The 144,179-nt window shown below is 39.7% G+C and overlaps 9 protein-coding genes across 10 annotated transcripts in view; 5 read left to right on the top strand and 4 right to left on the bottom strand.

Moving 5' to 3' along the window:
* Positions 1-44,362, top strand: part of NXN (nucleoredoxin) — a 52,629-nt gene extending 8,267 nt beyond the window's left edge. Inside the window, exons 2-8 of the mRNA XM_053454854.1 lie at positions 27,580-27,697; positions 29,406-29,539; positions 30,088-30,188; positions 32,576-32,682; positions 38,003-38,182; positions 39,784-39,908; positions 43,425-44,362. Coding sequence (XP_053310829.1) covers positions 27,580-27,697; positions 29,406-29,539; positions 30,088-30,188; positions 32,576-32,682; positions 38,003-38,182; positions 39,784-39,908; positions 43,425-43,607 — 948 coding nt within the window. The 3' untranslated portion in view covers positions 43,608-44,362. The remainder of the gene's footprint in view (positions 1-27,579; positions 27,698-29,405; positions 29,540-30,087; positions 30,189-32,575; positions 32,683-38,002; positions 38,183-39,783; positions 39,909-43,424) is intronic.
* Positions 44,363-48,486: 4,124 nt separating this feature from the next.
* On the bottom strand, positions 48,487-51,929 carry MRM3 (mitochondrial rRNA methyltransferase 3). The gene is made up of 4 exons (XM_053457331.1): positions 51,601-51,929; positions 50,098-50,342; positions 49,676-49,843; positions 48,487-49,252 (listed from the first exon to the last, which is right to left on the bottom strand). The coding sequence occupies exons 1-4, from the start codon at positions 51,927-51,929 to the stop codon at positions 48,720-48,722; spliced, it is 1,275 nt and encodes a 424-aa protein (XP_053313306.1). The 3' UTR covers positions 48,487-48,719.
* Positions 51,930-52,229: 300 nt separating this feature from the next.
* GLOD4 (glyoxalase domain containing 4) lies at positions 52,230-58,399 on the top strand. Its single transcript, XM_053457330.1, has 9 exons — positions 52,230-52,355; positions 53,514-53,563; positions 54,243-54,363; positions 54,608-54,752; positions 55,456-55,592; positions 55,946-56,032; positions 56,818-56,931; positions 57,513-57,599; positions 58,224-58,399. Exons 1-9 carry the CDS (start codon positions 52,266-52,268, stop codon positions 58,287-58,289), a joined length of 897 nt encoding a protein of 298 aa, XP_053313305.1. The 5' UTR covers positions 52,230-52,265; the 3' UTR covers positions 58,290-58,399.
* Positions 58,400-61,545: 3,146 nt separating this feature from the next.
* On the top strand, positions 61,546-66,822 carry GEMIN4 (gem nuclear organelle associated protein 4). Its single transcript, XM_053457329.1, has 2 exons — positions 61,546-61,658; positions 63,439-66,822. The coding sequence occupies exons 1-2, from the start codon at positions 61,649-61,651 to the stop codon at positions 66,612-66,614; spliced, it is 3,186 nt and encodes a 1,061-aa protein (XP_053313304.1). The 5' UTR covers positions 61,546-61,648; the 3' UTR covers positions 66,615-66,822.
* A 6,629-nt stretch (positions 66,823-73,451) lies between these two features.
* On the bottom strand, positions 73,452-84,872 carry TLCD3A (TLC domain containing 3A). The gene is made up of 5 exons (XM_053454853.1): positions 84,707-84,872; positions 79,349-79,432; positions 77,982-78,198; positions 77,612-77,707; positions 73,452-74,063 (listed from the first exon to the last, which is right to left on the bottom strand). Exons 1-5 carry the CDS (start codon positions 84,826-84,828, stop codon positions 73,794-73,796), a joined length of 789 nt encoding a protein of 262 aa, XP_053310828.1. The 5' UTR covers positions 84,829-84,872; the 3' UTR covers positions 73,452-73,793.
* Positions 84,873-88,477: 3,605 nt separating this feature from the next.
* Positions 88,478-102,647, bottom strand: TMEM120A (transmembrane protein 120A). Its single transcript, XM_053454852.1, has 12 exons — positions 102,464-102,647; positions 97,401-97,519; positions 96,779-96,892; positions 95,965-96,024; positions 95,287-95,382; positions 94,109-94,198; positions 93,464-93,529; positions 93,123-93,184; positions 92,685-92,777; positions 91,295-91,359; positions 90,013-90,081; positions 88,478-89,167 (listed from the first exon to the last, which is right to left on the bottom strand). Exons 1-12 carry the CDS (start codon positions 102,533-102,535, stop codon positions 89,054-89,056), a joined length of 1,020 nt encoding a protein of 339 aa, XP_053310827.1. The 5' UTR covers positions 102,536-102,647; the 3' UTR covers positions 88,478-89,053.
* A 2,250-nt stretch (positions 102,648-104,897) lies between these two features.
* STYXL1 (serine/threonine/tyrosine interacting like 1) lies at positions 104,898-127,004 on the bottom strand. Its single transcript, XM_053454851.1, has 9 exons — positions 126,647-127,004; positions 117,772-117,878; positions 115,783-115,844; positions 114,874-114,976; positions 109,017-109,150; positions 107,594-107,739; positions 105,997-106,091; positions 105,668-105,780; positions 104,898-105,234 (listed from the first exon to the last, which is right to left on the bottom strand). Exons 2-9 carry the CDS (start codon positions 117,872-117,874, stop codon positions 105,103-105,105), a joined length of 888 nt encoding a protein of 295 aa, XP_053310826.1. The 5' UTR covers positions 117,875-117,878; positions 126,647-127,004; the 3' UTR covers positions 104,898-105,102.
* Positions 125,843-131,494, top strand: MDH2 (malate dehydrogenase 2). Its single transcript, XM_053454850.1, has 9 exons — positions 125,843-126,019; positions 128,252-128,420; positions 128,692-128,775; positions 128,906-129,015; positions 129,509-129,634; positions 129,849-129,926; positions 130,251-130,350; positions 130,494-130,645; positions 131,108-131,494. Exons 1-9 carry the CDS (start codon positions 125,954-125,956, stop codon positions 131,237-131,239), a joined length of 1,017 nt encoding a protein of 338 aa, XP_053310825.1. The 5' UTR covers positions 125,843-125,953; the 3' UTR covers positions 131,240-131,494.
* A 2,045-nt stretch (positions 131,495-133,539) lies between these two features.
* LOC128472876 (N-acyl-aromatic-L-amino acid amidohydrolase (carboxylate-forming)-like) overlaps positions 133,540-144,179 on the top strand; it is an 18,188-nt gene continuing 7,548 nt past the window's right edge. Inside the window, exons 1-4 of one of the 2 annotated variants that reach the window (XM_053454848.1) lie at positions 133,540-133,692; positions 138,684-138,924; positions 139,755-139,941; positions 143,147-143,246. In XM_053454848.1, coding sequence (XP_053310823.1) covers positions 138,692-138,924; positions 139,755-139,941; positions 143,147-143,246 — 520 coding nt within the window. In that variant the 5' untranslated portion in view covers positions 133,540-133,692; positions 138,684-138,691. Of the gene's footprint in view, positions 133,693-135,627; positions 135,898-138,683; positions 138,925-139,754; positions 139,942-143,146; positions 143,247-144,179 lie in introns of those variants that run through there. The other variant, XM_053454849.1, reaches the window with a different exon arrangement.

The following is a 144,179-nucleotide window of genomic DNA, read 5'->3' as shown; positions in this document are numbered from 1 at the left end:
TTTTTTATTACTGCTTCATTATGATAGAACATAAATAGGGCCGTTCTTATTTAAGATCTTGTAGTTGTGCGTGAGAAAATGGCAGGTATTTTATTGTATATGTGACTGAAGGTTCAGGTTTGAGCGAGGTAAAGTACTGAGCACTACTGCTAGAGAGAATGCATTGAGAGCCTATGGACACATGCCGTAATGTCGCCCATGCACACCCAGTGGCCACCAGCAAACAAGCTGCATTTCTAAATCAATGCTGTCTTCTTCACTAAAGAAGGGTATCAGTGAAGTGCATACTGTTACTCCAATTTTATAGCAAGGTGAAGTTATGTTGTCCAATGCCATCTCCAAGGAGGCTCAGCTAGCATCCTACTTGAGAAGGGGAGTGCTAGTAACTATGCATATAAACGTTTGGTAAGTACAGGGAAATTCAGTATTGTTTATAGGGAGAAAGTTCCCCTTTGGGCTAACAAAAGGAGGGTAAATTTCGTGAAACAGCACACTTGGCAAAAAGTCAACTCGAGCACGTTATATACCTTAAACCAAACTAGTGGAAACATCGGCTTTTATGGGAATTACACAAACCTCTGCGCCTTTACCCGTTCACATGTTTCATTTGCAGGAGGTGCTTTTAAAGCCTAAAGTGGTGAAATATAAAAATGGGTTGCAGCTATATTTATACAGTTAGACTTTGGCCCCCCAGGGACCAACCATGACGGCAATTTCATCCACTGGATAGATGACAAAAAGCTCCTGTGGCTTATCCGCCGGCAAATTGTTGGTGTGAAGAACACTCAAAACTATTTTGAGGAGTGTATAGCTAGCTGCTGATTTCCCATTGCTCAGATAATTTTGTGAATACATAAAAAGCATCTATTAGTACTGAACCTGTTTTAGCGCAAATCCTCTAAGACTAAGGGATTGAATGGAAGATGTTTAGCTCTGCCTCCGGCAGCCAAGGAGTTAAGCCACAGGAAATCTTTTCTGCTTTATATTGTATTTTCTTAAATGAAATATCTTGTTCTGACATAGAAGACAGCATTATGGTTTTAATTATCACGACCCAGCTGTTTGCTTTTAGTTCTTTAGTAGGCAAAAAGAGGCTGGAGAGATCCTGTGTTCTACATAATGTGCATATAAAGGGACATGTAATGATGTTTGTGTTGAATTACACATGGCTGCAAAAGACTATAACAAAAAAACAACCCAGGGCTAATAACCCAGACATCTATTTTTATTATGTTATTAAATAACATAATAAAAATAAAGTGACCCCCCCTTTCTTGTTTAGTTCATGAATTATAAACCTGGATTTAAACTGATTGCAGGATTTGTAAACAATATGAAAGAGTAGAGCGCATTGGAGAATTTGAAGAGATAGAGAAAATATGAAACCTTGGGTGTTTTTAGTTGTTTTATTTCCAGCTTTTATGCAGTATAAAAACACACAGGTTCATTTGTTCATTGTTTAAAGTGGCCTAGCCATTCACATCTGACAGGCTACACGCAAAAGATTATTTACTCCCTTCCCCATGTGTTTGGATGCATACAGCCAGTCATCACTTAACGTCGTGGATAGGTTCTGGAGAAACTGCTTTAAGTGAACTGACGTATAACAAATTTTTTCCTATTCCTCTCTACCTTCTCTGCCGACCGCTTCTGTGTCCCTGTCTCCCTCTGTGCACAAACCTCCTGGTGCACTTCCGCAAAAGTAACGAGTCACTGGGACAGCCTCTCCTTCATGTCTTCACTCTGGGCAGAATGTGTGCCCGGAGACTCTACTTTTTTGCTAAAGTTCACCAGGAGGCCAGGTTCACTGAGAAGCAGATGAAGAAAGAAGACACAGGGAGAAGCAGATGAAGAAAGAGGACATAAGACAGAGAAGAAGCGGAGCTACGGGAAAGGAGACGGGGTCACAGAAGCACAGTGGCAAATGTAGAGAGACATTGAGAACTTGAGTGTGGGTGGTACCACAAAACCTTTTCTGAAAGCAAGAGCAACTTAAATAACACCAATCATGCTGATCCTGGGAACAGGACAGTTGAGATGGTTGGATCCACTTTATATGGGAAAGGTATGTTTCTACAACATAAATATAGCTTTCTTTTAATCTGTTGACAAAGTTTATGTAGGTTTGGACTAGATTTTGGAAATCGGCTGTACGGCATCTGTTCTTAACAAAAACAGATACCGTATTTGCTCGATTATAAGACGAGGTTTTTTTCAGAGCAAGTGCTCTGAAAAATACCCCTCGTCTTCTAATCGGGGTCGTCTTCTAATCAGACCTCAAATAGAGGTCTGATTAGGAGACTAAGATCCAGATCCCCTGCACCGCTGCAGGGGACCTGGATCCTCCTGTCTAACTCCCCCCCCCATCATACACACACTTACCGGTGCTTCCTGCTGTGTTGCCGGGGCAGCGGGTTGACGTCTACGCGATCCGCGTAGACAACGTCCGCTGCAGCCGGAAGGAGGTGTGGCTAGCAGCGGGGTTGTCTGCGTCCGTCGCGTAGACCTTCCCCGACTGTCAGAGATCAGAGCTCCCGGCACCGGTGCCGGGAACTCTGATCTCTGACAGCCGGGGAAAGTATACGCGACGGACGCATACAAACCCCAGCTGCCAACTCCACCTCCTTCCGGCTGCAGCGGAAGGCGACGTCAACCCGCTGCCCCGGCTGGAAGCACCGGTAAGAGAGGAGAGAGAGAGAGAGTGTGTGTGTATGTGTGTGTTAGTTAAATGGGGGTATAGGGTGTGTGTGTGTGTTAAATGGGGGCATAGGGCATTTCTGGAGTGGCATTAAGGGGGCATTTAATAGAGCACTCTGCCTCCTGAAATGCCTTATACCTCCCTATATGGCACTCTGCCCCATAATATGCCTTTTAACCCCCTAAATGCCAGAGTGGCATATAGGGGTATAAGGCATTTCTGGAGGCAGAGTGCTCTATACAATGCCTTTTAACTCCCTTAATGCTACTCTGCCTCCTGAAATGCCTTATACCTCCCTATATGCCACTCTGCCCCATAATATGCATTTTAACCCCCTAAATGCCAGAATGGGATGTAGGGGTATAAGGCATTTCTGGAGGCAGAGTGGCACATAGGGGGTCAAAAGGCATACCATGGGGCACAGTGGCATATAGAGGGTTAAAAGGCATATCATGGGCCACAGTGCCATATTGGAGTGGCAAGCCTGGGGGCAGATGTGCGTAACTGGGGGACAGGTTGGAAAATACAAGAAATCAAAACAAAAAAAATATTTTTCTCAATCATAGCTTTTATTAAAAAAAATAGTTTAGATGAATTAACATTTACTGGTAAAACTTTTTTCCTTTGGGGTCGTCTTATATTCAGGCTTTTTCTTTTTTTCCTAAGTTTAATATTCAGATTTTGGGGGGTCGTCTTATAATCGAATATCATCAAATATGGTAATTAGATTTCCGCCATGCTCCTTTGTAAAGTGTCTGTGCATTGTCGGTTTGTGAGACTACGTCTACACTATTTTGCACACCACTTTGCTATGTATCTCTCCCCTTTGGTGATTTAAAGGTTAGAATTGCATTCTTTTTCAGTTTTCATCTATTGGACATCATGTGCGTGTACGTGTCAGTGTGATCGTTAACAGGAAAATACCCTTGCTGGCACATCTCTTGGGTTCTTTTTGTTATACAAAATTACTGCGGAGTGAGTAAAATACAGGTCATATCTGTTGCAACCCATTAAAACTTTTGTTTTCCTTGTAATCATGCAGATTTTTTGAAACCCTTTGCTTACAGTGAAATTCACAGTTGCTTACAGTTTGAGTCCGAATGATGATGATTATACTCCATAAAGAAAGCTAGCATCACCAGTAAGAGTTTGCAGATGTTTCCAGATTATGTAGCTTTTCTCCTCGGCTCCTATTACATGCATGGTCTGCCTTTCCTTCTTCCTTCTTTTCCGTCATTGTCAGAGAGAGAAGGACTTCACCTTCTGTTTGGTATTAATGTTAAAATATTTGGTACTGAGGCCTTGCTGTACTCCTAGGTATCATCTGTAAAATGGCACTTGGTTGAAAAGTTCTCTTTTCACCATGGCAACCAGTGGAGCACTGCTGCTTATAAGGCCATTCTGTTTGTTGCTATGGTGATGTGCACCATTTTAAAGTCACCTTTTCGCACTGCATTGCCACTCCCTTCCTGGAGTTATCTGTCCAGTAGAAAAAAAACATTATTGAAACAAAAAGCACTGTATATATAAATATATCAAACGGCTTTATATATACCATATAGGTAAGAATAAAACCACAGAGTCTTAGACATAGCACTGTTATTTATACATCTCTAGCTACATGTTTCATATCTTCATAGTCAACTTAAAAAGATTAGTTTTGTTCCCCCATCGATCCCACTATTACATCAAAGTAGCTTATAACTTTTTAAGCTGCAAGGACACAAAATGATGGAAGGAAATTCAGTGGCATGTGAAATACTACTTAGTGTTTGATGCAATGAGCCATACAAACTGGGTTGTTGGAGACAACGTGTTTTGCACACACATTTAAAGTTAGTTATGGGTATAAGTCACACAAGGGAAGTGCACATTATGTATCGAATGAAATTCCAGATGGAGTGTTGCTTTAAAAAGAAGCTATGGTTAAAACAGACACTCCTTTCTAAAAGATGGTTTTATTTCTTGGAGAAACAGTTCCTTTTCACTTTCTCTGAGCAGCTCTTAGCATACGGCAAGATAGGACATGCACCGCAATAAATTTGCTTAATATTAGCTACTTTTTAAAGTTAGGGCATGCCACTAGGAGTTCATTAACAAGTAACATCTGTTTTAGATGTTAGGTAATGAACTTTTTCATGACTTTGCCCATATCCTTTTTGAGCTCCTCCCTGAGGGACAATGAAAAGACACTGGGGGTCTACATACAAAGAGCAATAGTGGTAAAAGTAGAACAGTGGGACAGCCCATTGGTTGTGCCACTTTAACTGCTTCAAACCATAACAGTTCTTTATATCTACGTAGAAGAACGAAAGCAGAAGGAGCAGAATGCTTTGATTTGTGAAATGATCAGCTTTAGGAATGTTCGGATAGTTACAGAAGGTTTTAATTCTAGGCACAAGTCTGCCCAGGCTTGTCTGACTCCAGCACAGTATGAGCTGTCAGAAAAGAGACAGAGAAGAGAACATAGATGTAGCAGATGTTTAAGGAAAGAGAGTGCTATGTTTGGAAGGACAGGGACATGAGTGAGACGGTACATGGTGAGCATTCTAATGAGATGCCCATAGATATGTCTGAATGCTGAAATGGCACCATGACTTCTAGTCTAAAATATTTTCTTTTTCATCCAGACTCCATCTCTACATTCTTTTTGTTAGTAAGCATTCATGTCACTATTATAATTCATTAAATATGTATGAATTGAAATGTTAGTGTGAGTTTTATCAAGATAACTGATCTAAAAGCTCTAAAATAGATGTTTTCATTTTTTTAGTTGATCGCAACAGAGAAAAATGTAAGGAACCAATATAATGTAAAGAAAGGCATTTACTTAATTGTTCTAGAATAGAATATACAATACATACTTGTAAATCAGTGCTGGAACAATGCCAGCTAGAATTCCATGAAACAGTGCTTACATAGAGTTTTGAATTCTCACGTGCAACACAGTAAATAAAAAATATAATTGTTTCCAGCCATTTTGTGCTTTTATGTTATGCCTGATGCTAATGTGAATGCTATTGGTTCAGTAAATAATATAAAATTGAAATGATATAACAAACATACCCATTTAAGACTATAGAACCCTAAATACTGTTTGTTGGGTAAGAAGTAAAGGGTAAAAGAACCAGAGTGAAGAAAGAAGGCAGTGATTTCTGCCTTGCTATACTGTCATGAATCCCATGTTTGCCCAGGGTATAGTCAAAAACCCTGATGTCAGCTGATGATCTGGGTTCTCTTTTACTTTTTTGATGATTTTACACTTTTGAAAAATCTTTGACAGATTTTGGCAAAACAGCCAAGGGCTGAAGACCAAATGCATTGTTTCATGATAGAGTGCGATTATGACCCGTGCAAACTGGTTCAGGCGTCATTAACATTATAACACTCAGCCTAAAAGATTTTTTTGTCCCCTTTTATTGCTGAATACATTTCACATTATTTTTCACATCTTGTGTACGTTTGGTATTTAAACCCAATTTTTCTTTTTGATATGGACCCTACACTATATTCTTAATAATTGCCATACTGCTTGCTTACTTTTACTTGAACAACTTTTGAAACTCTTTGAGAATATATATACAGCATGTGCATTTGCAATCCAGTTTATATTTGAATGCTGACTGCACAATTTGTATGTAGACATTTTGCCACTTGAATACCTCCTGATGAGTCTGTATGCTTAATTCATTATTATTATTTTATTTATATAGCGCCAACAATTTCCACAGCGCTTAATACAATACATATAATCAAGGGGTATGACAAGAATAGAATTGATAGACTCGGTCAAACCGATACATTAGGTGGAGAGAGCCTTGCTCTGCAAGCTTACAATCTTTGGGGGTTGGCAAATCTTTGTAGGCAGCCAGGTATGATTATAAAGAGCCATGAAGAAGATGTACAAAAATAGACATGTATATAACATTTTCCTAATTTTTGGGTGATGTTTTATCAGCCAGACCTCCCAGGTTTTGTTAAACTGTGCCTTACAGCACAGGCTTCTGCGGATGTCATATGACCTCACAGCATGGTCAATATCCATGAAATCTCAGCATGCTGTTCTCTACATGTCTTGAGCTTGTTTAACAATTTGCTAGCATTACTAACATTTGTCTGAACAGTTTCATTATGTGTGATGATTACAGGATTTTCTAATGTACAGGGTGGCTTTTACTAGGGCTCAAAATTTGCTGATGAGCGGAAATATTTTCGTTGCTGCTGACAGTGACAAAGTTCTTGGGGCAGATCATAGCAAAAACCTACAACAGTGATCACATTAACTCCTTAATGACAAAGCCCATGTACAGGCTCAAAATGCATTGGTTTCAATGGGTTTAGGAACCTGCCCATTGTCCTTAAGGGGTTAAAACATGATAACGGGAGTTTGGATTGCCAGAGGTCTCAGTTTTGGAAATATACTTAAATTACCAGGAACATTACAGGGAAGAGTGTTTGGTACGCCACCTTCTCATGCAAACAGTTTAATGATATACCGTATTTGCTCAATTTATAAGACAAGGTTTTTTTTCAGAGCAAATGCTCTGAAAAATACCCCTCGTCTTAAAATCGAGGTCGTCTTCTAATCAGACCTCAAATGAGGTCTGACTATGAGACTAAGATCCAGATCCCCCACAGCGCTGCAGGGGACCTTGATCCTCCTCTCTGGCAGCTTCTGCTGCTGCCGACACTTCCGCCGGGGCTTCTATGATGGAGCGCCGGCATCACATGACCTTCCGGTGCTCCACCATAGAAATACCGGCAGCAGCGGAGGTTGTCTGTGAATGTTTGCGGGATGCACACAGACAACCTCCGCTGCTGCCAGCACTTCCGCCGGGGCTTCTATGGTGGCGCACTCATGACTGTCATGTGATGCCGGCACTCTGTCAAAGAAGCCCCGGCGGAAGTACTGGCCAGCAGTGGAGGTTGTCTCCGGATTGCACAGACCTCCACCGGTTGCCGCACTAGAGACCAGGGAGTCTGAAGCATGAGTCACAAGTAAAGGGATGCACTGGTAGGTGGGGGAGTTCAATGGTTTTCTGGAGGTAGAGTGGCATATAGTGGAGTAAAGGGCATATCAGGGAGTCAGAGTGGCATGTAGGGGGTATAAGGCATATCTGGGATGCTGGCAAATAGGGGGTTAAAAAGGCATGTCAGGGAGGCAGAGTGGGATATAGGGGTGTATAAGACATATCTGTGGGGGAGAGTGGCATATAAGAGGGTATAAGGCATATCTGGGGGGCAGAGTGCATAACTGGGGCAGGTTGGCAACTAAAAGGAAATAAAAAGAAAACATGCATTTTTCTCAATCAGTTTTTTTTTTTATTTGAAATGTAGTTTACATGAATTAATATTTACTAGTAAAACTTTTTTTTCTTATAGGGTAGTCTTATATTCAGGCTTTTTCTTTTTTTCCTAAATTAATATTCAAATTTGGGGGGTTTTATAATCAAGCAAATACGGTATATGGATACAAAAGTAAAACTTGTCTATTTTGTGTAGGCTATATAGGGTTCATGTATGTTGTAAGGTATAGTGTAAGGCATGTTTTGGTATGCATTCATTTAACTTACAAAAAAAAAACTAAATTAGGGAGAATCAACCAATCATTGGCATAAAAGTGCTCCCATTGAAATCAATAGGAATTATTTGAACAGTTAAGCAAATGTTTAAAAGCATACTGATCTTTTGGTTGGTTGAAATTGAATTTAATATGTGGTCTTTAGCTTGCAATGTTTTCACTAGACTTTTGAGAATCTTTTCTAAATAGTTATTTGATCTAGTCTGGATTGAAAAGGAAAAAAGAAACTGCGTGTTAAATGAGTGACGTTACGACCTTTTTTGGGTAAAAAATTTACATTGTGCTTTTTACAGTCTGCCTTGGTATTATGATAGTTTTTTATGGGGCTCTTTGGGCCTGTCCTAAAGTAAAGGAAACTGTAACTTTTAATTGCAATGTAATATTATTTAAAGGGCAGTAAGGCCCCCTTTTTTTCTTCCAGATGTGAAGAAATGTTAATGAAGACTTATATGCCCTAATCTAACGTGGTTTAGCAGAAGACTTATCTTAAGACAAAATAACTATTCAATTTGGCTTTGGTAGATCAAAGATTGTCATATGATTTTTTTATAACTAAATTCCAGTTGGATTAAATAACACAGCTCTTTAATAGTGTTCATTGAAGCTTAGTACAAAGCACAAGATTGGAAGTTTATTATGAAGATAATGATCCGCTTTGAAAGGAATGAGATGTAATTGGTCATGTGTAGTGTTTTTTTTTTTGTTTTTTTTTTTTAATTGCAAAAAAACGAACTTTTTTAACTTACAGAAGTATACCTCATAACTATTTATCTTTAATATTATGCTTTATTACTGATTGTCTCCCAAACAGCATTTTTGTTGCTGTTAAAGTTAAATGGGCATCAGAATTTATTCACCAGTCATTCTCCAATCCACTCCGTTTTCTTCTGTTAACTAAAAATCCAAAAACCGTAATCTTGCTTGACATTGCTTTTTATGATCATGTCCCATGTAATATTAACCGCATCCCACTAGTATTTTCACCAGCACCAAAATTGCTGAGTAAATGTTATCTTCTGACATTGCAGATTGTTTTACAGCTTGCGTCAACTAGTGAAACATCAGCAGCTATGGTCATCTGCAGAACAGTCTCTGCTAATCTTCCTTAAAGTCTTCTCCTTGCTCCAACTTACTCACAGGATCCTCCACAATGCTGCCTTTACATGCCTACTTTTATCTCGTACCGAATGCCTGACCAGTGATCCCAATCATGCTGAATGGCTTTTAATCTTTTTGGATCTCTGCTGTACAGTATACTGGACTTTTTTTTAATTGTCTTCTTCTTCAATCTTCAATTACTATTCTAAACCACAGCCAAATAAGTAGAGACTTCCAGTGCCGGATGGTGGGCACCGTTTTTTTATTTTAAAAAAATCGTTTACGTTTTCTTTGGGCCCATAGAGGTTTCATATTCCTGAATCTGTTCTATTTGAATTCCTATTTACATTTGTCACAAAGTATCGGTGTAGTTTCTGTCTATGTAGCGTCTTATTGTATATTTTAAGCTCTAAAGTTTGTTGCAATGAGAGCTTTGATCTCACACCAAGGTTAATTATTTCCAAAATGCTAATATAATCAAAGCAGACCTGTTGCCTAAATCAATAGGCTTGAAATCACAGGAAATTAAGTATTGAGGTTTTTATTGATATGATAAAATAGCCAGAATCTAGGTCATTGATAGTCTCTATTCTTGTTTAGCACATAGTGATGTGTTGAAAAGATAGTAGTATTAAAAAGCCAATTCCTAAGAAGTCCCCCACCATGCTAATTCCTGTCTTAAAACATAAACATACGTGCACTTCCACTTGTGGGTTAGAATTTAATTCCCTATACTACATTTCTTCATTTAAAGTTTGTTTTCATGGTATAGTCAAATGATAATAGACATAAACATTTGTTTGAGGAACACTTAAATACCGAAACTGGGCCAGTATTTGTACAGCTGCTCCCCATTAACTCCTGGGTCTGGTGCTATTATATTTTACTGCAGTACAGTGATATGGAGACTGTTTCTGTCGTACAAATGTGCCCTGCAAGTCCCCTTCAAAGAGCTGCTTCCCCAGGTCTATGGGTCACCTTTCCATTTTTGCAGGCAGGGAAGCGGCATTTGGACATGTCCACGCCTTACCTCCGCACCTTTTGGGGGGCACCCCTGCACCCACACAAGGCCTATTCCCTAAAAGAGGAATAGCTTTGGGTGTCCTACCAAGGGAAATTTCCAGGTATCAGCCATTTTTTCCCCATTTTTATTTTATTTATTTTTATACATGTTGCACCACAACTTACCTGTAGAAAAAGTGTCCAGCAAAAACTGACTTATATGACTATATAAAAATACCTATGTAAGATTCTACCTACTCTGGTGAGAGGATTTTTTTCCTTTCCAGTAATGATGTGGGAGAAAATGCAACATTTCTGGTGTTTCAGATGTGTTTTGTTCTTCTTTCATTTTATTGCATCCTTTAAACACTGAAAAGCTTTATTGTCGAATATGAGGCATGATCTGCATACTGAGATGTCTCTTCTGGCTCGGTGCCTTGATTTAATAGAGTGTGAAGTTCCTCCTTCATCTATGCTTTAAAAGATCATGACTACTCAGAGGGCAGCTTTGTTGTGAGCTGTTACGTGAGAATTATCAAAATAGGCAATATTTTGAGTAAATACTGGATCTAGTGGGCTATTGCCTTTAATACACAATTAACAAACTTAGTACGGGTTGTGCGTTCAACATACGCTACTTTCATTAGCATCAGCTCCCTCTTGTCATTGTACATTTTAAAGGGCCAACAATAGCAGGTCTCTTCAGATAGAAAGGATGAGTTGGCACACTGGTTAAATTATGCATTATACAGGGCCGGCCAAGCTCTTCCTTCATTAGAAGGTCACTGGGATTTGCTGTTTATGGTGAACAGTGAAGTCAAGGTGTAGAAACCACAACTCTCCCTTTTTGAGAACCCTTTGAGAGTAACTTAATCTGGTTATTTTATTTGACGTCGGTAATAATTCTTGTTTGGAGAAATGCCCAAGCATGCATGTTCTCCTGCATTAACGAAATGGCAACTCCACTTCTGGTAGAAAAATAATACAGATCATAATGCCTCATGCCCTATTTTTCCCATTGTAGTTCAGGAAAATGCAGAGTTCTATGGCAGTTCTAGAAATGCAAGACGTCTGGTGCATTTTTATCCTTTTTTTTAAAATTATTTTTCAAATAGACTTATCCTGAACAGAAGAGGATTTTAGTTTTTTCAGAGAAAATTATTCTAACTTGATTACTTGAGCTATGTTTTTAATTTTAGGAATGGAAAATAATCTTGAGCCTGCTTTTTCAAACTTCAGGTGACTCGTGACTTTTCAAGGTTTTTTGGGGAAACTGAACACAAAATGCAGTCCTTGTGAATATGTGGAATGCATTTTTAGATATATGGTAGCTACAATCTTCAAAGAGCACTGGTGTTGACAGATGTGTTTTAGGTCTATTCACTAAAGGAATAGTTGACAGGGGAGTTTGCAAGGGGGTTGTTTTCATAACTTTTTGACATCCTAATACATCATGAAAGGTAATCCCAGTGAATATTTGCCACAAGAAGGGTTTGGCTGGCTCTGTATAGCGCACATTTAAATTAGCGAGATTCCTCCAAAGTCTTATCACCCTATAAATTATATTTTCTGCAGGAACAGCTATTGGAATGTTAGCTCTTGCATAGACATAGCCTGCTGAACATTTCAGGTGTCCAAAGTGGGACACCTAACGGTGGGAGGGTGAAGTTAGAGGTGGGGCAAGAACATTCACCTATTTTACTGGGGGGGGGTTACAATGTACTAAAACAGAAGGGCAGAATATGATGCTGTATTGTAGCACTTTGTTTCAGTTCATCACAAGGTGGTTGGTTTGGAGGTGCTTTTGGGGGTGCTTTGGGGGACAGTGCTTTTGCCTTAAACTTAGCCCATGTGATATGTCTATGGGCATATAATTTCTGTAGCATTCAGCAGGGTGCATCACTGACCGAAGGTCTTGCTGTCCCGGGGCAGGCAAACCAATTAGTAGTTTCATTTTTTGAAGTATGGTCCATTAGAAACAGAGGCTTAGAACCTGGAGTTGGATCTACTCTGAGGCAGCAGAATACCTTCTGCCAGTTTTCATATAATCAGTTTTCAGTGCAATTTTCTGTAGGTGGCCCTTGAATCATGTTCAAAGAAAATTGACTAAGTTTTCATGGGCACATTCTTCTGCAGTGACTAGGTCTCTGGCAGTGAAGCTGACGATACATTTTCCAAGAAATAAATATCACGATTTAACCCTGATAATGTGGAAAGGTTTCTCCAAGCTCAAATGGCAGAATTAGTATTGAGTTAGCTTAAAAAAAAGACCGCAAGAGCTTTTGATGGCTAATTTATGTTGATTTTTTTGCCTCATTTATATTTTCCAGCTATTTTCATTGATATTTTTTAAAAAGTGACGCCCATTAAACATATGATGCAACAGCTTATACAACAAGGTTATTTTTATATAAATCAAGTTTTCCTCAAGTATGTTGCATATAGCTGTTAAAGTATCAGAGAATTTTTGGAATGTTTCAGTTTGAATTCAAGTAGCTCTATACCACTAGGCAACGGCTAGCTAAACAGTTCAGATATTGATCTATAGATACATATTTAATGAACATGGGTAGAAAAAAGATATTTCTAAGGGTTTTCAAGCATTTCCTGCATATTAATTAGAACTATATTAATCAGATTAATAAAATCATATACACTATATGGACAAAAGTATTGGGACATCTGACCATTATACCAACAGGGACTTTTATGACATAGCACTCTAAATTAATTATGTAGTTGGTCCCTCCTTTGTAGCTATGGGGCACCGTCATACTGGAAAGGAAAAGGGCCTTTCCCAAACTGTTCCCACAAAGTTGGAAGCATAGAATTGTCCAAAATGTCTTGGTATGCTGATTTGCTATAATCAGACAGCATTGGAATGCAGGGTCTGTAACTAAATTTAATTCAAAAAAATATTTACATCAATTTTTGCCTGTTCGGTTGTTGTGGGGTATTACTTGACCAACTAAAGGTTTCCATTTAAAACACTATGTTTGGAAAAATAAAGCTTATTTGGCTTCCCATTGAAGAAACTTATGGAATGATATTTAAATGCATCTGCTGGTTGTGAAAATAATCAGTCTATGTGTCTGCTTGCTGAAGTCATGGAAACTTGAAATCCTTTCAAGCCAAGGAGGAAAACTGACAGCAAAACAAAAACGAGAGGAAAGATTAATTCGTATTGGTCACGCTGGTCATAGGAAATCACAGCAATGCTCTTCGTATTGTTGTTAGGTGGATGTGCGTAAAAAAAGTGTTCATAAAAAAAAAAATGCAGTTGCAACACAAGTGTGCTACCTGTATACAAAATGATTGGTGGCGTTTCGCTATGTGTGCAAATCCCTAGCATGATCAAAGTTCAAAATTACATAAAATACAACCTAAAATAGTATTTGGTGTTATGAGCTACCTTTTCCCCAAACCTGGCAAGACGTTGCTTTTATGGCACTTTCTGGAATAAAGCACAACTTCTTCCCGTTATATCTCTATATCTTTTAAACCTTGTAACAGCAGAAGCAAAGATTAAAGGATATGTTCAATAAACCCAAATTGGAGGAGATTTATACATTTTTACTTTATTTATTATGACTAGCTAGTCCCCATGAGCCTGTCCTGCACAAAAAGGTGAGCTGGCCCTGTGTAATGCATAGCTTAATAGGGGGAATATCTCAAATGTAATTTCCACACACTGGCTGATCATGAAGCATAATGAAGTCTCAAGAAATGAAATGCTCAGCTCTCTAGCAAGATCCTGATTATACCCCTTAGATAAAATATTTTAAATTAGACGTCCTGATACTTTCATGGATTGATGAACCAGGTTGGTTATAGATACCACCTGGCACTAAAGGACATTAGAAGGATTATCGTATTCCTCCTGCTAAACCTGTTCTCAAAAACGGGATGGACTTGGGTCTCTTTAGAACGTTGCCTAAGTAGATCTTTCTTTTATTTCTAATTGCAGCTTATAAGTAAACCGCATTGATGTCAGGAGATGGTGACTAAGTGAAAGCTTTCCATCCTAAGAACAATGTGTGGTTTCCACCTAAATATGTCTCTTACGTGCTTTCAGTTCAAAGTAGAGCATTTTTTCTGGCTGTCTTGCAATTACAGTGTTTTCATTTGCTGACACAGTCTGGATACTGGCGTGTGTAATGCGTGTCACTCTTTGTGCACCGAGCAGTGGCGACTCTAGAAACAATATATAGGGGGGGCACACAAGATGCCACAGTCAAACTGGGGGGGCATTAATAATTTCCACCATTAAATCATACCACTGAAAAAACACACACACACATATATACATATATATATATATATATATATATATATATATATATATATATATATATATATATATTGCCAAAAGTAATGTGCTATGGAATGATACTTTTGTTATTGGACAATACAATACTTGATCATTCAACATGGGAAGCCTGAAGCCACAATTTAGTACGACTAATCCTTGAAATCCTTTAAACAACACAATACCTTAACTTTTCCACTAAATGATTTCAGGGCCTAATATTAGTCCCTGCTGCCGATATATATATAAATATATATATAAATATTAGACCCTGCTGCCGATAGCAGGTATAGATCAACACATTAACACACAAACCCAGCTTTGCATGTATAGATCAATTGAAATTCACTTGTGATCTCAGCACTGAAGGTATATATCAAATAAACAGAATCAGACATACAAATCCTGTATTTGCAGGTATACAATAATAATATATGAAATGTAGCTTTGCAGGTATAGATCAAATCAATACATGAAAACAGCATTGCAGGTATTAATCAACTGAACAAGACATACAAACCCTGTATTTGCAGGTATACATAAATAATGTATGGAAACATAGCATAGCAGATATGGATCTACAGAAGAACACACAAACCAAGCTTTGCAGGTACAGATCAATTGGAATTCACATAAAAACACGGCATTAAAGGTATATTTAAAACCCCCTAAATTACAGGCATAGATCACAGGTTGCACACCCCAAAGTCAGCCCTGGCGTCCACACACATAGAACCTGGCCAGCACCCAGATAACACACATAAGATTTGCCATCTTTGTCCCATATACACCCTGCCTGTGCCATCTTGTTCCCCAAGGCTCAAACATCCTGCTAGTGCCATCTTTGCCCTTCCACAATTATACATATATGATACACACAATCACATTAACTCATGCTCTCCCTCATTCAGACAATTCATCCATTTTAAGAAACTACACCTCTTGGAGCTTCAAATGAGGGGCTACATGTATTTCTAGGACAAAAGTTGAGTCCACAAATAATGATTTGGCTTGAAAATATGTTTTTTCTAACCATAACGACATGTTCATTTGTGTCTTGCGCACACCAGGTTTGTACTAGAAACACATGCAGCCCCTCATTTGATGCGCCAAGGGGTGTAGTTTTTGCAAATGTGTACTTTTTGTGCCATAATTTAACTTCCTACGTGAGCAGTAATGCCACGTCAAGGCTTCAACCCTAATTACTGATCATTCACACGCCTTTTATATCTCCATTCACTCACAGAAGCACACGCCATTCTTTCCATACATTTACTCACAGTATCACACACCATTCTTTCCCCTTACAATCCCAAAGAAATGATGGTAAAGGGAGAAAAAAAAATCACTTTTACAGCAAAAATAAGTTTTGCAGTAAAAATGCAAGGCGCTCCAGGGATGATATGGTTACTCACGTACCGCACAGGCTAAATGGCTGATTTTAATAATATTTGCAGTTCATCAGGATTTCAAAAATTGCCTCCCTCTACCGTTGGCTAAATTTAACCCCATGATCAAAGGGATCATAGGATTAAAAATTAGTATCGGCCATTTTTAAAAAGGGAATGTGACTTTTTATAGCTATATGATCGCTGTGGTAACATTGGCTATCACAGTGATTATTTAGCTAGAATACTTAAACTTTTTTTTTTTTAAAGTTAAACTACTTTATGTTTAAATAATTTAATTTGGGGGTCTCTAGGCAATTTTGATCTTTTTTTATCTGCCTTTAGAGACCCCAAATCATTTTTTTTACATTTTTATTTTTTTAACTTAATATTTTTTATTTTTTTTTTCAATCTATATACCGTTGGAAAGGTGAGGCGATTACCTTTCCAACGGTATATGTTGGGGGTATGTAGCTGCTTAGATGCCTGAGATACAGGCATCTAAGCAGCATGCCCCCATACCTCTTTAACTGACAATTGTCAGTTGTTAATAAAGTTGCGCGGTGACGTCATCGCGTCATTGCGCGAGACGTCACCGGGCAGATCGGGTGGCCCCGGTGATGCCCTTCAGTGTGAGGGGCAGATCACCGGGGTAGGTGGTGATGGAGGTCCACAGACCTCCATCAAGGTAAGATAGTGCTAGTGACGGCATGGTGCCGTCGTTAGCACCTGACTGGGACTGCTAGCGATGGCACCATGCCGTCGTTAGCAGTCAAGGACTGTCCTGGGTGGTTATAAATTCGGCGGGGGGGCAAGGAATAACCTAGGGGGGGCAATTGCCCCCCCTTGCCCCCCTGTAGCGACGCCACTGGCACCGAGCGAAAGGAAACCTGCTAATCTGTGTTTAGTTGTTTCCCATCAAACGTGAAAGCACCTCCCCAATTAAATTTCTCCTTTCATTGTACTTACAGTCCATTAAACAGACCTCCCTCATCCCAAGTATTGGGCTGGATTAATAGAATGTGTGTTTTAGGAGTTAAAAGATGTAAGGATTACGTCTGTGCTAATGTCTGCCAAGGGAGTGAGCTGTGTTCCAGTCTCGCATTTGGTTTCCCCCTCCTTTTTAGAATTTGGGCAGGTCCCTCAGGCACTAATTTAATATAAAATGTTTTCACGTCTACTAAGCAAAGGATCCTTGCCAGAGCTTCATAAGTTTAGAAGATAGACAAGATGCACCATATCTGCTAACAGATAGTATAAATACTATATTGCAAGGTCTCTGAGGCCATCTGTGAGGCCTTTAAAAATATTCTCTTCCGCCAGAGCCTACTGCATACTGTAAGATTTTTATGAAGAATAGTGATTTGTGTCCCTTCCGTTCCATTGTACTGGCTGCCGGGGCTTCTTAGCAGAGTCCTTTTCAAATATAAGGGAGCAGAGGACAACTAGATCTATGGCGCAACCGTGCCACATTGGGAGGAATGCACTGGCATGCATAGACCCCCAGATTCTTGGTTTTTAATCAGAGCACTGATGTAACAGGCTGAGTTAGATATAGTAGTATAGTATATTAATATATCTAGTAGTATATAAATCACTTATTTTAATGAGATGCGTGTTTAGATCAATAGGGCCTTCAGAATCATCCCATCATCCTTTCTCTGATGGTTTAAGCTCCTTATCCAAAAATGTAAAATATTGACTAAGAAATGCCCTAACAACGCCTGCTGTTTGTATTTCAAATACGTGTGATGAACTTGTCAGTGGTGCATCGATGGCACCGTGGACTCAATAACTACAGGCTCTTCTGAAGTCTTGGGTGGCTCTTGTTGCCTATAGATTCTAAGCTTGTTTGTTCTTGTGTAAGCATCTCTCCCACTATGTCCAAACTTATGGTGCTTGTCTATTAATCATTAAATGAACCAAAAGCAATAGCTTGTTGTTTCACTTTTGATTGTGTATCCAATGTGCCCAGGGTAGTTACTGTTTGCTATTAGTGTGTCCCTGTTGCCTGTGGGTTTTTATTTCATAATATATGATCATAAACAAAAACAATTTGCTGATCGCTGGTGCCATTCTGTCACTGATAATGTTTACAGCATGTATCAAGAGTTCTAGTGTGCATCAGGATTGCTTTTTATGTATAACCCCTACAATTCTATCAGTCATACAAGCCACTCACCATTATACATCAATCCTTGTGAGGTTTTTGTGTGGGAGGATGCCCTATATAATGCATAGTCACGTCAGTGAGGCGAGATTTATCAGCTATGTATTAAGAAGGGCCTCCTCAGCCTTTCCTGCAAGAAAGAATCATTGGCAAGAAAGGAATCCTTTTTTATGTTGTTTGCAACTATGTGTGTGTATGTATATATATGTGTGTGTGTGTGTGTGTTTCAAATGGCAGTTTCTCACCCGTAGAGGAACACAGATCTGCTATGTTTTTAATCAGAGTATTGTCAGCTTATTGGTGATTATAGGCTGCATTATTAAAATAAATGCCGAAAGAGATTATTGGACATTATAATAAATATTGCATATCGCTCTAAACAGTTCTGTTTTCATTCTGAAAATAAATTGGAGCAATTTTCTACCTGTAACTACTTGATTGTATTAGCCACATTTAGCAGGCTGGCGCCACTCCTTATCAATGAGTAAAGCTTTCCACGACAGGCAGATTTGATGTAAAAGAAAAAGTGGACACAATGTAAAATGACCTTTCGGAGGCTAAATAGGAAACTGCTGTCTTCTGATTGCGGAAATTAACTCCTGACAGAAAAATGAAATGAATGAATGAATTGTATGTAATGGGACGCAGCGGAGCTATGTATGGCCTTGCCAGTGGAGCTGAGAAATGCTCCTTTAAGTACTTAATTAGATATTTTTTGTTATGGTCCTCATCTGAAAATATAGTCTTAAAAATAAAGGTGCAAACAGTGATTTTGAGTCCAAAGAAGGAGTTTAGTGTGCATCTCCATAAATCATGACTAAAACAATTCCTCTGTGCCGATTTTACGTTTTTTGTATTTTTTTTATGGCCGTGAAATTCTACCATAATTTTTATGGAGACCTAAATTAGCCTTTGCGAAATGCCTTCAATGGCCACAATTTGCCCAGAGTTTGAAAATTACCCTGATTAACAAATAACCAGATGATGGCACTGAGTATTGCTGAGAATTCGGCTATGTTACCTTGGAAGCCCATTGTGTGTTAGCCCTGTATAACTGGACAAACTCGACACTCTGGACACAACCTTGTCAGCTGGTTTAAACAACAGCCCCTGGCTGAAAGGGTTAAGAGAGATTGCTGGATAATGCCAAATGGGAAGGAACCCATGGCGAGTGTTCCTGCAGGTGCTTAGTAACTGACCAGATGGATCAACTCATGAAATCGTGTGTAACTTGAACGGATACCTTGCCTGATGCACCCTTTAGCAGGTCTAATCATAGAATGTGCAGCTGCCAGCCTCCAGATACTAAGAGAAACAGGAAGGGTTCATAGTGGCTTGATATGTCTTTTCCCCTACATGGCCTTAAGTCACCTTATGTGAATATGAATACACATGTACTTATAAACCCCTTTGGGCTGAAACTTTTCAGAACTTCTAGGTTGAGGGTAAAACTTTTGCTTCTCCATAATTGTGTGTGTTTCTAGTCAGGTGTTATGTGCTCTCTTCAGATCTAAGCAGACACTGCTGTGTTTTTTCCACCTCATCTTATTTAGAAAAAGTAAATGTTGGCGCACATTGATTGGAGATTGAGCTGGCATGTGTTCAGGTCTTTTTCTCAGCTCTACTGTCCCAGTTGAACGATTAATGTATATGAAGGTCCTCTGTAAGTACCTTCAAATGCTTTCTTTAAGCCAGAAAAGAAAAAAAAAGTATTTAGGGAGAAGCTGCAGCTCCCCTCGATGACCCTGATGTTTTGTGCCTCTGAGATCCTGCTTGAAGCATCTAATCAATGTTAGGAAAGTGCTCCTATTGAAATCAGTGGCAGGGCTTCTCCTACATGTGTGCACAAGTCTGGTTAGCACTCTGCCCCAAGCAGCACTGGGGCTTTTTGGTAGTAAGTACATCACTTGGCAAATGCATATGGGGGGATATGGAGGAAGAAGATTGATTTTTCAGTGTTGCTTATACGACGATGTGATGGTGTTGTATATGTGTTAATGCCTCTTTTATGACTGCAAAGAGAAATTCTGGTGCCAAGTAGTTAAAGTGGACCGTTCACCATAACAACCAGTGCCCATGACCTCTGGCATTGTGCTAAACAAAAAACCAGTTGCTAGTAACTTTCTACACAGGACTAGATAGTTTTGTTTTCTTCTTTCTATTGAGTCAACATTCAGTTAAACATTATTATTCGGTGATCGTGAGCAGTTGCGTACCTCTTTCTGGAACTCTGTGCGGTTGGCTACAATCCAAACCTATAGTGTGGCACTTGAGCATGTTGCTTGATAAGAAGTCCACCTGCTGGCATCTCAAGTAGTAAAGTAAGCAAAAGGCTAGACTGTGATTTGGTAGCAAAGTTCACACAGCTGAAGATCAAGAGCCCAAAAGGTCAACTTGCCAGGCAAATGGCTGTCCCTTATGTCCAGGAATCGGCACAAAGCCCAGCTGAGAATTGCCTGATGGATTTTACATCTGTGTTAGCTTTGGCTGATCAGAAAGATCAGAAGCAGCTGCCGAACAGCAGTCATCTTAGTGTAGGACACACCAGAAAAAGTCTTCCACATGCATTTTTTCTAAGGTGAAAGCAATAGCGCAGTTCAGGTACATTACTTCATATGGAAAAATACGGCATGCATCACTTGGTGCACATTTTAGGGTTAGAAGGACCATTCACAAGAAATAGTCACATTAACGTAAACTAATTGGCTTTTCAAATATGGACATTTATAGCTTTTATGCAGTATTATAAGGACACGTTTAAAAAAATGGTAGTTGGCCACTGCTGATGCAATTCCCCCACACACACTCACAGTTGGTGTTTTTACATATCCCTTACAATGCTCTTCTACCCACACCACTGAGTCACACTGCCTTATTTCTCCTCTTTCTTTATTTTACCCCCCCCACTACAGTTCAGACAAAGGGTTGTTGTACAAAAGGCATATAAATAGGTGCATGCACTAATGTACATCATCATAGATAGATAAACCATGCCATTGCATACACCATACCTTGTCTAGAAGCCCCACTCGTGTGAATGTTCTTTTCTTTTTTGAATCACCTTTTGATTAACCCTTTTTAAATCGAATTGAATCAATGCTGGGCAGGTGTGGGCTATTCCTTCGTTATTAAGTTATCAATTAATCAGGTAAAAGGTCTGGAATTGAGTTGAGGTGTGGCATTCACATTTGGAGTTTTTCAAGGCAAAGACGTGGAATAGTCTGCAGTGGCTGAGTCAATCACCTGATCTCAACCTGATCAAGCATGCAACAAAGACCCCCAAACAACTGAAGACAGCTGCAGTAAAGGCTTGGCAAAACATCACAAAGCAGGAAACCCAGTGTTTGGTGATGCCCATGCGTTCCAGACTTCAAGCAGTCATTGCCTGTAAAGGATTCATGACAAAGTATTAAAAATGAACATTTTATTTATGATTGTGTTGATTTTTCCAATTACATTTGAGTCTCTGCAATAATGGTTGCACTTCCTAAACATTTCACATGATATTTTTGTTCAACCCCATGAATTAAAGCTGAAAGTCTGCACTTCGATGACCTTGCATCTAAGTTGTTTCATCTCAAATCCATTGTGGTGGCATACAGAGCCAAAATTATGAAAATTGTGTCGAGTCCAAATATTTCCAGATCTAACTGTAACAGCATAACTCTCTAGTTATTTTTTTTTCTCCAGCCTTCAAGTTATGCGCAGGGCACTTGGCTTTGTGTGCTCTGTAGATCTGTCAGCATTATTCACTACCACACACGGGTTCATTAGCCATGGAAAGGTAAATGACTCCGGTCTCCTTAGCTGCTGCACGGCGTAGTTTTTCTTACGGTGACCGACTTTTCTTTCACGTTTTCCAGTAACTCGCTTAGCTTCAGCATCAATGGACTGGATTGTCCAAACCCATATCTTGCTGTGACTTAACAGGAAAAACTTGCACTCATGGAAAATTGCTTTTATATTGGAGCCCTGAACAGCAAATTAGGGCCACAAGCCAGTAACCGTTCAAATTTTGATGCGGGACTCTGCAGTGCAGTTTCTAACCCAGCATGACGCTTCTCCAATCTCCTGTTTGGGAAAGAGGTTAGAAACAAGAAACATATGTAGCTAAGGAAATGCCAAGAATTCTGAGCACACCCACCTATTATGTCATACTCTACATACATTGAATATTTCTTATCAATTGCAAGGGGACTAAAATTGTGCTAAGGTTTAAAAAATAAAGAAAATATATATATACCGTGTGTGTGTGTATATAATATATAATGTGCGTGCATGGTGTACTTGGGCTATCAAATGCTGGTCCTTCAATTCTGTTATTTTGCGAAGGAGCAACATATATTCGTATTTATGTGTAAAGAGCACTTCTGGTATAATATAGAGCCATCAGCAGAAACAATCAGTTGGTTACTATGGTGATTTCTCCACTTTGAACTACATATGTGCTCTTTATATCAAACCCTCTTCGAAAATGTCAATTTTTTTCAGGTTTTTTTTTTTTGCCTTTTCACCAATTTCTGCACGCTTATTGATAAATCTTCACAAACTCGGCTTTTATTGAATTGTTTTTGGACATGACTGTGTGTGTCCTACTTGTAAACAGCAGCTTGTCAATGATGCCCATTATCTCCAACAGTGCTAAACACTTAAACACAAGGAAAGCACACTTGCCTCTTCTTCTGGCTTGGAAATAAAACACTTCAAAGGGGAACTAATGCCATACTTTTATATCCTTTGTTGTTGTCTTATTCCTATATTTTATGCAAAGTGTAAAGTAAGGAAGTATTACTCTACTGAGAGAGTGGTAGATAAGTGGTTATAAAAACCTTTTCAATCTCTTGAACACAATTGTTCTTTTTAAATAACTTTCATTGGTTCATCAACTATTACTTGTTGAGTGTGCATGAATCATGAACCTTAGGTGTGCTTGCTTTTAATGACTCTGCAGGAATACCGCTGGCTTTCTGTGTCTTGTCAGCTTGTTATTTTTACCAGAATGAGTTTTCTTACAGTAATCTCAATCTTCTGTGTGGTAAACACAATTGTGAGTGTGTCTTCTCTAATTTAAACATTTGGTTTAATGTACACAGAGTGGCACCCATCTTAAGAGTGAACTTGCAATATAGATCAAGTAGCATTCCTGCTGAGGTCACAGTCTTTTGACTTGTCCTCCATTGCTTCTTGGCCCATGGGATTTACATGGTTTCAGTGGCCTTGGGTTTGATGGCATTAGCATCTGTGCCGCAGAGCAACAAAAAAGGGATTTGGTTATTTGAGCTACTAATTGGCATCATCTTGTAATTCTCGAACTTTTGGACTCCTGCATCAAGCACACTGTTTTTATTGCACATGTTAAAATGATTAATCATTACAGGATGGATCAGTTAAACACTAGGCAAAAAGACAATAATTTTCCACCTCATTAAACTTTCTATGTATGTACAATCCTGTATGTACAAAAATGCATAAACCCAGAATCTAAGCAATGCCATTAGTATTTGTAGCCAACACATGTATAGCATGTGTCAGGGAACATAGGACTCCCTAATACCAAGGACTTCCCAATACCAAGGACTTCCCGGGCTACATGCTGACTCTTCCCACACAACAGTCTCACTGACAGGAGCGTAACATCGAGAGTCACAGCTCTTCCTTCAAGAGCCCAAGAGCTACATCGAAAGAAATCCAAGTCCCGCACTCCAAAGTTGCTCAAGTTTGTTTTTTATTCTTCATAACTTCTAATGAGCCAGATTGAAGGATTAATAGCTTAACGCGTTTTGTGCTTAATTTACCGCTTACTCATAAGCTTTTCTCACTAACACCCAGCTTGACCATACTATATAGTTGACCTTGCTTAGGTCGCTGGGCTGGTGGAATGGCATGGCACCCAGGTTCTTTCCTATAATACCAAGTGCATGTAGAAGGGGGCCCCACAGGCATAGTTTGCCTACGGATAGCAGTGACTGATATTAACCTCTGCATCACTAATAACATTCCATGGTTTTCACACTAAATCTGTTATGATGGCGTCAGATGTGCAGGGTGTGCTTCCATGCAGCCTTCTTTTAGCTGGTCACGTGATCAGCGTGATTAGAGAATCACAGTATTCACATAGTGTGGCCACCATCACTGAGATCAGAGTTTAATCCCTTTTGCTCACTCTACTCGTACTCTAATTGTGAAGAGGGGAGGAAAATTACATAGTTTTGTTTATTTTAATTATGGATTAGTTTGTATGTTATAAAATGTTACATTTTATCCCATAGTATAATGTGATCTGTTCTGATCATAGTATATTATTACTTTATTTTAACTATATAAATTACATAGTGTGTGTGTTTGTAATGAGCTTCCTTAAAGTAATGTTGAGGAAAGTCTTTTGTTCTGAAATTTTGTATGGGTATAATAATAAAAAAGCAGAGATTACTCAAACACACAGCAAAAATAGTCACTTGGATGCGAAGGGCATTTCATGTAATAGTGTTCGGATACTATTTGATATGTATTTAATAATAAAGGCAAATATTTATGTAGGATAAAACTTGGTCCATTTTCACGGTATTTGTTTTACACTTAAAATGAGATATTTGAGATGTATTTATGTACGCATGAAGATGTAAGCCACAGACTGCTGTAGCTTTTAAAATAGCACTTTATATTTGTGTAGTAGTTAGCCAGGAAAAATAAAAACAAAAAAATATTTGGTCAGTGGTTTCAGTGCTTCTTTCTTCTGCATTTCTAAATTGGCAGGGTCCGGTTCAACTTCCCCATACCCCTATCCGCCATGGAGAAGGGCCGTGTGAACGGTATAAATGCGACGTAATAGCTGCTGAGCTAAGAATTAAATACCAATATTCCTGTTATATCAGATGTGACTCTCTAGTTATTGTACGAAAATCACACTAAACAGGAATAGTTAATATTGCTATACCTTTCTCTTACAGGTCTCTCTCTACCTTTTTAGTTAATAGTTTATCCACGATTATCAACTCTATAGAAAGCTATTGAATAAAAGATTATTTAAAAGAAAAAAAAAAGCTGTATACTGCACCAAAAAATTTCTTTGCAAATCTGTGTTGTCCAAATCTTTTATGGGCAGTGAGGTTCCTTCCAATTTAGATTGTAGATCAGGTAGCATGATTTGGCTACTTTCAACTGCCAAATGTGCTGGATTTTCCACTTGCCTATAATATCCTTTTAGTATGTGTAAAATCCTCACATGTCTGCCAGGAGCCTACACTACATAGCTTTATACGTAGCACACATGGCCAGTCAACAGCGCAGGAAACTAAACCACTTGATCTGTCTTGGATTTATATTCTTTCATACCCACAAATGTTAGTTTATACTGTGTGAGTTTTGTATTTTACTGATTAGACATGTTGGTGTCATTATTTAAGTACTTATTAGTTGAGCAGTTTAAGAGATCACATAGGTGAATGTGAGAAGTAAAACAGAGGCAAAATGATATAGGCGTGTGTGGCCATTGGCGTCAACATATTTTTTGTCACCCCAGATTTTAAACGTCCTAGCCATACATTTGTACTAGTGCTGTGCTGCATGCCTGTCTCTTTCCTGATAACGATCAAGTGCATCAGAATGCAGAATAATATTTCTTGTTACAGGACAAGCCTGGCCATAGTTTAAGACAATGTGCACGATGGACCGTCACAACATCTCATAGCTTTTGTCTCTAATAGTATGATAGCTCTGACCTGTGGCTAATGCCCGGTGTCTGCAGGGACAACCACACCTTCTGGCTGTATCCTGCCAGCATTCCATGGAAACCGTACCCACTGCCACCTAGAACCGAAAGCGCATTCCATGGTACCGGAAACTCAGTTTTACCTCTTGTGTTATGTGTTGAGTGTTTGCAGAGGTTGAGTCGCTTATTACCATCTCAGTGCTCTGCGGTTTGTTTTTTGTTAGTTTTGAATTAAGCTAATGGCTTAAGTCTTTCCAGTTGACAAGCTGAAAACAGGACCCTTCATTCCTCTTGTATCTCTGTCAATTGCTGTATTGTACTTGGCGTTATCTGTAACATTGTCGCTGCAGAATCTGTAGGCGCACTATACAAATATAGTATAATAATAATATCTTCTCCTCTTCATTTCCTAATGCGCAATTCCTTAACATCACGACCCTCAAAGTATTACTGTTACTTTTCATCTGATTGCTCTTTAGTTTGTTCTTGTTTAGATCTTAAATTTGGATCAGATACTTCCGCTGTAATTTTCTAATCCGACTGTTTCAGATTCTCATTCTGCTGATGCCCAGCTATTGAATTGTCCTTGTGAGAGAAATCCATACAGTTGGCATGAGTCATCTTCTCAAATTAAGGGATTTCATTGAAACTGGATACACGCTTCAGAAACAACTTCCTTTTTATCCAATATAAAATCACCCGTAGTTAAAGGAACCGATTTAATTATATATGGATCCACATGGTCGAACAATAACAATCCATCTCCCCTGTTTAGCATGCCAACATTTTAGCTAAGTATTATGGCTTACTCCTACACTTTTCTCTCTAATAGTTTGGCCATGCTATATAGTTGGCCTTCCTTAGGTAGCTGGCCAACCCTGCCCTGAAGCATAATTCAGTAGGCCTATATGTTGTCTGTAAACTAAATAAAATACCTCAATCATCACTTTGTGAGCAAAAAGGAAAATGCTTTGCTAATACGAGCAAGGCTAAAAACACGTCTCTTGGGATGGATTTACTTTTGGGATATCTGTCTGGCTTTTGTAATAGTTGCAATTATGATCTAGACCTCTCCCCAATTGGCTGCTTAGTTTGTATCTTTTTTTCAACTTTTAGATTTTCTTATTCCTTTGCCAAAAGTCCAATAGCTTTACTGTGTTCTGTGGTTAAAGTGAATGAAATGTGTTTCTAATGATGTCATAAAAAGTGATTTTGTGGTTTTCAACAAAACAACTCTTGATTTACGCTCTTTTGATTAAGGTAAAATATTCTTTGTTCAGGGCAAACCACTGGGTGTTTTGGGCACTACAGCGTGATAGACCTATATAGAGCTCCTCACAAATGATTTATGAAAGAGTGTAGGTAACAGATAGCTCTGAAGAGCAACAAACCCAGTAATATGGAGCCACCCTATGCCTGACCATGGGGGCAAACAACTTTTGGAGAGCGCTCAGATAGCTACCCTACTGTAGAACAATTACCGCTAAGTAGGATGTTGCCAGAAATCTTGTCTGATTCTTAGTATTTGAAAGACACATGTGTTAGGTATTTTATAAATTTGCAATATGTTTCTGCAGTACTCAGTTGATAATGTACAGACATTGATGATTTTTCTTGCATTGCAGCTGAAGCTGTGGAATAAATACCGCATTTCCAACATTCCATCACTGATCTTTATTGAGGCTTCCACAGGGAAGACTGTATGCAGGAATGGTCTCCTGTTAATAAAAGATGACCCAGAAGGTGAGTACTTTTTAGCTGTTTATATTTTACCAGATGCAATGATGTCCATGTGAATGAGCATGCTGGCCATAGAGGGAATGAAACATAGCAAGATTTTCAACAGTTTTGTACTCCATATGGTTAATTTGTTTTTTAAAATGTATAGCTATTAAACGGAGTAAAATAATAAAGAAAAAACTCTCAACCATAGTCTGAAAGGGCAATAATAATGTGAGTTGGTGCATTGTTGTTAATGTTCTTTTGTACTTTGTCATGATTGATCACATCTTTACAATAACAATGAGGACAGCCATCAGATATTTTTAATCATTTGGTAGGCAGTTATTTTCACATGTTTGCCAACAGTATGGTGTATGCTGTTCAGTCCTTCCAGAGATCTTGGTGAACTTCAATTAACGGGCAATAAAAAATCATATTGTACAGTGTGTCCTGGTCTCCAGAAGCTGATATAGACCAGTACCAGTGCTGAGCTCCAGAGAATAGCTTGTAGATGTCACGGCAAAATGTTTTAAGTAACAAGTTTGGTATATACTTCTATCTTACCAATATCTTACAATCAAAACCCTCAGCCATGTTGAATGACTTACTGTTTTAATTGTAATCCTTTTTTGAAAAATCTAATCCAGGTATCTGTTTTTAGCAGACAAAATTGTGTTTATTGGGATTGTCCTTTTCTCAATTTGTGAGCCAAATGTAGTTAAGGAATTTGGTGGCATTCCTGCTGTGTATGATATACATATTGATGATGATTACGCTATGGGATTTTTGTTTTGGGGATATTAAATGTCCCAAGGGTCATTTTTTGGGGGAGGGGGGTTGGCAGTGGGTGTGGCTTAATATAATTTTCCATAGCTGTTGATAGGCCTGGATTTAGAACACAGTCACACTATTTTTATTTTAATGATCCTGTGGAATTAAAATTCTTGTACATCTTAAAAATAAGGCACTAGTGTAGTAAAGAAAGACATGTGGATCCAGGTCCCAGATAAAAACTATGCTTGAGAGGTCCTTGAGAGTTTTGCTGTTTATTGAAATAAAACATCGCCTGATCAAATATGAATGGGACATTATTAATCATTTCTGGGTAGGGCTCTGGTATATAAAATATATATGGATGTCCTAATAAACAGAAGATAACCTTATCTTTAAGTCTGTTTCTCCTCATCCGACACTGAATATGTCTATTCAGCTTTTCCTAAGAGGATAACTTGGCATTGGTCGGTATTCAGATATACATGCATTTTATTCAGTGACTATTTTTTTCAATCTGCGTAATGACCTTTCACAGGCAGAAAAATCACGACTTGCCCATAACTACCTGGGATTTGTAGCCAGGGTTTAGCTATTCACAGCGACAGTAGTGCCAGTTATTATGCATCCTGACCTATTGTTTATCACTAGACATAGTAGTGTATAAAGAACCAACACCCCTAAAGAACCCTGCTGGGCTGTGCTGTCATACGCAAATGGGCCTTACAAGTTGTATTCTAGCATTGAATTCATCAGGAATCTGTATTGACCTCAACACAATCCGCAAGACCCTAAATAAACAACACCTGCCGGTACCATATTCTGTACTTGCGAAGAAAAATCCATCTACGAATGTCATGGGTTGTTGACAACTGAGATTGTGTAAAATTGCTACCAAACTCACATTTAAGTACATGATCTGGCATTTTGATTTGTTAATTTCGCAATAACCTTATAGGTATGGAGTTCCCATGGGGTCCAAAACCTTTCTGTGAAGTTATTGCAGGACCTTTGCTCCGGAACAATGGCCAGACACAAGACAGCAGTACCTTGGAAGGATCATATGTTGGCATCTATTTTTCTGCACACTGGGTAGGTAAATACCAATACTTAAAAAAAAAATATATATATATATATATACAGGGGATTCGTTGTTTGTTAAGTTTCAGCGGATATCACATGCTTTTTATCATCCCTATATTAATCTTTACCATAGATGTCCCAGAACATGCCACTACTAGTTTATGTATGTAATCTGTGTGCTGGGTCTATAATATGAATATTCTGTACTCTGTGATGCTTTTTGTCATTACAATACCCAGGCAGCTTTCAGCTGCAATTAAACCACAACTCCCATTGTCTTCGTCTATCTACTGTGGATGAAAGTTAACTGAAGACCATGTATGTCGTAGTTTAGCAGTTACTGGAGAATTGGCCACTAATCTTGTTATATACTACTTGTTATGTCCTGTCTCTACCCCTTGTGTAGCGCAATGGAATATGATAGCCCTATATAAAGCAATAAATAATAATAATGTCCAGTCCTCCTTTACACGATAATACTCTGCAATGGTCCAATAGTATGTTTGTTTTTTGTGCATAATGTTTGGCATCATTTTATTTTCTTGCCTCTGTCACAGTGTCCTCCGTGCCGCAGTCTGACCAGGGTTTTGATAGAAACCTATCGGAAGATCAAGGAGTCTGGGCAAAAGTTTGAAATTGTATTAGTGAGTGCTGACAGGTATGTGTATGCTTATTACGCAGTTAAATGAAATGTGCAGTAAACACCGTGTCGTGTTTTGCAACCTTTCCAGCCTCCCGGGTCTGGCACTGCCGAACTGGGAAAATGACCTCACTGGTTTTGCATGTTCTGGCACAGCCCTGCTGCTTTGCGGTAGGTTCCTGTTAGGTCTTGTTTTATAATGTGTTTCTAACGCACTGTCGCTTGCCTCTGACTGTAAGCGCAGTTCTAGTGTTTGCCATTCAAATGTGTGCATCTCAAAGCTGTGTTTTGCACGTATGGCATTTAAATTTATGGCACGATAGATCGCATTGCTGAGCAGAATAGCAAACGGATAACATTCATTTATTTATTGAGTATTTGATTTGGCGTATCTGGTGAAGATGTCTTGTTTTGATCATAAAATCACAATACTAAGGTATCATTATATATCAAGCTACTTATTGGAATTAACAAGAATGAAACCTACAATAAAAGGTGCATTTTGTGAATAGCAGGGTTTCCACATAACTCTAAGTAGTAAACTTGCTACGGTTGAACTCATGAAACTACCTACAAGTGTTTGCCAGCCATGCTTCCAAGCCGTAGCGTAAGCTTGGCCAACTGCTGACACTCGCTATGTATTTGCATCATACGAAAGGCTTTGTTCCATGTAGACCTATCATCGTATTAAAGCTAACCATTTATTGCAGCAGCTTGCTCAGTCATAGAGTTGTGCTAACCATAGTTAACCAATGTAAAAGCACACACTTTGTTTTAGGGTGTTTTTATATTGGTTATTTACATCCTAACCCTTTTTTCTCTTTGGGGTCTCATGGGTTAGTACACCATATTTAGGAGCCCCCTTGGTCCTTGTAAGGTGGAGTATTGGTATATTATTGTGTTTTCACTTATGTAATGACATAGGTATTTAGCATGATCCTATGTACACTTGTAAATAAGCTCATATTCAGTGAATTATGCATCCACAAAAATGTAACAAAATAAATTTCACAAAGGATCCAAAATGTTTTTAACATAGTGCAGGTTAATAGGCTCCTGGTGATTGTCATAGGGTCAAAGGTCCCTCTCCTTGCAGATATCACATCTGCTTCTGAATGAAAGGAACCTGAAGGAGGGTACAGGGGTCATTGGCGCTGGGCTTCTCAAGCATGCCCATTCCCCTGCTGCATCTGGGTCAGTAGCAGGCCCTCTTGCCCCACAATTCACTGTGTATTAGTGAATTACAGAGCAGGTACTTAGGCCTCAACAAACTAAGCAAGCCATGGTAGCAACGATTCATTTCAAGAATGGCCTCTTCATACAGTATTGGAAAAAAGCATGGCATTTTGTTTTTTAAATGAAATTTAAACCCAACTTTATAAATTTAATAGCAGTTTGGACATGGTTTTTATTCTGTAGCAGCCTCTCCAAAAGCTTGATGGATTCACTTTAAAATAGTGCAGTTAATTTTTATTTGCCCCACAAGATGCTACGTGTATTTTCATCAAACCACCGGTAATATGTAACAACCGGCATTACTGAATTGTGTCCAGCATTTTAGTCTGGGGACAATAAACATCATTTTTGTTGATGATAGTTGGCAGGAGCTGAATAGGGCTGGGATGAATAACCCGTGAGGTAATTGACAGCTTTTCCAGGAATTGTTTGGAGTAAAAAAATATATGACAGTGAGTTAAGGTTATGATATATGAAGGCCATGTAATTTGGGTCAATTTATTTGAAAACAAAATATGGTGCCCTTTTTAACCTTTTTCCATTCCATGATACCAGAGCTTCAAAATGGTATTGCCGTTCAGTAATTTGATGGCGCCAGATTTTTCAAATGAACGTATAATAAATATTTTATACAATAAGAAGCAGTAACATCCAGTTCACCTGTTTTTATATCAACTAACCAAACTGTCAGAGGTAGGGTTCATTGTCTGACTTGTCATTGGGGCTTTCACAGTGAGATGGCTTATGTATAAAAGATGGATCCAATGCAAAGATCAAGGAGCAGCAACATTCTTAAGCAAGGCAGTAAACTAGATAATTCCGGAACATTCCCTGGGCAGCATGGAAACTAGGAGAATGCTGCTTGGATTGGCTGATTTCATTGGCTGATTTCTCCCATTTTTCCCACACAATAACCACAAATATGTAACATGTGTTGGTTTATAATTATTGCTGAAAATGTGCAGCACGCAGAATGTATGTGCCAGTGGTATGTGTTAAAATCCTTCATGTTTTGCTGAAGAACAGCACGTAAGTCCAACCTGGTTAATCGTGATGCTCTGAGTGCCTGTGTCAGGAGAGAGTGTATGTTCGCTGCTTTTAAGAAATCTGGGCATCAACGATCATGATGTGTATTTATTATTAATAATAATAATAATGTTTCAACACAGGTCTGAAGAATCTTTTAAACAGTATTTCAGTGAGATGCCGTGGCTGGCTGTACCCTACAGTGATGAGGCAAGGAGGTCAAGACTTAACCGACTGTATGGAATACAAGGTAAGAAGCATTGTGGTTTTGTCCAGTAAAAGCACAGTTCTTGTCAAATAGTTTAATCAACAAGAACATTATATTGGTTTATTTTGTAATTAATTTTGTACCAGAATCATTATTTCTACGTAATGGACACTGTGTACCATAAACGCCAAATGGGAACCGCCGTCATAGGTAGGCCGAAGTGAGGAAATAATTCATCAGTCTCGATGGTCTAAAACAAAGCTTGTAAAAATGTTTAAAAAAATCATCACAGACAGCTCTAGTAACTTTCCAGACATAAAACCGCTCTTGTTTCTTTGTGAATAGTGAATGTCAGTGCCTGGCATCTATAGAAACAGGGTTCAGCGTAGCGGCAGCAAAATGCACAATCACTATTCTCCCAGGCTTTTCCGAGTCACTGCTTTTTCTTACAAGTTTGATTACAGCTCTTATGTTTTCTGTTTCTTTTGTACATTTTAGCACTAGTTGGCTTGGCAACAGCAGTGATCAGTGACAAAACATAAAGGGAGAAGAAGGTTAATGAACTAAAACCACTGATGTGCAACCAGATCATGTCATCTTTAACCTCATTACCATGGCAGGTTGGCCGCATTTGGTTCTAATTACACTGCCATGGTCGTGAACAGTTTGAGTGCTAAAGAGATATGCCTTGTTACCTTTAGTTGGAAATAGGGGATGGATTTGGTGCTAAATTTGCTGAAGTATTAGTATTGTTTCATTCTTTAAATCATACTTGGATTAGAAAACTTAGTATTGAATTGTCTATTTTTACATGTTTTTGTGACATTATTTGCAATTTAACTCCATAAATGCAGAAATATGTTATACATTAGCGTTGATTAATACAGACTTCTGTTTTACATGGAAGGAAACTTTATTATTATTATTATTATTATTATTATTATTATTATTATTAGATGTAAAAGTCCAAAAATGTAAAGACATAATTGCAACAAGGTGAATTTTATCGGTTTTTTTTTTTGTTTCCTTGAATCAATGGTCACAAAGAGTCATATTGGGAAATTTTACGTTTTCCAGTGGGATAACTTTTTCTTGGGAAACTTATAATTCTGTTTTTAGAAGTGCTTATTTAAAGGAGAAATCTGATCACCCTTCAATAGTATTAGCTGTTGGGTTCCAGAGAACAGTATAGTACTCTTTTAATGTAGAAAGCAGACTTTAAACATGGAAATGGCCCATATAGTTTACATGTCCTGCACACCTGCTCAGCACCTGCAAGATGTTTTTTATTTTGTGGCTTCAATAACAGAATATAGAAAGTGTTGGCTTCTTAATACCTCCATGTAAAGGGAACACTGACTCCTAAAGTGTAGATGTCTTTCAGTAAGTAAAACTTGTAGGATATCATTCTGCTGATATTACATCAGCTTCTGAAAGTCGAAGGATGGCGATCAGTGCATGGGCATTGACGCTGGCCTTCTCCATACACAGAAAAAACACAGCAAATTAATAACGGCGCTCCGGCACTTTGATTCGCAGATATGGTGCCATGTACCTACCCAGCAATATGGCCTATTGTTTACATTTTGCCATCACACTTAAAAAGGTGTTTTCTTTTCTTTTTTATGTTATCTGTATCCAACTTGTGATTACATCCAGTGCAGGCTCTCCTTGTCGTTCTTACATTTTCCATATATTAAAAAGCCACGAGATGTCATAGATGTATTACAAAGACCAGGGTACACAATGGATTATTCCATAGCATTTTTTGATTGCATTTTGCAGTGATGAATAAGTTCATTGTGTTATCCATTGACTGTTAAAGTGTTTGCTGGTGACACATGGTGCATTTTGGCCAGTCTGCCGTGCTTCTGTTGCATATATAGAGAATGATTTGGCTCAGCACATACAGATATTAGTCATTTTGGGCTGTCTTGTCTCTCTTGGAATGCCAAGAATGTACAGAGAAGAGTTCATGAGAGGTTCCTTTTTTTACCCAAATGGTAGATGTTAGAAATCATACCCCAGATGTTAGATTTTTTTGGTTCTCTTTTTCACTGTATTATTAAAAATCTCCATTTTGTTGAGTGATGGTTAAGACAATCCAGTAAAACTAAGCATTTGCCAGTGAAGAATATTTACAGATCTTTTATTGATTGTACAGAGCATATAATTTCTATGTTGCACTTTTGGTTAGAACCTACTGTAATTTTATTTCAACAAGCAGCAATCGTCATTGTAGACTAGTATGTATATTTTTTTTAGCGTGATGCAAATCTGGTTTATATGACAGGCTTTTTTGTTAGCTTATGGTAAATCCTCCTTTAATATAGTGGTAGACAACTTGTGTCATATCGCTACATACATAAACTATAGTTTTTGTGCATATGTAGGCAGACCGACCCTCTTGCATTTGTACCAAGTATTGCAGTCAAAGCAAGTACCGTATTTGCTCGATTATAAGACGAGGTTTTTTCCAGAGCAAATGCTCTGAAAAATACCCCTCGTCTTATAATCGGGGTCGTCTTCTAATCAGACCCCAAAAAAATGGCTGGGGCCATGCTGCTTACCGGTCGCGAGCAGCGTCTCTTCCGTTAGAAGCAGGAGGACAGGAAGCTTGTAGCTTCCTCACAGAACTCTATCTCCCCCTCCCTCCTCTGGGGGCGGGGCCAGAGAAGTTGCTGGTACAGCCGGTCCCCTGCAGAAGTCTTCGAGTGAGAGATCTGCAGTTCAGGTAAGGGGGTGGGGGAGGGTTTTTGGGTAAGTATGTGTGATTAATGTGTGAAGTATGTGTGATTAATGGAATGAATGAGTATTTAAATGTTTGTGAATGTGTGTTTGTGTGTGATAGCATGGATGTGTAAGGGGGGTGGGGGTTGTAGCATGGCATAGGGAGGCTGTAATCCCACTACTATCATCCCCAGGTTCCAGCATGTACTGGCTGCCTTGGCTTGATAGGAGTGTGATTGCTGTTAGCAGCAATCACACTCCTATCAAGCCAAGGCAGCCAGTACATGCTGGGTTAAAAGGCATATCATGGGGCTGAGTGGCATATAGGGGGTTAAAATGCATTTCTGGACCTCCAGAAATGCATTTTAACCCCCTATATGCCACTCAGCCCCATGATATGCATATATACCTCCAGAAATGCATTTTAACCCCTATATGCCACTCAGCCCCATGATATGCCTTTTAACCCCCTACATGCCAGAGTGGCATATAGGGGTATAAGGCATATCATGGGGCAGAGTGGCAAATAGGGGGGGTATAAAGCATTTCTGGGGGCAGAGTGGCATAACTTGGGGGGGGCAGGTTGGCAAATAAAAGGAAATTTAAAAAATATATTTACATGAATTAATATTTACTGGTAAAACTTTTTTTCCTATAGGGTCGTCTTATATTCAGGCTTTTTGTTTTTTTCCTAAATTAATATTTTGATTTTGGGGGGTCGTCTTATAATCGGGGTCGTCTTATAATCGAGCAAATACGGTAATTGGTCTGAGAGGATTTTGTTCATCAAATGTTTATATTATCGTTATCCAGTCTACAAAATTGCAGCCAAAGAGTGTTAGAGAAGTAATCACCGTATTTGCCCGGTTATAAGACAACCCCCCCAAAATGTGAATATTAAGAAAAAGATGAAAAAGCCTGAATATAAGACGACCCTATAACAAAAGTTTAATTAGTAAATATTAATTCACATGTAAACTATTTCATGTTTGATAAAAACTATGATTGAAAAAAATGCATTTTTTGCTTTTATTTCCTTTTATTTGCCAACCTGCCCCCAGTTACTCCATATACCCCCCCAATTTGCCACTTTGCCCCCCCTGATATGCCTTATACATCCCAATATGCCACTCTGCCCCCTGATATGCCTAATACCACGTATATGCCACTCTGGCCCCTGATATGCCTTATTCCCCCCCCTATTTCCCGATGCATCCTTAGACTTGTTCCTCGTTGTCCAGACTGCCTGGTGTCAAGTGGGGGCAGCCAGTGAATGTCTGTGATTTGCGCGTAGACAACCTCCGCTGCTACCTGGGACTTCTATGGCTGAGCACCGGAAGGTCACGTTACGCCGGTGCGCGTCACAGAAGCCCTATAATTTAGGTGTTGTTTTAAGATAATGGTTTGACGTGTATTTGAATAAAGACGCACCAACTTGGAAGTTTAGATATCTGCTGCAGACCATGGGAAATTTCCCATTCCCATTGAGATTGATGTGTAAAACATGAGACCCTGGTGCAGGCCCTGACATTTCAGGAACTACAGGCACTGTAGCTGTTGCTGAATGCATTGCCAAAGATAGCCAAATTAGTTTAGATTGCAGGGGTGGCAGACGATTTATGCAGAGGCTTTTGTGCTGACAATAGTTAAGAGTAAGCCATGAACATTTTTTGACATGTTGTTAGGAACAGTGTTTGTATAGTGCTTTTTTATATGAGGATTAGGGATGGTTACTATAGCGGGAAGTAAAGATTAGCAGGGAGCAGCTTTGCTGTAGCTCACTACAATGTATTCGGGAAGTTCTGGAGATCACACCGTAAGCTCCTGGCATGAAATGCTGAACAGAGAAGCGTCTGCTCTGAATCAGGACAGTGTTTACAGAGTTCCACTTGTATATGTTGGTTCACCGCATGTTTATAATGAGAACAAGCTCTGTGTCATTCTCACACTCCAGTACATTAAATAAAGAGCACCAAGTCTTTTGTAAATTGTTCATTCTTTTAAGCAAGTTAATATACTCAATCCAGCTGCATGAGACTAAAAGCAAAGACCTATTTCAAAACCACTACTATAATGTGATGTTAATACCCACAAATTGTTGTCTTTATGTATGTGTATATATATATATATATATATATATATATAATGTATGTATAAGTGTAATATTTATATATAACCGATAGACACTACATCTCTCCAGCCACACACATTGAGCCACAGAACACATGCTTGCATCGTAAACAAAGGTTTACTGCTTTGCAGGCATCGCTGGACAATGACAGCCTTCAATAAACAATACAAGCTTGCTAGGGCTGCAGCCACTGGCGGACCAATGTTTTCTCCCAGTCCAGGGTGGATTTGGTTCCGCTACCCCATACTGATGTCTGCTTTTTATTTGTTTACCCAATACTTTTTTCTCCTTTCGGAATGTTTACTCTCTCGCCCAAACGTAAGAGTTTTGGTAATCTCCCAAAAAAAGAGGTAAATAGGGGTAGCTTGTTGCCGTACATTTTTTTTCATTTACATCCCGAGAGATAAGTATTTTAATACATATGACGTTGGCAACTTTTCACTGTGGTATTATGAAGATGTACAAGAGCACCATCCATTAACATTTTTTTTTGTTATGCAGGTATCCCAAACCTCATCATCTTGGACCCCAAGGGAGAGGTCATCACACGACAAGGAAGAGTGGAAGTATTGCATGATGTTGATTGCAAAGAGTTTCCTTGGCACCCAAAGCCTGTTGTGGAGCTCACGGACCTAAATGCTGTGCAGCTGAATGAAGGCCCATGCCTTGTCCTGTTTGTAGGTATGGATAATGTGCCACGGTTCCTGAAGTGTGAGGGGATGATGATCTTGGCCATGATGATGATGCCATGAACATACCCAAATGTTCTGCTTAGGTTAGGTGATAAGAACTGTGAACATACATTTAACATTATATCAACATTCAAACTCATCTTTTTTTCTCTTGTGATGGGATTGCTGTTTTCAACAATTACGCATGTCTACTCCTTTCTTGTCCATTTTTCATTATATGAAGATAATTAGATGATTCTGTAATAGGTTTTACCACCACGGTAGAGATCTACACTAGTAGAAGAAAAATGTTTATAGTAACAGTAGATTTTGGTTCCTATAATAAAGAACAGTTGCTTGTGTTTTGGTGTTTAGTGATGTATGGAAGGATAATTGTGTGAGGAGGGTTGTGAAGATCAGGGGGGTAGAGGAGGGAGGGAGTATAAGAAACATGCGGAGTAGGCTAAAATAGCCTTTAAAATGGCAACAAAGGGCTTCAGTTCACCATATAGATTATTTTTTTTTAATATGGCAAAAAAAATATGCTTTGTGCAAGAGACCTATTGGCAGGGTAACCCAATATCTCTACGGAGATGTAAAAAAATTCCTGTATTAATATATATCCAGCGCATTAGAAGGAAAAAAGGTGTAGCAACCTTTTATATATAATAATATCAAATTTGAACCAATATTTGAATATGGAAGGTTGGAAATTAAGTTTTTTTTTATAAATTAGTCAATATATGTAGAATTCCTAAATAAAGTACAAGAAGATATAGAAAGGTGTGGTGAGGGTACGTTTAATGTAGAAGGTGACTTTAAACGTATGCCAGATTTAAAATTAGATAAAGAAATAAATGGGGAAAATAAAAATCTTACCTCATTATTGACTTAAAAAATAAAACATGTCAAATAGTAGAGGGTGAAAAGGGCTTCTGTTCACCCCAAGAAACTAGATGGAAATGTAATAAATTATTTAAAATAGAAAAAAAAACTGCTTGCATTTGGTCACCCAGTTCTTGAATTTGACCAGATCTACTTGCAGAAAAGTAATGTCTAGTACTGTCTGTACTACCCAAATGTGTGTCCTCTGCAAATCCATGACTTTCAATACCCCATGATAATTAATAAAAAATATTAATATACTATGAGTCAGACTCCTTTTATAAAGCCAAAAGCAAGGATTCCTCCAGTAAAAACAATATATGTGTAATGATACAGAGAAAGCAATATCCATGTTTGAGCCCTGGGGAGGTCATAGGAGCAGAAGATCACTTTCTCGGTATTGTTACACGATAAAAAGTATTAAATAACAGTGGACCTAGAACAGATCCCTGAGGAACTCCACTTACAAAAATCTTGCAGTAACATATATAATTAACTAATACATAGCTATACTTTTTATGTGAAATTTAGTGTAGATGAAACATCCCAGTACTTTTCAAGTTCTAAAATGCAGCATTGACATATTATTAACCTGATTATAAACCTCCCACTTAAATTTGGAAGCCCCTGCTAATTTTCAATAAGTTTGGTAAAGTATATTATGTGCTAGCTACCCTCGGCTTCTTTGTCAGAAATGCATGGCAATGATGACCGTTTGTCTTTTAGATTCTGAAGATGATGGTGAGTCAGAAGCAGCAAAACAGCTTATCCAACCCATAGCGGAGAAAATTATAGCACAATATAAAGCCAAAGAAGAGGAATCACCACTACTGTTCTTTGTTGCAGGAGAGGTGAGTCCAAAACATTTGCGGAGGTCTGTCTCTGCTAAACCTTCTATTTCCAGAAGCACAGATCTCTCTTCTTGCCCCCATTGATTAAAAACATAACTGTATGTAGAATATAATATCAATGAATGGACATGTAATTGAGCAATAACCAGCTATTGTACTTATTCCACTGCCCCCAAGAACCTTACATAATAAACCACATGAACGGCAGCGGCGTGTGCAGTGCTTTTTGACACTTGCAAGAATTGAGATCTTATCATAGCATAGTAGTTTGTAGGTTTTTTATTTTTTATTTTTTTTATTAAGACTGGTTCTGGTTACTCTCGTCTGTGCAGGAGATACACATGCTAGTGCTGCGTGTGTATGCAGATATAGATCTCTAAGGTAGTGAGGCTTCAGAGTTGCTCAAACAGAAATGGTTAGCTGTAAAATATACATTATTCACAATACAAGCAGAGGCACGCCTATTTTATAGACATTTTCACTTATATATTAGTGTGATTTGTAGTCTGTATTGGCCTCAGCTGGGTAATTATAATCCCAGCCTGTCTAGCCGCTACCCATCGTATGTCCATTTATAACTCACAGACAAATATATGGATTTTCTGGTCCAGATGTTCAGCTTTACTCACTAAGTACTATCTTAGTAACATCGATCTGATGACAGAGAAGGGATGAGATCATATTTTTCTGGAATTAAAAACTCAAGGGACACATTTGTATCGCCAATACAGCTAAGAAAAAAGCACAATTTTGCAAACACTTAAATTTTCTTAGTACTTTTGTCATATAAAGTGACGTGCTCAGGATGTGATTGATGAATGCTCATCTTATTTTTACAGTTTATAGTAACACAACATGCTTTTTCAGGCAGTCCTTACTTAGTTTGGAGGGTACGTATGTACCACTCATGTATTTCACTGTTGACTGAGCCAAGTCACCAACACCAGTAAGAAGTACAAAAACATAATTATTAATGTGTGTTCCTAGCCTGTTTCTGGTTTGTTTGCCTGACCTTAGAATCGGTGGGTACTAAACCCTATTGTCATCTAGTGGGCATGTGAAAGGATATTGTTTTAAGGTGAGCTTGATGTGAAGACGGTGTACTTTCTCATATGCCAATTGGTCATTTTTCATAAACACTTTGAAACGTATTTAGCAGTGTTTGCTAAAAGAAGTTGAGAGAATCATCGATTATGTCATCTATGTACAGTCTTGTCTTGTGCACACCCTGCTACTGGGTTCCAAAACTTTTTGTTTTTGTAAACAGCTGTTTACCTAGCTGTCTGCCAGTATCGGCAAAAATGTGTAATTGTTGCTTTAACCTTGACCGGTTTCCCATGAAATTGATACTTTATCCGTTTTGCTTAAGACTGATTCTGTTCTCCGGGGAATGTAAAAATGTCAGAACGTTCCGCTGCATTGTTAAACCTCAGATCCTTACTTTTGATAGTATTCCTTTCTTTTCTTAGCATTTATCCTCTGGCATTAGTTATGTCCAGAAATTAACGTACTTTTTTTTCTGGTATTTTATCAATTTTCCTGCAAACAATCTGACATGCTGAGCAGCTATGTTCGAGATTAAAAGGAAATGTAACTTTTGATTTTCAACAGATCTTACTACACAAGTTTAATGATATCAGACCATGTTGAAATATGAATTTTTATTAAACCTGTGAATATTTAGCATTCCTGGGTTGGTTCAAGGATCTCCATACATTCAAAAAACGTGTCACTTTGGGACCCTTGGTGTCACACTGAGCTGGGGGAGCCAAGGTCCAATCACAGTGCAAATAAAATAAGCTGAAATGTTTTTTTGGCACTTCATTTTGTTTTGTTTGGAAAAGACCATTAGAAGGCTTGTGTCCAATGGTTGCCCAGAGTTGAAGAGACACAATAGGAAACTTGACTCCGTCCCACTGTGTGAAATAGAGGAACGGAGGTCCATTGGGAGTTTGTTGTATTTTTTCTGGAACACATTCCCCTTTCTGCGTTGCTACATTTATTAAATGTGAAATTAAAAGCAAATCTGGAGTCATGTTACAACTATAAAAAAACAGCCATGGTTATGAGTGCATAGTTCATAATAAAGTACCTTAGCTCCACATGTGACAGCACTGCTGGTCAGCGGGAGCTGGCAGTCTCATCGGTGTCCTATGTATGTGATGCTGCAAACACACATTCAGATGCACAATCCCCATAACTGGAAGATGTATAAGTAGGGCTCACTTTCATTATTGGTTCCTTGTTCTGCTTAACATAGAGGTATTTTGGTGGTCTAAAGTGCAGCCATACAAATCATGGGCAAATGGGAAATAGGTACCATTTCTGCCATTCCTACTTCTTAAATTGCATCATCAGCATCTTAAACGCATACACTTGGGTTTCAAAAACTACAAAGAGACCTTTTCTTGTTTCAAAGTTTAAATCTACTATTCCCCATGCAACCACAGGACATGATAATTATGTTTTCATTTAGTGCAAAAATGTAATATAAGGATGTTTTTTTGTCGGTTACACTACCGGAGAGGTGGGTCAGAATGTACTTTAAACCTCCTTTTCCAGGCCTGCAATCTATCATGTTATTCAGTAAGGAAAAGGGTGCTCCAGTATTTTTCCCATCTGGTTCTTTTCAGCTGCACAGTCCAACTTACCAGGAATTTATTTTAAATTGGAGGAGCGCATTATATGTCGTTTCAGGATTACACCCATAAGCTGCTGTCAGATCCTCAATGTGACAAACTGCGTTCTTCATCCGTGTCATGACATTATCTCCATCCAAATTCAAGCTCTTTGTTCATATTTAATGTATCAAGTATCATTATTAAAGATAAAAATCTGAAATATGGTGGTGATATGTATGTATACTATGAAACTCCTGTAGTATTTTGGCTTTAAGATGAGGACAGGCAGCCAGGATTATCTAAGCTGAACTGCATATTTTCATTTAGACCTTAAAGGCAAAAGTTGTGTTGCCATTAAACTATTTCTATTTTAAGATAAATGGGAAAGTCATAGTGTGCCTGAATTGTGTCAAATCCATTATTATTTGCATTGCATGTGTCAAAGGTCATTATTTCCAAAAACCCATACAACAATAAGAACACAGCTGTTATTCTAAAATAAAAAAGTGCCATTTTCTTACCAGGCTGGTTTAATACAACTGCACAGTATACTTCCGTGTATAGGAAGGCATCACTTTTAGCAAAGCGTAGTGTAGACAGATTAAAATACACACATTTTAAGCATTGACATTTTGATTGGCACAGAGCCTGTTGCGTCCCCTGTAGAGGTGTTGTCTGAATCTACATACTTAACCCTGGAATTTCCTGTTCTGTGTCTCTTGCCATGTTCTCATCTTTCAGAATACTGTCCTGGCATTGCCCCATGTCTACAGAGAGCCTCTTGCTAGCAGAGTGGCTACTGTGTTGCTAGCGCCCTCTAGTGGAATTTGGGGGAACTTATGCCAAGAAAATAAAGTAAGCGCATTTGCTTATCATGTAAACTTGCTTCTTCCAGGACGATATGACAGACTACCTGAGGGACTTCACCAACCTCCCTGAAGCAGCTCCTCTCCTGACAATATTGGACATGTCTGCCAGGGCAAAGTATGTGATGGATGTGGAAGAAATAACTCCAGAAATTGTGGACAGCTTTGTGAGCGACTTCCTAGCAGAAAAACTTAAGCCAGAGCCTATCTAAGAAGATACTGCTACGATATTCATATCATGCAAAAAAAGAAATCGTTATTTAAAACCACCATTGCTTCTTTTCCTCTTGCCACACATAATGGATTTTTTAATAGTTTCACAGTTTGGAACGCCTTGTCATGGTGCCTTTTGTGTGTGTTTTGTTTTTTTTTGTTTTTAAAGACTACAGACCTTTCCTATGGACCCACATCTCTTGCCAGAAGCTGATTTCACGATCAATCCCAGGGCAAGACTTGTACATGTACTCTTTTCAAACTGGTAGACCTGAACACCCAGACCCAACGAGCTTTCCTACTAATAAACTACCCATTTCAGGTTTTGATATTCTGCTCTGTTTGGCAGCCTCAGGAGTGAGAATGTGTTTGTTACACTTTGCAGTAAATACATTTTTCTAGGCTATGTTTTATTGAGCTTCAGCCACTGACCGTTGTATCAAAGAAAAGAAATCCCACTAGCTACATAGCATATATAAAACAAGTACACGGTGGTTTTGGCCATAGTGACTGCTATATCCAAGTGCTACTTGTGGTAATGCGTACATAAATTATTCTTTTGTTACGTATCTATGCTTTCGCACATTTAGTACAGGGTTACATGAACATCACAAACCTATGTCTTGTCGTCATATTTCCTGTAACATAGAGCATAGTCACTGTGCTGAAAAATAATGTATTTGCTATGAAGGACTATGAATGTATATTTGCAGGGTTCATTAAAAATTAGTCACCATTCAGAATTTTCATATAATTTGCATCTTGTTACATCATTTGAAAGCTCCACAGGATTGGAATGATAAATGTATTACTTAGTCCTGAATGTACGTTCAGAGAAATAACTTCCTGACTGCTATCAGATGAGCTTTAATGCTTGGGCAACAGACAGTGACTACATAACTACGGTCAGTTTCAGACTGACAACAATCAGAGTGCTCACACTACTACCACATGGCACTTGTCAGGCTCATCATTCCCAGAGCATAGGACACCTAAGCCTTGAGGGTGAACAATGTGTGTATATCTCATCAAGACACACTGCCAGTGCTGCTTGGAGTAGACTTTGGTAGCCAGAGGAGTCACCTCCAACTGCTGTGCTGATCTCCTGTCATGGCGAAACCGACCCTTTGTTTGACAGCATAGAGAGGGAAGCCACTCCATTATTTGAATGCCGAAGTGCAGTGTACCCCAGCACCTGCCTTCATGTACAGGGAGGAGAACGTTTTAAGAGCTAGAATACATTTGGCACAGGGATATATTTTTTTTATTACAGTAGATTTTAATTGATGCTGTAGAATGAACAAAGGTATTTAGAGGCCCAATGAAGAATCTGGATAAGCCTGTGATCGTATGCTATCATTTCTGATGAGAACATTTATTAAATTGGATGTTACTTTGTCCTACTCTGAAGCTTTTTAAGCAATATTAGAACTAATTCCCCAAACTGAAAATGTGCTAAACAAAATTCTAGGTTATCTTCCATAATTATCTCGCATAATATGTTTCTAAATTTAATCTACTTCTCCAAAAATGTATTTTACATTTCTTTCAGAACTTAAAATAGAAACAAGGGGGGGGGGCAAAACACTATATTTGACAATTTGTTACTGCAGGTCAGCTTTAGGTTTCAAAATATTAAGTTAGATACCTGATACTTCAGTTATCTGTTGGTTTAACAGTGAATCCATTTGGAGTGTGTGAACAAAGGAGCGGCAGATTAACCAGTGCTGATTGACACAAGTTGAGAAAGTGGCCACTGCGATACTAAAACTTAAATGAAGAGCCTGGGATCAGCGAATCAATCACAGTTTAACAAGGTCAGGTAAAAGTGTACGTGTATTCCACTCGGCCTTTTTTCATGCCACACGATCCATATTATTGCACAGGGGATGACCTGTAAACATACATATGTTATCCTAAAAACACACTGGGAGCCTTCTACTCTACACCAATGCTAACAATTCCTCCAGAGGAGAAATTAAATATCTGATAGCATAACAGAGAGCAGGTGTAGAAGCTACATATATATATATATATATATATATATATATATATATATGTGTGAAATTTACTCCATCGGCAGGCAAACATGTAGCGTCACAGCTAATTGAACCCCTTGTTTATGTTGACCCTGTGGCGGTCCCTGTGTTGGCTAAGGTTTTGGGCCAGAGGTGTATGCATATGTCCCTTCTTCATTTCTTCTATTTTTGCTTATTTGTCACATTTAAATGTTGAAGATCATCCAACTAAATTTTAATATGAGAAAGCGCCATTTTAAATTTAATCAAAACCTATATGTCCCATGTGAAAAAGTGATTGCTAATAACAGTTTGTGCCACCCTGCAACTGTCCAAGATATTACATTTTTGCAGTCTTCTTTTTTTGGTAATTTCTTTAAAGCACTATTATGTCTGTATGAAGTACACATCCAATACTCATAGTGCAGCAACATATATGTGTATGTATTAAGAAGATTGACCTAGCACAGTCTCTTTCTTATTGTGGAATCATGAGCAGTGACCTTAATTCAGGCAAGCGAGGCCTGCAGTACGTTAGATCTTAGTCTAGGTTTGTTTGTGGCCTCCTGGATGAGTCCTTAATGTGCTCTTGGAGGAATTTTGTTAGGTCAGCTACTCCTGGGAAGGTTCACCAGTTCCACGTTTTCTCCATTTTTAAATAATGGCTGTCAGAGGGGGCTGCTGGAGGCCCAGAGCCTTAGAAATGGCTTTGTAGCCCTTTCCAGCCCGATAGATGGCTTCGTTTCTCATCTGTTCTTGAATTCGTTTCAATCGCAGCATCACGTGCTGCTTTTTGAGACCTTTTAGGCTTTACTTAGCAATCATGTCTGGGTGAATCTAGTATAATCAAACCCTATTCTCAATCGCATTTTGTTAATTAGTTGATTTAGTAACTAAAGGTACTGTTCCTTTTTTTTTTTTGGCATAGTGGCAGGTAGGGTTAAGCTTTTTCCTTCTATACATAAAATCATCATTTAAAAACTGCATTGTGTTTGCTCTGCTATCCTTTTATAAAAATTAGTTTGATAACCTAAAACATTTGCGTGACAAATATGAAAAAAACAGGGGGGGGGGGCTTAGCCCAGAGATCAAGGCTCAGCCTACAGCCAGGAATAAAATAAAGTGGCGATGAGTCCTCCCTGCCCTAGTTAGGCCAGAAAAAAACTGAAAGTAACCCAGGGGAGGGTATGGTGCAGGAGTTCACCAGGGATTGCATGGGACTAATACACAATGCACATACCTTAACATCATTACCTGCAGGGCCATGTACACAGCAAAGACCAGAGAGATCACCATTTGTTTTAGTTTGATACTCATAGATTTGCTAGTACAATGAATAGATACTTTCGTGAATGTGAACATATACAAATGAGAATCCCATCAGGTTCACCAGAATACCATGCTGGTCTTAAGGAAATCCAGCAAAGACAAAATGTACTTCTTCATATACCCTACTACATACAAATAAAATAATCAAGTTATTTTCATCTCTTCTGTCAGGTTTCGGCTTGACCTGTCTTCTTCACACAAGCACAACCAAATAAAGAACAAAACTAATCCTATTCACCTCACATGAATAGTGTGCTATGTGTCCCATGTTTGTCCCAGTTAAACAGTCATTTTAATTATGTAGTAATCATGCTGTAACTTTATTTGTTGCCATTATTTTTTCTAATAAATATCCATATTACATGTATAATACCCAAATTATTATGTGTACAAAACAAACAGTGTGCAGCTAATATGACCAATACATACACACTACACAATACCGGGGGATTCAGTGACATTTCATTGCTAAATATTGCTCAGCCCAATATTCGGGTAAATTAATGTAAAGGCAGGCCAAGCAACACACGGCTATATAGTGTGACTGAATTCCCAGTTCTTAGAAAGGCAAATGATAAAAAGCAGATGCCAGGGCGACCGGCAAAACAGAACACAAGTGGAAAGGCACGTATTTACCGTATTTTTCGCTCCATAAGACGCAGTTTTTTTCCTCCCAAAGTAGGATGAAAAATCAGCCGCGTCTTATGGAGCGAAGATGCAGGCAGGGAGGGGGGGGGTCATATACTCACCAAAAGCGCACCGGGTGCCGCTCATCAGGGGGTGCCAACTTGCCGGCACCCCTCCAGAGACGGACAGTAATGTCCGCCGCTGGAGGAGCAGGCTTGCAAGAGAGCGGTATCGGAGGTCTTTAACAGACCTCCGGCTCCCTTGAGTGATTTTAAGCCGGTTCCCTTGAACCGGCTTAATATCACTCAAGGGAGCCGGAGGTCTGTTAAAGACCTCCGATACTGCTCCCTTGCGATCCGCGCGGCAACTGCTGCTGTGGGCGCGGCTTCAGTGCCGCCGGGATCTGACAACAAACCCCGGCGGCACTGAAGCCGCGCCCACAGTGCCCTCTGACCCGGAAGAAGACAGAAGAAGAGGAGCGAAGAGGAGGATTGCTGTAAGAAGAAGACTGCTGTAAGAAGAAAAGAGGTAGAAAAGAAGGTAGGAAATCATTCAGTAAGACTGAGTGACAGTGAGAGTGGATTGGTATGTGTGGAATCTGTGGATTGGTATATGTGTGGATTGGTATGTGTGGAATCTGTGGATTGGTAATGATGGTTCTTAATGCTGCTGTTGGCTATTGTTCATGTTAAGTTATTCAGTTATTGTAATAAATATTTTAGCCCATTTTTTAGCTCAAAATATTTTTTCCTTTTTTTTCTCCTCTAAAATCTAGGTGCGTCTTATCAGCAGGTGCGTCGTATAGAGCGAAAAATACGGTAATTGTTTTTCTTACACTGTATCTACTCACCTAAGAGTTCCTGAATAGTCATAAAAACAAGCAGTAAAGGAAATGAAACACACGTAATGTAAGAGAAGTCATTTTAATAAACCAAAATAAAAACTATTATAAATAACCTCATGTGTGTTGATTCCAAAGGGGCTCTTTGGTCCAAGGGGGCGCTAAAAGAAAACCACAATTGTATATTGGGGCTCTGACACCTGATTACATTTCCAAGAAAAACCTTCTTCATAGTTGTTTCTCAATGCAACAATAGTTATTTTCAGAAGAAAAAAAAAGTGGGAGAAAAGTAGCACCTACACTTTACGATTCAATTGCAATTGTCTTTTTCCTTCAAATAAGAGGATGCTTGCCGCCATTGCTGAATTTAAGCTATCTACACCTGGAACAACGGGAATGAAGAGCCGTCTGCCACTGAATTTTTCAGCCAGTAGCAGGGACTCCAAGCTCAGGCCATGTGTCTCTCCTCCAATCACTAGGGCACTAGGCTTCTGGGCCCAACGCTCATCATACCTTTGTGTTTGAATTTCTGGGATATAATGTTCTTCACCATCACTGTCCTCATCACTACTAGTACAGTCATAGTCTTCCTGAAGGTTATATATCCTCCTGGGATTACTGGAAACCCAACCATAGCCACTTTCGCTCTCCAATTTACCTTCCGGTTGATTGTAGCGCTCCGGACTGATGTTATCTGCCAAAAACACCTTGGTGTCCTCGGTAAGGTAGTTAGGCACAACATCCCATTCCAAACTGGTGATTACTGGCAAGCGGAAGTGGGCACCCATACCAGATCTCAGTACTTTCGGTTCCCAAGCATCAACACAACCTAAAAGACAAAACAAAAAACAGAGGTCATGCTGGAGTTGAAAGTGAATGAATGACATGAATGAACCCACAACACCGAGGTAAAGTGCTGTAAACACTTTGTTTTCTATGTCCTAAAAACATGTGTTAAGCTGATTTACTAATTTGGAAGTATTTAATAAAGAAGATTTTTTTTTATGGTGTGTGCCGTAACCTTTATTCTTTAATTTGGCCATGATGATGGGAGTTGGGATCCCCCTTGTTTCAGAGCACCACCAGAGCTTAATATTATGAGGCTGCAGTTCCTGAAGTACTTTGAATTGAAGGACCTGCTGTAGACGTGTCTCGGTGAGTGTTTTATTTCTTTCCGATTTGTATGTACTAAACACATCTGCAGCATATAAGCACATCTGCTTAGCTAAGGCAATATCTGGTGTAAAGGTACCTTTTGTGAGCAATACTTTGTTGCAGCCGACCCCGGCCGCACACCTTAGGATGGTCCCCAGGTTTCCAGGGTCACGGATGTTGTCGCAGATAAGGGATAGAGGCAATGAGTGCTTTAGCTGTGCAACTGGATAGTTCATTTTTGCATGATCGGGTCTTACAACAATACCTGGAAAGGTAAGTTCAAGTTAAACATAACATTTAATATAAAAAAACACCATTACAATAAAAATAAACATCTACCTAGGGACTCAACACAGCTAAAATACTGGCCCTGGTTAATATTCTCCACAGATAAGCTTGTCTCTCATATACATGAGAAAGGAACTGTCATCAAATAGGTACATCACAGTTATACCAAATAGGCAAAGTTGACGACCAAGGTTATAGGAACATGGTCTTTTCTGCTTCTGTTTTACTCACCTATTAGTCCTTGTGGACTAACGACATCAGACCACATCTTGATATCTTCAAACTTCACTTTGATAAGCTTGGCATTCTTCAACTTATCAGCCGGCAGCTCCTTTAAATGATCGACTCTGCTGAAGAAAAGCGTCTTGAGAACGGAGCCAGCCTCTAAAGCGTCCCACAGCAACCGCCTGCCTTCCAGCAGCACCTGGCCGTGACGATCCCGGAACTTCTTGGACTTTGCAAGCGAGACTACTTTGCTGTTGAAATCGACAGGAAAACGCTAATAAAGCAAATGCTGAGTGGGAGCGGGAAGATACCTTTTAAAATAAGGTGTGATGCAAAATGAATACATACTTAAATACGAGCAACTTAATACTGTTTCCACTTTCTGAACACTGAGGTTTATCTATAAAGGGATTCTGGTGCAAACATGGTCTTATCACCATAGCAACAACTGGAATGATCCCATGCAAGTCCAGCGGTTGGTATCACAACTCTCCCTTCTTAGTAACTTCATAGCAACTATTAATCCTTTAACACCACTTAAACTAATAAAACTCTATTTCATACAATAAGGAGGGGGAGGAGAGATGGAGCACTAAAATCCCAGATTAAAAGTTATATATTATTTATATTGTATACATTATAAAAATTTTTGAAATCATTTAACATTTATCTGAACCTACCTTACATTAAACTACAAAAATATTCACAAAATTCCGAGGAATTATGACTGGAAGTTTATGTTTCCTTTTTCACAACTTTTGTATCTTTTAAGTGTTTTTATTCTAGCAACTGGTGTATGTTATTTTGTCTAAGTTTGTGTGTTGGGGTGTGTGTGTGTATGTCAGTAACGAAATAAAATATGGGCTTCTATATTGTTTGGCTGACTTTGTTTCTCCCAATAAATGTAACATTTTCTGTGTGCATGTAGAGTGACTTACAGATTTCTATAACTATACAATACTCTACACGAAGAGTCTTTTTGTAATCCGGAGGGGCAGCTGAATAAATATATTTAGGTGATTTTTTATGCACCTGTAAAAAACCAGTACAAAAGCCTTTTGTGGAAAACAAATATATATAGCCAAGTGGTATGAAAAAAGCTGTATCTGTCTCTGAAAAATGATGTATAATGTATATGGGTGCATGAGAAAAAAAAAAAGAATCATATTGTAAAAACAGAAAAAAAAGTACCATAAAAAAAGCTCAAAAGGCCATTTGGCTTCCTTTTAAATTCTGAACATATTCATAGAAAACAATTTGATGGCAGATTAGAAGCATTCTGTCCATCTAGTCTGCCCATCTTTCCTGCTGTAAAGACTCAGACCTAAATTAGTCCTTGATCTCGTCTTAGATTCGGGACAGCTTTACGCCTAGCCCAAGCATGATTAGGTTCCCTTACTGTGTTAACCTCTACCACTTTCACTGGGAGGCTGTTCTACCTATCTACCAGCCTCGAAGTGAAGTAAACCCCCTGCGATAGCTCTGTCACCATGCCTCTGTGGCTATTACCTAAGACGTTTATCGTCTGCATGAGCTTTTTCAAAGTGCAGCTCCGGAGCTTCCACTGCTTGTCCCGCAGGGTCGGTGTTGTGTCTTATCGGGTCTCTGACCGGGGTATGTACAGCGGGTGTGCGACCTACTCGGGATGCTGCCGGCTCTCCTGAAACTTTAGGGACCCGTAGGACAGGCTCGTTTTCCCCGGGGCTAGTCCCAGCCTGGATCGCTCTCACGGGGGTTCTCCGCAACGTCCTGACGTGCCGCTTCGCCTGAATGCTCCCGGTAAACGTTACTTGCGTTAGACCAGCGCTCCGCAGCACACCCCGCATGAGCGCCGCCATGACAGTCACTTCGGTAACCCGACTCATGCCCTTCAACGTCAGTGGAGGGAATCAAACAGCCATATTGAGCGTGGCGGAAATTGTGCCATGTCCGCAAGCATTTCACTCATAAAACTCGGATCATTATTATTATTATTAACGGGTAACACATATGGGCGAGTGTACTCTGGTATAATATGACTGCTGGTCACTGTGCAACTTGCTTTATTCTGAAGTCTTAACAAGTGTAAGTCAATCGCCTGTAAAATGGGCATGCAGCGTCATCTCCATGGTGACCGACGTGGATGATGTCATCAGAAAGCGCCGGTTGTAAGGAAGACAGCTGCTGCAGTAAACATGGGGAGTAGGAGAGCCCTGCACTATGTCCTCAAAGTGGGAGACCGACCCCAGACCGTCAGGTTTTACAGAGACCTGCTGGGCATGAAAGTAAGGGCAGAGGCCTGGGAGGCGATGGCCCAATTTCTAGTGGTTATTTAGGGTTAGAAATCAAAGCATGCCTCTTCTTTCTGCGCTTACGAATAACCTATGGGAACTTTCTAGGCACATTCGATCTTTACCATGTCCAGTGCATAGATAGCTTTTTTTTTATTTTTTTTAAATATTGTAACGACTCAAATATTACTCGGCTTTCTGTCTCGTCTTAGATTCAGGAGCCATATACCTACCCCAAGCATGTTTTAATTTCCTCCGCTGCCGCTTCTGCTGGGAGGCTTTGGGTCTTGTCTACTACCCTCTCAAATAAATAAAACATATTTGCTTGTTAAAGAATATTAAAGTTGTTTCTTCGCATCGCTTAAAACTGTTTTAAAATTATTAGTGCAATGTTTAGATCCGCCACCCTGGTTTTATGGTTCAGTACAAGGCAGTATGATTCCAATTTAGGGCGCCCGTTTTGTGGATAAGCCATCTACAAAACGGCCACACTCAATTGTAATCATACTGTCTTGTAGTTAACCATAAAATATCCAGGCACAGCTCATGTGATAAAGTCTGTGTGGCCAGTCAGGTCAATAAATATGTTTATTAGTTTATTTAAACAAATTAATGTTTTTATTTTATATGTTTTCTTTTTTAATATAGGATTTTTTTTTTACATTTAGCCGGCAGAATCGGTGATTACCAGGAGCTGATAAATTTGGAGTCAGCCAAACAATATAGGATTCTGTTTTTTATTTTGTTACTGACATACTTACACACACACACACACACACACACACACACACCAACACACAAACATAATTACACATGCACACTGACACACTAACAAAATAACATACACATAAAAAATGGAAACATAAAATTCTGTTTATAGTTCCTCTGAATTTTGTGAATAGTGATTATTTTTGTAGTTTAGCGTAAGGTAGAGATACATGTTAAGTGATTTAAAAAAAAAACAAGCATAAACAAGCATTTCCTGGAAAAATATGAAATATCTTATTCTAGAAATGTTAAATGCCGTTAGCTTGCTTATTAAATATTTTATACTTTCCTCTGTGCCAGTTCATTTATTTGTTTTGTATTGTTAACCTAATAAAGTATTTTATATTGAGTACAGAAGTAAAACATTGAATGTTTCTGTTACAGGTCCTTAGGCATGAGGAGTTTGAAGAAGGTTGTAAAGCCACTTGCAATGGGTATGAACAAAGATATTCAATCACATTACAGTTATGTCATGTAAATGTAACCCTTTTGAAGAAGGGAGTGACTGGGTTAGAGGGTAAAGAGTATGTTGTATGTATGGCTATATGTAAGAGTGAGAGTGTATGTACAAGTGTTTTGTGAGCATGAATGTGTGTGAGCAAGTTTGTGCAAATTTGAGGATGTGTGTAAATATGTGTGCCAGTTACCAGGGAAGGGGCAAGGGGCCACTTGGCTTCACCTGCAAGCCCTCTCCTGCCCTAGGATATGTGTGGATGACTGATTATCGTTTCTTGACTGAGAGGTTGCTTTTTCTTTAGCTCGAGGGATTGCCTTGGTGCTTAAGAGTCTTCCATTGTCCCAGTCAGAGCTCTGCGCCCATCCTACACATTTATTGCTCTGTTTAACCCCACATTTCAGCTCAGACTGTCAACTGTTCAGCTCATATAAGCGTGTGGCATAATAGATACATTTCTGTGCAGAAAATTAAAAAGAAGAATCCGTGATAAAGTTTTAACAAATATGTATGCAAAACTTGTCTTTTTTTATATATACTGTATAAACGTTGCTCTAGTAAGCTCATCTATTGCCTCTTTCCTGTTGCAAAAATTTTTTTTATTATATAGGCTATATAGCTTTAGGCAATTATATTCACTATTGTGTGTTATTTTGCAGCCCTTATGATGGAAAGTGGAGTAAAACAATGATTGGTTATGGAGCTGAGGATAGCCATTTTGTTGTTGAACTGACCTACAACTATGGGGTTGGAGAGTATCGTCTAGGTGATGACTTTTTGGTAAGTATGTTGGCTACTCAGAGCTAACTTCTTTATGTTTATAGAAAAGATGTTTGTGATTTCACATTGAGGGCTTTAAGTCACGTTAACTGCATTATGCAGAGACGGTTCTTCTTGGTCGAGAACCTCATTGCTGTTTGCTCTTTATAATGTATAGTGAGTTCAGGCAGTTGAAATGCAAACACAATACAAACGCATACTTCAGTAAGTAACATATGGGTTCCCCTTTTTATTTCATCATCAGGGGATCACACTTCACTCCAATCAGGCTATAGCTAATGCAAGACAATTGAAATGGCCATTATCTGAAGTATCTGCTGGTGTATTTGAGACTGTAGCTCCAGGAGGATATAAGTTCTATTTGGAAGACAAAGACCAAGCCAAACCAGGTACAGGAAACTAGTTATTGTTATGGAATGGTTAGCAATCTGGTTATATTTTGTGTGAATAATAATACAGAGTGGTTGTTATAACTGTTATTGACGTTGACGGATCCTGGTTTTCAGTGTATAATAGGCCATCTTATATTTCTAAGATTTCTCCGTAGGCCCCTATTCTAGTTGGCAAATTGCCTTAACATCTATTGTGGGAATCTCTGATCCCAATTTTGACAATTCTCCATCCTAAGTAGACCTATGCAATGGTTTTTACCTATGAAAATTAGCAATTTTCTTTTCATTAAAAATCTACTTTTATGTATACCAAGAGGAAAGTTTTTATTTTATTTAAATAAAAATCCTATTTAAAGATGTACATGGTTATTCTTGCCCATTCTCTTATCTCCACCCTTGTTAAGCTTGTAACTGTTGATGAATGATTACAAAGGCAGCCTTTGTAATGATGGGTTGAAGCTTCTGCATTTGAAATCCATTAGATAATGCGCACACTTACCACGCTAATTGTCAAACAAAAAATAATTTAGTTATGCTAAAGGGTGTGATGTTTCCCCTTTAATATTATACGAAAAAAACCAATGATGAAAATATACGCAGATATGTCTGTTTTTCTTTAGCTGAGGTGCTTGTGTCAGACCCTACAAAGCAAAAATCTTTTCAAATGCGCTTCTTGGTTTTTGGGGTTTTTTTTTTGCAGATCCTGTGCAAAAAGTGACCCTTGCTGTATCAAACCTTCAGAAATCTATAGCCTATTGGTCTGGCTTGTTGGGGATGACTGTTTTTAACAAGGATGAGTCAAAAAAGAATGTTCTCTTGGGGTATGCAGATAACCAGGTAATTTCTTCTTTTAAATATTATTCCTAGAGTCACTAATACTGGTTTTTAGTCATCAAAACGTTATATAAATGTGTTATACATTATACTTATTTAGTTTGAGTATAGACATATATAAACAATAATATATTAACTGTCCCCCCCCACACACAAAAGTCATATTTATTAGTTTAGTTGCAAATAGTTTTTATGAAAACACTGGTTTCTCAGGCATGGTTTAATGGGAAAAAACGAATTGCTATCATTAAATATATTGCACTTTATTTCTATAACAAACTGTAAAGCGGTAGAAATTTTTTCCCACACAGAACACCCATGATGGTGTAGGATTAATGTCTTTTTTTCCACTGCAGTGCAAGCTGGAGCTTCAGGATATTGGTAGAACTGTGGACCATGGAACAGCTTTTGGGAGAATCGCATTTGCTTGCCCTAAGGATGAGGTTTGAATTAATTAGTGGAGGATTATATTGAGCACCTTCATCCTTGTAAGAAATTACCTATTCGCAGCAAAAGCAGAACTTCACTTGAAAATGAAAACATGTATTTTTAACTCCTTCCAGACTATCTAAAATAGTTACAAGAAAATCAGATTGCTGCCTAAAGGACATGCTACCAGCTAATTGGGGGGGAATCTGACTTCTGCTAAAATGCAGGGGATCAGACATTGTGCCATGCCAGGTGTGCCCCCCAAACTTCCCTAGCACTGTCTGATGGAGAGAGACAGCTCAGTGGGGTTCATTCAGTTAAAACTATGATAAGGGTCATAACTGGCTTGTTTTGCCTACAACTTTCCACCAAGTGATTCATGTGTATAATGTTTTACTGCTATTTACACCAGAATTTCATATGGTAGTTTCCAGCAGTAGCAAAAAAAACTGCTGTGATGTAACAAATCCATAAAAATTATGGTATATTAGGTTAGATGCATAGAAAAAACAAAACATTTCAATTCACCAGAACACAAATTATATATTTTAAGGTGCGTCATTCCAAGCGTGGAAAGATATGTTTTATCTGTCATGCCTATAATTGGAAGCTAGTTGTTGAATACATTGTTAATTCGTTATAAACTTCATGTTGATGAGGTAGTGATAACAAGGTCTTTTCTTCTAAATTGTAATGGGTTCTAATGTGTAATGGGTTCCTTGGAAGGCCGTCATTGTTGTGCTGCTGAATTATGTTAAGAGGTGTGGCTGATTTCTTTCCTCTCTCATTGTTTGCTAAGCTCCCAGGCATTGAGGCTCAGATGAAAAAAGAGAACCAGAAGATATTAACTCCGCTCGTGAGCCTGGACACACCTGGAAAAGCTACAGTCCAAGTTGTGATTCTGGCTGATCCTGTAAGGACTGCATTATTTCATAAGCAACTATACTTTCTGTACATGAGCAGAAGTTCTGGGATAGAGTTGGCAACATGGAGCAGGAATGGTCCATTGGGGTCCATGTGACTTGTCCACGTTTATCGTGTACCAAAGGTTACATTTCAAACTATACATTATTTAGTTAAGTGAAGTAAAGTGTCGGGGTAAGACAATGTTTTTGGTGACTATGACCACATTGAAGCATTTTGAAGTAAACTTTAAACACGTTTCTCTATTAGAAAAGTTTAATATAAGAGTAACAGGGAGGTTTGGCACAATAAAGGAACCCCCTCCTGATTTATGCCGTGGTTGGAGGAAATGTTAGTGAAGATGTTTTCAGGTTACCAGTCCAAGCTGGCAGATGACAGCTGGAATTAGATATCTGGCAATATTAATCCTTCTGTCAACTCTGCGTTTTAAACAAACAATGGGCAAGGCTGTTATAACTGACTTTTACAGCCAGTAAAGCAAAGCGTAAAACATTGGACTACAAAGCAAATTGGAATTTTTCACTAATCTTTAGAAACTGAATTATATTATACTCTATTTTTAATTTTTAGGATGGACATGAAATTTGTTTTGTTGGGGATGAAGCATTTCGAGAGCTCTCCCAGACTGATCCCAACGCAGACAAACTTCTAAACGATGTAAGCGCACACACACACATTAATAATATCATTATTCATACTGAAGAACCGGTCTCTCACAAACGGTCATCAACGGTTAATGTTATACTTTATATTTTTAGGGGCATTTCTGGATGCCTCAAATGTAGTTCTGAACAGTCGTATGGGCCACCTTTTATTAGCTTCCCGCAGAACTTTATTATATGAGCTGGAAACAATACACGTGTTCTGTTTGTACTAGATGTTGACATTGTAGAGGCTCTTGGAAGACACCCATGTGTGCAGTTTCACTGTCATCACTTCCTTTTAGTTAAACTTTGTTTGCAAATGGAAACGGATGGCTTTTGCTTTTCGTATTTGCAATTATCCCCTTTATGACTGGTGTAATTGATGAACCCTTTTTGAAACTTGCAGGAATTCGCTTTTTTCTCTCAGTTGAAAACCATATAGCGGCTTTGAATTTGTAGAAGCCAGTTATGTTTGAATATTAACAGACCATTCATTTTAGTGTATGCAAGCATCAGTGATATTTGTCATAATGTGCTATACGGTTCCATGTTGGATGTAAAAAGGGAAAAATGTTACTAAAAAGGGATATATTACTATTAGGAGATGTCTAGTAATTTATTTCTGTTCATTCTCCAGGCAATGGCATCTGACAAGAGTGAAGAGTGGTTTGCAAAGCGCAAAATGCAGAAGCCTTCAGCCTAGGTGTAAATGACACCGCTGTGTACAATATTTGGAAGCCTTCCTGGCCAGTGCTTTAAAGAAATAAAATGTTATCGGCATGCTTTATAATCTGTATAAAAATGTAACTGATACATTCCGCTGCCTTCATGCTGCTTTGTTGGACTACTGGCTGGAAATAATGGGAATTGTAGTAAGACCTTGTGGAAATCCAGTCATCTCGCCCTGATTAACAATTTACAATGTCCTTGTTTGGCAGTTACTAAGCCCATTATGCTTGACCTCCCAACAGCCCGTGATGGGAGTTCTAGTCCAATAAAAGGTTTCTTTGTGCTGCCTTCGTGTGCCGCACTATTACACATATTCCTTAACTACATACTATCGGTGTTTCCATTTCCCAATTATTAGAAAGAACTGGTTTACGTCCCAGGAAGTCTTGGAGTCTTCAGATGGCCAATGAGCGAAGTGGTTTGTGACTAGTGTATAGAGAGAGATATGCAAGAAGAGAATGGTGTAGGCTTGGAGGGCTGGGATTTGGCAGGTTTAACTTGGTTATGCCAATTAAAAAGTAACATTGGGAAACTAAAGGGACACAACAGTGCTACCAATAAAGTGTGTATATTAACACCTTTTTCATTTCCTGATTATAACATGCATGCACGCTGGCAAACAGTAGATGCATTTGTTAAATCCTGGATCAGAACAAAGAAAAACCTCACACAATTCTTGAATAACTCTTTTACATGGCAGTACTTTAAAGCCATCCATGTTATGTAATAGAGTTTCCAGCCACAAAGAATAAGACCTATTTAACACTTTCCTTAAACTTCTATAGCGATGCAAAATAGTACTGATAAAAAAAAAACCTCTGGCTAGATATTGCCAGCTGCCCTATGTGGTCATCTCAGAACTACCATTTTGGAGACCACCTTATATAGAAATGCAATACCTTTTTCGTCTTAACTACTAAACAGACAAATTTAAATCTGTAGATCTTGGGTATACATTCCTTGTAAAACTAAATTATATCATCAGATCCCAGGGCCAGATGTACATTATATTATCAGAGCAGTACATTAGTAAGTCCAGTTATGTGTGGAAGAAGATTTAATTCATTGTGTATTTCAGGGCTCGACAAATCCCAGGCGCCAGGTCGCCATGGCGACAGAGAATTTTGTCCTGGCGCCTAGGTTTTGTCAGCCAAATTATGGATGTAAGAGGCTGTCACCACACGGGGGTGCTGCTGTCTGCCCAGGAGTCTGGGCAGACAGCACAGCCACTCCGAGCCCGTCCCCATACCTGAGATCACTCCCAAGGAGTGAGCCTGTAGGCTGAAAACGAGGTTGCTGCAAAACCAGCAATCCCGTTTTCAGCTGCCACAGGCAACTTCAGGGAAGGGGGTTGTGTGTTGATTGGGTCCCCACACAAGTGTGGTAACCTGACACAACACCCCCCAGCTGCCTGATCGCTCCATGAGAGCGACAGTGCAGCGTTAACCCCTTCAATGCCGCGATCGCGGCATTTAGGGGTTAATTCCCGTTTTGTACGGGGCTCTGCTGCCGGTGGTCTGCCTGGTTCCAGGCAGACCAGCAACAGCAAAAACGAGCCCCCACAAGCCCTGTGATGACTCCTGTAGGCATGGAAGCCTACAGCAGTCATCAGAGACTCCCCCTGCAATGGCTGGTCTATAGACCAGCAATTTGAGTCCCAGCTGCCAGAGGCAGCTTCAGGGACAGGGGAGAGGGTTCTTTGGTCTCCCAGTGAGTCTGGAGACCAGCCCCAACACCCCCCTGCTGCCTGATCGCTCCCTGAGAGTGACAGTGCAGCGTTAACCCCTTCAATGCCACAATTGTGTATGACACATTCGTGGCATTGCAGGGGTTAACATTTGTCCCCACAACTTTTTTACCTGGCGCCTAGATTCACAACAAATTTGTCAAGCCCTGGTGTATTTGACCCTCAGTGCTGGATAAAAAAACAACCCAGACACATATACTGGCACCTAAATTGGTATTGTCAATAGCTAGACGGAGGTACCCTCGTAGAGACCAATATACAATGGGAGAAAAAACTTTAGCCAGATCTAAAAATCCAGGAGAAATATGCCACCTGGCTCGTGGGATTTGTTGCACCCTCTTATAAAATATTATGGTGTGTGATATTGTTTGCTACACCAAGTTTGTTTCCCTGGTGGTGCCTGATGATTCAGCGTGTTGGGGATTTCATCTGACGATTGTTCCCTTTTAGTAATTTCTTTTAATTTCTGGAATGGTGGAGCAGGTACCCTACCTCGGGTGCAGTTTCTTCCAATAAGCCTGAACTCTTTTTCATGTTAACACACTTTCTAATTGAGGACACCGTTAATACACTGATTGAATACAAAATGCATACGCTTCAATAAATGCATGCAATGATGAGAGAAACGGTTTAGGTGACTTGTACTCTACAGCCAAGTCACTGCAAGGTAAATGCCTATATACTTAGGGTGCAAAATGATTTGATCAATCAGGATGACCCATCATACTGCATATAACTTCTGCAGCACAAGCATTTTCCATAACACTATTACAGAAGGGGAAAAGTGAATGAACTATCATTTAAATTGAAAATGTATTAAACTGACAATAACAGGTGTTAATACCAATAAACTCATGCAACACACCCAGCAAGCATTCTGCACTCATGCAAACAAGGGACATCAGGGGAGGAAAAAGCATAGGGGGATTGGATTTTTCCCTCCTAAAACAGGGACACTTGGAATAGGGTACTCCATGCAGCCTGGTGGTGAAGAGACAAAGATGATGATCTAGCTATACGCAAATTAACATACATACATATGTATATAATATATAACCAAAGCGATAATCTGAAGCCAAACAATTTATAGAAATCAATAAAATAAAAAAAAGGCATACGGGAGATAAACACGACATGCTCAGCCTGACAACAGGGAACGAACGGTCAGTAGCAAAGCCAAAGCGTGCATCACCTCGCGCATGCTAATGACGTCACGCATCTGGAGAGGGGGAAAGGTGTTTAGTGCGACCCGCCGCTTCCTGTAGCCTGTGTGCGGGATTTCACCTGCTTTCTAACGAAAGAGGTACAGGCGCGAGAGCCGTGTGACTGTGGCAGTTAGAGTGTCAGTAACGGTAACGGTGTAGCCTTCGCATACGGACACTTTGCGGGAGTAGCTGTCACGTGGTTTGTGAAGCAGACTGACATTACAATTATTATTGTTAAATAGCAAGAAAAAAATAAGGACTGACTTGACTCTATTGATAACGCGAGTTGGGGATTTAAGAAAAACAAGTGGGTATTAAATAATTAAAACTTTAAATATATATTTTTAGGTAATTGATGAATCAGTAGCAAGAATAAGGAACATGGATTTCGGTAAGTGCTCATTGTTTTATTTATATATACATATATTATATTCAGTTTTTTGCAAGGTTCGGCCGACCAGTCGTTAATTTTATGTTTGCTTGGCCTGTGATTATTAGTAGGGTGGCAGATTTATAATAGTCTAGCATCTAGTAGGATGTGTTAGGAACGTAACTGTAACACCTTTAAAATGTAACCCAGACTGGTTAATCTTTGACTCCAAATGTTCTTTTTTTTTCTTTTAATATACATTATTATTGCCTAATTCAGTACTCTAAATCCTTATTCATGGTCAGACTGTGAGAAGGGGTTAACTTTAGCTAAAGGCTATTTGGAGCAAGAAATCGGGAAGCAGGCGCAAATGATTGTGTCCGTTAAACCAGTTATTAAGCATCTTTAAGTAGGACGAGTGTTTGGATACTCTGCTTTTTCACAACCGAAGTTGGAGAGAATGTAACTAAATATCTACGACACCAGTAATGAGCAAATTAGTTAAAACAGTTCCTTGAGACCTGAAAGTAGTTTCACTAACCCCCCAGTCTTACTCTTTGAAAAGTCCGAGGGGTAAATCCATTTGTGCACTTGGCCTCCTACCCTGCAAAAAGGTTTTAGTGCCTGATCATATGATTAAAAAATGTTATCTTTTTATATAGAAAAAGAGCAACACCAAGTAGAAACAGGCAGAGGTCTGCTGTACCTGTTAGTGGACCAACCTTTATGGAGTAAGATGAAAAGTCACTTTAAGTGACAGTAAGCTTTGTTTAGACTAATACAAGGATTTGCATAATCATGCTCAAGAGTATATGTGGAGAAAAAAAAGACATTTACGTACCTGTCAATGGTCCCTTCCTTGTGCCACCTTCTCCAACCTTGTCCACAGTCTTCTCTGAATAAACCAGTCTCCAACAGTACAAATGGTGGCTGTTTTCCACACAAATGGATCCTTACTGTAAAGTAAAGATCTGACTGTGCTTTCTGGATACAGCCAGCTCCTGTGTGACTGGGGACTGGCTTCTCCAGAGAGAAGAGCAAGCAGGTGGAAGTGAGTTCACCAGGTAAGCCGTACGTTTACATCAATGTCTTAAGACAGGTTTCTTCAGACTTGACGTTGGGACGCCCTACTGGGTTGTCCCATGGTTTTACTGTGCCCTCATTGTTTCTCAGATAATGAAATTGAAACAAAGATCAGAATCTCCTGGTTGATTACTATCTGTGAAATGTGTTTTATGAGCTACTTGGACAGGCTTGCCCCATGGGTCATAAGTTACCCACCTGTAAGCACACAATCAAGGTTAAGGGTCTTAAGGATCTGAAAAGGTTTAGTGCCACTTTCTCTGAGGTTTGTTCCCATCTGATTAAGGGAATACTGAGCTCTGAGACGCTTATGCGACTCTTCATCTTACTCTATAAATACTGGTCTGCTAAAAGGCATCACAGAATTTTTTAGACCACTTTATAGAAACATATTTTGTTATATTAACCTATGGGCTGACTGAGACATGATTTATAATAGTAACCAAAATGCCTCAGTATATCAATGGAAGGAGTTTATTCAACAAAGGGGGGCTGTTAACTACTAGTTTGTACACCATGCTGGTTATTCGATACAAATCAATATATTACTGGTTATAGTACCTGGTAGTATAATAACATTGCAAGGTAAATGGGAAAAAAACTGCTGTAATATTTAAATTATTTTAAGTCAATCTGTGAACAGCGGTATGGTTTTGCAGGTCAGCGAATGTCAGAAAATAATTCCCTGTAGGTAACTATTCATATTGCTTTCATGCAGGAAGCTGGAATATATGTGAACAAACTGTGGTACTCCAAGGATCCTTTCTACTAGCAGAAAAACTCATCCTTCCCAAAACATTGCAGGAGGCAAGTAAATCAGACTGGCCTGTTATTGAAAAGCCAATTACAACAGCTATAAAGGAAATCAGCCAGTCAAACTGTCATGAATGGAGAAAAAGAGCCATTGCTATACTTTGGGCCAAAATTCTATCTTGCAGGTCCATGAATTCTTACGCCGACATTGAAAGGAAATGGAAAGAGGATGTTTTCTTTCCGGTGGAAAACCTAATCCCAAAAATAAATCACACAGTTCTCTTTGAACTGCTCAAATCACTAAAATCCACAAATCTATACGCAGAGCTTCTGTTGGCGCTTCCTACGTGCTATTGGGCAGAAGAAGTAGCATTGATTGTTAACCATGTTTCTGATGAAACCTCATTTGAAGATGTCTCTTTCTTTTTGAACGTCTGGTGGGAGGTGATGAAAACAAGCAATAATCACCAGGATGAGACCACTCTGGTATTTTCTTCCATTGCCTCTAAGTTTTTGTCGGAGACCACTGATGAACCTTGCCAGAGATCAAAGCGATTTAAACCGGATCCTGAGCAGGCCCTGACACCTGCCGATAATACCCTTGCAATATTTTTAGAGGGTCTTCATAAAATAAGGCAATACATTAATAATGACAAGCTTAAGTGCCGCACTATTGCAAACCTGGCGGAAACATTGTGTGTCTCTGCTTTTCCAGAAAATGAGCTTGAAGCCATTCCTATAGTCCTTTATTTGGAAAAACTTGGTGCCATTGTTTATTTTCTTAGCACAGAAGCCAAAAATCACAGCCTTTCAGAAATGATCAGTGAAGGAGAAAGGACTCTTCGGCATAGGGGCACAGCTGCAAGGTTTACATTATCACTTGACGCTCAGAAGTTTGGCTTAAATCTTATCAAAGATCTATTGCTTCAGTGGGGGGAAGAGTTGGCAAAGCATATGACTGACACTGAGGAGGTTAGCTATGAAGCTTATAGGATGGCAGACAGCCTTGCATCCTTACACAAAATCCTGATTGCATCAGGAGATAAAGAAATGTTTCTTGAAGAAGAAAAAGGTGATGCTTTGGAATTGGCACGGTGTATCAGTAGCCTTCAAGAGAAAACTCCAAATATTTTCTTAAGGTGTAAATTGAATGACAGTGATGCAGTGGCTTCAATTGCCATGAAGATCATTGATGAAAAAATGGACCGCCACAAAGAAGTCTGCGCTGTTTTTGCATCTGATGTTACCTGGGCCTTTTCCAGCAGTTGGGTTGGTTGTCTAAAAAGGAACCATGCGCTTTTTCAAGAACCAGACCTGATTTTCACATTACTAGAAACAGTGGTAAAGGTTGTATCTACCCAGGGTGGCTTCAATATGGTGGTAATCCGGAAAGTTTCCGGTGTTATTTTAGACTTGTTTTCTGAACTCTCTTTAATAGAAAAGGATAGAGTCCTGTTTAGGGTTTTGTCTTCATGGGGTAAGGAAGGACTCTCTCACAGTCTGGACGCATTTACCGATTGCTTTCAGGAGGAGCTTAACACAACTTTCAATCAAATCTCCCAAAGTGTTACAGATTACAGTGCAATTAAGGCTGTTTCTAGAGTGGCCAGACTAGCCCTGCTGCATCCAGAAGCTGTTGTAAACAAAGCATGCCACTTTGCTGTGGTAAACCATGGTGCTCATGTCTTTTTAGGGAAGATACTGACCTCTCTTCCTGCCTTACATTTTAGGGGTTTTGAGAATTCTGAAAGCTCCCTAGTATCCCAGTGTTTAATGAATACTTGCTGGGGCAAACTTTCCTCTGCTAAGGAAGAGAGCCAGTTTTTATCTTTATTGACCTTTCTAATGGACCCTTCTGAAACCTCCGACACGGCCACATCCAGACTCCTCAACCCAGAAGAAGTTGTTAAGACATTTGTTCTTCCGTATATTTTAGATGAGGGTGTTTATGTTGAGTTGTGCTTACAAATACTTCGTAAGGCTCTGCATATACATCTCCCTTCAGAAACTGGTGGTAAACACTGGATGCTCTTGTGCTCTCCTTTTCCACTCCTCTTGTCTCTGTGTAAGCTTCTCAATAGCTATACAAAGTATTGGCAACAATCCGATAAACCATTTTGCCTTACACTAGGCTCCAAAGAACTAATCATTGAAATCATTAAGTTAATATGTGATGCAATCATTCCAGAAGCTGAATATATTCCAGACGTGTGGAACAAGTCTCTGTTTTGGTTGCAAAGAAAAATGGAGCATTTAGATTGGGTTGTCTGTCTCAGGCTAAATCCGATCTTTGGAGGGCACTTTAAGAAAGAAGTCCCTGCTTCGTTATTTGACGTCTGTAAGCTTCCAGAAGATGAGTGGCGTGCACTTGACCTTCCAGAATATGGTCCTGGTACGGGGCTTTTGGCATGGTTAGAGTGTTGCTGCATCTCCGATATGAAAGACCAAATGCTTTCCTTGCTTTCAGTCAACACAAAAGACCCAGAGGAAGTGAATCTATTTAGCAAAGGGTTTCTAGTGGCAATGATCCAAGTCCTTCCATCGTGCAGTTCAGAAGAATGCAAGCTTCTAACCCAGGTGGTGGTTAGTCTTTTAGAAAGACAATTACTCCATGTACCATACACTCTGGAATATGTACAGTATATGCCTCTTCTGAATTTGCGCCCCTTTGCGTACAACCTACAATTCTCTATTCTCTTACTCAGAGTTTTCCAGCTTCTCTGCAGTTCTAGTTGTTCAGAATGGCTTTCACACGAAGGACAAAAGCACCTAGCAAGACTGTACTGTTGTTGTATGTCTGATATTCTGGAAGCTGTCAAGAAACAATTACCAGGCACTAACCTTCAGGTACAGCCCGAGGGAGCAGAAGCAGACTATGTTCAGGAGGTGTTGTTCATCTATACTCAGGTATTCTGCCACGTGCTCCATATAATGGCAATGATGCCAGACAACACATGTGAACCGCTTTACTTTTTGTCACTGGAGATCCTGTCTCTGTATGAAGCTCTGAGAGTAGCAGACACATCCACAAACAGCCTCCTCAGAAGAGCCAACGAGAGACACTTCTTAAAGTCCATTACTCAGAATGTGAGTAATGACCAACATCGTGCTACGCTGATGCAGAAAATTGGAAAACTCTAGCATTGGGTATCAATGTTCTCAGAACCTTGTAGAGTTTTGCCATAATATTGTAAAGGTTAGTGTAAGCTGAGCACCATCCTAAAAATAAAAAGTAACCAAAAGTAGCTATCTCCTCTTAACGAAGAAGCCAATTATTTGCAAAATGAAAAATGTGTTTTGCTTGAAGTTTTTTCCCCCCCAGTAAATGTAGCATCAAGCTAATATGCAATAATATCTGTTATTAGGAACTTGTTGTCTTTATAGTCTAAACCTGGCAGCTAGTCACCCAATCTCGTTTATCGAGCAGAGCTTCTGTCGGTTTCTGTGGCATCACTTTACCTGGTAGACACAGACCTGAGCAAGCAACGCAATGAAGCCACACAGCCCTGAAAGTCTGTTAACCCTGTAATATCTTTAGGAGACATACAGTTGTAGATCAGGTACAACCCAGATCACAAGACGTTCTCCCTCAGCTTCCATTTTCAATGTGTGAAACATCCTGCAATCTTCTAAAGCTATAGTGTGATTAATGTTTTTGATAAATTAAATCCCATGTCTTAAGCCTTTAAGCCTTTAAAGGAGTAATAGGAAAAGTTGGTGATGGGGAATCATCATAATGGAAAGCCACCTTAAGAATCACAAATGCCATGACACTCGTTCAGCCCGTAGGCCATGGGCTGTACTTCTCACCCCCTGAGTGTTGTGTGGGCAGGTTTCCCAATAGTTTTACATGCATTATTTTATGTTTTTTTTTTTTTTTTTTTATGATGGCTGCCTCCTATAGGTGCTGTTCCACATTTACTTGCGCTCTCCAGTATGTGAAGCGAATAAATCCTAAAGGGTCTGTCAGGTTATTCTTTTCCTGAAAGTTTAATCACATTAACACACACTTTTAAGAAGCTTTTGTATAACATGACAATTAAGTGTTCTTTTGAAAATCATGCCAAGTTTTATCTTGATTATTTTCTGTGAAGGGTTTATGCATTGAACAGAATTAGGAATGATGCTTGTTCTGCTGTATTTGGCTACAAAATTATTATATTTAATTAATTAAGCAGTGTAGGACTGCCATAAAACAAAGCTGTTTCAATAAATGGTGTGCTCGTGGCTTGAGCAGCAGTATGCACTTGTTATTGCTGCCTACAGTACAGCAATTAAGCCCTATAAAATAATGCTTCTCACAATGTATTCATATTCTATTATATCATGACAGTAAAACACTTCATGATTCTTATTCTCAGAAATCATTTCAAAGGCTGTTTCCTGTTATTTTATATTCATGATGGGGGAAAAAAAAAGTTGTATCAAAATAATTTAAAAAGGAACTTCCGTTTTTTTTTTATATTACTAGTATTGCATTAAAAATGAATTTTCAAAGGTCTCGTGCCATTACTTTATATAACATTCTAGTTCTAATTTTTATGTCATGTTTTCAGCTGGCTGCATATAAGTGGTGGGTTTCCTATATCTGTTCTACATAACCCCTCATCACACTACTGTACGGTAAACAAGAATGGGTTCAGCCTTAATCACCCAGACACTAATGAAAGCCTATAAAGAAAATGATTTCATAAGTGGACAGGCCCACTATGGTGTATGAGCAAGCAAAGTCTACACTGTGTGAGATAGGTCAGGGATCGCCCCTCGCTGAGGTCAAGGGACAAGTGCCTTGCCCGTCAGGCAAACAGCAGTAAATTAGGGCAATCTGACACAGGGTAACGTTTATTAGAAAGGTTGCAAAGACAAAAGAAATATAACAACACAGCAACAAAAGAAATAACTTGCCTGTCCGGCACTTACTATACAAGGGATGTCCCTCACTACCAGCTGGAGAGCTTCTCTCTGCCAACTTAACATATATGTCCAGCAACCTTTACTCGCATGTCTCTCCCACAGACAGCTCTCTGGCTGAGGACACAGAAAGCCTATCTGCCCTCCTGGCTTCCCTTTTATATCCGCCCTCTAATTCACCTAAATTAATCACCTAGCAGGTGGAAGACTCTGGTGTTACTTCACATAGGAAAGGAATCTAGGAGAAACATACCCCCCTTCCACCACCAATCCTACATGAATGTCACAACTGGTAGCCTCCAAGGTTAATAAACATAAATGAAGTTTAAGCAAAACTTAGGTGTTCTTTAATGCCAACTGTATACAGCACTTATGTTCAAAGAGCATATTTATTCCCTCCCCCCCTTTAATTTCACCATTAATTTTGTTTCTTTGGCTGCTGTAGTGACAGATGCAAAGCTACATTTATCATGTTATACCTGTAAGAATAAGTGTTTGGATACAAACAGGGCAAGCCATAAATCTACATGGTCAATATATTAAGCATGTCGGGGGGAGACACAGCAACAAAGAATCAACACACACCCAGCATAGACATACTGTGAATAGTATTTAACCCCTTAATGACAATTGGGGGTCTGGGCACGTCACCTGACAACGAAGGGTTAACGACAATTGATGTGCCAGGACCGTCATGACTTTAAACGGGTGCAGAAAGTAATTTACGTTCGCTTTCTGCACCCAAACGGTGTTGCTGTAATGCCTTGACATGGAGGCCGCCATACACTGTATGTACGCCCAACTTCAATGGTGCTGCTGAAATGCCTTGATCAAGAGGCATTCAGCAACACCAAACACTCACCCCAGGACGGGCTGCCACTGCGAGTGATTTGAGCCGCAAGATAGTGTTCGCCCTGTAAAAAAAAACCAAAACAAAACAAAGCTGGAAAAATTTACCAGAGGGTCTCCAGACCCTCTAGACAACTCTGGCTCCACTTGCAGGTTGAATACGGTACTGCATTCAACCATGCAAGTCAATGGAGCCCAGCTTTCTAATCAGTCTGATTAGTAAAAATAAATTAAAAAATAATAATAAGAAAAAAAATAGTAAAAAAAAAAACAGTAAAATGTAAAAATAATTTCCCCAAAAATGTAAAAAAATAATAAAATATATATTTAAAAAAAATATTTTTGTGAGCAAGTCCTAAAATTAGCACATTAGCTTAAAACAATTCTCGCATGGAAAGAGTTAAAATACTGGCATATTAAATGCCCATGGGGTGTCTACTTTCAAAAAATATATGATTTAATGGGGCAAACTGAATTGGCCGGGTTCAATAATGTCCCAATTAACACGGGGGGAGGATGGCCACACATCTAATTTCCAATTAGAGAAATGCACACGTCCCAAATGTGGCCTTTTAGTTCCCATGCACGTGGTGTATCACTGTACTCAGGAGATGTTGCTGAACATATATTGGGGTGTCGTGTGACAGTGGCATATACCAGGAGCTGTAAATTCATACATAAAGTAGGTGTGTGGGGAAAAATACACACAAAAACTACTGCAAACTTTGAAAACATGCTGGTGGTAAAATGTGTGCATGCAAAGAGTTAAAATACCAGCATCTGAAATACCCTGGGGTGTCTAGTTTTCAAAAATATATGGTTTTATTGGGCACACTGAAATAGCCGGGCTCAAAGATGTACCAAATAGGGCATGGGCTGTGGATCACCAAATGTCGAAGTTCAACATTGAAAAATGTGCATGCTCCAAATGTGGCCCTTCCCCCCCCCCCCAAACAGCCAGGCCAAACCATTCATGTGGGGTATCGCTGTACTCAGGAGATGTTGCTGAACACAGTGACATATACAAGGACCTGTTAATTCATACCTGAAGTAAAATGTGTGTGAAAAAAAAAAGACTACCACAAAGTTTGCCAAAGACTGGTGGTAGAATTAGTGCATGGAAAGAGTTAAAATACTAGCATTTGAAATACCCTGGGGTGTCTAGTTTTCAAAAATATATGATATGATTGTGTGAATGTAATGGTCATTTCAGCAGCACCCTAACATTTTGTATTTATTATAGTTTGTATATTTTTTACTTTTTCTACTGATTTGGTTTCCAAGAAGAAAAATGTACAAGAGAGCTGTAAAAACATTTTTAATAACAGTAATTAGTGGTACAATAGTTCAAATAGTTTAATGTATTCTCAATACATTTAACAGCTTTTCAATAGTACAGCCCCTGTTTTAACAAAATCTGTGAGATGTTGATTTGTTCTGGTGTATGATTTGTGAATTCACAGCTCATTGTCTGCCGTAGTTATGGAACGGGCACACGCTGCACCACCCCAACTGACAAAAGTATTTTGTTGTGTACCCTACCTTCTATATAGTCCTCTGTGTGTGTGTATATAATGCATATATGTATGTGTGTGTGTGTGTGTATATATATATATATAATAAAAAATTACATATATGCACATCCACATATGAAAACATTATGAATGTGCCTCCAGTGCAAAGCCCAGTTACCGGAAATACAGTCACCTGTTCAGTACTATTATTTAAAACACAACTTTGTCAGCACAAGAGTAAACATGGTTTTAGCATTCAACATTATGCTATTCACGGAATGAGGTTTAGTGACCACACTGGCATGCCTCTGTGTATACTATGGAGCTGCCTTAAACGCTTGTCTCCGAAAGCACCTTCTCAAAAAGGAAAACAATATTCTGTTACAACCTATCCAAGAAGCGGCTGTGTGTGCGCGCGCCAAGGAGTTCCCAAGTATACAGCTTCTGTGCTGGCATGTTCTGCGTGCTGTATGAGTAATACACCAATTAAAGAAACCATTCATCACCTGTCTTTTCACGCTGTACTGAGTACAACAGAGCTGAACAGCAAAGTTATTAAGGATCCCGCAAACCATACACATCATCTCCCTCATTAAACTGCTACAGTTCCAGCCCCCTGCCAAAATGAGGATGAAAATCAGCCAGATCTTATGTTTCTTTTACCTTCACATATGCTTACACATCCTTAACAATCTGTGGGCCCCAATATCCAACTAACAAAAATGACTTAACTTTAGCTGGTGTGCTGAAGGCTGTGGAAGTCCTGCAAGATATATAACAACCATGGCATCAGAGGTAGGTGATGTTCCTTTTACCGTGAAAAAAGTGCAGCTGCCTTTGTAGCGTTCTTATCCCTGACAGAATTTTCTGGAATGGCAGACTGGTTGAAAATAGACATCGATTTCTAATTATTACAATCACTGTTCCAAAGAAGGCGATTTAGTATGGCCTGCACATAAAAACCAACTTCATGCAACTTCAGCATTTTTTATACTTCAACTTCTATAAACATCTGCGAGCCTTTGAAGGCTGGGGACTTGTATAGAGGCTCTGGTTGTGTGAGAACATTTTTCACCTCCACTGATCAGATGGGTCCTGAGACAAACAGCTTTATGCTGGTCGCTACTGGTTTAAGAGATGTTAACGCATCCATTCGTGTGTTCATCCTACGTTCTCCATAGTTCCCGTCAAAACTACATCCTATTCCGCACATCAGTGTTTAACAGTTTACGATGTCTGTATAACCTCTGTAGGGATTTCATGCATTATCATGGAACCCGTGTTCTTCATCAGTGTTTAACAGTTTACGATGTCTGTATAACCTCTGTAGGGATTTCATGCATTATCATGGAACCCATGTTCTTCATCTTGGGCAATGTCTCCTTCTGCTGAGTTAGCATATTGAAAATGCCAGCGGCAGAACTCTATTAAAGTAATTGCTGCTCTGCTTGATGCATTTTTTTACATGATCCCAGTAAATGTAAGGTCATCACAGTATAATAATAGGATATCAATAACTGCCCATTAGAAATAAAGTTAACTGTATCCTTGCGAATAACAAAACTGAGTTTCACCTCAAATTAAATCATGATGTACCCTGCAGACATGGGCTTGAAAATACAATGATTTTTGTATCATGTGCGTTTCTTCTTGTATTACTTCTTGTACTTGAAACTAAATAAATTCCTCTGGTGCGGTGAATTTCCCCTTATACTGTAACCTTCAGTGTTACAGATTGCAGATACAAGGTCAGAAGAAAACAATGTTAAAATTCACACAAAATTCCTCAATAACAAAAATGGCTTTAAAAAAAAAAATTAGGGTTGCTTTGCTTTGTCTCCACTTTATCAAATGAATCCATACAAAATTGCGGTATACGAAAAAGTCAATGAAACTGTTGTTGTTGTTTTGTTAGTTTGCTGATAGCAGTGACAGTGTTTCTAGCACAATTTTCTTGCCAAACGTTTTTTTCCTTCTGGGACAGAACTGGTACAATAATCATTATTATGTCTTGACCCAAGACAATGAGGAAAAGGTTGATGATTTATAATTTTTTTCTAATGAAATGCTAGATTTTCAACATCTGACATAAGTCATTGATTTAAACTCTTAATCATTTCATTTAAATAAAAAATACTGAGGTTACCTTTACTCACAAAATAATGGTGATGCATGTGTGGCTGATTCTATGGGGGAAACAACCCATCTAGGACCACCATGGGATGCTTTAGAGATGGGCATTGGTGCAACATCAGCTGAAGGGTATTGAGAGCCTGCCTGCTTCTGCCTCGCACGCTTGTATTCTTCATGAGTCAGGAGGAGCACATACTGCGGTATTCCTCTGACATTTATTGGCAGAACTGACAGTCTGAAGGAATCTCATTTATTTTTTAAACACCTCATGTGAGTGATCTCAATTAATAGAACAGTTTAAAATCTCTGGCACCACCCATTTTGTGGTGATCAAAAATGAGTTGTATGTCTATTAAAAAAATTAAGGTCATTCCAAAAGAGTGATTCATTTCTCAGTTGTGATCATTGCTTAAAAAAACACCAGCTCTTCTGTACAGACCGCATAATTCATCTGATACTCAAGTCTAGTTGGGTGGGTAGGAACACACCCAATATGAGAAAAGATCAAGTTTGCAGAGAGTGGCAGAGTAGGGTCCAATACTGAATCCAGTTTAACTGGAATAGCAAACTTAATCTAGATGGACACCAAGCACATGACTGGTGGGATATGGCTTTCCTTTAAGTGGAATCCTGTTTCTTATGAAACGTGTATTACAAAACTAATAGATAAATTCAGGAAATTTGTAAATACAAAACACATAATGTATCTCTAAAACGTTACTCTGGAGCAAATGTATTAAAAAATATATATTTATGATGCTGGTAGATGTATACTATTATATTCACTCCACTAGTCCTCTCGCTGTTACTTTTACTAGACCCAGTCTCCTGTAAGTAGGAATTGTCAACCCAAACGGATGTGCTAGGCCCGTGTTCCACAACCCAAGAGTTTCATCTCCCAAAACAAGGAGCGTTATCTGTCTTTTCTCAGTGGAGAATTTGTATAAAGTCTTAAGGCTTTCCTGCATATGAGCCAGAACCAGTATATCTGTGGCGCCAGCATAGTGGCATTAATAACATTGCAGTGCACGGGGATGTTTAAAGGCACTTTGTAGAGCGGGATCCCGTACTGCTTTCCATAAGCGCTGTACATGAATGGGAAAAGGAGGATGCGGCACATGAAGAAGGTGAGGAGCACAAATGCACCGTTCACTTTATGCAAGAGGGAGTTTTGCAAATTCAGCTGTAAAAAAAGAAGGAAATAATTAGCAGAGGAACACTTAAAACTTACCAAAAACAGGCATTTACTGATATGCGAGAAGTCCATGTTGCACATTTTCATGCTAATAAAGTAAGTCACTTCTACATACAGGCTATTATTGTTATATATTTTGTACAGAAATGTGGCGATAAAATAATACTCCATTAATTCTCCAATTTAGTAAATTAATTCAGTCTAGAGGGCTTCTTAAACCCCATGTACATTATATATACACGGAAGGCTGTCTTTAAATCTCAGACATTTATGTTATGCATTTATATAATCATAAATATTAAAAGACACACATCACTGCAGAAAAAATGTTACAGCTTTCAATTGTTTTTTTTTTTTTCTGTTGCCGTGACCATCCTAAACAGTATTGACATGATCATCACTAACACCGGCTCTAAACTGTATCAGGCACATTTATAAGTATGCTGCCTGTACTCAGCTCTTGCCCAGGCACCCCACTCCAGGAATCACTTCCTACTCACATTGACAGGAAGTGGCTCCTAGGTCACACACTGACACATACAGGTCAGCCAGGTCCAAACAATGGGATACTGTGTCTAGGGCCCTGGGGTGTTTGGGTCCTGGAGAGCTGCCCCCTTTGTTCTGTAGTAAAGACAGCTCAGCCTACACCTTTTCCTGGAGGAAGCTCAGTTCAGCGATATACTCCGCAGTAGAGCCCTTCGTGGGGCTGCTTTTGTAATCCCGCTCCCGCTGATTTTTTTGTCCAATCCCGCTCGTTCCCACAATGTGGGTGTTCCACTCCCGCAACGTGTGTGCCCAATCCCACCCACTCCCGCAACATGTGTGTCCAAACCCGCCCGCTCCCGCCACATATGTGGTCAATCACGCCCACCTCCTTACCTGAACTGCAGATTTCCTGCGCAGTCCCACAAGGCTGCCTTCGTGTTGCTCCCTCACAGCGTCTCTTCTCTTGTTCCGCCCAGGAACACAGCGGAGGCACGGGAAGTGACGTCACATCATGTGACTCTGCTGTGTTCCTGAGCAGAGCAAGAGAAGAGACACTGTGAGGGAGCAACACGACGGCAGCCTTGCGGGACTGCTCGGGATTACCGGGGCCCGCAGGTACAGTGTCTAACAGCTCGCAACCGCAAATTTTTTGTCGGGACCCGCATCCCAATGCAGTCCTCTACTCCGCAGTACTCGACATGCTACTCCGCAGTACTCGGTGATATACACCACAGTACTCGTGTGGTACTCCGCATGGTACTCAGCAGTACTCAGGGGTGTACTCCCCAGTGTGCAAGGGAGTAGTCCGCAGATATGTCAGCAAAATCATATATTGGCAAAGAATGAATGAAGAAACAATGTAAGTTGTGTTTATATTTCAATGGAAATTAAAACAAAAACAAAAACAGGCTCAACTGGGCCCTTAATATGAAAGCAACACCCCCCCCGTCCCCATCACCTCAAAACAAGTTTTCTTTTTTTTTTTCTTTCATTATAATAGTAGCCAATTCTGTATCATCTACGATAAACAATTCCGTAACATTCCGTAATGTTTACTCAAATAATCCTGAGGTTTAATACCAGTCAGGAGACTGCGGAGGTTATAAACAAGAGAATTAATGTCAACATTTATGTTTGAACGAGTTGATTTAAGAAGCACACAGAATCTTCACTCTGTTGTGAGAACGGGTGTGTTTTAAAGGAGCGGTCATTACATTTATTTATTCTTTTTTTAACAAGTAACATATTTTCCTATGTACACACTCAGAAAATGAAATCATTTACTTTGATGTCAGTAACATCTGAAATGTATCATTGTAAAAAAATTGATAGCATGGACACCCTACTAGGGGCCGAATGAATTGGAAACATGTAAAAGCCTGTGCTAAAGCATGCGTAGATGCCTGCTGGTTTTTAAAGCACCACCGCAGGTCCATTTTTAAAATGCCAACCCATATTTGATAAGCTTTGCCTGGAAATATAATTTTATTCTGCCATTACGGAGTTGAACATAAAATCGGAGCTAGCGCTGTGTCACGGTACTTACTAATATATGTAAATATTATCTTATATTGAAAATGTTTTTCTTTTGATATTCTAATGTTTTGATGTGAATAAAACATTTCAGTCCAAATTGCTTTTATAATAGAACAGCAAACACTCAGGTTGCGTTCTCTCCCTTCAACCACTGAGCTTGCTTCATGTTCAGAAAACACTTCTGGTTTTCATTGTGGCTAATGACAAACTATAGAGATGATCTCTGAGTATAGCCTGGATGGGCATCTGCTAGACAAGTAAGAAAGAAGTTTTGATCAGGTTTGCTAAAATGCCATGACAGCGAAGAAAACACTAAACTGCAACTTAAGGGCAACTTAAAAATTCACTAAAGCCAACTCGTATTTACATTCACACACACACAAGAAAACATTTGCAACTAGCAAAGACTCGACTATAGGTGTCAAGTTGATGCCGTTTGGGAAAAAGGAAGCAACTTGCAGATTCATTAACCTTCATTCCAATTCATAAGTCTCACCTTATCCCAGGGGTTGCAAGGTGACTTGTGAGTCCACCCTCCCTCCCGTGCGCAGCCATAATAAATGAAACAAAAATAAAACTCCAGGACCACTATTAACTGTGATGTTGCCCCTCTCTTTCTCCCATCCTCTGTGCAGTAGGGCACAGGATAATAAAATCAACTGGCTCCCCCTAATGCTCAGGGAGTACATCCCTGAGATAATGATGTTATTATTACATTTTATTTATAGAGCATCAACAGATTCCATAGTGCTATTACAATAGCTTGTGCACAGGGCTCTCTCCACCTAATGTATCGGTTTGTCTTAGTCTGTCAATTCTCGTCTTGTCATACCCCTTGAATATATGTATTGTATTAAGCGCTGCGTAAACTGTTGACGCTATTTAAATAAAAGATAATAATAATAATAGAGGGATGGTGAAAATAAATATATAATAAAGTTTTATAAACAGTCATTTGTATTTAACTTAAGACATTGCCTCCAGCATCACTGATTGTGCTTTAATAGGGAACATTATGTAGTACAGATAAATGCCTTCCCTTTGCTGATGTTGACACCCCAGACTGCATAACAGGTGTACATGCTGGTGGAACAAGCCGGGTTCTGCTACACTCATTGTCTAATGCCACTGCAGAGGGTCAATGCGCTTGGGGCATGTGCGATTTTAAAAGGCTGATATGGCCAGCGTCCCCTGAAAAGCTTTCCTAACCCATCTGAGTTAAGGCACATCAGTCGCACTCTTCATAATTTGGCCCTGATTAAAAGTGAAATAAGGTCACCCTGTTACGGGTGCCATTATGGGATTCATTCTCTACTCTGTCAGACTTAACTTTTACGACGGCAAGTTTGCCAGAATTGGCAAAATGATGCAAGTTAAGTTGGTGCGTTAAACTTTATTGTTTCAAAATAATCCAAATAAATCTAGAAATATATCATTTTTAAAGGACAATGAATCAGAGTTAGCTAAAAAAATCCAAATGAACATTTATGATCCTGATTCTCACAAAAACATACCTGTATTAGAACTTTACCAAGCGACACAAATGGAGTACTCATTTCTGCTATAAACAGGCAACCCACAAAGAAATCTCCTTTATCTTGTCTTAAAAACTGCAAAATAAAAGTTAAAAAAATACTTAGATTGGCATATTTATTCTGCTAAATATTGGAAACTTGAGAAAAAGGTTAATTATGTCAATTGTGTCCCTTAATTCCTAATGTTAACCCTAATATCCCTTAGCCTTTCTATTGTCCATGGCATTTAACTAAAATTCCACCCTCTTTATTATTTCTAAATTCCTTGATACAGTTGAAATATCTTATTTAACCACTGTATCCTAAATAAAGAACCAACACAACCGAGTTTTTGGAAAGCAAATCTTACCAGCCCGATAGGCACAAGAATAGTAAGAATCACAGTATGATGGACCAGCATGAGAAAATCCTTCTGTATAAAACTGTTCATTGCTCTAGAAAAGTGTTCTTTCCCATTTAAGATCCGCTGCTCCCGACATTTGTACCAGTGCCGCACATACATGACATATGTGTCATATACCATATATGGGATAATGAACCATATGTACCATGTGGCAAGCCAGTGCCTGTGGAGAGAGATGCCGCATTAGTATTTTCATATTCACTGCTCATTAGCTGAGTTAAGCTCATGCTGTTGGAGACATCGCATCACACTGCTATGTTAGGAATGACGTAGACACTCTTATAATGATAAATATATGTAATAAAGTGTTGCACAAAACAGACACAAGTGATAATAAAAAATATATAATAATATACTTAGCAACGTATGTTTCCACAATTTTCAGACATGTAAAATGATAAACAAGTCTCCACATTCTTGACCCATATTTATTTTTATAGCACTGCCTAATGGGTTCAGCGTCAAACAGTGAATGAAGCAAATCCATATGGGCAAAACTGTTCTAAGCCAGACACATATGTGTAGAATGAGTTAGGGAGCCAAGCAGACGTGTGGGGATTCTGTCTCCTTTAAAAATAATGAAACATAGACATGTGGTATTAAGTGGTTCCCAGTGTGCACTGGGGTCACACAGATGCCTATGCGTCCCAACAGCCGCCCGCCTAAAGCAGGACCGAAGCTGACTGCAGTGGAGTTTGCACGCTGTGAGAGTAAACTCTCTGTTCCCGCACAGCTTCCTGCTTCCCCTGTGCGGGAAAACAGAGATTCCTCACACAGTGTGCGGGCGACCGTCTGGCTGCATAGACATCAACGAAGACCCAGTGTTTTTGCCGGCCAGCCTCTGGACCAGTGAGATCTGCAGAAATGGGCAGAAATGGGACAGGCAAGCTGTTAAGGGGCAGAGGTGACACAGGCAGGCAGTACCAGGGGCAGCGGTTGCACAGGCAGGCAGTTTAAGGGGCACAGATTGCACAGGCAGGCAGTTTAAGGGGCACAGATTGCACAGACAAGCTGTTTCAGGGGCAGAGGTGGCACAGGCATGCAGTTTAAGAGGGAGAGATGGTACAGGCAGGCTGCTTAGGGGCAGATATGACACAGGCAGGCTGTTTCCGGGCAGAAATGTCACAGGCAGGCTGTTTAAAGAAATTGGGAGGTTAATGGTGTCATGTCACATTAGATAGAATCAACATTTTATTGGGGTGGTATCTTTACTTTGAAAGTTATAACTTTTGTTTTAATGACAGTTTCTAGGTTAAAATTTGTTGGGTATACAGCAAGCACACACATGCCAGGTAATGGTTCGTTAAACTCACCTTTCGAACTTCACATCCTTACAAGATGTGATTATAATAAACCCAGATGAAGCAGCTAAGATGCCTTGTATTGAGGAGACTATCCTGAAAAAATAAGCATGTTGTTAAGAAACTGTACAGCATAGGAAGATGCGATGTTACTACACAGAAATAGCTAACAGTAAAGAACTACATGTCATTGGCTTAAAGTTTACTGTGGAAGCTGTGGTTCACCAAAAGCCGACAAGCGGGTCATCAATGACTTGATATAATACCCAATCACTTAAACCTGAAATACCTCATCAGATACTTCCACAGAGACAGTAATGTGAAGTTATTTACTACTTGTTATGTCTACCCATTGTACAGCAGTACAGAATAGGATGGTGCTATATAAAACAATACATAATAACAATAGATCATGAGTGGCAGAAAGTCTATAGAACAAACTCTTTATAATTGGTTTTTTGCTCATTACTACTTGTCCTCTGGGAGTCTATTAAAACATTTCAAGTACTATTCAATGTTTGCTTACAACTTGACCTTAGAATAAATGCACCCGTTGTACCTCTTATCATCACTGTAACAATAGTCCCAACATAAATGAAGTGATACGGATCAAGGAGTACTGATTCAAGTGCTGGGTTTCCCATTACTCACTGAGACACAGGAATAATGGGTCAAACAGACTATATATTAGGGCTGAAAGTAATGACGATTTTCATAATCGATTAGTTGGCCGATTATTTTTAAATTAAATTAATTTAATTTTTTGATTATTCAGGTAAAAAAACTTTACATAAAATTTACATTAACGTGTCATTGTACTCACACAACGCTTTTATCTCTATCACAATGGCATTTCTCTATTCACCTTCCTATTTTACTGACAAAATAATACAAGCTATATTTTAAAGGTACAAGAATCCAAACACAATATTTATCAAACTAGGTTTTGATACCTAAAAAAGTTTTACTAGTAAATATTAATTCACATGTAAACTATTTTTTCATATTTAATAAAAACTATAATTGAGAAAAATGCATTTCTTGTTTTTATTTCCCTTTATTTGCCAACCTGCCACCCCAATTATGCACATCTAACCCCAGGCTTGCCACTCGCCCCCTGATATGCCTTATACCCCCTATATGCCACTGTGCCCCAAGATATGCCAATCCCCCCCTCCATCTTGGAGGGGTACTTTTCAGAGCATGTTATCTGAAAAAAAACACATCTTACATTTGAATAAATTGATTCAACTATCCGATAATAAATATAATTGACAACAATTTTCATTATCGATTATTATTGATTTTATTGATTAGTTGTTGCAGCCCTACTATATATATATATATATATATATATATATATATATATATATATACACAAAAAAGCTCTTGTCGTGTTCTAACAACATACTATGGTAGACTGTAGACAAATGAATTAGGATGGTCTGTGTCGGGTTGGCAATTATTAGTGAACTATGACTCTGATAATTCTGTGCCAGCCATGAGTAACCGCATAGATTAAAGCCCTATCTAAACCGCTGTAAGGGAGACTTACAGTTTGCTTAGGAACTGACGGTTAAGAATAAGACATTTAATCTAGATTAGGTTAGTATGGTTTGGTAGCTGCGTCAGCTACATGTGATCTCCGGAATGGCTTCTTTATCACGTTAGGCGACAAAAAAAAAAGATTTCAAGATCAGAGAATTTATCGGCCGGCCAAGTAATTCAGTTTTTGTAACAAATAAAGCCCATCGTCTATTATTTACACTTACAGAGTCAAACTAGTTTTATAAAAACAAAGTTTAATAAAACAGGAAAATTCACATGTAATCAAACAATAATGTTTATATTTGTTAGTATTGTTTAAAAGGGATTCTAGCAGGACATTTGGTCGCAGCAGGAGCATATTTGTCCTGGCTGCAAATACGGTATTATAAATACAAGAGTGAGAAAAAATAAACCCTTCTCTATTCTACCACAATATATAATATATATATATATTATATATATATATATATATTATATATATATATATATATATATATATATATATACACCGTATTTGCTCGATTATAAGACGACCCTGATTATAAGACAACCCCCCAAATCTGAATATTGATTTAGGAAAAAAAGAAAAAGCCTGAATATAAGACGACCCTATAGGAAAAAAGTTTTACCAGTAAATGTTAATTCATCTAAACTATTTTTTTTAATAAAAGCTATGATTGAGAAAAATATTTTGGTTTTATTTCCTTCTATTTTCCAACCTGCCCCCCCAGTTATGCACATCTGGCCCAGAAATGCCTTATACCCCCTATATGCCACTATGCCCCATGATATGCCTTTTAACCCTCTAAATGCCACTGTGCCCCGTGATATGCCTTTTAACCCTATGTGCCACTGTGCCCCATGATTTGCCTTTTAACCCTATATGCCACTCTGGCATTAAGGGGGTTAAAAGGCATATTATGGGGCAGAGTGGCATATAGGGAGGTTTAAGGTATTTCAGGAGGCAGAGTGGCGTATAGAGCATTAAAAATGCATTTCTGGAGGCAGAGTGGCATTAAGGGGGTTAAAAGGCATTTCATAGAACACTCTGCCTAAAGAAATGCCTTATGCCCCCCATTTAACACTCCCCTGCCCCCCCCAAACTTACCGGTGCTTCTGACTCCCCTGTCATGCAGCCGGGGCAGCGTAGACAATTTACGCAGCAGCCGGAAGGAGGTGTGGCTAGCAGCGGGGGTTGTCTGCGTCCATCGCGCAGACCTTCCCCGACTGTCAGAGAGAATTCACTCAGAAGCACCGTTAAGTGGGGCGGGGGGGGGGGAGACAGGAGGATCCAGGTCCCCTGCAGCTGCGGGGGATCTGGATCTTAGTCGTCTCATAGTCAGACCTATTTGAGGTCTGATTATAAGACAACCCCGATTATAAGACGAGGGGTATTTTTCAGTGCATTTGCTGGAAAAAACCTCTTCTTATAATCGAGCAAATACGGTATATATATATATATATATATATGTATATATATATATTAACATTTTTCATTAAGCAGCCAATGATACAATAGGGGGTGTTGCACTACAGATCTGGAGCTGCAGCTTCTCCTAAAGGAAATGTATTTTTATTAATTTTTGTATCAGGTTGAATAATGCTTATTAAAGTATTTAAACGTGTAAAATGGATTTGTTGTTGGTAAAGCTGTTTGGGATACTGTATAGTCTCTTCACGTGGACATCCTGCAACCAAGCAGAGCTTCACGCTTCACCAACTGTAAAGGACACTGGCTTCTCAAATGAACCGAACACCTCCAAAAAGCAACACGTTTACAATTGTGTTTGGAGCTAAAAGCTTGTGTTAGTTACACATCAATTGGACCTCTTTCTGTGTATTATATGAACCAGACAACTTCATTTAGTGGATTGCCAACAGAAAGCTGTCTCTCTCGCTCCAAGTACAACGCGAGTTTTCATTTAAAGACTGAAGCTCTCCACGGGTTCGCTGCTGTGGAATTTCACACGGTGGCACAAAGTCACTTAAGCAAGAGGCGGCCAAGCTCCCGGCCATGGAAAGCCTGATAAAAAGCCCACACGTTCATGTCATCTGGGGTGACCTGTCATCAGACACGACAGGCACACTTACATGCTTAACCGATCAAAATACTATCGTTATTATCCATTATTACACCTCAGATATGGGACCATATCAGAAGAGGATGTCCTCAAGGAGGGGTCGCAAATAATCAAGTCTATAATATATTATACTATTGTATTTTTATCTGATTATATATATATATATTTGTAATTTTGTTTATTTTGCACACTTACAATTTTTTAGGTAAATACAAGGACATGGAATATTATTTATAACTGATTCAGGTCCAAACTTTCAGGGACAGCATATCAATTCAGTAAGCAGAGGCTTTCAATTGGTTACACTGCAAGGCAAAACGCGTCGGGCTTTTCAAACTTTGCACCAGAATCACTAGTTACGCCCCTATAGTTTCCAATGTTGTACATTATTATATGTGTGCCTGGGCGATGTATAGAATATATTTAGTAAATATTACCTCCACGTGCTGTATAACACTATAATGGCTATATTAACTCTTAACTAGCCCACAGTCATGACATCAGAACAGGGAAGTCATACTATGTTTTTATTTGGTAATAGTCTAGAACTCATGTTAGTCTTAAAACCATAACGGAAAACAGTATTTATAGCGTAGCTTTTGTATTATTTCATAATGCTAGTTACAAATACCAAGCCTTTGTCCTACTGCATTGTCGCAAACAATAGAATGTCTGGGTCTTTAAAAGTCACCACAGGGGCCACACTTGAAGGTGAAATTTAACTTAACAAGGACATCAGAAGCTATTTACCAAAGCAGTAAATGTACTTAAGCATGGAGTCTTATCACCGCAGCAACCATTCATTCATTCGGGGTGATAAGACAACTTTACAGATTGTGCCAGAATGACTTTTTGTACATAACCCACAGTGTATTTAACAAAATCACATCAACACGGCCAGCACGTCACGCACATGAATGTATTAATCCGGATGAGCATTGCATCTGATATTCATAACTCCCATGACTGCCAGACAGGGCAAGACGCTCATCATGATAAATGCAGCCATGTGCGTGGCATGATTTTCATTATGTGCAATGTGTTCGGGATGAACGTTGCATTATGGCACGCGTGACAAATGTCAAGTCACCGCTGATGGGTGAATGACATAAGGGCAAGTTTTAACATATGTTACATGTGACATTCCAACACTGCCTTGTGTGTGACTCCCAAGCGTGTATTCTTACACACCTGCATGAATGCCAAACACAACAAGCGTGTGCGTGATGTGCAGTTGGAACATACCCGTGTCAGGCTATAATTGGTGGGTGCAGCATGAATGCTGGTATTAACTTTGTCACAAGTAAGGCACCCACACTGGTATTTCTCAAGGATATGATTGTTTAGATTGTAAGCTCATAAGCCTGGTGTGTGAATGTATATTTGTTATGTTAACCACCCCATCTTTATATTGTACAGCGCTGCAATCTATTAATTAACGCTCAATAAATAATCTAGTAATAATGTAATAATATTCAGAGCCGTGTCACACAAGCCAGGTCTGGCACTGCTACACGTGTGTCACAGAGAGTGAGTGAGTGAGAGAGTGTGAGAGAGATAGTGATACATAGATGCCCTCCTCCATACGGAGATGCCAGCTGAGTACACCGCACAGCACACTGTTGATACATATGTCCAGCAACCTGTGCTTCCCCGCTGGGCCCAGCATCAGTGCTATGTGCCCAGTGCATACATGCACACAACCTCTCCAGATGCCTACATCCCATCCTACATGTGTTACCTGGCGCTGATGAGCGAGCACTCCGCCTCGGTCCATTCCGGGCGGGCCCGGCGAGCGCAGCGGCTGCACAGGACGTAGAGCCCAGGGAAGAAGAGCGATCCGGCAACCAGGACGTGCCACATCGCGCCCGCAGCCACAGCAACTCCGGCAAGAGCCGAGCGGACTAGCTGCCAGCGCCCGGCCACACCCACACCCAACGTCACCGCCCGCTTGGACACGCCCATCGGTGTGGCACTCCCCGCCCACACCGCTGTAGAACCGGAGGCTGCACGCTGACCACGCCCCCTGGTGGGCGTCACCGCCTCTAAGTTATCGCCTAGTGAAGGATGCTGCCAGCAAGGGACCGGTGATGTCATGTCATCCGTCAAAGCCAATGGCAAGCTCTGGGGCTGGACGTTCGCAGCATCGCTCAAGATGTAACAGCAGTGAGTTTCTGTAAGCTAAGGAAAGCTAAGGCTAAAATGTAAAGAAGCGCAGACAGGAGTGCTTTCCTGCCACTGATGCTGACTTTGATCGGCAAACGCTCCGCAAGTGCTTTGTTTTTTCTGTTATAAATATTAGAAGTCAATTATCTTTTTCCTTTCTCATCTCCCACTCTGATTATCGTAGCCCTAATAGGCTTATGGCTTAAGCGCTAGCATGCCAGCCACACCCATGTAATATGTTACTATATTTTCAAGCAGGGTAGTCAGTGACGGGTCAATGGAAAAGTAGCCATGAATGTATCAATGTAGCTACAGAATGATACTTTATACTTGCGTCACTCGTCTATTTCTTCATGCTTTAATTCATGTTAATATGAAAATATAACTCGTTTTACTTCGAGCTTTATTAAATAAATCTTGCAGTACAGAAATAAACTTAAACCCTTATTGCAGTGTTGAACTGTCATAACTGTCAGAACTCAGCGTGTATTTTAAATGGTTTATCCCTGAAAGAAACAACCAATTAGAAGGATTTAGTAATAATTGTAGACAACAGACTTGGCAACAGTGTGCAATGCCAGTCAGCAGCTGCAAAGGCCAATAAAATATCGTCATGTACTGTATAAAATGGGGTATTGATTCACAGAAGGAGGTTAACATCTTAAAAAGGACATTGTGGAACTAGGGGATTGGAAGATACTAGTTATGAAGAGAGACATTTATATATATGCTAGAAAAATGGCATCTTACATGGGATATAATGAATTGTGTAAGTATGTGCAGGGCCAATTTAAAGACCTCTCCCGTGAATGGAAATGTACGAAGAACAAGAGGTCACCCTCGAGACTGGAAGAGCGGAGATCTCATACACAACAAAGGAAGGGATTCTTTACAGTAAAGGAAATAAAGGTATGGAATTCAGTGCCAAGAGAGGTAGTGCTATCAAATACAATGGACGTCTTCATAAATGATATGGATATTTTTTTAGAAAAGCATAATGTACAGGACTATAAATAATAGAATAAACTTTAATATGTTAAAGCGTCTTCATCCAAGGAGAAGTCTGATTGCCTTTCAGAGTCCAGAAGGAATTTTCCCTCTGAATAGCTGAATTAGGGTTTTTTGCCTTCTTTTGGATCACCAACAGAGATGATAGGTAGAAGGCAATCTGCTGGCGCTTTATAAAGAATTGTAATTTAATAATAGTGAATGGAGATACACATGTAGCATAGTCCTTCATAGTGTAAATGGTGCATAAGGAGAGATCAGAGATCCTGTGACTGTCCCATTGAGCAGCAGTGCCCTGGGGAGCCTGATCATTTAATAGGTCCATCTGCCCCCAGACCTACCACCAATGTTCCATCTAATTTTTCTTAGGTGGCGTGCGCAGAAAATTTCTCTTGTGCAAAAATTTTCCCAGAGCCAAAATGTTGTGCGCGCAATATCCACGCCGCATAAAGTATCAAAAGAAAATAATATATATATTTTTTATTGGGAAACACTGTTGTGCGCACAATTTTTGGACATGTGCACTCTCTAAAAATGCTATGTGCGCACGCGCAAGCGCACAGCTTAGAGGGAACACTGCCTACCACCCTAAACCTTTTACTAGTTGGCCCTTAATTGGACACCTGAAATGGTGGGGGGGTATGCATTTATAATGGAAATGATATGTTATACGTGTCCTGTGTTATATTGGTGTACAATTCAATGAAGTAACACCACAACAAGTCAATTCAATTATAGCAGCTCATTTATCTTTGTGCCGCCAATCGCGTTACATTAACATAGCTTTTTAGCTTGTCTGAGCATGATCGGTTTCCATAACCTTCCTTGCACTGATTAACCATGCATGCCTAAAATGCCTCTGAAGAACAACTATTACCCAGCAATTGATTACTCATCACAAAACCTAGTAAACACATAACTACACCAAACTTTACCTGACAAATCTGACAATAAAACCAGGGATCAGCACAAATGTGTTTCATGGTGGACATTTTCAAACCCAACTGGATCAGTTGAGGGCACCATCCTTAATAGTTTGCCTTGTTTAAAAATGTATTAACCACGTGTTCATTGTAGAATGACTATTCACTTTATAAAGACTCCAAACCAAAATAGGAATAAGCATACTGTAAAGCTAAGCATTTTGCAAATAATGATGCCATGATTTAAAAATGTTTGCAAACGCTAAAGTGATATGCCTGTGAGTAATAAACATGATAATAAGTGATGAAATATACAACTTTGTCACCATCGCCAAAAATGGCTAAAATCAGTTAAACATTTTAAAAATGCGGTACATTTGTTAAAATTTTGCTTTCGAGGATTTTAGTTTAAAAGGCATAAAAACCTTATATAACACTCCAGTCGTCTTTGTACTCTAGGCCCTGTTATCCTAAGCCATTCAATGGATAGCTTACCATAAAAACACAGGCAATATATTTACTCCTTCAAGACTCAGTTTGTCACATTGCACACTAACACACATAGGCACACAAATATACCCCCCCCACACACACACTACTATATGTAGACAAACACGTACCCTAGAAGACACACCTGGACACTCATCTAGAGACTCACACTAACACACCCACTCACACCAACACAACCAGGCACTCAACACTAACATGCACACACATACCAACTTACTTTAGCTGCAATGGGTTCCGGATCATAAAGTAGCGATGCAGGGGCAGGATCAGGACAGACAGGGAGCACCAGAAGGTCATGTGACGCTGGGCACTCTGTCATAGAAGCCGGCAGTAGCGTAGGTTACCAGAGAGGAGGATCCAGGTCCTCTGCAGCGCTGCGGGGGATCTGAATCTTAGTCTTTTAGTCAGACCTCTATTTGAGGTCCGATTATAAGAATATAAGACGAGGGGTATTTTTCCGAGCATTTGCTGTGAAAAAAACCTTGTCTTATAATTGAGCAAATACGGTACTTTTTTGGCTATATTTGAAATATGAAATAAAGGCAATCTGTTTTTTTGTTACTGCATGTTGCACTGTATAGTTGTTTTGCAGCCTCTTTTATCAATGAAGATCATTGCTGTCTTTCTTTCCAGAGAATATACGAATAAATCTCAGAAAAAATGTAAGTCTCATTTAGCAATTTTGAATCATTTATTCAAAGGGCACGTAGGAATGGGCACTGATGTTGTGCGCAACAATTCTTGCTCCATACTCCTACTGTCAGTAATCGATTATGATGACAAAAGACACAAGAGGATTGCGACTCGAGACTGACTGCCTTTAAAACGGGCTATTTGTTGGGGGGGGGCAAGAGCAACACAGGCGAAGGTAACCAATACTGTGAAGAATACAAACACAGCCAATATTTCTGTAAAGGTTTATTACAGGACCAGGAGTGCAGGCGTACATTTTCTGGAGTGCAGACTCACGGCAGGAAGAACAAGACCTGTTCTTGCTACTGAATGGGTCTGGGCTAGTAAAAAATTAACATTACGCATTTGCTGTTTCCAAACTGATGTGTGGAATACAGCAATGATCATTTTTAACACACATCCAATATTAAGGGTTTATCTGTATATGATTGCATGTTGGCCATTTTAAGTAATCATTTCCAAAGATTTGGAAACACTGTGCAATTGCCTCAATAATAATTTTAGTCCCAGGGCTACTCCTTAAAAGGACCATGGAGTATGAGAACATTTTTACATTATTAAAAGATGATTGGACAAAATAAAAAAAAAAAAAAACATAGCGAACCCTCAGTATAAATAATTAACTAAGAAATGGAGAGCCACTTTCCAAAGGATTTCAAACATTCATACGAACAGAATGAAAACATGTATAAGCCAGGAGACATCTCCTGTTACTGTGTAAAGTGTGAGGACCACTGGTAGCTTTGGACGGATCAGTCCCGAGTTCACTCAGGCTTCTGCCCTTGTCTTTACTTTTCCTTCTGCCCTTCATTTTGTTTCTGGAATTTCTGATGGACGACACGCAGGGTGGTGAAAAAATTCCCCAAAAAGTGAATGAGGAACGGGAGGATGCACATGGCGACCTATACAAAAACATCAATGTCATTAGGTCTATAAATGCATACAAGAAAACTGTTTCAGGACAGCACGATGGATGCTTTTGGATGATCTTTTGAATAATTGTCCATCTTCTCTCTTCAGGCCTGGAGTTACAGAGTTCTTTAAAACATTCTTAAACAAATAGATCATTCTTTACTACTGTTTAAGTGGCTTATCTAGCATGTCATATGAAGATTTTCATCTAACTCTCATGTGCTCCGTTATTGTCGTTATGTATTCATATTGATAAATGGGACAATAAACCACTTATTGTTTGAATGATGAATGTAGTTTTTTTTTCTTATTTGCAAAGAGAAAAGGACAGCTGAGTAATTCATTTGAAACCCTAAATGTTCAATATTTATGTAAAAAAGTATTAACAACCCCAGTGTTAATGTCAAGCAATACAATTATTGCTGCCATTCTGAACTATGTGAAATAAGTAAGGACATCATTTTGTAGGGCAAGAGAAGTCACGTTCTACTGATGAATCTAAATATATTTATGTATTGATTGGTGATAGAGCCCTTTAATGGGTTAATCAGCAAGCGCAGTGGTTTGTATTTATGCATTTGTGACATTCCTAGTAATATTTTCTCTTACCTTGTGAGACTACAATATCCCTCAATTGTGTTTGTCTATGTTAGCAAGTATATCAAATGCAGAGTAACTGCAAATGGTATGCAACCACAAAACTACAGTGTAACGTACAATCCAAAAAGGAACGCATGCACCTGAAGATGATAAATGGTGTGTCCTGTGGGTGTGGGGAAAACGACACACTGTAATTATTACTCCTGATAATTGTGAAGCAATCTGACTCTCTTACCTGCCACTCCTTGCACTCTGGGAGCCGGGCCAGCTGGAAGAGTGTGATGGCATTGTATAGCTGCCAGAACTGTAAGAGAAGCATAGAACAGGGTCTTCAAGACATATAGACTAAGGAAGATTTTACCAATATTAACAGGGATTAAAAATGTTTAGGTGTCATGAAATGAGACCAGGGTTTTACAATTATTTTTAGAAAATCCTTGATCCAGGATTTTCTCGTTATCCCAACTGGGATGTTCAAATGTAACCTTTAGTAAATTAAAATTCAATGTCTGACTTTTATTGAGTATATAAGTACCGTAATCAGGTGCAAGTAACTAAATATATTTGAGAAATGAAACATTCTATTGGTAGCTTTAAATCTGGAGTTTGCTATCGCCCCCTTGTGGTATAAACAGACAATGATTAAATCTATTCAGACAAATGAGCTGGAACTTGACTGTCTAACTAGACCGTGAGAAAAACCAAACAGAAAAAAAGCTTCTATGTTAGTCACAAGGTGTTCCTGTGCATACAAGAGTTACTCACTGGGTTCTTTTCAGATCTAGTGTAAAACTTACAACAACACAAAAGGGGAAGTCCTTGACTTGGCAGGAAGAGCAATGAGTTCATAAATAATAGCACACATATTAATAAGCATTATTATCATGTGCATGGAGTAAAGGCAGCCACCATATCTATGCTACAAACAATTACATACAATTAAAACATTTGCTCGCTTTATTTTTGGACGGTCCAAACAGTATGGCCTCTGTCCAGACGGTAAGCTATTATAACGCAAGTCCTGTCTGAGGTCAAGTCACTGCACATATTTTGGTACAAAGCCTTCAGCATAGTGTATTACATGGGTGAAGCACAACACGATGCTATGCATGATGCCACTGCATCATTGTGTCCCAACAAATGTTGGTCTTTATGCATGCAGTGTGATGTTTAGTCTGGTAAAAGACAACAGCGGCTAATTTTGCAGCAGAAAATATAACAAATGCACCTCCTTATGTAGAAGCTTCACGAAAGAATCCTTCACTCATCACAAAAAGCTACAATAACTGCAACATCTCACAAGCTAAGGTCTGAGAAATCCCATCTGAGCAGTAGGGCATTCATGGTGAAGTTAGTGATCGGATGCTTTTTGTGCAGGCATGCATCAAACTGAATTAAGCACTTCACCACCCTGAAGGAATTGACACACTCTCAGATATTAAAGGACTGGTGTGCAAACAAATAAGCCATCATTTACAGCACAACATTGTAGCTTTGTATACATCTGTTATTCTTACCTGACCAAAGAATAGGAATGGCAATAGAAAGGTCAAACCTCTCCACATCCAGGACTGGAACCCCTCTACAAAGAGACAACTGTATGTCAGTTCATTCATTACATGTTCTAATCGATCTTATGTAAAGCATCTTAAATGACTTGCTGCTTGGGGTTTCAGAATATATTACGCCTGTAAAAGGGAGTCCAACAAAACATTATGTAGACCATTTCCTTTAAAGTCTCCCCACTCCTCTTTGCAGAAAAAAAAACTGTTGAAATGTGTTCTTTGGAGGAATGAATGAAGCTTCACAATCTGGAAGTCAGATGGGCGAATCTGAGTTTGGTGAATGCCAGGAGAACAATATCTACTGGGATGCATAGTGGAGGAAGGACAATGGCCTGGGGCTGTTAATGCGACATCATTAAATACATTTTAGAGAATTGTATGCTTCCAACTTTGTGGCACAAAAGTTCCTTTCCTGTTCCACCATGACTGTGCCCCTGTGCACAAAGTAAAGTCCATAAATACAGTTTGGTGGTGAGGAACTCAAATGGCCTGCACAGAGACCTGACCTTAACTCCACTGAACACCTTTGGAATTAATTGGAACACCAATTGCAAGCAAGGCCTTCTTCTTCATTATCAATGCCTCAACACACAAATGCTCTTTTGGCAGGACAAATTACCACAGACAATGCAAAACCTTGTGGAAAGCCTTTCCAGAAAAAAGTGTTGTAGCTACAAAGGGGATGTTCAACAAGCTTATATAGGTCTGGTGTCCACATACTTTTGGTTATATAGTGTAAATGTTGTTACATAAGAATAGTATACATGATTGTATTGTGATTACTGATATATATTTATATATCCTAATAAGAATAAGTAAAAAGTAATTCAAAAAGGGCATAATAGATGGGCCATTTCGCCCATAGCTGTCTTAGCACCTGCCTCTCACCTGCTGTGGTTAATCTTGTGCAAAATCAAGCAAGGTCCAGTATGACATAACACTGCGTCATGGTAGGACCATCATGTGCCCTTACAATACAATAGCATTTACCACTGTAATTGCTGCTACAAACAATATTATAATGAAATACAAATTAGGATCAAAGTTTTCAGATAACCGCCTTCCATATATGGTTTAAGCACTTGGCTAGGCTTGCCACACGTTTGAATGTATATAAAAGTTACTGCCCTTTGTCACAGAAAGTATGTATTTTATATCCTATTCTTCAACAAGAACAAAGTAATAACAACAATAACAGGCAAACCTAAATGACTTCCAATGTTAAGCTGCTTACAACAGGAGTAGGTAGCCCCCGCGAGTCTTCACTAGCCTCTACTGTGGAAGTTGCCTTTCATCACCACATCAGCATAATGATAAAAAAAAAGTATCGTTTTTTACTTACCCACTGTCAAGTCCATATTGTGCCTTTCTCCAAGAGCGCGGAGTCTATACAGACAGCCACTTTGGTAGTAATACTGCAGGAACTGGACAAAACCTAAAGTATGCAGCATAAATATTTAACTGGTTAACACTAAAACACGTATCAAAATATGGAATATTTATCCCATCAAACAGAAATGTAAAATATATAAATATTTGGTGGTGTTGAGTAAGACAAATATAAAAGGAAGGTGTTGATGTCCATGGGGTAAAATGCAAAAGTCCAGCTTTACAAAAATAGCAATAGATACATGGTAGAGCCTTTAGATATCTGGGAAAAGGAAGGAGAGGCAATCCCTTGTTGCTGAAGATTGCTAGATTGGTTCAGCCACCCCGTTCTTATATGTAATCAAAATGTATTAATAAATAAAATCAAAGAAACAAGGGATAAATAACTTACTTTGGTACATGGAGAAAGAGAGATATTGGTTTCTGAACATCTGGTACATTAACCCATCTGGCCTGAAACACAATGTATATTACAGTTATTTTTTTAAGATTGTTTTTATTACTGATCTATGTAGGATCAATAATGTAGGAATATTTCCTGTTCAGCACTCTGATTCCCTTTTGTTGGCTGAATATGGGGATTCCTAGTCTTTATAATAAAAAGAGTTCCAGAGATTGTGTGAAATCAGGACAGGGACAAGCAAGTTCCTCTGCAAGAGTAATAAAAAAAACAAAACCAGATGTCTCAAACTGGGCCAGATGGAGAACCAACTATATTCAGTGTCAACTCACCAGGTTAGCATGACTCCAGAGAGGAACGTAGAGATATAATGATTCAGAACCCACCAGCCCTTAATTCTAGGAGAAAAAAAAGATAAAACCAGAATTACTTAACTATATACTAAAGATATCTACTGTAATTGGGTTTGGGCAAACAATAATGAAACATAATAGGAATAGACCATTTAATGAAAGAAAAACAACAATAAGCCATGGAGGGAAGGTATCTAGCCATTACCAGCTAAAGCCAGTAATCATAAATATGCAAAAGAAATACAACATACAGCCAGAGGCAGGATGCGACATGTTTGGTGGTGGCGAGGCAAGAGTCAGTAAGAGTCCCGTAAGCCCCAATGACACTAACTCTTGAGTTCATGTATGGGCACTCTGCCTCCTCTTTGCACAGCTAAATGTAAAGGATGGTTCTTTAAAACCAAGCCATTAAAACTAAGGTGGTCCAAAACATCAATAATATGGTATCATGCTAATATGCTATATATATGTAAATTTGTTATAATTCCTTATAACAAATTCTACTCATAATGTTTTGTATACCCTTGTACTACCCAAATTGCTAAATGTTCTTACGCACATAGTTGTAAGTTTGGTTTTCTTGTTTCATAACAAAATACATTTGAACTGAAAAACATTTCTAACCTGGATCCATTGTTGATTAAAATGCTTTCCCGAATTGTTAGGGTACAGTAATACCAAACAAGTAGAAAGTTGAACACAGCGTCCGTTACCCTGAAAGACAAATGAACTTAGTGTATTAAAGTGATCAAATCATGCTCTTTAGCAATGAATTGCTCTTCTGACAATCAAGCATCTTTCACCTACATATCATTAAATGTATCAGTCAAAAGCACCTATGATTTATGAATTTAACAACATGGTTTGTGTAGCATTGTGTTCAACTACATTCTTCCATGTTCTAGATTTATCTTCTTTCTCCTCATTGCTTCCTCTAATGATGGAAATAAAAAGCTTTACCCAAAGGACCTAACCACATCCAGAGTTTGCCGAAAAGTTATGGTTTCAACTATTTATTATGAATAGCAGATTTCATGGCTGAGCTGGCCCCGCATAATGCAAAATTCAAAGAGTAAGGCGACTCTCACTCATTTATCCATGCATTATACAGAGCCTAAAATAGCTCTTCTGTTAACAGAAGCCCCAAAAGATCTCTGAAACAGAGAATTTGATGGCAGATGAGAACTATGTGTCTGCCTGTTCATTCCTGCTGTAAAGACTCAAACCTTAATCGGTCCTTAGTCTTATCTTAGATTCAGGATAGCAATATACCTATTCCATACACAACTCTTGTCAACTCTAAAGATATAAAGATGGGAAATAAAAAAATATCTGACAGTAAAAAGTAAAAAAACAGTAAAATACCTAGCAATGAGTAACCAACAATTAAAAGTAATTATCATTAAAATGACACTATATAGATTGCATTATATGAACACAAGCTGTAACTAGGGCCCTTGGTGCGAGTTTAAAGGTCCTGCCCTGCGTTGACCTCATATGTGCTTCGGGAAGCAGAAGGGGGTGCAGGGGCATTGATGCCAGGCAGCTCAAATCCATTAAAGCACAGATTGTTTATTAACTGGGTCCACAGTGTGTTGATAATACAGATTTTTTATGTTAAGCTAAACAGTATTACATACAGCATGTTCATTAACTGGAGTAACTGTAAAAGGCAAATTATAGCTTTACTTTAAAAAAAACTTTTATATCTTCTTGGCCCAGTTTCAGGTCATCTACAGAACCCACACACCATACCGATTGAATATGTCTTATCTTGCCATTTACATATGGAATGTGCTCACCTCGAATTCAGAATGAAGCGACAGATAAAGGACAGCACCATTAGAATCATAGTGAGATACAACTTGAACTTCTCATACTCATCCTTGTATGCAAACCTGCCAAAGAAAAAGACACCAGCTGGGTTCAGCACCTCCTTACTGTGCTTCATTAAATCAAAGCAGACTTACAAATATTAATATTTATATAATATAATGTACAGATAAGCAAAAAAAAAATAAAAACACATTGTGGCCGGGCTTTCTTTGTGGTGAAATAAGAGACCAAATATGTTAGCTATCACGGCGGTAACTATTGTAAGTTTTTTGCTCTGTCTACATCCTTCTACTGTGTCTCTATGGACAATATGATCTAATTCAAGAACACCTTACACAGCTAGTCTACATATTTTCTACAGAATCATTCAAGGCATTGCAATTTGGATCCACTATGCTTTATATCGAAGACGGGATCTTGATTCTCACAAAATCCGGAATGTATAAAAACTGTATTTTTATGTGTTTGTACTTGAACGTTAGTATCAGGATTTGCATTGTGCAAATATACCCGTGATCAGTTAACCGAGTACCATTACAGACCTGTGTGAAGCATTCAAATGTGTAGGGTATTAACAGTGAAAGTGGTAGGAGGTGTATCATATGGCAAAGCAAGGGGAATCATTGAATAAGAAGCCACATTACTTAGCCTGCTTGCTCAGGAGAGTCACGTTCACATTGCCCAATACAAGACTCAAGTATAATCTGAAATGAAGGCAGAGAGGTTTGTTAAAATCGTGCAGTTATATTTTGTCCATATAGTTTAATAGATATTAACAAGAAGTAGATTAATAAAAAGGATGAAAAGTCTTACACTGTTTACCAGAGATCGAGAACAGTTTCCGTGGAATGACGTAGATGCTGCTTCATGAGCAGGATTCTTTTTGAGGCTTGGTGATTGTTTCAAAATCACAGCAAAAGCAAACATTTTAGCCTTGGTACATTCAAGATGTTTAGATGTTATACTTGTTTAAGTTTAAAAAATAAAAAAGTGTCTTTAGGTGAGCCTTTTTTTGAACAAAGATCACTATGATCCATTTTCCTTCATTGGTGTCCCCAGTATGGGCGCAGAAACATACCACAGGACTCCACAGCAATACAACTAAGAACGTATGTAAAAAAAACTGTAGGGGACATAGCTATCACTAAATCATGAAAATCACCTAAAAGATCTCAGTAAGGTTTGACTGCATGAACATGCAGCCAGCATCCCACAAACAAGTGAAAAACCAAATCAGCTGAAGCCAGAATGGAGGAACATGCATAATGCTTGTATAATGTATATAACATATTTCTTCACAATTTTATATTTGGCCCAATGTTAGAAAATCCCTCCATGTTACTTGCAGCCATGTGGGAACCACAGCCCTTCTAGAGATTCCACCCTGAAGTGCCATCAAGAAGCCCTTTCTGAAGCTTCTGACGCTCTTCACACAATAGATGCATAAGAGCTCCTTACCCATTCTTTTTGGGAAGGAAAGATTCCATCTCAAAGAATGTTTTTTCTCGACTCTTCATATGATCAAAGATCTCCTTAACTTGGTAGTCGTCTTTTTCTTCTGTGGCTTTACACCTATGTAAGAATGAAACATTTTAGAAGACAAATATTACTTAAACTTCCGAATCTACCTCTCTTGCTTATATTTCAAGTGGAATCTTCAAGTTAGCAGAAAGACAAATCATTTAAGCAAGTAGGTATATAATTAAGACCTCACAAAACACTCTGACTACTTCAGGCAACATGTGTTTAGATTCCTTGGCCGATATTACATGTGAAGTACAAGAAGGGTGCATCTTAATGTGGCCACGTGAAGAGGGCAAATCTTGATGGTAGCTCTACCCATTGTTTGCCACCATTCCACCATATACCCATGTCTCATGTCCAATCCACCCTCTTCTACTAAAGCCTTAATTTAGTTTTTGTTTGTTACGGCCTTAGGGCGCACCAACAGTCTGTTTACTTAGAAGAAGCTGGGGTAAATTTGGTCCCAAATACACATGACAACAGCAAGTAAAATATAGTAAATCCCATTTTATAAAACAAAACAAAAATAATAATAAAAAAAAATCAGGTTGCCTACTTTTTTAGTTCTGTTGATAGCTCTTTTAGTTTCTTCTTCTGTCGGGAAATAGAGTTAGAGCATCGACTCTGGAGCTTGGTTAGTTCCTCCAACTTCTGCTTATATAAGCGATGAGACTCCTGACAATCAGAGACATGTTGTACATTAGGACCAGGACTGAACAGCAAAAAACACAATTACCGTATTTGCTTAATTATAAGACGACCCCCCAAAATTTAAATATTAAATTTAGGAAAAAAAAGAAAAAGTCAGAATATAAGACTACCTTTTAAGAAAAGTTTTACTAGTAAATATTAATTCACGTATAAAACTATTTTTTCATATTTAATAAAAACTATTATTGAGAAAAAGGATTTTTTTGTTTTTATTTCCTTTTATTTGCCACCTCTGCTGCTGCTGGCCAGTACTTCCGCCAGAGAAAGTGCCCACAGCAGCGGAGGTTCTCTGCGCGCACCGCACAGACGTCCACCGGCTGCCAGAGAGGAGGATCCAGGTCCCCTCCAGCGCTGAGGGGGATCTGGATCTTAGTCTTATAATCCAACCTCAAAATGAGATCTGACTATAAAACGACCTTGAATATGAGGGATATTTGCTCTTAAAACACCTTGTCTTATAATTGAGCAAATAGGGTATACATATATATTACATGTATTATACAGAAATCTTGCTTTCTTAGAAAGCCTGAACATCTGTATCTATCATTTGTGATACCCAGGCAACAAAAAATGCTTAGATAACAGCAGATTGTACATATGCACATACACAATGACAATCCTGATGAGGCATGAAAAAAAAAAGATACAGAGAATTTCCATTTCTTAAAATTATACATCACTCACATACAGTACTGTGCAAAAGTATTAGACAGGTGTGAAAAAATGCTGAATAGTTAGAGTGTGGTCAGAAATAGACATGTTAATAGTTTATTTTAATCATCTAACAAAATGAAGAAAAATCTAAATCAAATCAATATTTGGTGTGACCAGCATTTGCCAATGGCCCATGTTAAATTTAATTGAACCTTACAGACTTTTACTTAATACATTATACACACACACACACAACCATGGCTGGATTAAACAAGGAATACATGGCTCAATTGGCGAGTTGCCATCCTGTAGTTTAGCAATTGATTTGTAGTAGCCTGAGCCGCTCCACCGCTGTCATAAACCGTGTCGCCTGTGAGCTCTGGCTTAGCCCAAGTATCCATCAACACCCAACCAGGAAGGGTGGAAAGGCTTAAGGTCACAGAACTGTTTGGCTGCACCATTTTCTTCCCTTCCTTTAATGTCCTTCTATGTTATATGGGCTTGAGTGTCCAGCGAGCAGGAGCCTGTACCCGGTCAGTGAGAGGACTGTAGCCCGCACAACAAAGAAGTGGATTGAAGTACGATAGCTGCTGGTAACTCTAGGTCAACTGAGTGGAGCTTAAGGGCCTCATTTTTCCCACCCCTGTGTTGTGGGGTAAAATGATGTGGTGGCCTACCTTTTGTCAGTTATACTGATATGAAATGGACAGTCTTGACCAGGAGTTAGCCTGCCATATGCCAACAGCGTGTCTAAGTTTACAACAAACTGGCACATAATTAGCTGCACATGTGCAGTGACCATTGAAACATGGTTTGCACATGTGTAGTGACCAAGCCTTGGATTAGCTGAGATATAATGTGATGCTAATGGATAATAAGAACAGGGTGCGACATCATGAAGGAATGTAGACGACTCTGCAATAAACTGTGTTTTATTTGTATTGATGTGGAAAAATAGCTTGATGCATGGACAAAATGACCCTTTTTGTATAAGTGCTTCTGGGCCCTAAGGGTTTGGGAGCTTGTCCTGGTACTTTCATGTTCTGGGAAATCACTGGTCTTCCTCTAACAGGCCCAAAATTAAAGTAGCGTGAGGTCTGTTTATTCAGACCTCATCTTCACTGCTCCCTAAAACTGTAGGCCGGCAACTGATGTGGAGTGCCGGGATATGACATAAGCATGGAAGCGCCACGCACGGCGAGGAAGCGCTGAAGCAGAGATATGAAGAAATAGAAGAGGTGGGGCAAAGGGAGAAAGGTAACAGACGAGGAGAAAGGGGTGGGGATATTCATACTAAGCACTGAAGTTCAAAGAGGCAATTCCCAGGTGGCTAGCCCCTATATTACAAAAGTACACCTCTACTGGGCTCCGGTAATCAAATAATAACAGTGCACTATACAACTATAGCTGCGACGCTCAGACTTCAAATATGTGGCTTCATGCCATCCCAGCTGTGACCCGACTGCCCTTGGTGAAGACGTGCTGGGAGGGCTCACAGCTAATAGGTTATGTTGTGTAATTGGGGCTAAGGTGCACTAGTGACAAAGATAAATGTCCTGCCGTACAAAAGACCTTTGACTTCTTAACACAGTTCGTTATTAGAGAAACACTATATAGCCACGATGTTGGAATAGATTTTCCCCATCTCTGTTGCTGTGAAAAGTTCCACCTCTCAACGAATATGTATGTCTGATACTTTTGACTATTATCACAAGCAAGCATGGTCTATGATTGACTAGTAGTGACCTGTTTCATGTCTTCAACTCTGTGTATACTATAACGGCCAGACTATCACTCTTTGAAAGATCATAGTTTTACATTTGATCGAAGGATGGAGACACAGCAAGCCGTAGTTATAACCTAATAAGAATTTATTTCCTTACAGAATAAACTAAATCTCCCTTATTCTGACTACTTTACTTAAGAATGAAAAGTTTTCCTTCATGGAACTTGGTCATAGATTTGCCAGCTTTGGATATTCTTTTTGATACCCACAACAAATCTAATCTTATACATCTATTAATAAGTGGGAAGCTGATCTAAAACGGAGTCTTCCCTATTGAAATATTATATAGAGTCTGGAACAATATGCCGACGATGCTTTAGAATCGAGGGCTCTCTCTTCCATCTTAACCTTCCATTTGTAAAAACTAACAAATAAATATTCTTGCTATCTTGCTAATATATTACTAGCAGTCAGGATCTGTCTAGCTATATATAGACAGATTGGAATTCTTGGATTGAAATCAGAACTCAAATTCCCAATCAATATACCTATGAAAGGTTTTTCTATATTTACAATGCAAGATATCTGGCCCCCATTGGGGAAAATCAGTTCAAACAGGCTTATAAAGCCCTACGTGAGTTATGAAATATTATATTTTGTTTGACCACCTATATATAATCCTAACATCTCTATAGCTTTCTGCAAGGCTAGCTGCATATTTGCTCGTTGGGATACTGGTCAATCCTGACCTCATCCATTATAGAAGAACGCACTGGAAGCACACATCCAGATAACCAGCATTGCCTCCTGCATGTTTGGAGGAAGCCAATAGAAGAGTAAAGCAATGCTCATTTTAATGAAAGACGGGGATTGGTTAAGAAAACATACTTTACTTTTATATACGGTCTACAAGTGGGAGCTATTTTCTTACAAAAACAAATTACTTGCAGAATATTAAGATAAATGAAGACAAAATAGCCATATCAGTCTAGAGAAAATGGAGTCCTTATTTGAAGTTGATACTTTTTTGGGGGCAAAAGCATTCATGATCTCACAGGTCTCTACTTTAGAAGCTGATGAAAACTCTGGAGTCCTTAATGTTTTAATCTTAGGCCAACAAAAAGTTATGAACATCATCTAAAGCCTCCAGTATAATAAGACACATAATCAGTCCAAGCTAGGGTGACCATGTGTCCTGTAACATTTCCTAAATCAACTGTGCCATGTCTGGTCAATGCTGTTCCAGGGAATCCAGGACCATGTCATGCCATGAAATTAAAGTCGTGCAGGTTGCCCTCTGCACCTAGTGATGGGAAGAGGAGGCAGAATAACACTGGCATCAATAAACATTAGAAGATACTGTGAGCTTGAAGAGCAAGCGAAACCCTTCCCTAATGTTGGGGAAACTCAACAAATTAACTCCAGTGAATGGTATGTTCAGTCAGCTTGGATGCTTGGGAGCTCCCAGTTTAATGCTTTTGGAGCTGGAGCTGGCAGCTTCATACATAGTCTTCATTCAATTGAACAACATAGACTTCCCACTTTTAAAACATTTAATAGTCTATGAAAAATATTATTTTGCAGTGACTTGCTAATAATGGTGGCAACCAAATGGTTGGAACAGCAGCCTTTATTTCTGCCAATTCAGATCCGAACCTTGATATACCAATGAGAATTGGGACATTCAAATATCATGACTAAAATATGAATGAATTGGCTCTGGATTGTGTCACCCAGAGTATATGTCCATTCATCCTACATCTATCCCAGGCAAGCCCATGGGTTTTTATATTATGATATGGCTATTATTTGACTAGCGTCAACTTAACAGTCTGAAATATTTCTGAAAAATAGTCATTTTGATTAAAATGGATAGTTTGGTGTAATAAAAAAAATAGTTTAGCATTCTATTATTACTTTTCCAGTCATTCTAATTAATAATGGTGATCGCTAGGAGACTAATTCATTGCCTTCCTTTTTAAAGCATACAGATATTACAAACGGCTAGTCAGCAGAGGAGAAATGAACCTAGGGGTACGGAAGAAAAAGCCAAGGTGGCCTCTGGTAGCCAATTCCTAATTTCCCTGGGCACCAATCAAAAACAGCTACACAGCAAAAACACAGAAATACATATGGCCCATGAGCTGAGTTGGATGCCAAGTTACGAGTTACTCTAAATGTGGCTAATATGCCCCCCATTTGGCTACTATAAGAAAGAGTAACCAAATGTACTCTGATTCACTGTATCCTTTTATTTACATGGGCTGCACCATAAAGCAATGTGATAGGGTATATTGCACAGACATCGGCTGAACACACGTACAATGGTGGTTGTCTCTCCTCACACTCAAACAAGGTATCATTTTCACATCAGGTCACACTCCAGTTTCCATGGAGACAACCTCCGCTAACTCAGGCACTGACAGGCGCCCACATCTGATACTCGGACTGGAAGCTTCCGCCAATCATTGGATCCGGGGCGGAGTTGTTGTCAGACAACGGTAGGACACACTAATCAAGAGACTAACCTGGATCTCCTGGTAGTGTTCCTGCAAGTCGTCCCATTCCCGCAGGCATTCACGCAGCGCCGGAGAGCTCATGGCGGAGAACACGGAGGAATCCTCCGCTGTGCCCTCCACCACCAGACGGACACAGGCACTTCCTGACTACAAGGAGATGACGCCTACTCTACGATAGCCAATCAGATTCCAGAGAAGTGGGGGCTGGTGCAGTCGTGTGCAACTTAAAGGGCCGGCGATTTTTAGAGTATCTCCCTGCAGACCGGCACAGATCGGCAGCTGCATAATCTTTACCTTGTTCATGTTATTTATGCTGTATGGATAAAGGCATTTTTATATCTTATGCATAACTCCCTATCGTCCTTCTTTGGGGCCAAAAATCCTCTGCACCTCCCCTGATGTCCTCTTTTGGTTGGTATAAGTTTGCCATAATGTTCTTTAGCCCTAAAAGTCACAGTTATATGTATATATACCACCGAAACTATGTTTATAAATGAAATACTTTAAGTAAAGCCATATTATTCATCAATTACATAAATAGCCCAATAATAATAATGTATGCCTCTAGCTATACAACCTAGCACCCTACTTGCTTTTTCCAATGCTTGGTTGCATTGCCTGCTTTCCTTTCAGTCCTCACATGACTGTACTGGCTATATTACACACCTGGCAAATGCCCAGTGGTCCACTGGCCAACAGGGCCAAACAGTAAAGCGGATCGGGTGCAGCACTATGTGGCCACTGGCTGTATTTGTTTGGCAGCATGCTACATGATCCAGTTATATTTGTGTATACAATGTGCTAATTTCTGATCAGACCCCTATGCTCGAAGGGCTCGCTTTACTGATCTTATTGGTTAACATTCACCTGTATGTTACCTCACAGTTGACGTGTTGGAAAGGTTATCGCTTACTGTTCACAATTAGATTGATCACTCATTAACATGTTTCATAAACCTGTGTTTTTGCAATAGCTAAAACTTATCTTTATTGTATTTGTATATAGATTAGTCATTGTATGTTAGTTGGCTGGTTATTGCTTTTTGTAGTTATAAGGTTAGCTTTCAGTAGGACTAATATTTACCTACTGATTTAAATACGGGGTCATTCAATGTATTCTTGGGGGCAGAAGCTCACTGGGGTTGGCCCTTCATAATGTAAAGTGTAATTGGTGACATGAAACCTGAAATTTCCAGCCAATGTCCTCTTTAGTAAATAAACCTCTCTGCAGAGCTTCTTGGTCCTTATGTTTTCCATGATACGGCATACAAGCTTGTTGAGTAGGCCTATATATGCCTAGGGTTTAATCCTTAACCTGACTTCTTGGGTTTCTATTTGGTACATGTGAAAAATTTCCAATGCCCTGAAAGTGGATCTACTCACCAAGTTAAAACCTTAGCGAAGTTAACCTTTCTGAAACAGAGTGCTCTAGCTGGTCCCATAAAATATTCCAAAGTGTCCCTTACTTGGATATTGGATGGAAAATACTCTATTTGTGGTCACCAACTCCAGTAATGCATAATTTCCAGTAGGCTCTTCTACAAATTACCTTTCAATATGCTCAACACTCTATTGTTGTTAAAGTAGATTTAATTTCTCCAATCAACTTCAGTATGATTAAAGCCCCCCCAAAACAATTTTGTCTAATTGTGCAGGCTTTTTTGTTTGCATTAGTTGCAAATTTATAGGAAATGCCCTCAATATTATGATAGTATAATGATTCATTCTACCTCTACTGACAATTTCCACCCCAAGGATTTCACGGTTTCACTACTCCCTTCAAAAATAGCATCCCTAAAGGGATTAAGGCTAGTTTTATACTAAAAAGACACCACCGCCTCTTTTATTTGTCCTACATCTCCTAAAATCTTGTTTTGTTTACAGCTAAAACTCCATTTCCTGTGTTTTTCCAGTTAAACGTCTTACGTTTGCAAACATGCACTGACACTGACACTGCTCAAAAACACCCATTCTAATCCCAGCAACCACCCCCAAGTACAATAATAACCAGCCAAAATTTTCCCTTGTACAATTAACTTTTTATTTTTAAATATTTTTGAGTTCAAATGGGATTTTTTGGCCTGCTCTTTATTATTAATAGAGAGAAGTGCAACCTGACGGGAGATCCTCATGGGGTCTTTGTAGACCCTATGTAACAAGACATCATCATGGTGACATTACTGAGGTCCTTATAAATAATTATTTTAATATATATTTTTTACACCAAGCATGGTTGCATTGAATCTATCGGCACCTAAAAATCTCTTCCTGTTAATAAACTATGGGTCCAGTGAGCATTAGTCTGAAAATCATGTTGTAATTGAACAACATCTGGAGATCCACCACTGGGTTCGCTTGCATTTTCATGCCATAGAAACACATATCTTCATAAGATGACAAAAAAACAGTAAGAGCAGCTCAAGACAATCACTTTATATCAACAAAGTAAATCAAAGTAAGCACATTGTCAGCGCTTTATGTTCTGTGTGGTTATTGATTTATTTTTGCTACTTGCTATTGACTTAAAAATGAGCTTGTGTCCAATGTGTTGCGGGGTCACCCATTATTCCCAATATCTCCAGTAACAGAGAAAGCTATCCTCATTAAACGTTATAGGGATACATACTGCTCTAGCTAGAACATCAGAGATCAAAATTTCGGGTCAGATATGTCTGTCGCTGCCTGTCCTAGAATAGTTTTTTCCCACTCCAGCAGTTGTTCCACAAAGCCTCTGTTTGGCCTCATGTTGGCTTTGCATTTCAGGACATGTGCCCAGGCCTCCTGAAAAAAGAACCAACAAAACCATGGCAGACCATGGTAAATGTGACTTGTTTAAATACAGTTAAAGCACATCTTTTTATTGCACCCTAACAAGAAATAATATCTGCTTGAGTATCAGTGAGCAGAAAAATTGAATTCCCTCTGTGACTGGGGTCACCCAAAAGCATACTACCCATATTTATGTTACAGTGCTCATCAATGCAATTAAAATTACAATACTGAGATCACTACGAGGGGTGTTTTAAATATCATTTCCTAGCTGTATAGATGTTTCTGTGTTCTTACTGTGGACTTTCTACACTGCTGTGAACTTGGACAGGACTCTGGGCATGCATTTGGGCTGTTAAATACAGTATACACTTTTGCTCCATTAGCAAGACAGTGAGAAAGGGCACAACATGTTTCTGTTTAGCACAAAACAGGTAAATGTTACCTTTAAGGAGCACTTTTTGCAATGCATGAGATATGCAATCACCACAGCACTGCTACTACTGATCCCCAGCTTAGAGAACACCAGAACGGCACAATTTGGACCCATGTGGGCATCTAAAAAGATAGCAAACAGGAGATAACACACGTGATTTGTGGCTGCTCTTCTAGAAATATATATATATACTTGTAAGGGTGTAAGGATGGTACACCCCCTAGTACAAGCTTTGGACAACTGCTCTCTCCCAGCCTGTAGTTCTTTGAATAGATCTTCAGGAGATAGCTGATGCCAGATACTCTCTGCAGGAGGAAGTTGTCAATGTGTTGCCTTACCTATAAATGCGCACACACTTGGGAAAGACTGGAGGAGGTCTGAATCGGCGGTGTCTGTGACTGGAATATGCAGAACGTGGACATTTTCTAGAGAACTAGATGAAAAAAAATCTCACTAGCATTAGGGAAACCATTATGTGTCATAACTTTGCTAAATATATTAATCTTCATTTTCACATTGAAACGTAGAGTGTATGATTTCAGATAAAAAGTTAAGTGACCCTTTCAGCATCATTGTTTTTCTCCACCTAAAATGGAAAGAATGCAATAAGAAATGTCCACAATTGTTTTATCTATAGCATAAACCACTTTTACTGTCCATCTTTGAAAATGATTTATGTTTTTTAAGTGGACCTAGACTCCAGAACTTAATACAAAATTCTAGATGTGTTATAACAAATGGCCTATTAATACATCTCTGTTTCTGACAGCTTGAGGTGGTTATACACTTTTATAACATGGTCCTCATTATGCAATTCAGACGTTTTTGCTCTTGGGTTTTAATACTGTGCCACTGCAACCAACCTACAATTATTCCAAAGCATTAACTTAGCTCTATAATGTATTTAACAGGTTGTGAACATGTATATACCAATCAGCCATAACATTACGACCACCTGCGTCATATTGTGTAGGTCCCCTTTTTGCTGCTAGAACAGCCCCGAACCATTGAGGCATGGACTCCACTAGACCTTTGAAGGTTTGCTGTGGTATCTGCACCAAGGCGTTAGCAGCAGATCCTGTAAGTCCTGAACGTTGCAAGGTGGGGCCTCCATGGATGCATCCTGGTGCCATGCATTCTCCAGGTAAGCATCGCACATGCACCCGGCCATCCACATGATGTAAAAGAAAACGACATTCATCAGATCAGGCCACATTCTTCCGTTGCTCCATGGTCCAGTTCTGATGTTCACGTGTCCATTGTAGGCACTTTCGGCAGTGGACAGGGATCAGCATCGGCACCTTTACTGGTCTGCGCCATACACAACAAACTGTGATGCACTGTGTGTTCTGAAACGTTTCACTCTGAACCAGCATTAACTTTTTCCGCAATTTGAGCTACAGTAGCTCACCTGTTGGATTTGACCACATGGGCCAGCCTTTGCCTCCCACGTGCATCAATGAGCGTTGGCCGCCCATGACCCTGTCGCCGGTTCACCACCTGGACCTCATTGGTTGGTATGTTATGGCTTATTGGTGTATATATCTTCCATACAGTATATAGTATACAGTAGCCATTTGGGCTTATATCACAAAAGTGGGAGTTTTGCAGGTGAGTTTGTAAGGGTGCTGTGGTTATAATTCGCTGCCTTTCCATTGTGAAGTGCCAAACCTGGCAAGTGTTTTCTCTGTAGAACAGTAAGGTGTAAGGTCCACATCCTGGGGTTGGCTGTTCATAATGCATAGTGAAGTTGGTGAGTTGAAACTGCAGCTCTCCTGTAAACTCACCTGCCGATTACAGTTTTAGTGAATAAACCCCAACCTCCAGGAAAGGCCATAACATCAAAATAAGGAAATATTGTATGCTGCCTTACATTCAAAATGCTTTGTCAGGGTGTATAATATGAATCTGATAGAAAGTGATAGCGGCACTTACACATTTACTGGTTCAGGAGAAACATTAACCTGGGATTTGATCTTTAGATCCTTTAGAATGTAACGGTCACTTGCTTGTCGAATATCACCCAGGTATAACAGACTTGGCATTATTTCTATGGGGTGTGGTTTAAAATCATCTATTTCCTGCCAAAAAGGAGAGAAGACACACTTTATAAAATAAATACACAATCACTTTGCTACATGCCCTTGCCTGTAACTCTCAAAATCGTAAGCATTAAAAATAACCCAAAACCCTAAGCTTTTATTATTATTATTAAAAGAAACAAACAAAACATCTTCCTCTACTTCACATTTGGAAAGCGATGTGTTTAATATGTCAATAACCTGGGGGTACTGAATTATTCAAATATAATTTTAAAAAACTATGGGAGCCACAGAGCCCTTTCTGTGTACTCCTCCATGCCGTTATCTCATGCCAGTGCTTAAAGTATATTTTAACACCCTAGGGGGCATAAAGGCCATTTATGCCACCACCCACTGGGAAGATGGTGGGGGCTCTCTAAAGAACAATGGAACCCACTCATTTCTCTCACCTCCCTATGTTTTGTGGGATGAAACCATTGCGTTTGCAAAATGAACAAATATTTTTTGTAAAAAATCCCCTATTTGTCATCTAGTACATTTTAACCCTACCCCCCATCCTATTGGGCACATGAGGCGATGTGGGGGGTAGTATAAGTGGGCACTATATCCCCTGTTATTTTTTTATAATCCCCTACTGCATAAGGAGTGGGAAAAGGGAGGCACTTGTTGGGCCCCACTTTATTCCCGACAAGTATTTTCATGTCAAGTAGGTTAAAATCAAGTGTTAGTTAATATGAGTGCAAGCTGGCAGTAGTGAATATGCTTGATGCTGCAAACTCACATTCAAGTGTGAAGAAACTACTATGTTGTTTCATTTCAAGCAGGGCTGATTTTAATGCAGTCTGTGAACCCCTCCTTTTTCAACTAGGACTGGCATCTGCTAAAATTCTAAGTAGCTCCTGGGTTTGCTGTTTGAAATGACTTAAAAAGAAACTCCAGCCATCAAATGCATTTTATGTCAGTGGGCGGTCCCACTAACATTGCGGGAAACACCCCCATTTAAGGGGGAAATGGGTGGGGAGATGGGAGGTGAGTGTGTCAGGACCCTGCTCCTGCGACCCGGAGGGTTCAGGTGTTGACCCGGAGAAGCAGCGCTTCTCTCAGAGTTCTCCGGGCCAACTCGGGTGGGTACACAGGTATGCCAATCAGTGGCAAGAAAAGTTGAATCATGGAGGAGGAGGGATGCTGGTGCAGCAGGACTGCAAATTGTAGGTGAGGTAAATGCTTTATTTTTTTTATCTTAATTGCATTCTTTCATTAAACTTTCCCTTTATTTTTTATACACTGTGGTTTGGTCATACTGTGCTTAACTTTACCTGAGGCATCCAAAACACTTTCTGAGACCTGAAGAAGTGGTAACGGGCAGAGAAATTCTCATAGCCTCCTGCTAATACCATGACTGGGTGACGGCAGACTTCTGCCATGAGCTTGGCACATTCTATAGCTGGACCTGGTAAAGAACCAGAAACGGTAAACAATAATTTTTTTTTAAGAATGAGTATGGCTGGCTATAGCTGTCAGATGTATATGATGTCCCTAATAAAATAAAATCAAAATTACTTTAAAATAAAAGAATGGGTGCATAAATAAACAAAAGTACAAAAATATGTTTTTGGGTGGTAAAAATAAATCCATTAGCTGTTATCAGTTTACAGCATCATTTATTTAATGTATCGTGCCAGATGAGTTTATTTACAAAACCAAAACCTTGTAGGTGATTCAAAACTAGGGTGAGCAAACCTGCATCAATGAGATTCTCCATGAATTATAAAGGAACAAACCGAAAGAGCACTACTTGAATTAATATGAATTATAATAAGCGCTGCGTAAACTGTTGGCACTATATAAATATAAAAGATAATAATAATAATAATAATAATATAATTATTTAATATTAAATATCATCATTAATAAACAAGTGTATTGGTTCTCCATTAAAATAAGATACCAAAAAGCATTATATTACCTCTCTCTCTCACACACATTTCTGCTGCTCTCTGCCACCACAGTATGGATATGGCTCTGTATGTAAGGTACAGTCCATGCCTCTTTTCACTATTACACTTAATTTAACTATATATATACATATATGAACACAATGAAAAGCTTTAAAATTTCTATTACAGTTATTTAAAAAACAAAAACATCTATCTTGGCTACAGAACCGTTGATTATCGTTGCAGTCACTGTTTGTACTCCATTTATAAGAAAAGCTGTTATAAGGCTAGGTTTCCACTTGGGTTTTTGTCCGGCGTTTTTTTCTTGATGAAAAACGCCAGGAAAACTGCCAAGAAAACTGCCGCTGCATTTACCTGCGTTTTGGCGTTTTTTCTGGCGTTTTAGCCTTTCTGTGGAAATTGCTTTTTTTGACCTTAGGCAGTTTTTCCAGCCTTTACAAGTTAGAAGTTTCACCCAGCTAAAAGGGATTATGATAAATGGCAAGTATCTGCCCTCTCCTGATGTCATTTACTTGGTAGACCCTTTTGTCTCTTTTCTGTGGTTTGTAAGGCATGCTTTATTTCGAATGTCTGCTCCTCTGGGAAGATTGGCCCCAAATGATGGTGCAAATTGTTTGCTGTTGCTTTTGGCACGCAGGATCCGGTCGCGTATGTTTGTTTGTAATGGCATGTTTGTTCCAAATGGTGTAAAATTCAATATGAACCAGTCCAGGACTTTGTTTTGTGTGAAACTGTTTGTTTTCAGCCTATTTCTCGTAGGACACACAGATACTGGGTCCATCCTCTGCATTGTAACTGTGGAAAAAACGCCATAAAAAACGCCAAGGCAATAAACCCACATGGCTTTTTCATGGCGTTTTTTCTCTCCCATAGACTTCTATTGGAGAAAAACGCCAAGATTTCTTGCAAAAAACGCCAGAGTGTCAACATGCTGCAGTTTTGAAAAACTGCCACAGAGCCCAAAAAAGCAGAAAAACGCCAAAGAGGACTGAAAAAACGCCAAACAGAAAAACGCCAAGTGGAAATGGCATTTTGCGATTTCCTATTGAATTATAGCTAACATCTGGCTGCAGCCGTTTTTCACAAAAAAACGCCAGGTGGCGCTATTGGCGTTTTTATAGGCTAGATTTCCATTAGGCTAGGTTTCCACTTGGGTTTTTGTCCGGCGTTTTTTTCTTGATGAAAAACGCCAGGAAAACTGCCAAGAAAACTGCCACTGCATTTACCTGCGTTTTGGCGTTTTTTCTGCAGTTTTTTCTGGCGTTTTAGCCTTTCTGTGGAAATTGCTTTTTTTGACCTTAGGCAGTTTTTCCAGCCTTTACAAGTTAGAAGTTTCACCCAGCTAAAAGGGATTAGGATAAATGGCAAGTATCTGCCCTCTCCTGCTGTCATTTACTTGGTAGACCCTTTTGTCTCTTTTCTGTGGTTTGTAAGGCATGCTTTATTTCGAATGTCTGCTCCTCTGGGAAGATTGGCCCCAAATGATGGTGCAAATTGTTTGCTGTTGCTTTTGGCACGCAGGATCCGGTCGCGTATGTTTGTTTGTAATGGCATGTTTGTTCCAAATGGTGTAAAATTCAATATGAACCAGTCCAGGACTTTGTTTTGTGTGAAACTGTTTGTTTTCAGCCTATTTCTCGTAGGACACACAGATACTGGGTCCATCCTCTGCATTGTAACTGTGGAAAAAAGCCATAAAAAACGCCAAGGCAATAAACCCACATGGCTTTTTCATGGCGTTTTTTCTCTCCCATAGACTTCTATTGGAGAAAAAAAGCCAAGATTTCTTGCAAAAAACGCCAGAGTGTCAACATGCTGCGATTTTGAAAAACTGCCACAGAGCCCAAAAAAGCAGAAAAACGCCAAAGAGGACTGAAAAAACGCCAAACAGAAAAACGCCAAGTGGAAATGGCATTTTGCGATTTCCTATTGAATTACAGCTAACATCTGGCTGCATGCGTTTTTCACAAAAAAACGCCAGGTGGCGCTATTGGCGTTTTTATAGGCGTTTTTAGCAAAAAAAAACCCCAATGGAAACCAAGCCTTAGGCTAGGTTTCCACTTGGGTTTTTGTCCGGCGTTTTTTTCTTGATGAAAAACGCCAGGAAAACTGCCAAGAAAACTGCCGCTGCATTTACCTGCGTTTTGGCGTTTTTTCTGCAGTTTTTTCTGGCGTTTTAGCCTTTCTGTGGAAATTGCTTTTTTTGACCTTAGGCAGTTTTTCCAGCCTTTACAAGTTAGAAGTTTCACCCAGCTAAAAGGGATTAGGATAAATGGCAAGTATCTGCCCTCTCCTGATGTCATTTACTTGGTAGACCCTTTTGTCTCTTTTCTGTGGTTTGTAAGGCATGCTTTATTTCGAATGTCTGCTCCTCTGGGAAGATTGGCCCCAAATGATGGTGCAAATTGTTTGCTGTTGCTTTTGGCACGCAGGATCCGGTCGCGTATGTTTGTTTGTAATGGCATGTTTGTTCCAAATGGTGTAAAATTCAATATGAACCAGTGCAGGACTTTGTTTTGTGTGAAACTGTTTGTTTTCAGCCTATTTCTCGTAGGACACACAAATACTGGGTCCATCCTCTGCATTGTAACTGTGGAAAAAACACCATAAAAAACGCCAAGGCAATAAACCCACATGGCTTTTTCATGGCGTTTTTTCTCTCCCATAGACTTCTATTGGAGAAAAAAAGCCAAGATTTCTTGCAAAAAACGCCAGTGTCAACATGCTGCGATTTTGAAAAACTGCCACAGAGCCCAAAAAAGCAGAAAAACGCCAAAGAGGACTGAAAAAACGCCAAACAGAAAAACGCCAAGTGGAAATGGCATTTTGCGATTTCCTATTGAATTACAGCTAACATCTGGCTGCATGCGTTTTTCACAAAAAAACGCCAGGTGGCGCTATTGGCGTTTTTATAGGCGTTTTTAGCAAAAAAAAACCCCAATGGAAACCAAGCCTTAGGCTAGGTTTCCACTTGGGTTTTTGTCCGGCGTTTTTTTCTTGATGAAAAACGCCAGGAAAACTGCCAAGAAAACTGCCGCTGCATTTACCTGCGTTTTGGCGTTTTTTCTGCAGTTTTTTCTGGCGTTTTAGCCTTTCTGTGGAAATTGCTTTTTTTGACCTTAGGCAGTTTTTCCAGCCTTTACAAGTTAGAAGTTTCACCCAGCTAAAAGGGATTAGGATAAATGGCAAGTATCTGCCCTCTCCTGATGTCATTTACTTGGTAGACCCTTTTGTCTCTTTTCTGTGGTTTGTAAGGCATGCTTTATTTCGAATGTCTGCTCCTCTGGGAAGATTGGCCCCAAATGATGGTGCAAATTGTTTGCTGTTGCTTTTGGCACGCAGGATCCGGTCGCGTATGTTTGTTTGTAATGGCATGTTTGTTCCAAATGGTGTAAAATTCAATATGAACCAGTCCAGGACTTTGTTTTGTGTGAAACTGTTTGTTTTCAGCCTATTTCTCGTAGGACACACAGATACTGGGTCCATCCTCTGCATTGTAACTGTGGAAAAAACGCCATAAAAAACGCCAAGGCAATAAACCCACATGGCTTTTTCATGGCGTTTTTTCTCTCCCATAGACTTCTATTGGAGAAAAAAAGCCAAGATTTCTTGCAAAAAACGCCAGAGTGTCAACATGCTGCAGTTTTGAAAAACTGCCACAGAGCCCAAAAAAGCAGAAAAACGCCAAAGAGGACTGAAAAAACGCCAAACAGAAAAACGCCAAGTGGAAATGGCATTTTGCGATTTCCTATTGAATTACAGCTAACATCTGGCTGCATGCGTTTTTCACAAAAAAACGCCAGGTGGCGCTATTGGCGTTTTTATAGGCGTTTTTAGCTAAAAAAACCCAAGTGGAAACCTAGCCTCAAAGGGATTAGGATAAATGGCAAGTATCTGCCCTCTCCTGATGTCATTTACTTGGTAGACCCTTTTGTCTCTTTTCTGTGGTTTGTAAGGCATGCTTTATTTCGAATGTCTGCTCCTCTGGGAAGATTGGCCCCAAATGATGGTGCAAATTGTTTGCTGTTGCTTTTGGCACGCAGGATCCGGTCGCGTATGTTTGTTTGTAATGGCATGTTTGTTCCAAATGGTGTAAAATTCAATATGAACCAGTCCAGGACTTTGTTTTGTGTGAAACTGTTTGTTTTCAGCCTATTTCTCGTAGGACACACAAATACTGGGTCCATCCTCTGCATTGTAACTGTGGAAAAAACGCCATAAAAAACGCCAAGGCAATAAACCCACATGGCTTTTTCATGGCGTTTTTTCTCTCCCATAGACTTCTATTGGAGAAAAAAAGCCAAGATTTCTTGCAAAAAACGCCAGAGTGTCAACATGCTGCGGTTTTGAAAAACTGCCACAGAGCCCAAAAAAGCAGAAAAACGCCAAAGAGGACTGAAAAAACGCCAAACAGAAAAACGCCAAGTGGAAATGGCATTTTGCGATTTCCTATTGAATTACAGCTAACATCTGGCTGCATGCGTTTTTCACAAAAAAACGCCAGGTGGCGCTATTGGCGTTTTTATAGGCGTTTTTAGCAAAAAAAACCCCAATGGAAACCAAGCCTAAGGCTAGGTTTCCACTTGGGTTTTTGTCCGGCGTTTTTTTCTTGATGAAAAACGCCAGGAAAACTGCCAAGAAAACTGCCGCTGCATTTACCTGCGTTTTGGCATTTTTTCTGCAGTTTTTTCTGGCGTTTTAGCCTTTCTGTGGAAATTGCTTTTTTTGACCTTAGGCAGTTTTTCCAGCCTTTACAAGTTAGAAGTTTCACCCAGCTAAAAGGGATTAGGATAAATGGCAAGTATCTGCCCTCTCCTGATGTCATTTACTTGGTAGACCCTTTTGTCTCTTTTCTGTGGTTTGTAAGGCATGCTTTATTTCGAATGTCTGCTCCTCTGGGAAGATTGGCCCCAAATGATGGCCCCAAAAAAGCAGAAAAACGCCAAAGAGGACTAAAAAAACGCCAAACAGAAAAACGCCAAGTGGAAATGGCATTTTGCGATTTCCTATTGAATTACAGCTAACATCTGGCTGCATGCGTTTTTCACAAAAAAACGCCAGGTGGCGCTATTGGCGTTTTTATAGGCGTTTTTAGCTAAAAAAACCCAAGTGGAAACCTAGCCTAACTCTGCTTTCATGAATAGACTATGGGATCATTCTTAATGGATAGGTCACAACAAGGGTTTTAAATCACAGTTTCAAAATAAGATCTTACCTTCTCCATCCAAAGAATCAGTATGGCCATCATAAACCACACAATACTTGACACAGTCCAACTCTAGAGACTCGGGTAACAGGAAACATTCATCGTTTTCATCCTATGGTGAGCAAAAATGCCTTAATTTACATAAAACCCCACATATATGCTTTCTATATTACCCTATATTACATGTTTTTATACTATGGGCTTAAGGGGATTGGGGTAGTGATTTTTTCTACTTCTAGTAGGCTAAGGGACACTTTAAAAAAAATATATTTGTATTTATTTTATTATCCACCTTTTTTTTTTTTTTTTTCCCACTGTTTCTAGTGATCAGTAAGTAGGGTTCCATAGCTCTGCATTGCTGTTTGCAATAAGTCCAGCAGGGCTTTCCTGTCTTCAAGTGAAATTCCAGTGGGTGTCGCGTGATCAGGCATTCTTTGTATTGTATGACCATGTACCAGAGCTCGAAGAAGAGTCCAGGCTGCCAATAGATGTCCTGCGGCTGCAAGTCTGGACACACTGGTACTTTCTAATTAACTTCCTGGCACATGTTTTAAAGACGTACTGGTACGTCCTAATGGGACTGAACGGGTTAATATGGATTCTTTAGCTGAGAAAGAAAGGGCATTTTACCCTTAGGAGAAGCTGCAGTCAAAGAGCTGTAGTGCACTGACCCCTGTGTTTGTGGCTTTTATACCAACACAGTTTGCTGGTGGTGATTATAGTGCACTGGTAAGCAAGGCATGTGTATTGGGTGGAATGGATCTCGGGGTTGGTACATTCTGCAAGTGCATAGGATGGGATCTTGTGATAACTTCCACACATTTGCAAGGGACAAAATTGTTACTTTAAACGGGACACTCCTTTTATCATACGAGGCACATTTGACGGCGTAGAGTGTTCCGGAGATCTTCAGTTTACCTTTTTGGCTCTTCGGGCAGTTATAATGTGACCCTCATTGTATTCTCTCTTAGAACGTGCATCTACAGGGAAAAAAGTTGTATGCTTTCAGAAGAAGGCTATAGTAACATTGCATATCTGCATAACTTAGATTTAATATATGGTAATTGGAATTTTACAAATTCAAAACCAACATATACGTTTGTATGTATATATGCCCTGATGTATGTACAAAAAGCAATGCCTCAATATGTTGTTTTGACACTTCAGATCAGAGACAATTTAAAAAGTTAAAGGGTCAGTGACATATTGTTCAATCATCAAAAGAGGAAAAAAAGAACAAATACTTCTATAAGTAGTATATTTAATCATACTAAAAAATCATAATAAAATATTTATATATATTATACAAAATAAAATCCTCAGTTAATTGCTAAGAGGTTAGCAGTCTTAGGGATTGCCAATAACCAAAACAAACCCACAGTTTTCTGGCGGACCTATACTTTCTTCCCTATGCACTGACATGAGATCACTGCGGTGAATACATGAAATTGAGAATAGAGACCTCATAGAGACCATCTAAATTTAATAGATATATCTAAGGTTTATAAGATGATATACAATGCCCTTCAAAGAATGCAGCCAGTCTAAGATTAAAAATCTAACACATCTATGATATTCTAGCCCTATTTTTGTCATGTGCATTTTGGAGACCATTTCAGTTCCTATTATCTCCCCCTTCTTCATTATCTCTCCCCTTTCTTCTCATCTCTATCTTGTTTATTTTTATCTCTGCCCTTTCTCCTCATCTCTCCTCTTTCTCATCACCTGCCCTTTCTCTCTTATCTCTCCTCCTCGTTTTCTCTCCCCTATATCTTTCTCTTTTTTTTCTCTATTTTCTTACCATCGCTTCTCTTCCTCACTATTTATCTCACCTCTTTCTCCCCATTTTTTACCTGTGGTGGAAGTGCAAAGTCTGTTGATTGCTTCCTAAACGCTCTTTCCAGCTGTAGAGCAGCGCCATACTTGAAAGAAATGGAGTCTTTCAATATAGCACTACACTTCTCCTGGAAAGAGCGTCATGATTAATGTTCGCTTCCGTTGCTCAGGGGGTCTTGTTGTAGCAGCAACATCCAATCAGTTCCATAGGCAGTGATCTTGCACCTTTTTTTACTTTTTGTTGAGATAAAGCTTTGATCAAAATTTCAGAAGGGCTGGTGGTAGAATTAGTGCATGGAAAGTGTTCAAATGTCACCATTTGAAGTACCCTGGGGTGTATGCTTTTCAAAAATATATGGTTTGGTGGGGTAAATTGAATAGGTCGGCTTCAAAGATGTCCCAAATAGGTGGACATGGGGGCATGATGATCAGATGTGAAAATCTAAAGTGCGCATGTACCAAATGTGGCCTTTTAGCCAACAAACTCGACAAACCTATACACGGTGGTATCACTGTACTCAGGAGATGTTGCTGAACACATATAAGGGTGTTGTTAAGCAGTGACATATACAAGGAGATGTAAATTCATGGGGGTAAATTGAACTGAAGCTTTAAAGATCTCCCAAAAAGTGCATGGGTGCAGGATGACCAGATTTGAAACAAAAATGTTTTTGAAATAACAATACTCTACTTGTACTTATTGTCCTATAATTTGCAAAAAAACATAAAAACATTAAGTATTTCTAAACTAATGACAGATATGAATCTATGTAGCAGTTTGTTTTATTAGTTTTGTAGATGAGTAAAAAACGTCAAGTTTTTCTTTCATTTTCACCATATTTTATTTTTATAGTAAATTAGATGATATCATGATACCAAAAAATGGTATCTAAATAAATCCCTGAAAACCCTGAAACCCCCCCACCCCAATATATAATTTGTGTGAGTACAGTAAATGAAAAAGAAGAAAATTACAGCTAAGCGCAAATAAAGCAGAAATGTTTAAAAAAGCAAACAGCCGTTGTCATGAAGGATACAAAACTTAAAAACCAGTTAAGAAAAAACACTCACCTAAAAGACAGAGATAGTTAGGTTCAGCCAAGCGTGAGATCTTTGTTGCTTGATTCAAGATGTTATATAATTCTGTTTCACTGCACAAGGCTAGTCCACTCATTTTACTGAAAGAAATATGTATCACGCAAACAAAAGAATATCATGCAGTGCTTCATAAAGGTAAACAGCCTGGATATAGACACATCCATTGTTTGTGTATGTCTTTTTCTTCTTTTTTTTTTTGAAACAGGTAATTCCTAACAGTCTTAGCACATTGGCTGCTTTTAAAATAATGATATGTAAGAAAATAATGATGTTGTAGATCTGCAACAGACAAATACATCCCAATTCAACAGACAACAAATACACCACGATGAATTAAACTGTTTGTCTTAGTGAATGTAGAGATTTATGAAAACACCCAGTACACCTGCACTTAACGATCTCACTTTTGTATTCTATGGAAATGATGCCATTTTACAAGGAAGGGTATTTATAAATATGTCCAGCGTTTTATTTTTAAATATAAAAATGTAGTGCATCTCTGCATCGTCTCAACGTCCCGTTGTCTTTTGCAAATCACTCTGTGTGGCCCCTGATTTTAGCGAGAATTGTTATTAGTCTTCTCGCCCCCCGGTCTCTGCAGCAGACTTGCTTACTTACCTGGAGATGTCGCCAAGGACGCCTTCGTGGTAACTATCTGTGACGTCAAGGAACTGCACACGCCATCGTTTCAGAGTTCTAGACACAAGAGATTTACACGTCTACATTGACATTTCGAATGGGCAAATATCGTACATGGAGCCCACGTCTTTTGTCTCCGTAAACATGGCCGCCTAGATGGAACTACGGACAAAGATTTGGCGACAGTTTTTAATCGTAACGGCAGCTGGTGTTTCTCTAATGTTTAGAACAGCGTTTCCCGTTCGTAACCACATTCACCACGGAGCTGTACCGCTGCTATATCGCTTTTGATTTTAGGATATTCGATACCTGCGGGTTCAGTGTAAATGCTAGGTTTCAGTCTATTTTTTTCAGAAAATCTAGCGAATTGATTTACTAAATCATAGGTTGGTCATTGAGCTAAAACCATTTATTGATGCTCTATTTTTAATATTTTAATATATGCATCACTGAGTGGGATACCTGTTGTCTTTAGCAAGGAATTGGGTCTGCAGCTGAAATCTGAAGGTCCAAATCCAGATATTTGGCAGCAGTCAGCAGACACATGAGTGATAGGATTTTTTTTATAAGCGTAGCTGGGAATAAATAGTGAAGAACTAATCCCAAATCCACAGTACTAATGCCCCTTCCTTTAGCACAGCGGTATTTGATGGGTATGAGAGCACAATAATGTCAAAATAAACTACAGATTGTGTATCGGTTAAATAGTAGATATAAAATATTATTTCATGTTTTATATAGTACCATCATATTCCATAGCGCTGTACAATGGTTAGATTGGATAATACACACTATACAGGGATTTAGGCCCATAGTTCCCAAGTTAACCTGTTTAGGATCACATCCATTGTTTCAAACACCAGGATCCGCAACCCATGCCATGATGCAGTAAACGTGATAAAACAGGCCAGTACCAAAGAGTGACATCATGCCAGGAAAGAGGAACAGATTGATTGGGGTCCCAAAAAGCGACTGTCCCTCTCTAGTAGGAGGTGTGGATCTAAATCCCTGTTCTGTGTCCTTTAACATGTATAAGGACATACATGTACATGTATGTAAGCAGCAAACATATGTTTACAAAATCAAATATAAATAAACATCTAAATGTTACATAAACATATCACAAAACCATATCCAGCCATGCCTCTAACTACACTGCCAAGAATTCCTGGGGGTATCTGGAGTTAGGACTTTCTAAATCCACCTTCCGACTATATTTACTCCAACCAGCCATAATATTACAATTATATATATATATAACAATACAATAATAATAATAAATGTATAGATATATATTACAATGCAATATATATATATATTTATATATATATATATATATTACAATAATACACATTACAATATAATAATTATATATATATATATATATAAATATATATACGGTATATATCTATATATATATTACAATAATGAAATGTATTTTTTTTTATTTTCCTCTACATGTGAAAACGAGTATTTTAGGGACATACATTTTATGGATAAAAATATTTCACCTGCTTTGATATTAGCTAATTTTGCTTATTACTGAAAAATATCCTCCATCTCCTATATATATATATATATATATTTTTTTTTATTATTATTATTTTTTTTGTATATACTATATTGCACTAGTCAACACCCTTTTGTAACCGTAAAGCCAGGAATGGCCATAGGGTTTCTGGGACTCTATGCAAACTATGTCTCTATGCCACTGAGGGGGCAGATACATGGGACTGGCACCCAGCAGAAGCGGTAGAAGTTGACAGTAGGGGAATCTAAGCATCCAGGGGATAGCCATATGGATATCCTGACTGATTAAGGTTTAAATCTTTAAAGCAAGAAAATAATTGACCGAATGCTTCTTAGCTGCCGTCAAAGTATATGCTTCTATGTATTTATTACTAAAAAATTAAATGGAAGTTAGGAGTAGGATGGTCAGTATGACTATTTCAAACTCCGCTAAGAGTTCTACATACCACAGGACAGTGTATATATTAAGGTAGCGGCTAGTTCCTACCCAGTAGAAGGACTCTGGTGATGTCAACAGACCACATGGTACAAAGAACTACAGGAAGAAGAAGCAGCAGCAGCAGCAGCAGCAGCAGCAGCAGCAGCAGCAGCAGCAGCAGCAGCAGCAGCAGCAGCAGCAGCAGCGCGGGAAGTGCAAATGACTACAAATGAGCTGAGTTGTGCTGGGCTGCTGTTTCTTTTTCAATAACGTGGGTTGTGAGGATGCAGTTTTAACAGAAGTACTGAAAATACAAAATATCATGGAGGCAGAAGGAAACTTGAATCTGTGAAATAATTCACAGTGAGTCTCTTTCTCTCTCTCTCTCACTCTGTCTCTCTGCCAGTGATTGTGTCTCTATCTCTCTCTGTGTGCCAGTGATTGTGTCTCTATCTCTCTCTGTGTGCCAGTGATTGTGTCTCTCTGTGTCTCTCTCTGTGTGCCAGTGAGTGTGTCTCTGTGTGCCAGTGAGTGTGTCTCTCTCTGTGTGCCAGTGAGTGTGTCTCTCTGTGTGCCAGTGAGTGTGTCTCTCTCTGTGTGCCAGTGAGTGTGTCTCTCTCTGTGTGCCAGTGAGTGTGTCTCTCTCTGTGTGCCAGTGAGTGTGTCTCTCTCTGTGTGCCAGTGAGTGTGTCTCTCCCTGTGTGCCAGTGAGTGTCTCTGTGTGTGCCAGTGAGTGTGTCTCTCTCTGTGTGCCAGTGAGTGTGTCTCTCTCTGTGTGCCAGTGAGTGTGTCTCTCTCTGTGTGCCAGTGAGTGTGTCTCTCTCTGTGTGCCAGTGAGTGTGTCTCTCTCTGTGTGCCAGTGAGTGTCTCTCTCTCTCTGTGTGCCAGTGAGTGTGTCTCTCTCTGTGTGCCAGTGAGTGTGTCTCTCTCTGTGTGCCAGTGAGTGTGTCTCTCTCTGTGTGCCAGTGAGTGTGTCTCTCTCTGTGTGCCAGTGAGTGTGTCTCTCTCTGTGTGCCAGTGAGTGTCTCTCTCTCTCTGTGTGCCAGTGAGTGTGTCTCTCTCTGTGTGTCAGTGAGTGTCTCTCTCTCTGTGTGCCAGTGAGTGTGTCTCTCTCTGTGTGTCAGTGAGTGTCTCTCTCTCTGTGTGCCAGTGAGTGTCTCTCTCTGTGTGCCAGTGAGTGTCTCTCTCTGTGTGCCAGTGAGTGTCTCTCTCTGTCTCTCTCTCTGTGTGCCAGTGAGTGTCTCTCTCTGTCTCTCTCTCTGTGTGCCAGTGAGTGTCTCTCTCTGTCTCTCTCTCTGTGTGCCAGTGTCTCTCTCTGTCTCTCTCTCAGTGCCAGTGAGTGTCTCTCTCTGTCTCTCTCTCAGTGCCAGTGTCTCTCTCTCTGTGTGCCAGTAAGTGTCTCTCTCTCTGTGTGCCAGTAAGTGTCTCTCTCTCTGTGCCAGTGAGTGTCTCGCTCTCTCAGTGTCTGTGCCAGTGAGTGTCTCTCTCTCTCTGTCTCTGTGCCATCGAGTGTCTCTCTCTCTCTCAGTCTCTGTGCCATCGAGTGTCTCTCTCTCTCTCTGTGCCATCGAGTGTCTCTCTCTCTCTCTCTCTCTCTCTGTGCCATCGAGTGTCTCTCTCTGTGCCATCGAGTGTCTCTCTCTGTGCCATCGAGTGTCTCTCTCTATCTCTCTGTGCCATCGAGTGTCTCTCTCTGTGCCCGTGAGAGCATCTATCTCTGTGCCCGTGAGAGCGTCTCTCTCTGTGCCCATGAGAACGTCTCTATCTGTGCCCGTGAGAGCGGCTCTCTCTGTGCCCGTGAGAGCGTCTCTCTCTGTGCCCGTGAGAGCGTCTCTCTCTGTGCCCGTGAGAGCGTCTCTCTCTGTGCCCGTGAGAGCGTCTCTCTCTGTGCCCGTGAGAGCGTCTCTCTCTGTTCCCGTGAGAGCCTCTCTCTCTCTCTGTGCCCGTGAGAGCGTCTCTCTCTCTCTGTGCCCGTGAGAGCGTCTCTCTCTCTCTCTGTGCCCGTGAGAGCGTCTCTCTCTCTCTCTCTGTGCCCGTGAGAGCGTCTCTCTCTCTCTGTGCCCGTGAGAGCGTCTCTCTCTCTCTGTGCCCGTGAGAGCGTCTCTCTCTCTGTGCCCGTGAGCGCGTCTCTCTCTGTGCCCGTAAGCGTGTCTCTCTCTCTCTCTGTGCCCGTAAGCGCGTCTCTCTCTCTCTGTGCCCGTGAGAGCCTCTCTCTCTCTGTGCCCATGAGAGCGTCTCTCTCTCTCTCCGTGCCCGTGAGAGTGTCTCTCTCTCTCTCTCTGTGCCCGTGAGAGCGTCTCTCTCTCTCTGTGCCGTGAGCGTCTCTCTCTCTCTCTCTGTGCCAGTGAGCGTCTCTCTCTCTCTCTGTCCCAGTGAGCGTCTCTCTCTCTCTCTCTCTCTGTGCCAGTGAGTGTCTCTCTCTCTCTGTGTGCCAGTGAGTGTGTCTCTCTCTCTCTGTGCCAGTGAGTGAGTGTGTGTGTGTCTCTCTCTGTGCCAGTGAGTGTGGTACAAAGAACTACAGGAAGAGGAAGAAGCAGCAGCCCGGGATGTGCAAATGACTAAAAATGGGCTCTCTCTCTGTGCCAGTGAGTGTCTCTCTCTCTCTCTGTGCCAGTGAGTGTCTCTCTCTCTCTGTGCCAGTGAGTGTGTGTCTCTCTGTGCTAGTGAGTGTTTCTCTCTCTCTGTGCCAGTAAGTGCGTCTCTCTCTCTCTCTGAGATAGAGCGTGCGCTCGCCTCGAGGGAGAGAGAGAGAGAGAGCGTGCGCTCGCCTCGAGGGAGAGAGAGAGCGTGCGCTCGCCTCGAGGGAGAGAGAGAGAGCGTGCGCTCGCCTCGAGGGAGAGAGAGAGAGCGTGCGCTCCCCTCGAGGGAGAGAGAGAGAGCGTGCGCTCGCCTCGAGGGAGAGAGAGAGAGCGTGCGCTCGCCTCGAGGGAGAGAGAGCGTGCGCTCGCCTCGAGGGAGAGAGAGAGAGAGTGCGCTCGCCTCTAGAGGGAGAGAGAGCGTGCGCTCGCCTCGAGAGGGAGAGAGAGCGTGCACGCGCCGAGAGAGAGAGAGAGAGCGCGGGCGCGCGCCGAGAGAGAGAGAGCGCGGGCGCGCGCCGAGATAGAGAAAGAGAGAGCGCGCGTCTAGAGAGAGATAACTCACTCTAGTTAAGCCAGGGATCTCAACTCTACTGCACATCATTTTTTAGTGAATAGACTCATTTGTTATAGACTAAATGCCATGTCTGTAATTGAGATCTTCACAATGTATATGAGAATGTGATAAAATAAAGCAACAGCTGTATATGTTTCAAAATAATAGTAATAATAATATATGTTCACAAATAATTAAATGAACATAACGCATATAATATATCTGGAATTGCAATTAAAAATCAGTTTCTTTTCTTTAAATAGATGTTTATACTCTTTTCTTCTTCTTCAACAGTCTATCTCAACCACTCACAAAACATGGTGGTGGCTTTTTGGAATAGGAGCCTGGCATAAACTGTTGCCCATGGAGTATTGTGCAGCGGAAAAGTCCAAAGCTAGTGGGAACAGCTCAGCTGTGTGCGTCGGACCGCCATACACAAGGGAGAATATCCAAGAAAGGCTCCATTGGTTGTGTCTTTCTCCTGCTCAGATTAGGGACCACACAGGGTTAAGGTGTGAATCCACGACAGATGGAAGACAATTGGACATGTTGGTACCCATTAACACAATTATTATTAGGAATATCTATGGGTATGTTATGAAACCGCGTTAGAGTAAATAAAATCTAATACACAATGTTTCTGGAATTTTTCTTGCCTTTATGACCATGGCAAGACCATGGAAGCTAGATTTCTCACTATGAACTGTCTAGTTCCTATTCCTGTAAGGGACCTGCGTGAGCTGGAGATATGAGTCCCTTTGCAGTATAGATACTAAGGATTGTTATCCTTGTAAAGGACCTGTGTGAGCTGAAGGTGTAAGAGTCCTTTAGCTGGATGGAAACTAGATTACTCACTATAAACCATCTAGTTTCTATCCCTCTAAGGGACCTGTGTGAGCTGGAGATATGAGTCCATTTGCAGTATAGGAACTAGGGATTGTTATCCTTGTAAAGGACCATTGTTACCTGATGGTATAAAAGTCCTTTAGCTGGATGGAAACTAGATTGCTCACTATAAACCGTCTAGTTTCTATCCCTGTAAGGGACCTGTGTGAGCTGGAGATATGAGTCCCTTCGCAGTATAGGAACTAGGGATTGTTATCCTTGTAAAGGACCTGTGTGAGCTGAAGGTATAAAAGTCCTTTAGCTGGATGGAAACTAGATTTCTCACTATAAACCGTCTAGTTTCTATCCCTCTAAGGGACCTGTGTGAGCTGGAGATATGAGTCCCTTTGCAGTATAGCAACTAGGGATTGTTATCCTTGTAAAGGACCATTGTTAGCTGAAGGTGTAAGAGTCCTTTAGCTGGATGGAAACTAGATTGCTCACTATAAACCGTCTAGTTCCTATCCCTCTAAGGGACCTGTGTGAGCTGGAGATATGAGTCCCTTTGCAGTATAGGAACTAGGGATTGTTATCCTTGTAAAGGATCATTGTTACCTGATGGTATAAAAGTCCTTTAGCTGGATGGAAACTAGATTGCTCACTATAAACCGTCTAGTTTCAATCCCTGTAAGGGACCTGTGTGAGCTGGAGATATGAGTCCCTTCGCAGTATAGCAACTAGGGATTGTTATCCTTGTAAAGGACCATTGTTAGCTGAAGGTGTAAGAGTCCTTTAACTGGATGGAAACTAGATTGCTCACTATGAACCGTCTAGTTCCTATCCCTCTAAGGGACCTGTGTGAGCTGGAGATATGAGTCCCTTTGCAGTATAGGAACTAGGGATTGTTATCCTTGTAAAGGACCTGTGTGAGCTGAAGGTATAAAAGTCCTTTAGCTGGATGGAAACTAGATTGCTCACTATGAACCGTCTAGTTCCTATCCCTGTAAGGGACCTGTGTGAGTTGGAGAGATAAGGGTCCTTAAGATGGATGGTAACTAGATTTCTCACCATGAACCATCTAGTTCCTATCCTTTAACGGGACCTGGCCACAATGGAGCAAAAGGTCCTTTACAGGGATAGAAACTAGCTCTCTTTACATGAGTTGGATAGTTCCTATCCCTGTACAGGACCTGACCACTAGGGGGCAAAAGGTAATTTTGCTGGATAGAAAATAGCTCACACACACTGAGCAAGCTATTTCCTATACCTGTAAAGGACATGGTCCTTCTACCGGATAGGAACTAGTCTCAACCTATATATTAACCGTATGCTGCCGTGATTACATAATGCCAGTGTATAGCACATACTCTATGCTCAAAGCGTCATTCTACCGAAATGTCATTGAAAAGCCTGAAAACGACACGACGCATGCGCAGTGACCTTCGCGCGCGTACAATAATGCCCGCCGTGAGGGATGGGGGTTACAGCTGACGTCAGACGTTCCCGGGCAGTGACGCAGACGCTCGCTTTGCTGCTGTCTCTCCTGCTGGAGGTCGTTGGAGTCATACAGCGCTGCCGCACTAGCTTCGGATTCTCCCGCCTGTCACCATCATGTTCTCTCGTATTGCCGGACCCTCAGCCCGCGGGCTCATCCGAGGCCTTTCCACCAGCGCGCAGGTAACGCCCCGGGCTCCAGCCGGGTGGGGAACACTCGTACGATGGGTCTAATGCCAGAGCACGGCTGCCTGTTACACAAAGAAGGCTTTCATGTGTGTGCTGTGCAGAGCTTAGGGGATACTGCAGGCGGGAATTTAAAACAGCGTCTTATTCTTACTATATATTATATATTATATATATATATATATGTGTCACTTTTACGTAGGTGACAGTTTCTTTATCCCCTTAAAAGTGCCATTATTCACCTTGGCAAGCCCCCAAAAGCATCACACCCGGAGCCGAGTCCTCTGCGAATAAATGGTGGTACATTTAACATAAGTGTGTTTTTTATTTATATTTTTTCCTGGTGTAAAGAGTCGAACCATGATAAGTGCTTAGCCTCGCTTTATATTCTGGATAGCTTTCTGCCCATCCTTTGCATATCTAAATCTCCATACTGTATTAGCCTCTACCTTACTTTACAGCTGTGTCTGACCCTAGAGGCTATGAGCTCTTGTTCTAACACGTCTCTGAAGTAAATGACAGTATTTTGTACTGTTGCCTTTGCCTCCCCTCTTTCTTCACCTTTCTTCTCTTCCCTGGTTGCATTTGATATTTAATTCACTAGAGATGTTAAGTGACCTTTACCTTGTCTGTCCTCCAGACAGTTGGCATTAGTAGCCAACACATAGCTGTCTTGCAGCTGGGGGAACTACAACTCCCATGATGCACGTGCAACCCACTAATTGTGTTTGCCAGCGTCCATTCTGTCAGTCACGTAATCCTCATCAGCTTGTTGGGTTCCAATCGATTGAGCAATCACCTGAGGTTACGGTACGGCTGTGTGATTGAAAAGATCTGGTACACCTCACGCTGTGCTTCAGATTACATACGGTATAATGATACTGCACTTTGCTTTCGGTAATAGTGCATTCAGGTAAGCTTTCCGCTCGTTCTTGTAAAGTACCATAAAGGGGCCAAAGGATTTAAAGTCCACCTGTCACAAAAATATTCTCGGTATATGGAGCCATAGAAAGTGTGTGTGTGTATAATATATACACACAGTATCTCACAAAAGTGAATGTACCCCTCACTTCTTTTTTTAATTATATCTTTTCATGTGACAACACTGAAGAAATGACACTCTGCTACAATGTAAAGTAGTGTGCGTACAGCCTGTATAACAGTGTCAATTTTCTGTTCCCTTGAAAATAACTCGCCACACAGCCATTAATGTCTAAACATTGGCAACAAAAGTGAGTACACCCCTAAGTGGAAATGTCCAAATAGGGCCCAATTAGCCACTTCCCCTCCCCGGTGTCATGTGACTCATTAGTGTAATAAGGTCTCAGGTGTGAATGGGGAGCAGGTGTGTTAAATTTGGTGTTATCGCTCTCACACTCTCTCATACTGGTCACTGGAAGCTCAACATGGCACCTCATGGCAAAGAACTCTCAGAGGATCTGAAAAAAAGAATTGTTGCTCTACATAAAGATGGCCTCGGCTGTAAGAAGATTGCCAAGACTGGCCCAATTTGGACATTTCCACTTAGGGCTGTACTCACGTGTGTGTGTGTGTGTGTGTGTAGCCAGCTGTTGTGACAAGGTCAGGCACCTGCTGGGGAACCTACCCGTTCACTTATAAACCAAAAATAAAAGATTCTGTAAGAATTGTCCCTTTAATGGGATTTTATTTTGGATTATGAAGTATTGTAACATCCATTCTCATAGGTTGACTGAATATGTAATACAGTAGGCATTAAAGCAAAAGTGTGTGTGTGTGTGTGTTCACAATATATAATATTTAAAAAGGAGTCGGTGACCTTGTCACAACAGGAAGGCGTGTGATGTCAGGAAGCTGTTGTGTACGTCCTTGCTTACACAAGTGTGGAGACTTTCTAGATCTAAGAAGTGTAACCAACCAACCTAAAGATGTCAAGAGCATACACGTGCGGCCTAATTTATTAATAGCTTTGCCCTTTAGGTCCCTCGGTGCTGGCTTAGGACAGTGCTTAGGCTATGGGCACGGGCATTCACAAGTGCACCTTCAAATCTTATCACAGGCTGTTCATCTCTCTTCTGAATGCTATATTTACAGTCCAGTGTGGACCCCCCCTTAACCACAAGTGAGGGTGGATCTCTTATCTCCCACTTGCTGCCCGCCTGCCTAAATGTGATTGAAATGCCAGATTCACTGGAAATCTCACGAACTCCTATTTCTCAACGTGTGTTGAACTTCTTTTGTTTTGTTCAGAACAATGCCAGGGTGGCTGTGCTTGGAGCTTCTGGAGGAATTGGACAGCCCCTCTCCCTCCTGTTAAAGAACAGCCCATTGATCAGTAACCTGACTTTGTATGATATTGCCCACACACCAGGCGTAGCTGCAGATCTGAGCCACATTGAAACCAGAGCCAAAGTTACAGGTAAAGTGCATGAAACTTACCCACCACATTTGCTTGAAAATAGGACAGTCGTCACTTACCGTACACTGAATTTTTTTTTTTTTTTTTTTTTTTTTTTAAGAGCACTTGACTTGTTTATATATATATTGTTTTCTAGAAGGTTGTACTATTTATTTAATTATGTTAGTAAACATAGACTAGGGGTGCACGTCTTGTACAGAGCAGTATACTTAAATGTCCATTATCTATTCACCCACAACCTGCATGTATTTGGCTTTATTTCCTGTTATAGGTTACCTAGGACCTGATCAGCTGCCAGAGAGTCTGAAAGGTGCTGAGGTTGTAGTCATCCCTGCTGGCGTACCTAGAAAACCTGGTATGATTTTTTTTTTTTTTTTTTTTTTTTTTTTTTTTTATATCCTACAAGCTTGCTATGTTAAAATTAGTACTTGGACTTTGTGACTTGTATACATGCTTCTCTTCCAATAACCCTTTATATATGTAAGGTATGACTCGTGATGACTTGTTCAACACAAATGCCTCCATTGTGGCCACCCTCACTGAAGCCTGTGCAAAGTATTGCCCACAAGCCATGATCTGTATCATTGCCAACCCGGTGAGTAACCAAGGCCTACGCTTAGAAGGTAATGTGTAAATTAGCTGTGACTGACAATATTTGGACCAGTGAAAGGAGGAAATAATGGTTCAGAAGATGCAAGTTGCTCTGCTTCTTTCTATATACTCTGTTACAAGTCCTGGCACAATCTTCTGAATACCCTTTGCCTTCTATCGTTCTGCATGTACCCCTTGGCATACTTCTGGTGCATTCAAAACCAATATAATTCAGAAATGTATTAGTAACTGATAGGAAACCTACTAAGGAAATTATGTACGTAGGGTGGTGTCCTAAGTAGGAGAAGGCTTAGTTGTGTCAGCCAGCAGAGTGAACAAGATTGTCTGTCTTCTGTAACCAACTGCGTTCCTAATAACTGCAACCTTTTTAGGAGTTCTGCACAAATATTTTAAGGGAACACCAATAGGTGTTTTTTTTTTCCCCTCTAGAACCTTTGCGCAAATGACATTTGACTAATTCTGTATGTATTACTTAGGTAAATTCAACAATTCCTATTACTAGTGAAGTGTTTAAGAAACATGGCGTCTACAACCCCAACCGCATTTTCGGTGTTACTACCCTGGACATCGTACGAGCCAACACTTTTGTTGCGGAACTGAAGGTATGTGGAGGCTTGTGAAGAAACACAGTATATAGATGTATATGTATCATTGTGAGGTTGCATAGAAACTGCTGCTATAAATGAATATAGGTTTTTAGATTAAAAACTGTTCCACACTAATTTGGAGCTATACAGGATTAAAATGGCGCTAATTGTTCAGTGTAGCATGCATGACTGTTTAGGAGGAATTGACAGACTTATCTATTGTCTCCAGGGCCTGGACCCCGCACGCGTGAATGTCCCTGTGGTTGGTGGCCATGCTGGTAAAACAATTGTCCCGCTCATCTCCCAGGTAAAGTCGGCTCCTTCAATTGTGGCTTTGGGTGCTGCTAATCTGTGATGTTCTTTAATAAAACTGGTTCGGCTATCTCTCTGATGGCCCAGCAAATAAGTTTGCCAAATCGTAATAATGCTATTTGTTCCCAAGACACCAGTCGGTAATGGTTGTGGATGTCTAATGTAATATTTTGCTGGAAAAATTACTGATATAACAGGAGTAGCCATCTTAAACTTGAAGTAAACATCACGGTGGATGAGTGTTTAACTAAATACCTGGTGGTACTAAAGATGTATCTTGTCCCATGCATATTCATTTTTTATTTTTTGTATTCAACAGAGCACCCCAAAAGTAGAGTTCCCCCAAGAACAACTGGAAGTTCTTATTGGCAGAATTCAAGAGGCTGGAACTGAAGTTGTAAAAGCCAAAGCTGGATCAGGTTTGTTGAATGTCTGTCATAGTACAAAAAGTTTGCAACTTATCTGTCAATGTAGTGCAAACGTGGAATTTGTTTTCATATCCACAAGCTAGTGTGACATAGAGACACTATATACTAATGTGTGCGTGTATATCACTTTGCAGGTTCTGCCACACTGTCCATGGCCTATGCTGGTGCACGCTTTGTTTTCTCTCTCTTGGATGCTATGAATGGAAAGGAGGGCGTTATTGAGTGCTCTTTTGTCAGGTCTGAAGAAACAGAGAGCCCCTACTTTTCCACCCCTCTCCTGCTTGGGGTATGTAATACATTCCAAAACATATTCCAGAATTGCATGACACGTGACACTTGCTATTTCAAGGGTGTATGCTATTTAAACCCGTAGACGTCATGGCTATCCAGAAACAAACTAGCATAGTCTAGTTTGTGAGCCGGGGAAGCCGATGATTAATTGTTGGCAGTGGTCCAGAAACAACTGCTTCTGAGTGTCTTTTTAAGGTACTCATAGTAATTTACACATGACTTTACACATCAACTGGTTATACATATTCAAGACTAGCTCACTTTCTGCAGCTGAAGTTAGATGTGATTGCCCCCCTGTATGAAGACTTTCCTCTCCATCAGCAAGAGTTTGATTAAACATTGTAGGGCTTGATCCTTTATCAGTAAATGTGTATCTGCTTGGTGAACAATCTTGGTATTCTGAAAATACTGCTGGTTGTCGCTCTCCTCTAATGCTTTTTATTTTTATATATACCAGAAAAACGGTATTGAGAAGAATTTGGGCTTGGGCAAGCTGACTCCTTTTGAGGAAAAACTGGTTTCTGAGTCTATGGCAGAACTGAAGGCTTCAATTAAGAAGGGTGAAGACTTTATCAAGGCCCAGAAGTGAGCAGAATTACACCCTGATGAGAAGACGGCTTCCTTAATTTATTGAAGCATTGTGACACTTTATGAAAGTCAGACTGTGGTCATGCTGTGAAGATTCACGTCCTCTGGAGAGGAGCGGTGTCATGTAGACAGCTGGATGTTCTCCAGCTTGTGGAAGTGGTCCTCGCAGCATACATCACAGCGAACAGAAAAAAGCACTTCTATCAAAGACCATTTAAAATGTATTTGAAAATTAAACATCATATTTTCTTTGTAACGTTCTCTTGTTGTTTTTGTTTGTTGTGTTTAGGTTTTCTGACAGGGTTATGGATTCTTACATATATACTGTGCCAGAAGCATGCTAAGCATAATACCACAGTACGGAAGGGAGTTCCAAATTGCGCTGAGGGTAGGGGACTTCAATAATTAGAAGAAGTGGAAGTTGTATAACAATGGTTATATATGTTAGATGGCATATTCTTATATGCAAGCTGCTCGTAGAAAGTCATCGCTATGCAGTAGTTCATACTGGCAGTACTATGTTTTTAGGGGCTTAATCTTACAAAAAAGTTGGAGGGACCCTTTGTTCACAACAGGAAACCAAATGCTTGGGGCTTAAGGTTAGTGCTACAGTTGTGTAGTCCATTAAGGTACTTGCTTACTAAGCATATATTAAGTGAAGTAATATTCTGGCCTAAAGTTTAACATGGGTGTCCTGCTCTTGCATCACTTCTCTAGGAGGACTCCGGACCAAACACATATTGTATTTTACAGTCTTTTCAGCAATATGCTTCTGCCGTCTGGGACGTAGGATGTAGTTTACAGCCTCCCGTATTTTTTTTATTTTTATGCAATTGTGTTGGATAGCATGTTGCAACAAAATCACTGCAGTGGTCTAAGCTCCAGGAGGATTACAGGTTGTACCAGTTTCCTTTTTATGGGGTGGTGCCTGGTGTGAAAATAAACAAACAAAAAAAAACCCATACCTGCTTAATGTATGCATAGCTTTTCACATAACTTTATTACTTTATAACATACAAGGTCTTATCCTGTGTGTGCTATGCTAATGTCGGTCAGAATGCATAGGTTCTATGCAATTTAAAAAAAGAAAAAAAATTTGAAATGTATAGCCATACCCTGAGTGCAGGTCTGCTTAACCAGTAGAGCCACATTGTTGTTCTGCAGGGCATGTGGGAACTGTAATGGAAGTCTATGCTGTAATTTGAGATCACAGGATCTCCCAAACTGGTTCATGGTCCCCACTGCCTACAAATGGGCCACTTACATTGTATGGTACCAGAAAATGTTGATTTGTTGGGAGGTAAGTCCAGATGGCTTAGGTGCTAATCAGTCATGAACACACAATACATTAGAATTGCCTTTGTCAATTATAACACCTGAAAGGTGACGTGAGTATTGCTACAATCCATGAGCCTGCTTGGGGGGAGAGGTTCATTACATGAATAATTATTCCTTCACAACTAGAGCAATCCTAAAAGTTCACAAACATGGGGCTTAACACAAAGCAAAGTTTATTTTGTAATCACATTATATTTATTTTTTTATCTATAACATGTTTGCTTTAATCACCCAGCGTATGCTCTTTATACAAATAACACAAGAAAGTTGCTCCCTTATTATTACTTATGTGGCTATTTAGATAGAGTAAGCACCTGGTAACAAGTCTGAACAATCAGCATAACAGTCTCATTGGTTGCTATGGTGACTGCATTGTTGCCCCAGTATCGGGTTGAATGGGCAGATTCTCAGGGTCACACACCTTCCTATTCTACACTAGCATTGCTGTGATCAAATATAAGACTTTCAATTGGTGCTTTTGCTACTGGTATGGTATATTTGATATCCCTGCTTGATTGCAGGTGACTCAATTGAGTGTATTTTTGAATAGTAAGTTTCCATGAGGACCGCTATTACAGCCGTTAGGGTAACATATTTTGCTAGTTGTCATAGAATCTTCATGGTGGGATCTTAAGGGGTTAATGTATTCAAATCATTAAACTTTGCAGGAATGATAACAGTAGATCATTTATTTTGTCTGAAACCTTGATCACATGCTCTGAAGGTACATTCCTTAAAGTTCAGGATCGCTTCCAGCACTCAGTGACCTCGAGGGGAATCAACTGGTGACTGCATTTAGCAACCATTGGCAAGTAGCCATTATTCCAGTAAATCCATAAGAGCTGCCAGTGTGCAGATGAGCTGCAGTGGGTCGCTGCACCGCGGACATGCTAGCTGATGCACACCCATGCATCACACACTGCAGTACTGATTCAGCACTTTCCAGCTGCCATGAAACTACTCCAGTTTTAAATGGGAGGGAGGAGCAGGGAGTTGCTTTAGGGCTCTGTCCTATCCGTAATGCTGCTGTTACTCAACCACCATATGTTGTAGGATTCGCAGGCAATGTCTGCAGGAAGGAGAGTGAGGGAGCAGTGAGGGCATGACAAGCACCAAGTGAGTATTAACGGCTGTTGTTGTAGTTGGGTGTTAGCGATAGATCATAAATAGCTTGTGTTAATAGTGGAGTCCCCTACAATGCTACCATTTAGCAGAATCTAGGTAATGGTTATGGAGCTCTGCATAACAACTTTAAAGTCAGCAGATACTGGAGTTTGGGGTCTGTGAGAAAATAAAACCCAGCCTTCTGTGTTTTTATTTTAACAAGATACGTAATATTTTTCAGACTACATGAACTTTTCATTAATAAGTCCAGGAAGCCTTTTGCTGATTAATCTCATGGGAGTGCGGGGTGAACCTTGTACCAACCTAGAACAACCTGGTTTAAGCATTTAAACTTGTCAGCATGGAGCTATTCCTTTCTCTTGCTTTTTTTTTCTTTTAAATACCTATTCTCTCTGTCTTCCTCTGCCTCAGGCATATTTTCCAGTTATTTCTTGTTCTTAGTGAATACAAAGCTATTATGTAATGTCCTTTATATTTCCAAAAGCCGATGCGAAGTAGCCGGCATGCTTACATGAAATAATTTTTGTTATAACAATAATTGTTTTAATGATTGATACTTTAATCATTCTCTTACACCCACTCTGCTGAACTTTTATCTAAATATCATAAACACTATCTCTATTATCTATGAATGTCCAAACTCCAGAATCACTGTAACCTGTGGGGATTAAAATATGTCCTTGCACTTTAAGGCCAGTAGCCTGTAATCTCGTCACCAAAGGAGAGAGCATTTGTTTGTTATAAAGCCTTGTTTCCATAACAGCAACAACACTAAGAAGAAAATATATTTGTGTTAATTCTGTATGTTAAAGCACTTCGCATCCATCATGATACCCTAAGCTGCCATGATCTTTGTGTTACATTAAATTCATCATGGCAAAGTTGAATGTAATGCCATTACATCACAGTGCAGTCAGTGATGTATTCCAGCCTAGGGCTTGGGCAGAAGCTCCATGGTGGCAGAAGCCCATCTGCGGCATACCGGGAGTCTCAGGCTGATCACTGATCTCCCCAACCGACACGGTCGTCCATAGTTTCCTTCTGCACTGTGCTTGCTTTAAAAGTGACATGCCTGGATATTATGTCATATACTGACACCCAGAAGTAAGGCCAGAGGTACGGAGAAGGCATCGGGCTAAAGGCATCGCTGAAGGTAAACACATTTCGAGAAGCCGGGAACAGGCCTACGTCCATCATAAACATACCACTGGTCCCATGAACCAATGGTGCAGGGGCAGAAAAAACCTTAATATGGGAGACACTAATACAAAAATAGAAATTTTGCAGAACCCTATGTTCAGGGTGCCATTGCCAGACACCCAAGGGAGCCCATGATGACAGGTGTGGGTGTGAAAAGACCAATCAACCCTCATGGTCTGTCACTCTCACTACAGGGCACTTTAATGGACTTAAGGAGGCCTTAGTAACTTCCTGAACAAATGACACTTAAAAGTCTGGAGTATCTAAGAAGGTTAACATACCATCAAGATAAAAGAGGTGCAGCCTAAATATGTTTTCACTTAGAAGCACTACAAAGAACATAGAGATGTTTTTAATTTAAAGGAACTGTTACGCCACAAAAAAATATACCCAGATGTCCCTTTAACTTGAATTAATGCAAAACCCAAAAACTCTTTTGTCATCAACGTTAATGGTTAAATGGATATTATCATGGGCATTAACAGAATATGTAACAAGAAATACAATTTGCCATTTTGTAAATAATTGTCATTGTTGTGTCTTTGAAACATACAGCAGTTATGTTATAGAAAGTTCTGCGGAAACAAAAATACGTTTTCTACAGTTCATTAAAAGACCCTCTGCTCTATCAAATATATTAATATATACAATATAAGTTATGGTTAACAACATGTTATGCTTTGTGGCGTAAGTGTGAATAAATGCACATCCTGGTAATGATTTACTTAGTATGTCAAGAGGTACGACGGTTAATGACTGACCTGTAGTAATTTAAACCAAACCATCTCAGAAGCTTTGGAAGGATATAGTTAAGACCACATAGGTGAAAAAGACTAGATCCACTTTTCATGCTTTTATGCAGAATAAATATCCTCTTGTTACAAATAATATTGGGCTGCCGAGCATTGAGCTTTTTTCCTTTGAACTCTCTACTGCTGCTGCCTCTGGCTGAAGTATCCCTAACTTCAAGTACTTTCTACAAACTGGTGACTATTGGTAAGTGCATTTACTTTGACTTTGTGTCAAAGTGGACTTCCCATCTTTGTGCATAATGGCTTCCATCACTAGAGCTCTCAGTCTAATAAGAATGTTGTTACCAGCCCTGCCACTCCTTCCATTTCTTATTCCCAATATTATCTCTCCTCTTCCTATCTGTCATTTCTCATGATTCCAAAATGTTTCCCAATTGATTCCATACCCCACTGGATCTCACTAGCATGCAAAGCGTGCCCTTTACCATTTCAGATGTTCCTCCTAAAACTCCTTATGAGATCATCTCCTCCATAATGCAATTCATTAAGCTAACAAAAATCACCATGATTCACGAGTGTTCTTTAAGGAAACTCCAAGTGCAATAGCAAAAATAAGAGCCGTCGAAGAATTTATTGAATCAACTGCTATTTTCTCAAGAACATTGGTTAAAACAGCAATATGTGGTTATAGAATTATGATTTAACCTAATGTGTGTTAGCAAGGAAACAATATTTCCAAAGTAGAAAACTATAAGTTGACTTCTATGACTTTTATTATTGTGAAAAAAAATAATCAGTTAACATGTAACAGTTGAATCAGCTATGTATGAAGAGACAGATCCACTGTAAAAATGGCATTTACCTGATTTGCTACTTCCCATTCTGTGTTTGTTGGTTCTACATCAGAGGTAACATTCTTGTAACTATTGTAACTGTTACCTTTGTGTACGCGTTGTGGGTGTCCGAAAATCATACCGTAATTATCTCTTTTGGACTAAAGCTTGGACCCCAAGTTTTAATGTTATAGCCCACAGACCTGAGTTCCAAGCACCAAGTTCAGTGGCAAGGAACAGGGCATATCTTCTAGGTCACAATGGTTGGAGAGCAAGGTAACGCCTGGAACTTGGATCTAGCCGTAAACTGCACCTGTCTGTTAATATGTAAAATCTGAGCGGTTTAGTACTTGCCTAAACTACTGCAAAGGGATTATGGTTGTTTGACACCTCCTTATAACCATTCCTGAAAATCCCAGGATCCCTCCTCGATACTTTCCTTTGATCTAATAATATCTAAGACTCCTAATTAGTGCTTTTGCAACTAACATGTGATGACTGATGATCACATATTGCTATTCGGCCATCACATACCTGGCAAGCATTTTAGACAGTGCTATTTATTTATTCACGTGGTTACCAGCAGAGGTTAGTAGTACCACACGGGGCTTACACTGTACATCGTTCCATTCAGCAGAATGAAGCTCAAAGGCACAGGAACACAATTAAAATAGCCATTAAGGGCCTGGTGAGGTTTTTGTTCCATTTTTTTTGTTAGAACATCAAATCGCACACACGAGTTGCCATTCTGTACGACGGGTCTCTTCACACGTACGGCTGTAGCTGGGGCAATCCTGCTGGATTTTTCTAGTGACTAAACAAAGTCACGGAGCAAAGTAAGTTTTTGTGAACTTCAATGGGAATAGCGCTCCTATAGCACCGACTTGCACATTTATTGTTTCTGAGAGTGCAAAATAATTGCTGTCTTGAATAGGAATGAAATATTCTACATCATTTTTTGGTAGTGATATTATCACAGTAGTCGTTCCTCAGGCGGGGGATCTAACACTAGTTAAATAACATAATGGTTCTTTTTAATACAGTTAAAATGGTGGATAATTTGCTTAAGATATACATGATATAGGGATGTTTATTTAAGGCTGCCTCTTAAAAGTAACGTTGAGGCAGGGAAAATTTATTTGCTTTTAAGGGAAGCAAATATAAAAACGTACTACAAACAAATCTTGATACAGTGAAGACAAGTGTTTTTGTTTTTTTGCAATTTTAACATTTTTTTAAAAACTATATTTCCCTTTTTTTGTGTTTAGCATACCCACCCAATGTATATTGTATAAGGACAAGCAGGGCTTTCTTATCGTATTCATATGTTTAGCACAATATTTATTTGCCGCTGAACTATATAAAAGTGAATGTAAATATAAAAACATTTCTTCTACTGGTGAAAAACTATTTTATGCTCAGGAGCATCCACCAAATACCCGGCATATATATTATTTTAAGTTTTGTTGGGCCAAAAGGCTGCCTTACATAACACATTGTTTTGTTTTAATATGTTTGGGTTGAGAGCAGTTTTCTATTTTATATTTCGAGTGTTTATTTCACACGTGTAAACATATTTTACACTGAGCAATCTAATATACACATGTAAACTCTGACACACATATTTACACCCTCAAATACACATACATACATGTGAACATATACAAGCTAGTCATCCAAACACATCCTCTGTTGCAGTATTTCTATGCTATATGCGTCTCCCGTTTCTTTTTATGGTGGGAGGAAGGGGCCTCATGGCATTGGTGATGAGTGAAAGGAGGGAAAGGAGTTCTGTCGCCTTCACATACCCTCACAGTGATGTCATATCCCAGAGCCTTCTGCCCCTCTTGGGAGGGAGCAGATCTCCTGCTCGCTGGAACATGAGAATCAGAATAGTGCTCCTCAAAATGTCTTGTAATAAATAACACAAAGCAATATGTGGGACTTCATATTAACACCAAAACATGTCTCTGGGCACTTTGGCCCAGGACTGTCACATTTCATGTATATTAGCTTTACCCACCTTGTTTGACAGCTAAAACACTGCACATCTTGGCTCAACTAGGCTGAAATTCAGCAAAACTCACAAGCATCAATGTTATTCTCCATCCACAAGAATTCATTTTTTAATTATGAACTACATTTCAGACATGATTGTTCCAATAATGTTTTCTTTGTGCTGTCGCTTCAATTCCAGAGTAAACCATGAACGCTGTCACACAGAATAAACCTGCCACCCGGGTGGTGATTTTTGGTGGGACACATGGAAATGAGATGTCTGGAGTGTCTCTGGTTAAGCATTGGCTCCAGGACCCATCTGAACTACACAGGGTAACATTTGCTGCAGAGCCTTTTCTAGCTAACCCCCTTGCTGTGGAGCACTGTGTGCGATACATAGATACAGACCTCAATCGCTCTTTCTCACAAGAGCTCCTAAGGTGAGTCTACTGAATTTAATTTGATGAATTGCTACCAAATTTTGCAAATATTATCCCCATCAAATAAGTGGAGGAAAGAAATGAATGCTTGGTTTCGGGGGCAGTATGACTGTCTCAGTTTGGGTGCCTATTGTCCACTCCTCACCTGGCCTGAGTATGGGTGCATATTGTCCACTCCTCACCTGGCCTGAGTATAAGGGGGTGCTCAAAATACACTAGACTCACTAGGCATAATGCAAGATTTTTTTAGCATCTTGCTATCTGTGGGAAAGTATGTGCAGTAAAAGTAGCCATAGGGGAATGTTAATTAGAGAACCTTAAGAAGAAGTTACTTAAAAAAAAAAAACAGTAAAACTTGTATTACTGGTTTGTGACAAGCCTCAGGAAGAAATTGGTGTCTGTGGAACATTTCGTATAGCATGTGATGTGATGCACACCTTGCCCTGAACTAGTTATCTATGAATAGCTTAAATGTTCCTGGAAAAAACTAGGTTTCCCCAATTAAAGTGTTATGTGTTTATACGGTTGTCATCTAAATCTAACTATAGCAAAAGTAAGAAAACTGGCCCTGTCTCCCAAGAAAAAAAAAATGTGCCCAGACCCTCGGTGCTCAAGGGGTTAAATCCTTTCATGGACTTAATATAGCAATTTGACAGTTTTGTGATCTTTGAGTTTCATTTATTGAAAAGAGTTTGTAATATTCTCATACATTTGTTGTGTGAGTCCAAAAGTTTGAAATACATAGCGAATACTAAAAAGGATATACTCTGTGATATAATACGTCCCATATAATATGCAGAGCAATCACAATGTATTTTTGTCTTACTCAGTGCCTGTAGTTCTGAGGGTGATCCATATGAAGTGAAACGGGCTAGAGAAATTTACAAGAAATTTGGAGCAAAGGAGTCTTATGATTTTGTGTTTGACCTTCACAACACAACTTCTAACATGGGTTCCACTTTACTCCTCTGTAAAGCCGATGATTACCTCGCATTGCATTTGGCAAATTACCTACAGGTGAGAGAGAACATTATATATGTATAAATATACACACATAATAGATATATGATACCACAAAGATACACAAAATGAATAACAACTTACAGACTTTAATTTTACCACTAAAACATTTCTTATGTGTAAACCTCATTTATGGGCTATTTTGCTTCTAATATGGCATATAATTTATGGGGGGGCAATTTTGTGAATTCTAAAAAATGTTCCTCTTGTTTACACACGTAGCCAGGGGCCCTTAAATTAGTCAGGGTACTTGGGGTACTTCCACGCCTCTTTTCCTCCAATCAGTGGTAAGGTTGTCCATGTGTTGCGCACCGGCCTGTTGCGGAAGCGCTCCAGGAGGTCAGGTTTATGGCGCAACTAGCTTGTTTTGTTGGGTCCCGTGCTCATTTTCGGACATTCGTTTGCAAAAATGAAATTAGCGAATCTGAATGCACAAGTCTAATAATTAACATATTATTAAAAATGTATTGTTTAAGTGATACTTCAGTTTAATGTTATGGCACAAACAATTTAACAGTAGTGCCACTGTTGGCATAGGGGAATGTCTTAGACTTACTGTATTTGCCCAATTATAGGCCACACCCCCACTTTAAACACTTAAAGTGTGTCTGGGGGGGTGCGGCCTATAATCGGGGTTTAGCGCAGGGATGCGCAATACGTATCGCCCCAACCAGAGCCGGCCTTAGGTGTTCTGGCGCCCTGTGCGGACTACTCCTCTGGCGCCCCCCCATCCCAAAAAAAGAAAGGAATAAAAACTTGTAACAAAACCCCAATCACTATATACTACGCCAAACATTGATGTGGTGTAGGCCTACCACTTCATTGTCTGGCTTAGTAGTAGGGATGCACCGAAACGAATTCTGGACTGAAACCGAAAGTGCAGCATTTACCTGGCCAAAACCGAATATGACCCCCCCACACCATAAAAAAATCTAACACTTTTATTTAAAGTAAGTAACACACCAAAATAGGACAAAACAATTAAATAACAATATTATATATATATATATATATATATATATATATATATATATATAATTAACAGCAATCACATTCCTATCATGCCCAGGCATTCCCAGATTCCAGGATGTACTCGCAGACTTGGCATGATAGGAGTATGATTTCCCTATCTACCCCTTCTCACTCCCTTCTGCCCTATCTACCCCTTCTCACTCCCTTCTCCCTATCTACCCCCTTTCCCCTGCCTCACTCCCTTCTCCCTATCTACCCCCTCCTAACTATCTACCTCCTCCTAACTATCTACCCTTTCCCTCTTTGAAGTTCACTTACCTTTCAGGAGTCCTGCGGTGGGGGTGCAAGGCCTCTGCCTCCCAGCTCTGCCACTGTATGGAACAGTATAGAGTGATGGGAGTTATGATGTACTTTTAGAGCATAATTAGATCATGAAAAAGACATTGGAAATGGTACAGCATAACACCCATCGCTCTCACACACTTACCAATCCACTCATATACTAATCCACACGCATACCAATCCACACATACACCAATCCACACGTATACCAATCCACACGTATACCAATCCACACGTATATACCAATCCACACGTATACCAATCCACACGTATACCAATCCACACGTATACCAATCCACACACATACACTAATCCACACATATATACCAATCCACACACACACCAATCCACACGTATACCAATCCACACACATACCAATCCACACGTATACCAATCCACACGTATACCAACCCACACGTATACCAATCCACACGTATACCAATCCACACGTATACCAATCCACACACATACACTAATCCACACATATATACCAATCCACACATATATACCAATTCAAACATATATACGAATCCACACATATATACCAATCCACACACATATATACCAATCCACACATATATACCAATCCACACATATATACCAATCCACACACATATACCAATCCACACATATACTCATGCACACATATACCAATCCACACATACCAATCCACTCTCACTGAATGCTTTCCTACCTTTCCTCTTTTCTCCTTACAGCTTCTTTTCCTCCTCTTCGCTCCTCTTCTTCAGTTCTTCTGTCCTCTCTGTCTGCTTCCAGGTCAGAGGGCACGGACAGCGGTGGGCGCAGCTTCAGTGCTATGCGCCGGGATCTGACAACAAACCCCGGCGCACAGCAGCTGTTGCCGCGCGAATCACAAGGGAGCGATATCGGAGGTCTTTAACAGACCTCCGGCTCCCTTGAGCGATTTTAAGCCGGGTTCAAGGGAGATCCTTGAACCGGTTTAAAATCACTCAAGGGAGCCGGAGGTCTGTTAAAGACCTACGATACCGCTCCCTTGCGAGCCTGCTCCTCCAGCGGCGGACATTACTGTCCGTCTCTGGAGGGGTGCCCCCCTGATGAGCGGCACCCGGTGCGGACCGCCCCCCCGCCGCTAGGTACGCTACTGGCGGCAGCGGACCCCGCGGCGGCGCCCCCTGGAGTGTGGCGCCCTGTGCGGTCGCACAGGTCGCACACCCCAAAGGCCGGCCCTGGCCCCAACACTTGGGACATGCAGTTCCCGAGCACGTGTTTTTTTTCTTTTTCATTTAGCCCTGCTGCGATATGCGTGGACAACTTCCGCTGCTGCCAGCACTTCCGTGGCGAGAAGCAGCAGAGGTTGTCTACCCGCAGTGTGCAGATGTCCGGCGGCCGGCGGCCCCAGCAAGACACCAGGGAGTCTGGGGATGGATTGGTTAGTCGAGGGGGTGGGGCAAAGCGGCATATCTGGGGGCATAAAGCATATCTAGGGGAGCAGAGTGGCATATATGGGGGTATACAGCATATCAGCAGAGCAGAGTGGCATATCTGGGGGGTAGAGTGGCATACCAGGGGGCATAGGGGCATATCGATAAGTAAGGTGCATTATGAATTAAGGGGGGACCTTAAAATAGCTATTGGTTTTCTGTTTGTATATTACATATGATGACTAACTGTATAATAGAAATCAAAAATGTTAAGATACATGTATTCCTGTTCATTATATAAAATCATTAGATAAAATACTGTTTTACAATTCTACTGTGTATTTTTTCATTAAAAATACATTTTTCTTTAAAATAGCACCAAACTGTAAGGGTGCGGCCTATAATGGAGCCAATATGGTATTTATTGACCTTCCAATGAAGGCTCAGTGACATAAACATCTATGTGTTTTGTATTTCTGCTTCAGTGTAACTGTGTGGATTACTCTTTCCCATGTAATGTCTACCTCGTTGATGTAGAAGAAAGGAACAACGTTTACCTGCAGAATATCGGAAAGCATTCTCTGTGTAGGTATTCTTCTCCTATATAAGCACCATTCACTGTATTATATTATTTACGTTGTTTGGGTTTATTACTCTTAGTGTATAAGATTCAAATTGATTTTTTATGTACCATTTTACATCTTCTATGTTCTATCATCCAAAGCTATTTCCTTCAGTAGTAACTTTCATTCTCCTAGGTTCCTCTAGAATCCATTTAGAATCTTATCTTGGACCAATGTGGCTATATTTTATTTACTTATATAGTTAACATGTAGCAGTTATTTAAGATATTTGCAATAAAAAAGATCTGCACTTGCATTTCTTCTTCTACAGATGATATAACCGAGTATGCAGTTCACCTCACCCTTCATAAATATTTGCTCATTTATCATATTGTGAAAGCTTTGATATGTTTTATAAATAGTACAGAACACAGCAAATAATGTCAAAATAAACTAAATTCCTGTTCTACTGTACATGAAGTTCTAAATGGCTAATCTGGAATGGTTTCTAAAGGTGCTTCAAGTTTAGATCTGAATTTAACTATTTTTTTTTTAAAGAAAAACATACAAAATACTTCCTGAAAGACAGTGGGCTGTGAAGCTTATGAAAGTACAAACAAAAAAGCGAGCAAGAAGCAAAAATTAGTACAACAGTACAGTTTAAAATAGACCAGAAAGCTTGATTCTGAAAATATCGATTTTTTATATTATTTTGGTAGCATGCTACTGTTATTCCAAGATTTCCCTGTACAATTTTTGCATGTACCATAAGTGGATGTAATAAAGACCTTATATGGAAATATTGTTCCCTACTACTAATTCTAAAAAAAATCTAAAAACTCAGAAAATACATATTGATTATATTAATAATAATTTACCATTTTATTTGTGATAAATATTTGTTAGTTGTTGAGCTCACTGTATTCAGAGGGCAAAACATTTTCTGTGTACACAC

The sequence above is a fragment of the Spea bombifrons genome, chromosome 2, assembly GCF_027358695.1.
Source record: "Spea bombifrons isolate aSpeBom1 chromosome 2, aSpeBom1.2.pri, whole genome shotgun sequence".
NCBI lineage: Eukaryota > Metazoa > Chordata > Amphibia > Anura > Pelobatidae > Spea > Spea bombifrons.
The sequence above is the reverse complement of the archived record's forward strand: the minus strand, read 5'-3'. Positions and strand labels throughout refer to the sequence as shown.

Coding starts and splice junctions, on each gene's coding strand:
- STYXL1 (XM_053454851.1), bottom strand. CDS start 117,874: ATGAGTGGACTAGCCTTGTGCAGTGAAACAGAATTATATAACATCTTG. Junction 109,151..114,873: donor TGATTCTTTGGATGGAGAAG/GTAAGATCTTAT, acceptor GTTCTTTACCAG/GTCCAGCTATAGAATGTGCC. Junction 105,235..105,667: donor GCAAAAAGTGCTCCTTAAAG/GTAACATTTACC, acceptor TTCTTTTTTCAG/GAGGCCTGGGCACATGTCCT.
- TMEM120A (XM_053454852.1), bottom strand. CDS start 102,535: ATGAGCTCTCCGGCGCTGCGTGAATGCCTGCGGGAATGGGACGACTTG. Junction 93,185..93,463: donor TCTGGAGTCATGCTAACCTG/GTGAGTTGACAC, acceptor ATTGTGTTTCAG/GCCAGATGGGTTAATGTACC. Junction 91,360..92,684: donor CAATATGGACTTGACAGTGG/GTAAGTAAAAAA, acceptor GTCTCTTTGTAG/AGGGGTTCCAGTCCTGGATG.
- GLOD4 (XM_053457330.1), top strand. CDS start 52,266: ATGGGGAGTAGGAGAGCCCTGCACTATGTCCTCAAAGTGGGAGACCGA. Junction 53,564..54,242: donor TGTAAAGCCACTTGCAATGG/GTATGAACAAAG, acceptor GTTATTTTGCAG/CCCTTATGATGGAAAGTGGA. Junction 55,593..55,945: donor TGGGGTATGCAGATAACCAG/GTAATTTCTTCT, acceptor TTTCCACTGCAG/TGCAAGCTGGAGCTTCAGGA.
- MRM3 (XM_053457331.1), bottom strand. CDS start 51,929: ATGGCGGCGCTCATGCGGGGTGTGCTGCGGAGCGCTGGTCTAACGCAA. Junction 50,343..51,600: donor GCAGACGATAAACGTCTTAG/GTAATAGCCACA, acceptor CGATTTCAACAG/CAAAGTAGTCTCGCTTGCAA. Junction 49,844..50,097: donor TAGTCCACAAGGACTAATAG/GTGAGTAAAACA, acceptor TTACCTTTCCAG/GTATTGTTGTAAGACCCGAT.
- TLCD3A (XM_053454853.1), bottom strand. CDS start 84,828: ATGTGGCACGTCCTGGTTGCCGGATCGCTCTTCTTCCCTGGGCTCTAC. Junction 77,708..77,981: donor TTCTTGTGCCTATCGGGCTG/GTAAGATTTGCT, acceptor TTTATTTTGCAG/TTTTTAAGACAAGATAAAGG. Junction 74,064..77,611: donor TTGGTAAAGTTCTAATACAG/GTATGTTTTTGT, acceptor CTTTTTTTACAG/CTGAATTTGCAAAACTCCCT.
- MDH2 (XM_053454850.1), top strand. CDS start 125,954: ATGTTCTCTCGTATTGCCGGACCCTCAGCCCGCGGGCTCATCCGAGGC. Junction 128,421..128,691: donor AACCAGAGCCAAAGTTACAG/GTAAAGTGCATG, acceptor TTCCTGTTATAG/GTTACCTAGGACCTGATCAG. Junction 129,927..130,250: donor TTGTCCCGCTCATCTCCCAG/GTAAAGTCGGCT, acceptor TGTATTCAACAG/AGCACCCCAAAAGTAGAGTT.